Genomic DNA, 117,941 nt, shown 5'->3' on the forward strand with positions numbered 1-117,941 from the left:
TTTGCAAGGAGGAATGGGAAAAAAATGTCAGTCTCTCGATGTGCAAAACTGATAGAGACATACCCCAAGCGACTTACAGCTGTAATCGCAGCAAAAGGTGGCGCTACAAAGTATTAACTTAAGGGGGCTGAATAATTTTGCACGCCCAATTTTTCAGTTTTTGATTTGTTAAAAAAGTTGTCTTTCCACTTCATGATTGTGTCCCACTTGTTGTTGATTCTTCACAAAAAAATACAGTTTTATATCTTTATGTTTGAAGCCTGAAATGTGGCAAAAGGTCGCAAAGTTCAAGGGGGCCGAATACTTTCGCAAGGCACTGTAGCTCCGCCCACCGGTGAAGTGGAGCAGAGCATGCTGGGCGATCTCCAGCTCAGAGAAGAAGATCAGCTCGAGAGAAGTCAAGTGAGAGAAGTTCCAGCCATCCTTGTGTTTTCCCACCAGTTAGCTTTCATTGTGTTAGCCAAGGCCAGTGTGCGTCCTTGTTGATATGTAAGTACATACAGTACCAGTCAAAAGTTTGGACACACCTACTCATTCAAGAGTTTCTTTAATTTTTACTCTTTTCTACATTGAATAACAATAGTGAAGACATGGAATCATGCAGGAACCAAAAAAAGTGTTAAATCAAAATATATTTATTTATTATTTGAGATTCATAAAAGTAGCCACCCATTGCCTTGATGACAGCTTTGCACACTCTTGGTATTCTCTCAACCGGCTTCATGAGGAATGCTTTTCCAACAGTCTTGAAGGAGTTCCCACATATGCTTAGCACTTGTTGGTGGCTTTTCCTTCACTCTGCGGTCCGACCATCTCAATTGGGTTGAGGTCGGGTGATTGTGGAGGCCAGGTCATCTGAGGCAGCACTCTGTCACTCTCCTTGGTCAAATAGCCCTAACACAGCCTGGAGGTGTTTTGGGTCATTGTCCATTTGAAAAACAAATGGTAGTTTTACAAAGCACAAACCAGATGAGATGGTGTATCGCTGCAGAATGCTGTGGTAGCCATGCTGGTTAAGTGTGCCTTGAATTCTAAATAAATCACTGACAGTGTCACCAGCAAAGCACCCCACACCATCACACCTCCTTCTCCATGGTGCATGGTGGGAACCACACATGCCGAGATCATCTGTTCACCTGCTCTGTGTCTCACATAGACAGACGGTTGGAACCAAAAATCTCAAATTTGAACTCATCACACCAAAGGACATATTTCCACCTGTCTAATGTCCATTGCTTGTGTTTCTTGGCCGATGCAAGTCTCTTCTTCTTTTTGGTGTCTTTTAGTAGTGATTTCTGTACAGCAATTTGAACATGAAGGCCTGATTCACACAGTCTCCTCTGAACAGTTGAGATGTGTCTGTTACTTGAACTCTGTGAAGCATTTATTTGGGCTGCAATTTCTGAGGCTGGTATCTCTAAGGAACTCATCCTTTGCAGCAGAGGTAACTCTGGTTCTTCCTTTCCTGTGGTGGTCCTCGTGAGAGACAGTTTCATCATAGCGCTTGATTGTTGTTGCGACTGCACTTGAAGAAACTTTGAAAGATCTTGACATGTTCCGCATTGACTGACTTTCATGTCTTAAAGTAATGATGGACTGTCATTTCTCTTTGCTTATTTGATCTGCTCTTGCCATAATATGGACTTGGTCTTTTACCAAATAGGGCTATCTTCTGTATACTACCCCTACCTTGTCACAACACAACTGATTGGCTCAAAAGCATTAAGAAGGAAAGAAATTCCACAAACAAACTTTTAGCAAAAAAGTTTGGCACACCTGTTAATTGAAATGCATTCCAGGTGACTACATCATGAAGCTGGTTGAGAGAATGCTAAGAGTTTGCAAAGCTGTGGCTACCTTGAAGAATATAAAATCTAAAATATATTTTTCTTAGTTTAACACTTTTTTGGTTACTGATTCCATATGTGTTATTTCATAGTTTGGATGTCTTCACTATTAATCTAAAATGTAGAAAATAGTAAAAAAAATAAAGAACAACCCTTGAATGAGTAGGTGTGTCCAAACTTTTCACTGATACTGTATTTCATATCTTTCAGGTAGTTTATGTCTTAACATGCACTCTGCAACAGTTATGTCATATTTATGGTTATGCTAATTAGTAGGTTATTCTGTGAGCTTACTATTGTATGCTGGCTAGCTCTGTTTTGGTTGTCATATCACTTCGGACATTTAACCCTGTATTTGTATAGGATAATATCCCCCAGTGCATTGTTTATATGCTCTGTAATTGTATACGTGTATGGTATTACATTGTATTTCAGTGTTTAGAGGTATTCAAGTTCATTGTGCAATTGTAGCCCTGTACTGAAAATGATAGTGCTATGCTTTGTAGTACACCTGCGGCGGCACCCCTATGATCTCAAATTAGTGTAGTCACGGTCACGTTTTATTGCTCTGTATGGTCCTGCATATCATTAAGTAACTATAGTCATGTTATAGCCATGCATATTGTTTATATGTGATGTGAATTGGAGATTGTATTCAATCATTGTATCTTTATCTATTGTATCTTATTTATCTCCTTACTTGCAGACCACACACACACTTTGGTTGAAGCAAGTTGCCAGACGACCAAGTGTCTTAGCCCATCTATACTACATACTCTCTGTGGTGCTGTTCCGTGCCTGTGCATCTTCAGCATTATTAAGCCACCTCAACTGGAATCCTACCTGTCTGTCATCTGTGCCCTTACCAGCACATAGGAGCAAGCACAAAGTAAAACCTAACCTAAAGAATATACAGTCCACCAAGTCCTCATTTACACTTAACTTCACCAGAGCCTCTTAGAACCATGCAGCCACTTTGGGACTAGGTACATTACATGCACAGCTACCATAGATAATCTGGCCTTCATTTTACCATACTTGCTTTATTGGTAATTTGCACATAAATCCTGTCACAGTGTCCAACCTGACATACAACACACACATATGCGAACATTAATTTAAATATAACCATGAGAAAACCTGTAAGAAACGTTATGCTGAAGTACTGAAATTCCCACCGTAGAACGTTCTGAGGAACATATGGGTCTCAGAATGTTATGCGCTAGCTGGGTTATATCTGTCTCATCCTGCCAAAGGACATCTGCTGTTTTATCACCACATACCAGACACACCTCATTACCTCTCCTTAGACTTACCGATTGACTCAGCAGGACATGAAGAGAGGAAAATACTTAAATGATCAATTTCACACCTGGGTTGGCCTGGATCAATGTAAACGCTGTCACCCAATATTTTACTTTTTTTTTTGGCATACAAGATAAGCTTGGTTATTATGTTTGGCTTAATGTTGTAATAAATAAGTTAAATAAATGATCTTTCACTAAAGCTAAAGTTTAAAGTTTAGATAAAAGCATCTGCCAAGAGGCAAATATTATTCTAATGATATAACAATTGGTGTGAGTGAAGATAACCTTCAACACACATTTCTGATTGCTGCTCTGGGTAGAGACACCCAAAGGATTTGGTTTTATATCTGGCTTCAGTGACATCTCAACAGGACACAGTGACATGGACTTCAGACAGCCGAGACAAACTTTCTCAAGCAAGATACTATGTATCAGAATTGTAACCCTGACCAAGGGACGGAGTGCCAAAACAAATCAATTGGACAGGCATTTGATTTCCATAGGGGGCACGTTTTTTTTCCACAGGACCTGCTACACAATTTTTTCATGGGTTTTAAAATAAAGACGTAATTTAACTGTAGAAATGTTGTAGAAATTACCACCAGGGACACCTGAAGTCAATACTAAATGAATCATTGTTTATTAACAAGCTGGAGAGGTCACAGTCAAACAGATGCATAAAATACCAGTCTGAAGTGAGCTCCACCGGGGCAGTCCTGTTAGTTCTCTTATATAATGCCTACACTGACAAGTTATATTTGCATGACTTAGCTTATTCATTATTCATAATTAATTCATCATTAACGTTTGTTTCGTGTATGTGATTGATCAAAACTGCACAAGGCTTCTTCTCTCCAAGCTGAGACCTTGAAACTGAAATATTGTCGCGGATTCCCCCGGTACTGCTGCCCTTCCATGCACCAGTTCCGGAGGTCTACGTCACCGGCCTCTAGGCATCAGTGAACTGTCTCATTACACACACCTGATTCCTATTCCCCTGATTAGTAATTGTATATACAGTTGAAGTCAGAAGTTTACATACACCTTAGCCAAATACATTTTAACTCAGTTTTTCACAATTCCTGACATTTGATCCTAGTACAAATTCCCTGTCTTAGGTCAGTTAGGATCACCACTTTATTTTAAGAATGTCAGAATAATAGTAGAGAGTGATTTATTTCAGCTTTTCTTTCATCACATTCCCAGTGGGTCAGAAGTTTACATACACTCAATTAGTATTTGGTAGCATTGCCTTTAAATTGTTTAACTTGGGTCAAATGTGTCGGGTAGCCATCCACAAGCTTCCCACAATAAGTTGGGTGAATTTTGGCCCATTCCTCCTGACAGAGCTGGTGTAACTGAGTCAGATTTGTAGGCCTCCTTGCTTGCACACACTTTTTCAGTTCTGCCCAAAAATGTTCGATGGGATTGAGGTCAGGGCTTTGTGATGGCCACTCCAATACCTTGACTTTGTTGTCCTTCAGCCATTTTGCCACGATATTGGAAGTATGCTTGGGGTCATTGTCCATTTTGAAGACCATTTTGCGACCAAGCTTTAACTTCCTGACTGATGTCTTGAGATTTTGCTTCAATATATTCACATAATTTTCTGTCCTCATGAAGCCATCTATTTTGTGAAGTGCACCAGTCCCTCCTGCAGCAAAGCACCCCCACAACATGATGCTGCCACCCCTGTGCTTCACGGTTGGGATGGTGTTCACCGGCTTGCAAGCCTCCCTCTTTTTTCCTCCAACCATAACAATGGTCATTATGGCCAAACAGTTCTATTTTTGTTTCATCAGACCAGAAGACGACGATCTTTGTCCCCATGTGCAGTTGCAAACCGTAGTCCGGCGTTTATACTTGCATACTATTGATTGTACAGATGAACGTGGTACCTTCAGGTGTTTGGAAATTGCTCCCAAGGATGAACCAGACTTGTGGAGTTCTACAATTATTTTCTGAGGTCTTTGCTGATTTCTGTTGATTGTCCCATGATGTCAAGCAAAGAGGCACTGAGTTTGAAGGTAGGCCTTGAAATACATCCACAGGTACACCTTCAATTGACTCAAATTATGTCAATTAGCCAATCAGAAGCTTCTAAAGCCATGACATAATTTTCTGGAATTTTCCAAGCTGTTTAAAGGCACAGTCAACTTACTGTGTGTAAACTTCTGACCCACTGGAATTGTGATACAGTTAATTATAAGTGAAATAATCTGTCTGTAAACAATTGTTGGAAAAATTACTTGTGTCATGCACAAAGTAAATGTCCTAACCAACTTGCCAAAACTATAGTTTGGGGTATTGTCACAGATTCCCCTGGTACCCCTGCTCAATCAGTGCACCAGCTCCGGAGGTCTACGTCACCGGCCTCTAGGCATCACTTAACTGTCTCATTACGCACACCTGATTCCCTTTCCCTTGATTAGTAATTGTATATATGTGCCCTCTGTGCACCATTGTTTTGTTGGTTATTGTTCCCATGTCCGTTTAGCTCTGTGAGTACCTGTGCTTTGTTATTTCTGCTTTTGTGCTGCGTGTATGGTGTTATTACGGGTCTCATCCCGTGAATTGTTGTGCATTTGTTATTATAGGTCTCGCCCTGTGTAGTGTATTGCGGGTCTCATCCTGTGTATTTATTCGAGGTTTTACCTCGCTCTTTTGTTCGCGTTACATCCCTGTGTTTTTGTATATGTGTTTGTTTTGGGCTTCGTCCCCGTGCTTTTTCATGGCATGTTGTATATTTTGGGTGGAGTATTAAACCCCCCACCCCCATTTACAAATTCCTGCGCCTGTCTCCAATCATTTATACAATGTGACAGATATCCCTTTCCATTCTCAAAACAAATGCCAAATTGCAGACACTGATAACGAGGATTCCTCCCAGGCACGATCAATCAGTCACTTGCATGAACCCAGTCGAATTGGTTATTAGAAAAGCACAAACATAACATTTTCCTGAAGTTACAGCCAGTAATGAAGTTTTCATCTGATTGTCAAGCGAATCACTTTAAAAAGTCGGTTACCTTCAAACAATCGTACAAAATAATTCCAGCAGTCGAACAGTGTGAACCCACCAACCATGTTAAAAAATAAATGTATTTAAATTTTGTTTTAATTAATTTTTTTCTGGTGTTGCTGCAGCACCCTGAGCACCCCTACTTCCTGCGGCTATGTTACCAACTGTCCTTCAATTTGGAATGGGCTGAAACTATCTCGGAGAGAGCATCCGAGTGAGCAAAACAGCACCCCTCTGTCTTACTTTATGTATGACATGCCTTGCTCTTTTTGGCCAGACAGCATCAGATACATGGACTACACATACTGAGACAAAGGGCCACTGTTTCACTCGCTGGGATGCTTTATTTTATTCTGTGCGCATCTCTGTTAAATAAATGATCAATGGGCAAGGAGGTACGGTAGGGCATGCCAGGTCTAGGGGTGACCACATGTCCCTGATTGTGTGGGACAGTCCCGCATTTTGTCCCTTTTCCCCACAACCAAACAATCATGTACCTCAACAAATTCAAACACCCAAAAAATATTGATGTGTCCTGTATTTCAGCCAGACATTCCAACCTGTCTCTTGCAGTCAGGTTGCGCTTATGATAAAATATATATTATAAGGATGTGGTAGCTAAGCCTACTGGTCATATTAAACACTTCTCCAATTGTTGTTGAGATCTGATAATCTGCGCAGAGCAGAGAAAGACCAATTTCATAGGCAATTGTCAACCAATCCTATTTCTCAAATAATTTAGGGCTAAATTCCAGCTAAACTTGAAAAGGGCAGTAGGCCTAACTACTTACAAAAAGCACGCTTCTGATGAAGAGCTACAAAAGTAAATTGGTGTATTATACTGAAGGAGAGCCTATAACGTCCTTTCATCAAATGTGAGGCTTTCCATGCTTATTAGTTGCTCATTCAACATACAGTATTTGCTGCTACCTCATTGAATCCCATTTTAAAAGTCTCCCTAACTGTTTTACATTCCCTGAGACCAACCAGAAATGTTTCATTGGCCAAATATTTTCATAAGGCCACACATGTGGTCTCTCATTTCTACATCCCCAAATTTTGCACAAGGCAAAAGAGTAGGCTATAGGTGCACTTCAATTGCTTGTTCAGTGCAATGGACAACAGCGGTGTATTGCTGCCAGAGCCACCCATTCCTCACAAAGTAGGCCTAAAGTTGCATCAAAGCGGAATCCATGTCTTGGAAGATCACATAATGATTCATTTGTATTCTACATAACATAATCAAATACAATAGCATAGTATAACTTCACTGTTGTTACACTAAAACACCACCTAATTTCTCATGAGATGTATAGGATGGTTAGCTAAATAGTCTAAATAAATTGAATGGGCCAAAACTCAACAGCGCGTGCCAGTGGTGTGCATGTAAGTGTATGCACAGCTGTGTTCTAGAATATTGGACAGTTGGCTTTCATACATTTTGAATCAGCGCAGCTCAAGCAATTTCTCCAACTGTCAACACATTCAAATGACTAGAGGATGAGTACCAGAGCCGCGTTTGTTGGGAATTTGGGCTGTGTGTCACCCGCAGATTGTGGTCTCAGAGCCGCATAGCTACGTCAACAACATCCGTTGACTCTGGTTTACACTTCAGGCCTGTCCATAACGCTGGCCCTGATCATGACTAATGTATAATTGGCTCCAGAGGCTTCACCTTCAAAATGTGTTGGTATAAGCCTTAGACCAATGTGTGTCTTGTTCTGGATTAATCAAGCATTCTTATCTCTACTTGATTGATTAAATAACACATCTTTAATTAAATAAATCCTTTGGATATTGACTTAACTGTAACTCTCCAAGATGGTCGGAATCAAACACTAATCCCTGAGAACAGCCTTCAGGACTAGGGTTGGGTTGGACAACCTGCCTTCCTCAACGCAGTTTTACAGACAGACATATTGAGATGTTTTAGATATCATATTATAAAGCAAGAATGCTGTAGTTGTCCAGTTCGGTGGTTAAATGCAGTTCCACGGGGCCCCGCATGGTCCAAGCAAGGGGGCAGAGAGAAAAATGTGCGGTTTTATAGATAAGCTAATGCTATTTTACCTTTTTTGCCGTGAGGCTAGGTTAAAATGTTGCCAGGACCAGCAAGGGGAGTGGGCCCGATTCTTTCCTTGGGCTGAATACGCCCAGAATTCATTGTGACACTCCTCCACCGGGCTGACTCCCTTCCCGTGTGTTCTGGGTTATCAGCCAGCCCTTGATCCGTGGACTCCGAGACAGACCAAAGCTCCTGCGGTGGACGAGTGGTTCAGGCACGGTATGGAACGATGCCTCCGTGAAACTCCAGCGTGCGGTCAGAAAGAGCAGCCGGATCGCCACCTTAGTGAGGCTCCTGTGTTCCATCCTGGTGACCGCGTCTGGTTCTCTACCAGGAACCTCCCGCTCAGCCTGCCCTGTAAGAAGCTGAGTCCCCAGTTTGTGGTCCACCGTTCAAGGTCCTCCGAAGGGTCAACAAAGTAACTTACAGATTACAACTCCCCACTAACTACCGGATCTCTCATGTTTCCCTCCTCAGGCCGGTGGTTCCTGGTCCTTTGCTGATGCCGTCCCCCACGACACCCCTCCACCTCCCTTGGACATCGAGGGGAGCCCCGCCTATGCCGTCAGATCACTCCTGGACTCCCGACGTCGTGGGGGTCGGCTCCAAAACCTGGTGGACTGGGAGGGGTACGGTCTAGAGGAGAGTTGCTGAGTTCCGGTGGACGACATTCTAGATCCCAACACCATCCGAGAATTTCACCTTCGCCGTCTGGACCAGCCCGCTCTTCACCCTCGGGGCCGTCCTCCTGGCCGGCATCATCCTGCGACTGGAGCCACGTGTCTGGGGGAGGGGGGGTGTACTGTCACGTCAACTCCTGCTCCGGCGCTTGACGTCGCAGGTCTACTAACCACCGGTCCATCATTATGCACACCTGCGCCCTATCATGAGACACACCTGAACTCCATCACTACCCTGATTATTCCCCCTTTATCTAGCACTCCCTAGCATCACTCTTCAGGCAGTATTGATTCAGTTTTTATGTCCTGGCGCTTCGCTTGTTTTGTGACTCTCCATCTTCGTTATTATTAAACTCGCCATCTGCACCTGCTTCCTGACTCCCAGTGTCTGTCACAATAAAGCAAACATTATCCCTCAGGTCTAGCACAGCAAATACTTAAATTGTTCAAGCATATGTTGCAGAACAGTGAGTTGACAAGCCACTGACAAAGTTGACAACAGATAGTCTACTCAAAACAGACATATTTTGTCCTCTAAAAATCTAATTTCAATAGGCCTACAAATGTTTATAGAATATGGAAATTATCCCAAATAGAAATCCCAAATAGAAATATAATCATCCTATCATCTTTTTCAGCACTCTGACAGAGTTGATGTTAGACAAAAATCTGATGGAGTTGGGGCTTTATAGAGTTTACTTTTTAATTTGTATTTTTTAAGTGGTACACAGTAGCAAAACAAAATCTCAGTTGCTTTATGGCTCTATAACCTAATAAAATCAAAATGTATGGTGATTACAATATTGTTTGCTTAAATCTATCAAAAGTAGAGAACTTTACAGATCATGAGTGGGCTTGTTGCACAACAATGCAGACATGAATAAGGGAACCTTATGGTATAGCTGACCATGCTCATTCCTGAAGAATTTAGGATTTTAGGCAAATCTCCGGACACATGTTTTAGGAATCATAGTTTTGAGAGAGATATTATTTAAAGTCACAGAGGGCTATTGCAAGAAACTACATAAGATAATTGTTCAGTTAATATCCATTATTACTTTTTTGGAGAATTTGAAATTGTGACCCTTTGCTTTGGACAAGGGCATTTCCAGCCATAGAGTCTATTGGGAATGAATAATATTTAAGTATTTAGAAAATTCTAAAAACAAATAATTTCCTGATAAAATTCCCCTAAATGTAAATGTTGAGCTCAAGATAACGCAACAAAATCACATTTTAATTTTTTAATTTTTTTTTATTTCACCTTTATTTAACCAGGTAAGCTAGTTGAGAACAAGTTCTCATTTGCAACTGCGACCTGGCAGGGATAAAGCATAGCAGTTCGACACATACAACAACACAGAGTTATAAATGGAAAGAACAAAACATACAGTCAATAATACAGTAGAAAAAAAGAAAACAAAGTCTATATACAGTGAGTGCAAATTAGGTCAAATAAGGGAGTTAAGCAATAAATAGGCCATGGTGGCAAAGTAATTACAATATGGCAATTAAACACTGGAATGGTAGATGTGCAATATATGGATGTGCAAGTAGAGATACTGTGGTGCAAAAGGAGCAAAATAAATAAATACAGTATGGGGATGAGGTAGATAGATGGGCTGTATAAAGATGGGCTATGAACAGGTGCAGTGATCTGTGAGCTGCTCTGACAGCTGGTTCTTAAAGCTAGTGAGGGAGTGGAGAATCTCCAGCTTCAGTGATTTTTGCAGTTCGTTCCAGTCAGTGGCAGCAGAGAACTGGAAGAAAAGGCGACCAAAGGAGGAATTGGCTTTGGGGGTGACCAGTGAGATATACCTGCTAGAGCGCGTGCTACGAGTGGGTGCTGCTATGGTGACCAGCGAGCTGAGATAAGGTGGGTCTTTACCTAGCAGATACTTGTAGATAACCTGTAGCCAGTGGGTTTGGCGACGAGTAAGAAGCGAGGGCCAGCCAACGAGAGCGTTCAGTTCGCAGTGGTGAGTAGTGTATGGGGCTTTGGTGGCAATACGAATGGCACTGTGATAGACTACATCCAGTTTGCTGAGTAGAGTGTTGGAGGCTATTTTATAGATGACATCGTCGAAGTCAAGGATCGGTAGGATTGTCAGTTTTACGAGGGTATGTTTGGCAGGATGAGTGAAGGAAGCTTTGTTGTGAAATTTTTGATTGGAGATGCTTAATGTGAGTCTGGAATGAGAGTATACAGTCTAGCCAGACACCTAGATATTTGTAGTTATCCACGTATTCTAAGTCAGAGCCGTCCAGAGTAGTGATGCTGGATGGGCGGGCAGGTGCGGGCAATGATCGGTTGAATAGCATGCATTTAGTTTTATTTGCGTTTAAGAGCAGTTGGAGTCCACGGGAGGAGTGTTGTATGGAATTGAAGCTCGTCTGGAGGTTAGTTAACACAGTGTCCAAAGAAGGGCCAGAAGTATACCGAATGGTGTCGTCTGCGTAGAGGTGGATCAGAGAATCACCAGCAGCAAGAGCGACATCATTGATGTTTACAGAGAAGAGAGTCGGCCCGAGAATTGAACCCTGTGGCACCCCCATAGAGACTGCCAGAGGCCCGGACAACAGGCCCTCCGATTTGACCACTGAACTCTATCAGAGAAGTAGTTGGTGAACCAGGCGAGGCAATCATTTGAGAAACCAAGGCTGTTGAGTCTGCCAATAAGAATGTGGTGATTGACAGAGTCGAAAGTCTTGGCCAGGTCGATGAATACGGCTGCACATTAATGTCTCTTATCGATGGCGGTTATGATATCATTAAGGACATTAAGCGTAGCTGAGGTGCACCCATGACCAGCTCGGAAACCAGATAGCATAGCGGAGAAGGTACGATGTGATTCAAAATGGTCAGTAATCTGTTTGTTAACTTGGCTTTCGAAGACCTTAGAGATGCAGGGCAGGATAGATATAGGTCTGTAGCAGTTTGTGTCTAGAGTGAATTTGTTCGAGAAGTTCGAGAACAAAAAACATTCCCTGCAGGACAAGGATTGTGCCTGATTTTCGAGAAAACCTGAGCTAATTTTCTGCTATTCTACATGTTTTGCCATGAGTCAGAGAGAAAATGTTGCAGTTTTAACACACATTTCCTGGCTTATGACATGCTCATTTACTATCTGGGGGGCCCAACCTCCGGGTTCTGCGTGGGTCCCTAACGCCAGTGGTCCAATTCCTAGACCTTTTCTGTCAGACACTAACTGTATGATAACTTCTGCACTCTCAAGACTCTTATCTTCAATTAGCAGCTGCAAAAACTCCCAAATTAAAATGAATACAGCTGTTAGGATTGAGTCCTATTGATTTGCCCTGATGATGATGAAGTATTATGTTGAACACATTGACAATATGTTGAACTGCTATGAGACTTGTGTGCTATTAGGTTGAATTCGTTTAGAAGGATGTGTGTTGACATACTAGTTGGCAAAAGGAGAGCAATAGTAACTGTACAGATGTAGGGTCTTAATTTGATCACTCTGTTGCATGAGAACTTTCCTGCAACGCAGGAAGAATGAATCGCAAGTAGAGTGATTGATACAACGTCTGTGAAAGCCATATCAACGCAAATGCTGCACAGCAAATGCAGACACCAGATTGACCATTCAGCGCCTTTTACTCCCACCTTTTATTCCATCTCAGATGAAGTTGCATTCACAGGGACTATCCAATTAGCTGTCAGATTCCTCTTGTCAAATTCTACAAAATATGCCGTGGGAGAAATTGCCTACATTTAATAAAAAATCCTGAAGACAAGTTTAATATTTCAAGACAAGTAATATGCATACAGGATGTTTATTGTTCTTGCAAAGACCGGAGCCATAGTGTGTTTTGTAAATAGACACCCCATGGTTTTAAACCAGCCATACTAAATGGTCATACAAAATGACTTCCAAAACTAGCAGCTAAAATCTATCATGTTACTTTGAATGACAGTTGAATAAGTAAGCTATACCTCTGTGTCAATTCCCAGCAGCTAAACTGGGTGCCTCAAGCACCACAGCACTACAGGGGTGCAATCTAAACATAATATAGGCTGGAAATGAAAACCTTAGTTTGGACATCGGAGTTCAAACTTGGCTTGAAAATACATGCCAAAAAAATACTGCGCACTTAGATAAATTGGGAAAATATTTAAGATTAGGCCTACAGTTGAAGTCGGAAGTTTACATACACCTTAGCCAAATACGGTCACGGCAGATTTCCTCCTCTTCCTCTGAAGAGGTGAAACAAGGATCGGACCAATATGCGGCGTGGTAGGTGTCCATGTTTTAATAGGGAAAACTGAACATGAACACAAATACAAAATAACAAAGTGAACTGGCAACGAAACAGTCCCGTGTGGCACAAACACAGACACAGGAAACAACCTGGGTGGGCATCTGCCCGCTGTGGCGGCTCTGGCGCAGGACGTGGACCCCACTCCACCATAGTCTTTGTCCGCTTTAGTCTCCTCCTAGGAACAGCGACCCTCGCTGCCGACCTTGGATTGGCAACCCTACAAAAGGGCCCCACTGGACTAAACAAACTCCTCCGGACTGAGGGGCAGCTCCGGACTGAGGGGTAGCTCAGGACGGAGGGGTAGCTCAGGACTGAGGGGTAGCTCAGGACCGAGAGGTAGCTCAGGACCGAGAGGTAGCTCAGGACCGAGAGATAGCTCAGGCTTGTTGACGGCTCTGACAGCTTCTGGCTGACTGATGGCTCTGACAGCTCCTGGCTGAATGGCGGCTCTGGCAGCTCCTGGCTGAATGGCGGCTCTGGCAGCTCCTGGCTGAAGGGCGGCTCTGGCAGATCCTGGCTGAAGGGCGGCTCTGGCAGATCCTGGCTGAATGGCGGCTCTGGCAGATCCTGGCTGAATGGCGGCTCTGGCAGATCCTGGCTGAATGGCGGCTCTGGCAGATCCTGGCTGAATGGCGGCTCTGGAAGATCCTGGCTGACTGGCGGCTCTGGAGGATCCTGGCAGACTGGAGACTCTAGCAGCTCTGGACAGGCGGGAGACTCTAGCAGCTCTGGACAGGAGGCGGGAGACTCTAGCAGCTCTGGACAGGCGGGAGACTCTAGCAGCTCTGGACAGGCGGGAGACTCTAGCAGCTCTGGACAGGCGGGAGACTCTAGCAACTCTGGACAGGCGGGAGACTCTAGCAGCTCTGGACAGGCGGGAGACTCTAGCAGCTCTGGAGAGACGGGAGAATCTAGCGGTGCTGGAGAGGAGGAAGGCTCTAGCAGCGCTGGACAGGCGGGAGCACCTGTAGACAAAGGACAGAGAGACAGCCTGGTGCGGGGGGCTGCCACCGGAGGGCTGGTGTGTGGAGGTGGCACTGGATAGACCGGACCGTGAAGGTGCACTGGAGCTCTTGAGCACCGAGCCTGCCCAACCTTACCTGGTTCGATGCCCACTCTAGCCCGGCCGATACGAGGAGCTGGAATGTACCGCACCGGGCTATGCACCCGCACTGGAGACACCGTGCGCTCCACAGCATAACACAGTGCCTGCCCGGTACCTCTTGCTCTCCGGTTATCCGGGTAGCCGGAAAGTAGAGCATTGCAGTAGTCTAACCTAGAAGTGACAAAAGCATGGATTAATTTTTCTGCATCATTTTTGGACAGAAAGTTTCTGATTTTTGCAATGTTACGTAGATGGAAAAAAGCTGTCCTTGAAACAGTCTTGATATGTTCTTCAAAAGAGAGATCAGGGTCCAGTGTAATGCCGAGGTCCTTCACAGTTTTATTTGAGACGACTGTACAACCATTAAGATTAATTGTCAGATTCAACAGAAAATCTCTTTGTTTCTTGGGACCTAGAACAAGCATCTCTGTTTTGTCCGAGTTTAAAAGTAGAAAGTTTGCAGCCATCCACCTCCTTATATCTGAAACACATGCTTCTACTGAGGGCAATTTTGGGGCTTCACCATGTTTCATTGAAATGTACAGCTGTTTGTCATCCGCATAGCAGTGAAAGTTAAAATTATGTTTTCGAATGACATCCCCAAGAGGTCAAATATATAGTGAAAACAATAGTGGTCCTAAAACGGAACCTTGAGGAACACCAAAATTTACAGTTGATTTGTCAGAGGACAAACTATTCACAGAGACAAACTGATATCTTTCCGACAGATAAGATCTAAACCAGGCCAGAACTTGTCCGTGTGGTCCAATTTGGGTTTCCAATCTCTCCAAAAGAATGTGGTGATCGATGGTATCAAAAGCAGCACTAAGGTCTAGGAGCACGAGGACAGATGCAGAGCCTCGGTCTGATGCCATTAAAAGGTAATTTACCACCTTCACAAGTGCAGTCTCAGTGCTATGGTGGGGTCTAAAACCAGACTGAAGCATTTCGTATGCATTGTTTGTCTTCAGGAAGGCAGTGAGTTGCTGCGCAGTGAGTTTCTGCGTAACAGATACGGCCACTATCTTGCTGAAACATTGCATACTCTGTTAAAGCTCCCCAAAGCACACACATACCTGGGTTTCTCCTCTTTTCAGTTCACTGCAGCTAGAATGGAATGAGCTGCAAAAAAACTCTAACTACATTCTAATCATGGACACTCTTACTGACACTTGTGGCTGCTTTGTGTGATGTATTGTTGTCTCTACCTTTTTTCCCTTTGTGCTGTTGTCTGTGCCCATTCATGTTTGTACCATGTTTGTGCTGCTACCATGTTATGCTGCTGCCATGTTGTGTTGCTACCGTGTTGGTCATGTTGTGTTGCTACCATGCTGTGTTGTCATGTGTTGCTGCCATGCTGTGTTGTTGTCTTAGGTCTCTCATTATGTAGCGTTGTGATATCTCTCTTGTCATGATGTATGTTTTCACCAACATTTTTATTCTTAATCCCAGCCCCTGTCGCTGCAGGAGGCCTTTTGCCTCTTGGCAGGCCATAATTGTGAATAATAATTTGTTCTTAACTGACTTGCCTAGTTAAATAAAGGCTAAATAGAAAAAGTTAAATATATAGATACAGTACCAGTCAAAAGTTTGGACACCCCTACACATTCAAGGGTTTTTCTTAATTTTTATTATTTTCTACATTGTAGAATATTTTATTTTATTTATTTATTTTACCTTTATTTAACCAGGTAGGCAAGTTGAGAACAAGTTCTCATTTACAATTGCGACCTGGCCAAGATAAAGCAAAGCAGTTCGACAGATAAAACGACACAGAGTTACACATGGAGTAAAAACAAACATACAGTCAATAATGCAGTATAAACAAGTCTATATACAATGTGAGCAAATGAGGTGAGAAGGGAGGTAAAGGCAAAAAAAGGCCATGATGGCAAAGTAAATACAATATAGCAAGTAAAATACTGGAATGGTAGTTTTGCAATGGAAGAATGTGCAAAGTAGAAATAAAAAAATAATGGGGTGCAAAGGAGCAAAATAAATAAATAAATAAAAATTAAATACAGTTGGGAAAGAGGTAGTTGTTTGGGCTAAATTATAGGTGGGCTATGTACAGGTGCAGTAATCTGTGAGCTGCTCTGACAGTTGGTGCTTAAAGCTAGTGAGGGAGATAAGTGTTTCCAGTTTCAGAGATTTTTGTAGTTCGTTCCAGTCATTGGCAGCAGAGAACTGGAAGGAGAGGCGGCCAAAGAAAGAATTGGTCTTGGGGGTGACTAGAGAGATATACCTGCTGGAGCGTGTGCTACAGGTGGGAGATGCTATGGTGACCAGCGAGCTGAGATAAGGGGGGACTTTACCTAGCAGGGTCTTGTAGATGACATGGAGCCAGTGGGTTTGGCGACGAGTATGAAGCGAGGGCCAGCCAACGAGAGTGTACAGGTCGCAATGGTGCTTAGTATATGGGGCTTTGGTAGTGAATAGTGAAGACATCAACACTATGAAATAACACATATGGAATCATGTAGTGACCAAAAAACTGTTAAACAAATCAAAATATATTTTTTATTTTAGATTCTTAAAAGCAGCCACCCTTTGCCTTGATGACAGCTTTGCACACTCTTGGCATTCTCTCAACCAGCTTCATGAGGAATGCTTTTCCAACAGTCTTGAAGGAGTTCCCACATATGCTGGGCACTTGTGGGCTGCTTTTCCTTGACTCCAACTCATTCCAAAACATCTCAATTGGGTTGAGGTCGGGTGATTGTGGAGGCCTGGTCATCTGATGCAGCACTCCATCACTCTCCTTCTTGGCCAAATAGCCCTTACACAGCCTGAAGGTGTGTGCTGGGTTATTGTCCTGTTAAAAAACAAATGATAGTCCCACTAAGCGCAAACCAGATGGATTTGTGTTTGCCCCACCAAGATGTACATGTTAAAATTACCACTGCACACCACACATAACAACAATAATTGTGCATCTGTCTGTCCCATGTCTGTGAATGGTTGAATTGCTCCTTATCATTCAGGTATCCAATAGCATTGAGAGTGTGTTTACATACAGAAGCTTACAACACGGCTGTTGTACATTTCTGTCTGACTTGTACAGACATAGCCTATATTATCACACATGTCCTGTAAGACACGTCCTGTACTGTCATCTAGTGGACTCAGCGGGTCAGCGTAACCAAAAGACATGCTAAACTACAAACCTCCTCCCCCACCCTTTTATTTTACCTGATACTTACTAATTACTTATAAATTAAATGGTAAACTAATAATGATACTAACCTAATAATTATATGATCAAAACATAATGTTTTCTGGGCATCAATTAAAACAAGCACTAGATAATTGCTATTTGTGTATTTGGAAGTAAGTGCCGGAAATAATGTATTGTAACCAAATAATACCCTAGTAAACATTAGTTCAACAACTGAAAGATGACTGTAAAATAAGGAAGTGCAACAACCACATCTCTAGTATATTTTTCATATTCAAATCATATTCAAATGAATTGTTCATGCCACTGATAAATACACTGAGATTTGAATAGACATTTGCTTACTGTTCATGTAGAATGGCTGTGAGACAAACTTACAGACTTTGTCATATTAAATTGCAAAGTATTATTATGGGTCGATTGTGTAATATATATTATATAGTTATTCATCAAATATTTCTCCACTACAGTGTTATTAACTATAACTACCTTTTATTACATGTGTTATTAACTTGTATTATCCGTGTTAACTGTTATAACCTGTTATTAACTGTTATTCATATATTATTAACTCTAAAAGTGTCAACTGGGGGTACATTTTTACCCTACGGGCCGCTGCCAAAAAGGACCATTTTGAAAGCATTTTTTAAATCCTTTTTTAGGACTTTGTAATCAAACAATTTACCAACAAAAACTATTTGCGATAATTTCTGTGTTAATATGGAGGAATGTAAAACAATCTCCCTTTTGTATAGTACTATGCTGAAAAAATTTACTTTGAGATAAAATAACCAAACTTCGCATAGAGGTAGATGTACACTAGTACAAAAGTATGTGGACACCTGCACGTCGAACATCTCATTCCAAAATCATGGGCATTCATATGGAGTTGGTCCCCCCTTTGCTGCTATAACAGCCTCCACTCTTCTGGGAAAGCTTTCCACTAGATGTTGGAACATTGCTGCAGGGACTTGCTTCCTTTCAGCCATAAGAGCATTAGTGAGGTTGAGCACTGATGTTGGGATATTAGGCTTGGCTCGCAGTCGGCGTTCCAATTCATCCCAAAGGTGTTCAATGGGGTTGAGGTTAAAGCTCTGTGCAGGCCAGTCATGTTCTTCTACACCGATCTCGGCAAACCATTTCTGTATGGACCTCGCTTTGTGCACGAGGGCATTCTCATGCTGAAACAGGAAAGGGCCTTCCCCAAACTGTTGCCACAAAGTTGGAAGAACAGAATCGTCTATAATATCATTTTTTGCTGTAGCATTAAGACTTCCCTTCACCTAGTCCAAACCATGAAAAACAGCCCCAGACCATTATTCCTCCTCCACCAAACTTTACAGTTAGCACTATGCATTCGGGCAGGTAGCATTCTCCTGGCATCCGCCAAACCAAGATTTGTCCGTCAGACTGCCAGATGGTGATGCGCGATTCATCATTTCAGAGAATGTGTTTCCACTGCTCCAGAGTCCAATGGCGGCAAGCTTTACACCACTCCAGCCGATGCTTGGCATTGCGCATGATCTTAGGCTTGTGGCAGTTGCTCGGCCATGGAAACCCATTTCATGAAGCTCCCGACGAACAGTTCTTGTGCTGACGTTGCTTTCAGAGGCAGTTTGGAACTGGGTAGTGAGTGTTGCAACCGAGGACAGATGATTTTTACCCGCTACGTGCTTCAGCACTCGGCGGTCCTGTTCTGTGAGCTTGTGTGGCCTACCACTTTGTGGCTGAGCCGTTGTTGCTCCTAGACATTTCCACTTCACAATAACAGCTGACCGGGGCAGCTCTAGCAGGGCAAAAATTTTACGAACTGACTTGTTGGAAAAGTGGCATCCTATGACGGTGCCACGTTGAAAGTCACTGAGCTCTTCAGTACGTGCCATTCCATTACCAATGTTTGTCTATGGAGATTGCATGGCTGTGTGCTCGATTTGTACACCTGTAAGCAACGGCTGTGGCTGAAATAGCCGAATCCACTAATTTAAAGGGTTGTCCACATACCCTACATGGCCAAAAGAATGTATCACTAAAAAGTAATAGATATTTATTTTTTACGACAATAACACTGTTTTACAATTCAGGAAGACTGTTTTGAGATAAACACACCAAATCTGTCACAGAGCTAGATTTATGGAGAAAAGGAGAGTGAAATCTAGCTATACAGTAAATCTGACTTTACAGCTCAATTTTGTACACTGTCATAGCCCACTTGTCATTGCATTCAATAGCCCTCAGGCACCAACAGTCCTCTTAACACCCCCTTCTGGTGATTTCTATGTACTAGAGATCCCACTAAATCCCAGGAGGATATACTGTATCTACCATGTAAATGTCTCAAGAGATACCTGGATTCTAATACTTCAATTTGTGCAATATATTGGGCACTTTCTTGATGAAATTGCAATTGTACAGTTACTGTAATTCAAAAAATATAAATACATCCAGTATTTAGCCTCCATTCAATGTCTCCATACCAAGTTGAGAGTCTCATCTTTCTCATCTTTTCACATCCTGAAAATGTTTACTAATGAATGTAGCAACAGTCAGGTTGATACAAAAACCATATTCAATTAAATTGGCCAACTTTGATGCCAGAGCACCAACATGCCGTACAGTAATACCAGTGACACAATGTGAAACCAATGACAAACATAAGATTATTTCAAACAAATTTGATCAATTTATTAGAAATATTTTTAATTACAAATAATTTCAGATTTCAAAAAATGGGTTGATTAAATATGAACAATTTAAATGAGGGTCAAAGATTAAGACCAAAAGATGAAGCCTTGGATTTACAAACTACAGGCCACTAAATACCCTGGTTTAAATGAAGATATTGATTTCTCACCCTTCCTGTAGGGTCGTGATGGGTCCATTTGCTGTCATCTAGTGGACATTTTGCTCTATTGCCCTCAGCTATGGTTAGACTGTTGTTGTTCATGTTTTGCTGTGTTCTAGTGTACTATGGTATATTTAGCTTTCTTATTCTTGACACTTCTCCCAGTCATATTTAAGGTTAGAACTACCTTTTAGTGTTCTGATACTTCTAGTTTGGAGTTGTATTTTTATGATAACATAGCTACAGTATTTCAATGTGTATAGTATTGCTTACTAGGCGTGTCCAATCAATTGTGTAACCACTCCCTCTTCCAATTAGGGCCAATTGATAAGCTGTTTAAAAGAGGACCTTGTATTCCTCTTTTTCGTACTGAAACGCATCGTTTAAAAAAAAAACTGCCATAATAATAAAGGCATTTTAATCAATTATATGAAGAGTGCCTTGGTCCTCCTTTCTTTTAGATGAAGCCTATTGACTAAAATGTATCTTTCAAAACACAACATTGTCATACAAACATATAAAACATGTCCACTAGAACATTAGAAACACTAACATTGAACATGAACTTAAACTGTTTTCCTAACCACACTGATACATACATTTTGTATGCAGTAAAACATGTTAATGGAATTTTTCCAGTATTGTTCTTCACTTTTACTTCAGATATGTTTGTCTTTGCCACGTTATTGTGTCGCGTCCATCTCTTATCATCTCTGAGCCAATCTCCATTGCTTTCTAGCTACCGATAGCTTCTTTACTAGTAGCCAGTTAACATCTGCCACTTTCACACGGTCAGGAGCTCCTCCAAGTACTTCCAGATACTGTTGCAAATTTGAACAGATCTTTTGTTCACTGGCAGCAGCTCTGGCATCAGACAGAAAATCTGGTCATCCCCATACCAGTTGATATCATCTCTTGGGCTTGGCCAGCAGAACTTGTTGACACCATTCCTGTGCATGCACTTTACTTTGCCATTATGTTCTTCAACCTCCAGTATAATGCCAGGGTATGGTTGTTCATCGTAGTTCAAGATACACTACTGTCCACTGTGGTGACTCGATGACATCTGGACGAAGTGGAGGTGAGGTATCCAGGTCAATGACATCTGGTTGATGTGGAGGTGAGAGATCACAGCCATTAGACAGCATGGGAACTTCTTGGAGTCCATTTTTATTTATTTTACCAGGTAAGTTGACTGAGAACACGTTCTCATTTACAGCAACGACCTGGGGAATAGTTACAGGGGAGATGAATGAGCCTAATGTAAGCTGGGGATGATTAGGTGACCATGATGGTATGAGGGACAGCTTGGGAATGTAGCCAGGACACTTGGGTTAACACCCCTAATCATACAATAAGTGCCATGACCTCAGAGAGTCAGGACACCCGTTTACCGTCCCATCAGAAAGACGGCCCCCTACACAGAGCAGTGTCCCCAATCACTGCGCTGGGGCATTGAGATATTTTTTAGACCAGAGGAAAGAGTGCCTCCTACTGGCATCCAACACCACTTCCAGCAGCATCTGGAATCCCATCCAAAAGGACTGACCAGGACCAACCCTGCTTAGCTTCAGAAGAAATCCAGCAGTAGGATGCAGGGTGGTATGCTGCTGGCTGTCCATAACATGGGCAACCCCACACTCCTTCCGCTGCTTGGCAGAGACAACTTACTCTTTATTTTAGGGTGCCAGGTGTGATACTTACAACCTGGTGCATTCGCATGGTTCCTTTCACGGTAACCAGAGATACCTCAGACATCTTCTGTGCCTTTCTTTCCACCTCTTCCTCGCTGATATAATGCAACTGTATTTGACTGCAAGAGTCCCACAACTGCTTGTAGAAAGACATTGCTTCCGTTATGTCTCTCCCGTGGCGGACCAAGAGGTCGGCTGACCTCTTTAATGAACACCCCACTCCATCTGGAGCACCTTTACCGTGACTGGCTTCAAAACAAGTTCCACGTAGTCCCCTGGAAGCCCTTCTTGTAAGGTTCTGTGCAAACCATGTAAAAGTTGCCCTTCTATTTATATTGTGTGGCAGGGCCATCACTGAAGAAATGAAGGTGTTGCACAGCAGGGTACTGGTGTTTTATCATGCCCAGAATGGGGTCCAGGTGAGCCCATATGGCTGCTGGATCATGCCTTCTGCTGGGTGTGCGTCCACCAGTGTGGAGCGTTCGTTGCTTGTGTGACCCCCCCAAAGTGAACTGACTGGATCTCTGAAGAATACTTGCAAGTGATGTGTGATTACAATATTGAAACAGTAATAAAATGATAATAAGTCTTTTTTAATATAATTGTTTGAGGTTTTTATAAAACATTATGTTGAGAAAAAAGTTTGGGGTGTTATTGATTGTCACTGGCGTTATCGTCATGTCACTGGTGTTACCAGCAAGAATAGTAACACCAGTGACGATAACACCAGTGACAAATCTGCAGACAAGATGGCATATCGAAGATGGTGGCCACTGTAGCTCAAACCACACTTCTTAAATTGTAAATAAATCACTTAATCATGCAATTTTATCAATTAATTTAATCCATTTTCCTTTTCACTTACCTTAAACTGTATAACACCAGTGACACATCTTAAGTCCTCGCATGAAATTACCAAGTTAATCTTCAAATTGTTAACATATCAAAACAGTCCTGTCTACAATTAACCTTTGACCCAGGAAGAATTTGTTAAGGATGTAGCATTTTTTCAAAGTGCTGGTTTTTATACATTTTAACACCAGTGACATGAAATTAAGAGACAGCTATTACTTGTAAATTATTTGTAATATTTATTTTATATTTTAGTTTTTTAAGTAGTCCACTAAATAACTATAATACTTTCCTTTGTATTATGACATTTAAAGAGGGAGAAATATATTTTTTTACTCAAAATGTCACTAAACAAGACAATTTCATGGTACTGACCGTGCTCTACAATATATATATATATTTTTTTTAAAACATGTTTGCAATATAACTGTCTTACATCTGTTTTATTAATAATAAAATACTTCAATTACAAGAAAACAAAATATTTTTTGTGTCATTATCTCACATTTTCTGGTGTTTTTCCTGATGAATAAGGCCGGGTTAGAAAGCCACCATTTTCGTAGAATGACCCAAATCGGCAATTTCTCAGTCTCTTAGTATAAGAGAAAACACTTTGAATGTATAACAGAACCATTTTCATGACAAGTTATGGATGAAATTGTTCAAATAACACAGAAACTTCTATTTTAGGGTGAATTTCTGAGATAAAATAAAATATTAAAGACATTTTAAATAAAAAATGACTGCAATTGAAGTGTCCAGGTGTAATGTTGTCATGCAGTACTTATTTTTGCCTAAAATCTTCTGAAATGTCCTTCATTCAGAGAATGTTAAGGTGCAGGTGTAAACTTTTCACTAGGTTACTGGGCCGGGTTACATATCCACCATAGTAGCAGGAACCGTGCAGAAAAGGACACTGTGAAAAGAAAATATACAAGCCAGCGTAGTATTGTTCGGGACAGCCCTATAGTGTGAATATGTTTACCAGCTTGTGTCATTAACATTTAACCCACTGGTTTGGAAACAAACTGTTTGGGTTTCTAAGATGATATCCTACTCTGGGATTAACAGAGAACCATTAAAGGTAAACATATTTATCATAGATAATGTAGTTCAAAGATACGGTCATCCTGTCTGGGTTGGCGCCCCCCCTTGGGTTGTGCCATGGCGGAGATCTTTGTGGGCTATACTCAGCCTTGTCTCAGGATGGTAAGTTGGTGGTTGAAGAAATCCCTCTAGTGGTGTGGGGGCTGTGCTTTGGCAAAGTGGGTGGGGTTATATCCTTCCTGTTTGGCCCTGTCCGGGGTGTCCTCGGATGGGGCCACAGTGTCTCCTGACCCCTCCTGTCTCAGCCTCCAGTATTTATGCTGCAGTAGTTTATGTGGGTCAGTTTGTTATATCTGGAGTACTTCTCCTGTCCTATTCGGTGTCCTGTGTGAATCTAAGTGTGTGTTCTCTAATTCTCTCCTTCTCTCTTTCTTTCTCTCTCTCGGAGGACCTGAGCCCTAGGACCATGCCCCAGGACTAACTGACATGATGACTCCTTGCTGTCCCCAGTCCACCTGGCCGTGCTGCTGCTCCAGTTTCAACTGTTCTGCCTCATTATTATTTGACCATGCTGGTCATTTATGAACATTTGAACATCTTGGCCATGTTCTGTTATAATCTCCACCCGGCACAGCCAGAAGAGGACTGGCCACCCCACATATGCTCTCTCTAATTCTCTCTTTCTTTCTCTCTCTCGGAGGACCATGCCCCAGGACAACCTGACATGATGACTCCTTGCTGTCCCCAGTCCACCTGACCGTGCTGCTGCTCCAGTTTCAACTGTTCTGCCTTATTATTATTCGACCATGCTGGTCATTTATGAACATTTGAACATCTTGGCCATGTTCTGTTATAATCTCCATCCGGCACAGCCAGAAGAGGACTGGCCACCCCACATAGCCTGGTTCCTCTCTAGGTTTCTTCCTAGGTTTTGGCCTTTCTAGGGAGTTTTTCCTAGCCACCGTGCTTCTACACCTGCATTGCTTGCTGTTTGGGGTTTTAGGCTGGGTTTCTGTACAGCACTTTGAGATATCAGCTGATGTACAAAGGGCTATATAAATAAATTTGATTTGATTTGATACCCATAGAAATGCGATGAAAACTCATTCTAGTTCTGTTAAGGTACCATTATCTACAGGAGTGTTTCTCAACCTGTTTTGTATCAGGGACTGGCAAGCTAGTATTTGATCTTCTACAATCTTTCCTTCTTCGGGGGACTGATTACTGTACTTTCAAACTAGCACTGTAGAAGTGACCAAACTATTGTCAGGTAACCATTTCAGGTGCCGCTCATTGTCAGGAACCAGAGGTTGAGAAACATTGGCCTATAGGATGTCAATGCTCAAAAGCATAACATTCACAACCTGATCTGTTACACTGCATGGGTTCTGCTGTTAAAAATATGAACATGAATTATTGATCTCAAATTAATATTGGTTGGGATCTTTCCTCAACCGTCTTATATTACCGACACCAAACGGAGTAAAAACAATAAAAGCTCTGCTTTATTTTTGACACAATGGTTCATTAGCCATGAAACAAGACAGACAACACGACAACTATATAAGTCATATATATTTACAGCTGGATCAAAATCTCTAGTACTTACTACAAAACCATGCTCTCTGTACAGAACATCACAAAACGTGTTACACAGGCAGACACCAAGTGCATGCTCAAAGTAAAGAGGTAAACAATATTTCACTTGCCTAAAGCAGTCTCAAAATGAATATCATGTAGAATTTCAGGTTCTTCGTAAAACAAAGGTAAAACAGGATAACTAAGTAATAACCTATTAAAATGTAAATTCTCCACTCGTACTGAGAGTCATTTCATTTCAGCATGCCATGACACCCACCATCTCAGATTGTTCTGAAATGGTTCCTGTAGTTAGAAACAGAGTAGATAAGCATTCCTGCAACATCATTTTTTTCAAAGACAATTTAAACTGAGAAATTAAGCTAATTTATTTAACCCAAATTGGAAATTTTAAATATATAGGATTCATATAACATTCAATAAATATAGTAGCCAACATCAGATGTGTACCAAATATATTCTTAACAATGATTAAGACATGAGGGATCCAAATAAATGGTCAAAAGCCACCCACGGACCCACCAAACCCCACACCATTCCCACCCAATGGCCAGTACACAGTATCAGTTCTCTATGTTTGACAAGTAGTATGAAGCTGCAACATTAAGTCATGTTTATTCATACTATGTAATGTCTTCTCAGAGAATTTTGTGTATTTTCCACCCTGTTCAGAGTCCAGCTAGTCTTCCATGAAATAAATGAAATGTTTACTTCTCTTAGCAACCTATTGCATCAGCCCAACACTCTTTGAATAGTCCAACAACTGCCAGCTCACTAAGAGGGCTATCCCTATGGTGCAATTATCATATGAAGCCCAGCAATTTGATAGATAAATGGGCTAATGACTAAAATGTGACAACCCTAATACAATTATAAAATTATAAACCATTGCATGGTTATGTTTCAATAAAATTATTAGAAAACATCTCTATTTTTTGTCTGGATCAGTTAGACCCTTAGAGAACATAACATTGAAACTAGATCTGCTGTAGCCTAATGGTTTACTTGTTCACCACTAACTAATCCAGACCTTTTTTGAAGGAAATAAACCACACACACACAGGGGCCATTTCCTTGACACATATCAAGTCTAAGAGAAGTACAAACTGAATTGCTTTCATGGAGGACTGTCTTGAATTTTGAGAATAAAAAAAATTCATCATGAGCAAAAGCTATTGGTTTTCTACCCAAAGCTGAAAAGGACACGTTGTGATCCAATTAATAAATGCAGAAAAATTGATAAAAGGGTGTGGCAATAGCAGGAGCAGTGGCCTCTAGTGGGCAAAACCTGGTACTTTCACACAAATTTATGGGGGGGACCACAAGCAACTTCAATGGCTAATTTCTCTAAACAGGGAAATAAACAATCACCAAATTTACCATGAATACATTACATAGTATGAATAAACAATACTGTAAGCCACAGCTTCATACTACATAGAGAACTGATACGGTATACTGGCCGTTGGGGTGGGCTTGGTGTGAGGTTTGAAATCCTCATGTCTTAATCATTGTTAAGAAGATGTTGGGTACTATATTAACTGAATATTATACCAATCCAACAAATTAAAATTGCCAATTTGGGTGCAATCAATCAGCTCAAATGATCTTTCAACAAAATAATGTTGCAAGACTGCTTATCTAATCTGTTTCTAACTACAGAAACAACATTTCAGACCAATATTTGATGTGGATGTCAAAATCCTATTTTTTGTGCTTTTTGAGGTGGAATGACTTTGAGGTCAATTTGAACATGTAAAGGCAGCTGTTGATAATTTTGTCCAATGGAAAGATTCAGTGTAAAATTGAATTAAAATGGTCATCAAAATAAAATGTTCTTGGGCCTCCCGAGTGGCGCAGCGGTCAAAGGCACTGCATCACATAGATAGAGGCGTCACTACAGATCCTGGTTCGTTCTCGGGCTGTGTCAATTAGCCCAGCGTCATCCAGGTTAGGGGAGGGTTTGGCCAGGGGGGCTTTACTTGGCTCATCGTGCTCTAGCGACTCCTTGTGGTGGGCCGGACGCCTTCATGCTGACCTTGGTCGTCAGTTGAAAAGTGTTTCCTCCGACACATTGGTGCGGCTGGCTTCCAGGTTAAGCGGGCGGGTGTTTAGAAGGGCGGGTGTTTAGAAGCGCGGTTTGTCAGGGTCATGTTTCGAAGGACGCATGACTCGACCTTCGCCTACCGAGCACGTTGGGGAGTTGCAGCGATGATACAAGATCAAAAAAGGGGATAAAATACAAAAAATGTAAATACATTTCTTTACAGTAGAATTTTAATGTTGACATTACATTTAGTCACATACATATTTTCATACAAGTCCCACTCTTCAATGGTTTTATACCATAACTCTCGCCAAATGGCATACATTCACCATTATAGCATTCACCAAATGGCATTCCTGTTTAGTTTTGTATTGGGACATGGGTGGGACAGGGACAGCGAGGGGTGCAGACAACATCCTGTATTATGCTGGACATCTTGTTTCAGCATGGTGGTATATAGAATGTTTTTTATCCTCCCAAATATAATGAGATGCTATGAGCTTCATCTTTCCACATTTCAATAGATGTAGCAAAAATAGCTTAGTTACAGTAACTCCAATGAAGATAAGAGAAGACCTTCACTGTTGGCATATACACACACACACACACACACACACACACACACACAGTACACGTCAAAAGTGTGGACACACCTACTCATTCAAGGGTTTTTCTTTATTATTATTATTATTATTTTCTACATTGTAGAATAATAGTGAAGAAATCAAAACTATGAAATAACACATATGGAATCATGTAGTAACAAAAACAGTGTTAAACAAATCAATATATATATATATATTTTATATACTTCAAAGTGGCCACCATTTGCCTTGATGATAGCTTTGCACACTCTTGGCATGCTCTCAACCAGCTTCACCTAGAATGCTTTTCCAATAGTCTTGAAGGAGTTCCCACATATGCTCAGCACTTGTTGGCTGCTTTTCCTTCACTCTGTGGTCTAACTCATCCCAAAACATCTCAATTGGGTTGAGGTTGGGTGATTGTGGAGGCCTGGTCATCTGATGCAGCACTCCATCACTCTCCTCCTTTGTCAAATAGCCATTATACAGCCTGGAGGTGTATTGGGTCATTGTCCTGTTGAAAAACAAATTATAGTCCCATTAAGAGCAAACTAGATGGAATTGTGTATCGCTTCAACAGGACAATGACCCAACACACCTCCAGGTGTGGACTGACCTTCATGTCTTAAAGTAATGATGGACTGTCATTTCTCTTTGTTTTTTAGAGTTGTTCTTACCATAATATGGACTGGGTCTTTTACCAAATAGGGCCATCTTCTGTATATCACCCTACCTTGTCACAACACAACTGACTGGCTCAAACACATTAAGAAGGAAAGAAATTCCACAAATGAACTTTTAACAAGGCACATCTGTTAATTGAAATTCATTCCAGGTGACCACCTCATGAAGATGGCTGAGAGAATGCCAAGAGTGTGCAAAGCTATCATCAAGGCAAAAAGTGTCTACTTTGAAGAAGATAATTTGATTTGTTTAACACTTTTTTTGGGGGATACAATTTCAAAGTTGTGATGTCTTCACTATTACTCTACAATGTAGAAAATAAAACAAAAAAAGGAAAACCCTTGAATGAGTAGGTGTGTCCAAACTTTTTACTGGTACTATATATATATATATATATATATATATACACACACACACACACACACAGAGAGATACATACAAATATACGTAGAAGAAACTCAGATCGCAAATTTTTAAATTTAGACAAAACTTCTGACCACTCACCTTTTTTCCCCCAGCAAGGATAGAAACATTAAGCATAGTTGCCCTTCGTCTATATAGTCTCTCTTTGCTTATTACATTCATACCGCAGGTTAAACCAAGACCAGAGGGTGAGAGAGTCATTGGCATCTCTCAGGGAGAGTCCTATAGAGTTCCCTAGTGAATCTCAGCCAGGTGTGTCCCTGGCCTGTCGTCAAAGTCATAGTACTAAACCACATTTGGCACTCAGTCAAATATTAGTGTACATCACAGTCATTTACTTTGGCCTACCCAACCTTTATATCAACCAATCAACACATATTATTATCACCATTAACATACAGGTTCAACAGGTTTCAATTGCTCTGGTCTTATTGGACTAGAAGAGCGTTAGCTCAGCATGTGATTGAATGAAAATAATGGACCCCTGTCTGCATCATCGTCACCCACCAGTGGATATTACACATGCATTCAATGGTAAATAAATAAACAAATGGACAAACAAAAATATTTTGAAATACAGTACCAAATCACTGTAACATTCCTTAGATTTTGAGCTACTTTGTTTGTACCTTGGTAATATTATGGAACTAAGTGCATTTTGGACCTAGAGTGGCATTTTGAGGGGCTGTGGAAGGAAAATTACTTATTTTCTCATCATCCCGAGCATTGTAGCAAGCAACGCCACCTTGTGGTGGTCAGGCAGTTGTGATGAAATTACATAAAAGAGTAAAAAACTGTTTGTTTGAATTAAATTCTGGTCAAACTTTATTTTAAGATACACATATTAGCCACTAATTTGTAGTTTATACGTGTGTATATACGTAGCTCATAAGGCCTTTATTGTGTCTTATTAGCTATACATTAGGCCTCAATTAAGTGGTTTATTATTTAAACATAAGTCATGTGTTACCGGACAATCCTTCATTGTTAATATTTTCTCGCTTTTCAAGGAAAATCAAAATGACAACATTGATATGACAAGATACGGTTCCCAAAAAGTCATTTCTGGACAATATTTCTGGTAACACTTTAGTATAAGGAACACATTTTAAGGTACTATTCCTGTGTACCTTTACAATTAAGTGTCACCAAATTGATAACAATGACTGACTAATGAATATACAGACTGTCAAACCATTAGAAACAGTCCGAACCACTGTATCAGTGCAAACACAGTACACAGAGATGTTTGCCGTATGCCTTCTGACACCTAACCTGGCCCTTTAAAAGGCTTCGACATTCGAAAGCCACACGCTGTCCAGAAAGCTTGGCAACAGTCACTTATGGCACAATTAAGTCAGGTGTTGAGTAAGCGCAAATTTGCTGTATAAGACAATCAAGAAAACAGAAACATACATTTTTTTTCACGTTCTAATCTAAGCATGTATACAATAACAAAGTTATAATATTGTCAACAGGGGGCCTGAGAGAGGTCTTAGTTCCAATGCTGATTCACATAAAAACAGGGGATCAAATACAACAGACCTGTGGAACCATTAACAACGCACCTCGAACCTCACACACATTGGTCTGAATAAACCTCATCTCCAACAATACATCTCTATTAAACCATTATTGCGAAATGTAAACACCCTTTAAATGTATCACGAAAATATATGTGTGCAAACGGATATATCCCTGTCTGAAAAATGTCCACAAACAGTGAGTAGACCTACGTATATCTTTCCATCAGATTAAATAAGCAGTTATGAGGATTACAGTTGCTAGGCCTGTGCTGCACCTTCAGCCACATTACTTCAGATTAGACAGCCAGATTGTAATGAAAACAAGGTTTTGGTATGTGGATTGATCACACCAATCCAAGAGAAATAAGAAATAGAAATGAGAAATTAAAACTTATTTGAATTAAAACACATTTTCATACTGGTAGCCGAAAATGGTAGTTCCATTTACTAAACAATATGGTAAACAATCCTGCATAGCCACTACCATCCCTACCTCCTCTTACTGTCTGAACTTCTACCTTATAGCAGCATAAAACCATTGGAGTTGTGAAGACTAGATAGATATAACGAATCCGTTGTCTCACTCCGATATGGCTGTCAATGTATAGCCTAGCCTATGAGGTGAAATGTGTCTTTCTTGCCCTTCCTTGTCCAGTTGACCTGGATCAGCTAGACAGATTCATGAGGAGGAGTACAAAGGGTTAACAATATATAAACCCTGACCCTGTTCAGTATGTATCAAGAGTCTCAGAGTGGGAATGTTCTTGCCTTTTTCGATCATAATGAATACGATCACATGGACAGGGGAGACCTGATCCGAGATCAGCACTACTACTCTTGATACATACGGCCCTAGACCTCCAAGCTCTTCCCTTTGTTTTTCGACATGTAGGCTAACTCCTTGCCTCTTAGCCCTCAGGTTTTCTATTACACATCCTAATGGCACATTGATTTGATTCATTACGTTCATACAGGTAACAGTAAAGATTTGGCACTTTAATATATTAATACAGTCTTTCTTCTTCAGAATGTAAGGTTATTAATTACAGGCATAACAATGGTATTACAATGGTGTCCCAGACAGTGTGACGATGACTGGTGATACTTTGGTCTCCAAATCACCAACTGGCTAGATTACGAAAAACTGTTTTGTCACATTTTTATGCAAAACAATCACCATATAGACATCTCAATGAATAAATAAATAAATAAATATCCTCAGCCAAACGCTCAATGATATAAGACTTTCCATAAACAGTTAACATTAAACATACTGATATATTCCCCTTTAAAACTGACCCTCAGTTGACAACCCTCAGTTATCAATCTGATACTTACTAAAATAGTCAACCGGTCATTTTTATATGAGGTTATTATTAATATCTTTAAGCCATTATCACAGGTTATCAACTTCTTCTCTAAAAAAAAATGTAAGTTGCTATAGGTCTCTATAATGTTTTTGTTTTTTAAAACTACATCCATACAATATTTGGGTCTGTGTGATGACATCACCATCTCGAAGGAGTTTGTCAGATCACAACCTGTTGCTCCAGATGAGGGATTCGGAACTGTGGGGACTTCAAAGGTAAAAAGTGCAAAGGTAACCATAGTTTAGGAATTAGATATGGATTCCTATTCAAGTGGAATGATATGCAGTCAGAATAGTTATGTCGTGCGTGTGTGTGTGTGTGTGTGTGTGTGTGTGTGTGTGTGTGCGCGCGGATGTTGGAAATCTATCAACACACTGACTGTTTCATGCTATCAAGGTTACTATTATTTCCATTTTAGATTCAATTTCAACATGAAAAATGTATGATATTTAATATTGGATTAAGAGAGAAAATCTATTCAACATTTTTTTCTGCTTTGGGGTCTTTTTTGGGGGGGGACTACAAATATAATACTGGATAGGATGTAAGATTACAATTCCAAAGGATAATGTGCAAACTGTACTGATCTGTACTATTTCCTGAGGGCAGATAGTTATAAATAAATATCATCAACTGTCCTTTCTATCAGTCACAGGGTCAAAAAAGTGCTTGTGAGGTGAAGAATGCACATTATTATAATTCAATTGAGGGAATAACAAACTGTTTTCATGTCAGAAAATGTTCAGTCAATTTTACAATGTAGACCAGTAAACCTGAACTCAATAGGAGCCCATGTTCGTAAACGGGGACGTAAAATCAATCAAACAACACTGAATGATAACGGAATGAGGAACCTAGCTACTTTATGATGGGCAATACTCTTACATCTAAAAATCAACCATCACTGGTCAAACACAAAGTTGGAGACCTGACTCGTCCATTCCTGCTCCCACCCTGAACCAAACCCGGGGCCTTGGCACTCAACGCAACCACCACAAAGCTTTTAAAAAAAAACATTGCCAAAAGGTATAACCAAAAACAACGGTAGCTTAAGGGTTTAACCATAAACCCAGCCAACCACGACCAAGGTTTCTGCTGCTAACTGAGATAGCATCTCACCACAGTCAGAAGGTGACCCACAATAATATGGCAACTTCAAACCAATCTTGCTCCATAAAGTGGAATATGCACAGATAAGTTTTAGTTCATTTTCTAATTAGGTACCTGTATATGATCCAGCTGGCCAAGACAGGACAGGACAGAACAGGCAGGTGGCTGGATGAGAGTGAGGGGTCCAGTGTGCTGCTGAGTTGCCTATACTTGTCTGTCCAGCCAAGCGCTCCACCCAAACCTGTTTCTCTCTACTCCCTCCCTTCATCTTTCTCCGTCTCTCCTCCTCCTCACTGCATCTACAGAGGCAGGTCTGTGCTGTTGTGGCGAGTCTTTCTCGATGTCCCATCGTCCCGGGGGAGGGCTTTCTGCAGGTTGGACATGGCTGCTGTCTTCTTCAGGTCAATCACAGCGTAGAACTCACTGCGCCGTGGGGCCTGCTGGGGGCCACATTTGAGGGGTGGTAGGCGCTGGTGCTGTGGCTGGGGCTGAGACTGGGCTCCCCCTCCTCCACCCCCCCCGAGGGTCTGGCACGGCGGCTCCGCATCGAGGTCCACCTGGATATAGTTGAGCTGCCTCGACGGGGGCATGTGACCGTGCTCGCAGCCCTCCCCCCGACCAAACCCTCCTCCAGGCCGCCTACGGAAATCAAAGCTGAATATTCGGCCGCCCCGGTCCGGCTGGCGGTGGCAGGGCTGGAGGTGCTGGGGTTGAGGGGGGCAGGCATGTCGCAGCCGGCTGGGCTGGACCTGAACCTGGACCTGCTCTGTGTTGACATAGTTCTGCAGGGCGTCACGGTGGATCCCCCCCCTCCCCAGCCCTTCCTGGTGGTACCCGTTGGGCGTCCCCGTACCCTCCGAAAACTCGTACTCGTCAAAGTCCTCCTCCTCTTCCTCGTACTCCTCCTCATCCTGCTCCTCGTCATCCTCGTCCTGCTCCTCGTCTCTCTGCAGGGCACGGTACTCCCATACCGGGGGCAGTGACGGCAGGTTCTCGTAGTTGAGCAGAGCTGTCCGCCGGTGACCACCGCCCATCCCCGCGCCCCGCTCACAGGGGTACCCCTGGGGGGGCAGAGAAGATGGGCCATGGGGGTGCGGGTTAAGGGGATGTGATTGTGGGTGAGAGTGACTGTCTCCGGTGGTGCTGCTGCTGCTGCTGGAGCCCACAGACTGGGACATGCTGCTGGGGCTAAGTCTCAGCCTGCGGCCCCCCCTCAGGCCGTTGATATTCTCGTAGGTGAGCTGGCAGCCCTCCTGGTGTTCGTGGCCAGGGTGCCGGTGCATCACGTGGTGGTAGTGAGGGTGGTGATAGGAGTGGGAGTTGTACACGTGCAGAGGAGGCTCGTCCCCCTCTGTCTCTGAACCTGTGGCGCCCTCTACAGGCCGCATGGCGTGTGGATTGTGGCCCCCGTGCCTCTCTCTCTCTCTCTCCAGCAGGTGGCGCTGTGCAGGGGTGGGTCCCAGCATGAATTTGACCTCCTGAGAGGAAGGCTGAAGGAATACCTGGGGTTCCTTGCGTTGTTCCTCGAGGGGACAACAGTGCATGCTGGTCTGCCCACCCCCTGGGACCACGACAGGCATGGCTCCCCGGGTTGACTCGGGGAAGGAAGTGGGCCGCACCTCGGGTAGGGAGTGTACACAGTGTCGACTGGAGAGTTCCCCATCCACAGTAACAGTATTCACATAGGTGTGAGCCTGCAGAAGGAGAGGGAGAAGGAGACATAGAGAGCGAAAGAGAGAGAGAAAAGAGATATTAGCAAGGACTCAGAGATCACCCTTCCCTAGGATATTACCGACATATTGCGAGGTGAAGAGTCAGCAGTGGTTACAGTGCGGCTTGGTTCGGCACTATAATCAGAAAATCATACTATAGATGGTTAGGGGTCAGTCTTACCTGGTCCTCCAGGCCCATGTGGCTGTGGCCGTGGGGGTCGTCAGTTAGAGAGGGCTGGGAGGATTCAGCTCTCATGGGATACCCCGGGTACCCGTTGGGAAAACCCTGGACAGGGAATGCTGGAGCTGAAGACAGAGAACAATACACAGTGTTGAATGGGAGTCTGGGTGAATGAGGTTAGATGTTTTTATGTATAATGGTGTGTGTGTGCTTCAGGGTCACCGTTAATCGGTAATAGCTGGCTTTTGGCGGGGGAAAAAGTATGAAAAGCCGCTAAATAAAATTGCTGCCGCCAATTGTTCGGGAGAAGAAGAAAAATCTCATTGCAAAATAAGACTTTTAAGCCTATTCATTGACAGAAATACCAGGCTATGTAAATTCATTTGACTGGTCATGCTTATTGGTCTATATGTTAATTTTCATAATTTTGTGGAATTAAATTGTTAGTGTTTTCGTTAGTTCTTATGTATCTTATTTATCAAATGCACACAGCATGCAGCTGCTACAGCTCCTCAAACAGATTGTTTGTTGCTGCTGTAGTGAAACGTGCTTTAACAATTCTAAATACAATCGCATGTTAAAAACAGTTTTAATGGCCACGATTAAAAAGAGCTACTATTTTTATTTCTCAACTGGTAGCCTAATTGAAGTGCGCTCCCCATTTGCCAATTAAGTGCATCTACAGTGGGGCAAAAAAGTATTTAGTCAGCCACCAATTGTGCAAGTTCTCCCACTTAAAAAGATGAGAGTTGCCTGTAATTTTCATCATAGGTACACTTCAACTATGACAGACAAAATGAGGTAAACAAATCCAGAAAATCACATTGTATGGTTTTTTATGAATTTATTTACAAATTATGGTGGAAAATAAGTATTTGGTCAATAATAAAAGTTTATCTCAATGCTTTGTTATATAGCCTTTGTTGGCAATGACAGGTCAAACGTTTTCTGTAAGGTTTTCACACATTGTAGAGCAGTGATGTTTTGGGGATGTTGCTGGGCAACACAGACTTTCAACTCCCTCCAAAGATTTTCTATGGGGTTGAGATCTGGAGACTGGCTAGGCCACTCCAGGACCTTGAAATGATTCTTACGAAGCAACTCCTTCGTTGCCCGGGAGGTGTGTTTGGGATCATTGTCATGCTGAAAGACCCAGCCACGTTTCATCTTCAATTCCCTTGCTGATGGAAGGAGGTTTTCACTCAAAATCTCACAATACATGGCCCCATTCATTCTTTCCTTTACACGGATCAGTCGTCCTGGTCCCTTTGCAGAGAAACAGCCTCAAAGCATGATGTTTCCACCCCCATGCTTCACAGTAGGTATGGTGTTCTTTGGATGCAACTCAGCATTCTTTGTCCTCTTTACCAAAAAGTTATATTTTGGTTTCATCTGACCATATGACATTCTCCCAATCTTCTTCTGGCTCATCCAAATGCTCTCTAGCAAACTGGACATGTACTGGCTTAAGCAGGGGGACACGTCTGGCACTGCAGGATTTGAGTCCCTGGCGGCGTAGTGTGTTACTGATGGTAGGCTTTGTTACTTTGGTCCCAGCTCTCTGCAGGTCATTCACTAGGTCCCCCCGTGTGGTTCTGGGATTTTTGCTCACTGTTCTTGTGATCATTTTGACCCCACGGGGTGAGATCTTGCGTGTGGAGCCCAAGATCGAGGAAGATTATCAGTGGTCTTGTATGTCTTCCATTTCCTAATAAATGCTCCCACAGTTGATTTCTTCAAACCAAGATGCTTACCTATTGCAGATTCAGTCTTCCCAGCCTGGTGAAGGTCTACAATTTTGTTTCTGGTGTCCTTTGACAGCTCTTTGGTCTTGGCCATAATGGAGTTTGGAGTGTGACTGTCTGAGGTTGTGGACAGGTGTCTTTTATACTGATAACAAGTTCAAACAGGTGCCATTAATACAGGTAACGAGTGGAGGACAGAGGAGCCAGAAATCTTGCTTGTTTGTAGGTGACCAAATACTTATTTTCCACCATAATTTGCTAATAAATTCATAAAAAATCCTACAATGTGATTTTCTGGATTTTTTCCCCCTCATTTTGTCTGTCATAGTTGAAGTGTACCTATGATGAAAATTACAGGCCTCTCTCATCTTTTTAAGTGGGAGAACTTGCACAATTGGTGGCTGACTAAATACTTTTTTGCCCCACTGTATATGCAACGTTACGCAGGCTTCAGTGCGTCACACACCCCTTTGCAACAAGCTGGAGGCAGTAAGCATTTTGAAACCATACACTTATTTGTTTGAAACCTGAATGTTTTACGTCATATATGAGGCATGTCTTACCTCGCTTCAAAGTAGCCTAGCCAAAATCTGACCATTTCGTGGAGGCAATTATTTTATAAAAAGACTTCCACATTACAACCAGTAACATATTTCTCATGTTCTATTGGTTTTCAAATCAACTTTCATTAATTGTCCAGTAGCCAAAGGCACAATCCTAGTCATATTAGCAACCCATGTTATTTGTTAAATCTTTAGATCTCCCCTCTATCTAAATTTAAACGTACAGTTTCGCATTCTAAGTTTCCCATGAAATCGCTTGCATGTGCGGCACAGTGTTTTCCTGCAAATGTCTTTCTTTGGCATTATGTGACAAACATTCGCGTGTAGCCTACTGCCATGTGCGCATTGCTGCGCTTATAATGTGAAGAAATTATAGTTTAGCAACATTTTAAGCTAAACGTTCTGGTCTGTTGCATCAGCCTCAATTATTTTTTACATTTATTTTTATGTAGCCTGGTTGTATAAATTTGGGATCTATTGTCCCACAACTGTCCCAGAGTCTGTTTGGAATAGGCTATTTCTTTCTTGCACAGAACGACATGCTGACAAATAGAAGAGGTAAACCTTTCTACCAAGGGGGATAGTAGATTGACATAGGCTAGTGATTTTGCTGTTCGTTACTTGTCTTGTTGGCTGAGGAAATGTGGACAGTTATTCTAACATCTTCAAAGTGCGCATCAGAATTAGGTAGGAAGGACACACGCCATTGCATCCTCGAGTTGCATGTTCTGTTAAGATGAATGACCATAATCTAAATGTGATATCGGTAATTCTAAGCACCTAATCAGGTTATGCAGCCAATTTCCAAATGTCTGGTCAATTAAAATGCTACCGGTCAATTGTCCGGTGCCACATTTTCCTAAAGGAAACCCTGGTGTGTGTCTATGTTTGTGGTGTATTGCACAGACTGATTTGTAATGTAACCTTTGTTTTACCCACAAGTCATTGTACTTTCTACCCTTCCACCTCCTTGTCTGCTCTATCCACCTCCCTCCCTGCCTCTGAACAGGTTGGAGCATGGAAACTGGGTTTGACGCAATAATTTACTGTAAGACATTTTGACACCAGATCCCTGATCTCCGGAATTATTACGGAGTTTTTCCCCCCAAACTATTTTCAAAACATCAAACACATATTCTCAGCTTTAGCGTCACATCTGTCCTGCATTGCAGTGAAATTGCTACACAAACACCTTCACAGCATTCAACAAAAGCAAAGAAGCAATCATGTACTGTATTGATGACGCGCACATGTGTGTACTGGATGTTTGTGTGTGTGTGTGTGTGTGTGTGTGTTTATATTTGTGTTTGTGCTTACTGTTGGGTGTCTGTGGGGTGCGAGGCATGTCTATCTCTCGTGCGTGTCCACTGCCGGTCATGATCATAGGCTCCTCCACCACATTGATACTGTTGCACTGCATCAGCTCCTGGAGGAGGTTAAAGATCTCCTCCGCACGAGTACATTTAAACGCAAAGATTCCTGCACGACCACAGAGAAAACACACACATACATGTTTAAGTTATCTTAAATTAATCTAAAACTGTTCCTGACCAAAAAAGAAAACTTCTACATTTGCTTCTGGGTTATCTGAAACAATTCACTCATTAACAACAACCAACTTTAGGCTTCTAATATAACAGCAGCTATCTAATCAGTTAAGTACAATTCTCCCATTACAATTGTGGTTCATTTTCATACAAAAGTAGAACAAGTAGAGCACTGCATATACACACGTACGTACACACATTTCATAGGGCAACATTTTGTCTATGTAGTGTTAGCTAGGCCAGGTGGTTCAGACTCACCCTGTCCAGTCTGGCAGCGCCGGCCACTCTCGAATGAGAAGAGGTTGGAGTCGTAGCCGTAGCGCCGCAGACACAGATAGGGCCACCGGATGGCATCCCTCTTGCGCGTGTGCAGGATGAGCTCGGTCTCGGTGAGCTCCATGGTCCCAGAGCCCAACTCATTCCCCTCGTCATCCACATTGGTTACCTGGAAAATACCAAAAAGTACAATCAAGTTATCCCAATCAGGTTTGTGGTCCCACTTTACAACTTATAAAGTATTTATTTAGTATACATATAGTCTTTGTAAGCACGACATAGATGCAGAGCATAAAAATGTGGCTAATTTGTATTTGGAGGTACATTGTCTATAATGCAGACATGAACTGTATGTATACAAAAGGTTAACAGAGCACAGTACAGATATTAGGCATCGTTAGATAGCTGGATAACTGACTATCCATTGCTCTATGTGAGCCATAATAGCCTGGGGTACAGGATAAAAAAACAGGAAAGAACAGTTCCTCATAACAATAATATACCATGGACGACACTCTTAGAAGAAAAGCTGCTGTCTAGAACCTAAAAGGTTATTTGGCTATCCCCATAGGAGAACCCTTTGAAGAACCCTTGTTGGTTCCAGGTCGATCGATTAATGGCCGATTAATTAGGGCCGATTTCAAGTTTTCACAACAATCGGAAATCAGTCTTTTGGGGCGCCGATCTTGCCGATTTTTGATTTTTAATACCTTTATTTAACTAGGCAAGTCAGTTAAGAACACATTCTTATTTTCAATGACGGCCTAGGAACGGTGGGTTAACTGCCTTGTTCAGGGGCAGAACGACAGATTTTCACCTTGTCAGCTCGGGGGACCCAATCTTGCAACCTTACAGTTAACTAGTCCAACGCTCCAACCACCTGCCTCTCATTGCACTCCTCGAGGAGACTGCCTGTTATGCGAATGCAGTAGAAGCCAAGGTAAGTTGCTAGCCAGCATTAAACTTATCTTATAAAAACCATAAACACCAATGCCTTTCTTAAAATCAATACACAGAAGTATATATTTTTAAACCTGCATATTTAGCTAAAAGAAATCCAGGTTAGCAGGCAATATTAACCAGGTGAAATTGTGTCATTTCTCTTGCGTTCATTGCACGCAGAGTCAGGGTATGTGCAACAGTTTGGGCAGCCTGGCTCATTGAGAACTAATTTGCCAGAATTTTACGTAATTATGACATAACATTGAAGGTTGTGCAATGTAACAAGAATATTTAGACTTAGGGATGCCACCCATTAGATAAAATACCGAACGGTTCCGTATTTCACTGAAATAATAAACGTTTTGTTTTCGAAATGATAGTTTCCGGATTCGACCATATTAATGACCAAAGGCTCGTATTTCCGTGTGTTATTATGTTATAATTAAGTCTATGATTTGATAGAGCAGTCTGACTGAGCGATGGTCGGCAGCAGCAGGCTCGAAAGCATTCATTCAAACAACACTTTAGTGCGTTTTGCCAGCAGCTCTTCGCAAGCACAGCGCTGTTTATGACTTCAAGCCTATCAGCCTAATGGCTGGTGTAACCGATGTGAAATGGCTAGCTAGTTAGCTGGGTGTGCGCTAATAGCGTTTCAAACATCACTCACTCTGAGACTTGGAGTAGTTATTCCCCTTGCTCTGCAAGGACCGCGGTTTTTGTGGAGCGATGGGTAACGCTGCTTCGAGTGTGGCTGTTGTCGATGTGTTCCTGGTTCGAGCCCAGGTAGGGGCGAGGAGAGGGACGGAAGCTATACTGTTACACTGGCAACACTAAAGTGCCTATAAGAACATCCAATAGTCAATGGCATATGAAATACAAATGGTATAGAGAGAAATAGTCCTATAAATACTATATTAACTGCAACCTAAAACCTCTTACCTTGGAATATTGAAGTCTCATGTTAAAAGGTACCACCAACTTTCATATGTTCTAATGTTCTGAGCAAGGAACTCAAACGTTAGCTTTTTTACATGGCACATATTGCACTTTTACTTCTCCAATACTTTGTTTTTGCATTATTTAAACCAAATTGAACCTGTTTCATTATTTATTTGAGGCTAAATTTATTTTTATTGATGTATTATATTAAGTTAAAATAAGTGTTCATTCAGTATTGTTGTAATTGTCATTATTACAAATTTTTAAAATTTAATTGTCAGATTAATTTGTATTGGCTTTTTTTTGTCCTCCAATAATCGGTATCGGTGTTGAAAAATCATAATCGGTCGACCTCTATTCCAGGTATAACTCTTTTGGTTCAAATTAGAACCGTTTCGGGTTCCATGTAGAACCCTTTCCACAGAGGGTCCTACATGGAACCAAATATGGTTCTACCTGCAACCAAAAGTGGTTTTACCTGGAAGCAAAAAAGGTTCTCCTATGGGGACAGCCAAAGAACCCTTTTGGAACCCTTTTTTCTAAGAGCGTAGGTAGCCGATACACCACACACTAGGGAGCCAACAGATGAGGGTTTAGAGATTAACCTTGAATTTGGTGAGATGGTTGTCTTGGATGGGGTCTCTGTATAGACAGCTCCAACAGCTCCCCATAGCTTCAGCAGGACAGCTGAAACCTACAGTACAGAGGGAAAGATACAGTAGATAGACATTACCCCATGAACACACACACACACACACACACACAGACACACACACACACACACACACACACACAGTATTCCTACCCAGTCCAGGCCATCAGTGGGAGTGATCCCAGCATCAATCCCAGAGTCCTCTGCTGGGTGTCATGGTTGAGAGAGAGCTAGTAGGTTTGAAGGAAATCTTCAACAGGAGCAGTATTTTCTCCCTCCTGCAAGAGAGGAGAGTAACATGGTTAAATAATGCAAAGAAGGTTTACTACTGGGCGTGTATTCATAAAGTGTCTCAGAGTAGGAGTGCTCATCTAGGATCATGCACCCCTCTAATCAATAATGATCTAAAAAGCTAAACTGATCCTAGATCAGAGCTCCTACTCTTAGACACCTTATCAATATGTGCCCAGGTTTACAATATACAGTACCAGTTAAAAGTTTGGACACACCTACTCATTCAAGTGTTTTTCTTTATTTTTTACTAATTTCTACATTGAAGAACAAATAGTGAAGACATCAAAACTATTTAATAACACATCTGGAATCATGTAGCAACCAAAAAAAGTGTTTAATATTTGAGATTCTTCAAAGTAGCCACTTTTTGCCTTGATAGTTTTGCACACTCTTGGCATTCTCTCAACCAGCTTCATGAGGTAGTCACCTGGAATGCATCTCAATTAACAGGTGTGCCTTGTTAGTTTGTGGAATTGCTTTCCTTCTTAATGTATTTGAGCTAATCAGTTGTGTTGTGACAAGGTAGGGGTGGTATACAGAAGTTAGCTGTATTTGGTAAAAGACCAAGTCCATATTATGGCAATAACCGCTCAAATAAGCAAAGAGAAATGAAAGTCCAACATTACTTTAAGACATAAAGGTCAGTCAATCCGGGAACATTTTAAGAACTTATAAAGTTTCTACAAGTGCAGTCGCAAAAACCTTCAAGCACTATGTTGAAACTGGCTCTCATGAGGACCGCCACAGGAAAGGAAGACCCAGAGTTACCTCTGCTGCAGAGGATAAATTCATTAGAATAACTGCACTTCATATTACAGCCCAAATAAATGTTTCACAGAGTTCAAGTAACAGACACATGTCAACATCAACTGTTCAGAGGAGACTGCGTGAATCAGGCCTTCATGGTCGAGTCACGCAGTCTTCATGGTCTGCTGAGTCCAACATTTGAGACTTTTGGTTCCAACCGCCTTTCTCTCTGTGTGACACAGAGTAGGTGAACAGATGATCTCTACATGTGTGTTTCCCACCGTGAAGCATGGAGTTAATGGTGTGATGGTGTGGGGTGCTTTGCTGGTGACACTGTCAGTGATTTATTTAGAATTCAAGGCACCCTTAACCAGCATGGCTACCACAGCATTCTGCAGTGATTCGCCATCCCATCTGGTTTATGCTTAGTGAACCAGACTATAATTTGTTTTTCAAAAGGACAATGACCCAACACACCTCCAGGCTGTGTAAGGTCTATTTGACCAAGAAGGAGAGTGATGGAGTGCTGCATCAGATGTCCTGGCCTCCACAATTACCTGACCTCATTGAAATGGTTTGGGATGAGTTGGACTACAGAGTGAAGGAAAAGCAGCCAACCAGTGCTCAGCATATGTGGGAACTCCTTCAAGACTGTTGGAAAAGCATTCCAGGTGAAGCTGGTTGAGAGAATGCCAAGAGTGTGCAAAGCTGTCATCAAGGCAAAATGAAGCTACTTTGAAGAAACTCAAATATAAAATATATTCAGATTTATTTCACATTTTTTTGATTACTACATGATTCCATATGTGTTATTTCATAGTTTTGATGTCTTCATTATTATTCTACAATGTAGAAAATAGTCAAATAAAGAAAAACCCTTGAATGAGTAGGTGTGTCCAAACTTTTGACTGGTACTGTATATATATATTTTTTATTACCAAAGTGAAGTTTGAGTAAAACAACAAGTCTATCATCCAACTATGAGTATGAAGTCGACTAGGCCTAATTCATCACCTGTATACCATAAATAAATGAGGACAAAATTATCCAAGATAAAACCAGACATGTTGCATTTGCTATATTAACATGTTTATTAGGCCTACCATGTTATAACTTCAGAAGCTGTCAATATGTCTTACCTGCCCCTAATATGAGACAAATGCTTTGATCATTCACACACGTGATTTCTGTTAGGGCTTACATACAAAATATAGACTACTGTAATCATTTGTGGTGTTTATTAATAACATAAGTAGCCTCTATCACGGTGCTGACATACGCGATCCTGTCCTGATGTGATATAGGTTCTACCCTGTATTATTAAGCGGGAGGAAAACGTCATTCCTTTTCAAAAGAGACGCTATAGCCATAATCAATATGCCACTTAATATTATTGATTTCCTTTCGGCATCCAGACACTAAGAAAACACAACGCATGGGGATATCTCAAAATTTAAAAAAAATACAATGAATCGAGACGTCGCCATACAAACGCACGATGACACCGACTGCATTCATCAATTTACAGCGCAACAGACGAACAGGTTTGATTGTAACATAACAGTTTTTTTTGTGTATGAAACACTGCACTGACATTGTTTGTCTGTGAAAATGGGAGGGGAAACATATGAGAAAGCCATATCGCAGATATAACAGGTTTACTAGCTAAAGGAAACATATAGCAGCGGTTGCTACTCACATGTTTGGCAAGGATTGTTAGGCTGGCTATACGAATCGGGAACGATCAAGGCTGCAAATTGTTGTCAACGGCGGCTGCGAGAGTTGGTCCGCTAGGATTCGGTTTCTGATGCTATTGGATATGACACTTGCTTAATAAGAAAGGAAAATCAATTACGTGAAATTAAAGCAATAAACTGTTGTTGTTTTTTCCCCTTTACGCCCCCTGCTGCAGCACGGGCCTCTCTTTGACATTTCCCGACCACCGGGTTGAGAGTTCACAATCAGACAACGAGGTTTTGTGGAGCGACAAGAAGGTATAGAACGCTGGAGGACTGAATGTGATGCTGAAGGTATAAATATGGTTTTCTATAGGACGATGAGTTACTGTAGGTGGAGCAAATCATCCCAGTATGATCAGAAGAGGGCTTTCCATCCATAGCCTAATGCTCTTGTGAGCACTGAGTCACGAACCATTCCAATCTTCCATTAGAAGAATAATGAGGAAAAAAACATGCTTCATAGTTTGAAGGTCATCTACTTTTACCTAATTCATCACCAGGTGTACGCTACTGGACCATGCTGGTTTTTATAGGCCTAAAGGGACTAATATCACTGCCCTTCAACCTTATATTTTATTAGGTTCTATTCTATTCCTATTCTGTGATATTCTATGTGATATCCAAGTACATTAAATGGAATATAATATCTTTATATCTTTTAAATATACACTACCATTCAAAAGTTTGGGGCCACTTAGAAATGTCCTTGTTTTTTAAAGATTTTTAATTTTAAATAAATTAAAATAACATCAAATTGATCAGAAATACAGTGTAGACATGGTTAATGTTGTAAATGACTATTGTAGCTGGAAACGGCAGATTTTTTTATGGAATAGCCTCATAGGCGTAAAGAGGCCCATTATCAGCAACCATCACTCCTGTGTTCCAATGGCACGTTGTGTTAGTTTATCCAAGTTCAGCATTTTAAAAGGCTAATGGATCATTAGAAATCCCTTTTGCAATTATGTTAGCACAGCTGAAAACTGTTGTTCTGATTAAAGAAGCAAAAAAACTGTCCTTCTTTAGACTAGTTAAGTTTCTGGAGAATCAGCATTTGTGGGTTCGATTACAGGCCCAAAATGGCCAGAAACAAAGAGCTTTCTTCTGAAACTCGTCAGTCTATTCTTGTTCTGAGAAATGATGGCATTGAGAAACTGAAGATCTCTTACAATGCTGTGTACTACTCCCTTCACAGAACAGTGAAAACGGGCTCTAACCAGAATAGAAATAGGAGTGGGAGGCCCCGGTGCACAACTGAGCAAGAGAAGTACATTAGAGTGTCTAGTTTGAGAAACAGACACCTCACAAGTCCTCAACTGCCAGCATCATTAAATAGTACCCACAAAACACCAGTCTCAACGTCAACAGTGAAGAGGCGACTCCGGGATGCTGGACTTCTAGGCAGAGTTGTAAAGAAAAGCCATATCTCAGACTGGCCAATAAAGTTAAAGGATTAAAATGGGCAAAAGAACACAGACACTGCACAGAGGAACTCTGTTATTGCACATATGTAATCATGTAGTAACCAAAAAAATGTTAAACAAATCTAAATATATTTTATATTTGAGATTCTTCAAAGTAGCCACCTTTTGCCTTGACAGCTTTGCACACTTTTGTCATTCTCTCAAACAGCTTCATGGGGTAGTCACCTGAAATGCATTTCAATCAACAGTTGTGCCTTGTTAGAAGTTAATATGTGGAATTTATTTCCTTCTTATTAATGTGTTTGAGCGAATCAGTTGTGTTGTGACAAAGTAGGGATGTTATACAGAAGATAGCCCTATTTGGCAAAATACCAAGTCCATATTATGGCAAGAACAGCTCAAATAAGCAAGCAAAGAGAAATGACAGTCCATCATTATTTTAAGACATGAAGGTCAGTCAATCCGGAACATTTCAAGAACTTTGAACGTTTCTTCAAGTACAGTCGCAAAAAACGATCAAGCCCTATGATGAAACTGGTTCTCATGAGGACCGCCACAGGAATGGAGGACTCGGAGTTACATCTACTGCACAGGATAAGTTCATTAGTATTACCAGCCTCAGAAATTTTAGCCCAAATAAATGCTTCACAGAGTTCAAGTCACAGACACAACTGTTCAACATCAACTGTTCAGCGGAAACTGCATGAATCAGGCATTCATGGTCAAATTGCTGCAAAGAAACCACTACTAAAGGATACTAACAAGAAGAAGAGACTTACTTGGACCAAGAAACATGAGCAATGGACATTAGTACGTTGGAAATCTGTCCTTTGGTCTGATGAGTCCAAATTTGAGAGGTGAATGGATGATCTCTGCATGTGTAGTTCCCACCGTGAAGCATGGAGGAGGAGGTGTGATCGTGTGGGGGTGCTTTGCTGCCGACACGGTCTGTGATTTATTTAGAATTCAAAGTACACTTAATCAGCATGGCTACCACTGCATTCTGCAGCAATATCCTACCCATCTGGTTGGCGCTTAGTGGGACTATCATTTGTTTTTCAACAGGGCAATGACCCATCGCACCTCCAGGCTGTGTAATGGCTATTTGACAAAGAAGGAGAGTGATGGAGTGCTGCATCAGATGACCAGGCCTCCACAATCACCCAACCTCTAACCAATTGAGATGGTTTGGGATGAGTTGGACCACAGAGTGAAGGAAAATCAGGCAAAAGTGCTAAGCATATGTGGGAACTCCTTGAAGACTGTTGGAAAAGCATTCCAGGGGGAAGCTAGTTGAGAGAATGCCAAGAGTGTGCAAAGCTATCATCAAGGCAAAGGGTGGCTCCTTTGAAGAATCTCAAGTATAAAATGTATTTTGATTAGTTTAACACTTTTTTGGTCACTACATGATTCCATATGTGTTATTTCATAGTTTTGATGTCTTCACTATTATTCTACAATGTAGAAAATAGTAAAACATTAAGAAAAACCCTTGAATGAGTAGGTGTGTCCAAACTTTTGACTTGTACTGGACATATACGAACCAGAAGCCATGGATTACAGGCAACATCTGCACTGAGCTGAAGGCTAGAGCTGCCACTTTCAAGGAGCGGGACACTAATTTGGATGCTTATAGGAAATCCTGCTACGCCCTCTGATGAACCTTCAAACAGGAAAAGCGTCAATACAAGACTAAGATCGAATCCTACTACACCGGCTCTGGCGCTCGTCAGATGTGGCAGGGCTTGCAAACTATCATGGATCATAAAGGGAAACCCAGCCACGAGCTGCCCAGTGACACAAGCCTACCAGACGAGTTATACAGTGCCTTGCGAAAGTATTCGGCCCCCTTGAACTTTGCGACCTTTTGCCACATTTCAGGCTTCAAACATAAAGATATAAAACTGTATTTTTTTGTGAAGAATCAACAACAAGTGGGACACAATCATGAAGTGGAACGACATTTATTGGATATTTCAAACTTTTTTAACAAATCAAAAACAGAAAAATTGGGCGTGCAAAATTATTCAGCCCCCTTAAGTTAATACTTTGTAGCGCCACCTTTTGCTGCGATTACAGCTGTAAGTCGCTTGGGGTATGTCTCTATCAGTTTTGCACATCGAGAGACTGACATTTTTTCCCATTCCTCCTTGCAAAACAGCTCGAGCTCAGTGAGGTTGGATGGAGAGCCTTTGTGAACAGCAGTTTTCAGTTCTTTCCACAGATTCTCGATTGGATTCAGGTCTGGACTTTGACTTGGCCATTCTAACACCTGGATATGTTTATTTTTGAACCATTCCATTGTAGATTTTGCTTTATGTTTTGGATCATTGTCTTGTTGGAAGACAAATCTCCGTCCAGGTCTCAGGTCTTTTGCAGACTCCATCAGGTTTTCTTCCAGAAGGGTCCTGTATTTGGCTCCATCCATCTTCCCATCAATTTTAACCATCTTCCCTGTCCCTGCTGAAGAAAAGCAGGCCCAAACCATGATGCTGCCACCACCATGTTTGACAGTGGGGATGGTGTGTTCAGGGTGATGAGCTGTGTTGCTTTTACATAACGTGTTGCATTGTTGCCAAAAAGTTCAATTTTGGTTTCATCTGTGTTAGTATAATTTAATTATGCCAATGGGCTTTCATCAATTGAAAGCACTTCATCTATTTTATGAGAATTTGTAAGATTCCTTGTTTGCATAAAATAGACGCAGACCAGTCTTTAAATAATAGGTAATATAATTTATTCTCGGAGCGCGCTCCCACTCGAACACATTGCATCAGTTTAAATACAGATCATGACGTCATTTCACTGCCTTAACCCGAACCCCCTCCTGTCGACCGGGACAAAGTAAAGTGAAAAGTTCATTCTAACTTACTAACACACTCCCAGATAACCTTTGACCCCTCAACATTATCGATCACCACTGAACTGACAGTTTTAATTAACAGAAACCCTAGGAATGCACTCACTGCCTAATCTAAAAACCCCAGAGCTAAGTTTCAGGTTGGGTCAACCATAGGCTAACGACCTTATGTGTTTACACAGTCCACAACCCATTTGTTCCTGCCCAGTTGGAATGATTTTATTACTCCTTTCTCCTGTCCCACAATTCCTTCTTATGAACTCATACTGTTAATCAAATATAATATAACAGAGTATAAGTTTACTTACAGTTCCATTTAAAATGATTTGTTCAGTCATATTAATCAGAATTTCCTAACAATCTGACCAGAGCACCTTCTTCCACATGTTTGGTGTGTCTCCCAGGTGGCTTGTGGCAAACTTTAAACAACACTTTTTATGGATATCTTTAAGAAATGGCTTTCTTCTTGCCACTCTTCCATAAAGGCCAGATTTGTGCAATATACGACTGATTATTGTCCTATGGACAGAGTCTCCCACCTCAGCTGTAGATCTCTGCAGTTCATCCAGAGTGATCATGGGCCTCTTGGCTGCATCTCTGATCAGTCTTCTCCTTGTATGAGCTGAAAGTTTAGAGGGACGGCCAGGTCTTGGTAGATTTGCAGTGGTCTGATACTCCTTCCATTTCAATATTATCGCTTGCAGAGTGCTCCTTGGGATGTTCAAAGCTTGGGAAATCTTTTTGTATCCAAATCCGTCTTTAAACTTCTTCACAACAGTATCTCGGACCTGCCTGGTGTGTTCCTTGTTCTTCATGATGCTCTCTGCGCTTTTAACGGACCTCTGAGACTATCACAGTGCAGGTGCATTTATACGGAGACTTGATTACACACAGGTGGATTGTATTTATCATCATTAGTCATTTAGGTCAACATTGGATCATTCAGAGATCCTCACTGAACTTCTGGAGAGAGTTTGCTGCACTGAAAGTAAAAGGGTCTGAATAATTTTGCACGCCCAATTTTTCAGTTTTTGATTTGTTAAAAAAGTTTGAAATATCCAATAAATGTCGTTCCACTTCATGATTGTGTCCCACTTGTTGTTGATTCTTCACAAAAAAATACAGTTTTATATCTTTATGTTTGAAGCCTGAAATGTGGAAAAGGTCGCAAAGTTCAAGGGGGCCGAATAATTTCGCAAGGCACTGTATGCCTTCAATGCTCGCATTGAGGCAAGCATGAGAGCACCAGGATTTCCGGACGACTGTGTGATCATGCTCTCGGTAGCCGATGTAAGACCTTAAAACAGGTTAACATTCAAAAGGCTGCAGGGCCAGACGGATTACCAGGACGTGTACTCAGAACATGCGCTGACCAGCTGGCATGTGTCTTCACTGACGCTTCCAACCTCTCCCTTACCCAGTTTCTAATACCTAAATGTTTCAAGCAGACCACCATAGTCCCTGTGACCAAGAACGCCAAGGTAACCTGCCTCAATGACTACTTCCCCGTAGCACTCACATCTGTTCTACAGCTGCACCATCGAGATCATCCTGACTGATTGCATCACCTCTTGGTATGGCAACTGCTCGGCATCCGACTGCAATGCGCTACAGAGGGTAGTGTGTACGGCCCAGCACATCACTGGGGCCGAGTTTACATACACTCAATTAGTATTTGGTAGCATTGCCTTTAAATTGTTTAACTTGGGCCAAACGTTTCGGGTAGCCTTCCACAAGCTTCCCACAATAAGTTGGGTGAATTTTGGCACATTCCTCCTGACATAGCTGGTGTAACCGAATGATGTTTCTAGGCCTCCTTGCTCGCACATGCTTTTTCAGTTCTGCCAACAAATCTTCAATTGTGTTGAGGTCAGGGCTTTGTGATGGCCACTCCAATAACTTGACTTCGTTGTCATTAAGCCATTTTGCAACAACTTTGGAAGTATGCTCGGGGTCATTGTCCATTTGGAAAACCCATTTGCGACCAAGCTTTAACTTCCTGAATGATGTCTTGAGATGTTGCTTCAATATATCCACATAATTTTCCTCCCTCATGATGCCATCTATTTTGTGAAGTGCACCAGTCCCTCCTGCAGCAAAGGACCCCCACAACATGATGCTGCCACCCCCGTGCTTCACGGTTTGGATGGTGTTCTTCAGCTTGCAAGCCTCCCCCTTTTCCTCCAAACATAACAATGGTCATTATTGCCAAACAGTTCTATTTTTGTTTCATCAGACCAGAGGATATTTCTCCAAAAAGTTCAATCTTTGTCCCCATGTGCAGTTGTAAACCATAGTCTGGCTTTTTTATGGCAGTTTTGGAGCAGTGGCTTCTTCCTTGCTGAGCGGCCTTTCAGGTTATGACGATATAGGACTCCTTTACTGTGGATATAGATACTTTTGTACCTGTTTCCTCCATCATCTTCACAAGGTCCTTTGCTGATGTTCTGGGATTGATTTGCACTTTTCGCACCAAAGTATGTTCATCTCTAGGAGACAGAACGTGTCTCCTTCCTGAGCGGTAGGATGGCTACATGGTCCTATGGTGTTTATACTAGCGTACTATTGTTTGTACAGATAAACGTGGTACCTTCAGGTGTTTGGAAATTGCTCCCAATGATGAACCAGACTTGTGGAGGTCCACAATTTTCTTCTGAAGTCTTGGCTGATTTATTTGGATTTTCCCATGATTACAAGCAAAGAGGCACTGAGTTTTAAGGTAGGCCTTGAAATACATCCACAGGTACCCCTCCAATTGACTCAAATGTTGTCAATTAGCCTATCAGAAACTTCTAAAGCCATGACATCATTTTCTGGAATCTTCCAAGTTATTTAAAGGCACAGTCAATTTAGTGTATGTAAACTTCAGACCCACTGGAATTGTGATACAGTGAATTATAAGTGAAATAATCTGTCTGTAGACAATTGTTGGAAACATGTATTGTGTCATGCACAAAGTAGATGTCCTAACCGACTTGCCAAAACTATTTGTTGTTGACAAGACATTTGGGGAGTGGTTGAAAAACGAGTTTTAATGACTCCAACCTAAGTGTAGGTAAACTTCCAACTTCAACTGTATCTGGGTGTGATGTATGAAATATAATAGAATGTAATAGAATATAAGTAGAATAGAATAGAATGACTATCGCCCCTAGATAGACCATGTGGCATTCTGATTAAATAAAAAAACACAAAACAGCACAATTCACACGTAACAAATAGCTTACATATATGTATTTACTTCATTGTTAGTGTTTTTGTTGATGGGCCCCAGGCCAACTCTGTGATGATGGTATGGTATCCACACCTTCCAGAGTATGGCTTTTAAAAAAAGTGAACGCTTGCGCAGCTTCTGCGCAGCATTGATTCTACTCAATAGAACGACTGGTAGAGGTTATTGAATTACCGTTCTCTTAGCAGCAGGATATTATGCTACAGCACGATCGTCGATAATGTATTTTCTAAATAAGAGTCCCCCTGCAAAAATATCCGGGGCTTTTTAGCACTATAGTGCAGTACAACTGTTTTTGACAGCACTGCAACCACCTTTGAAAAAATAAATGGATAAATTGACCTATTTTGAAAGTTTACACAAATACTGGTAGGATTACGTGGGGTAGCTATCCCCCTAAGAACAATGTCCAATTGCTGACACAAAAAGCAATGTTTTTTATTTTTTTTTAAATTATGTGGATGATGGACATACATAGGCAAACAAATTATGAAGGGAAATAAGTGGCTACAGTTTACACTTTTTTGTTATTTAGTGAAATGTTGTTTTTAGAAAAGGGCCGTTTTTCCCAAGTACCTGGGTAACTGTTACTCTACAACCCAATATGTACCCCATGTACAGTCATGTTTTACTTATTTAACCTTTATTTAACTAGGCAGGTCAGTTAATAAGAACAAATTCTTAGTTACAATGAGGGCCTACACTATTACAATGTATTGCAATTGGGGATATGAAGGGGCGGAGTAAAAAGCCAGCAGCAGGCCATGCGACACAGTCCCCCTCAAAAACGAAACATATTTGGTTAGCAGAGACTACTGAGTATTTTCCACCCCACGTTAGCCCAATGAGTCCCACTGTGATGCTGTTGCATTTTGGACTTCAACCCCCTTTAAAACTGTGTGTTTGAGCTACAGACTTCTGGGTTGTACCATTGGATTCGTAAATTTATTCAGCATCTGTAAATACCAACCATTAGTCTGATTAAAGGGGGGGGGGGGGGGGGGTGAGCTAGAGTAGAGAGGGTGGTCAACAAAGTGCTGCTGGATATGTACGACACAGCCCCCCTCCAAAACTTCACATATTTGGTTAGCAGAGACCGTACTGAGTATTTTCCACCCCACTTTAGTTGAGACAGGTAGAAAAGTTATCTCTACAAGCCAAAATCTATCCCACGTACAGTCTAGTATTACAGTGTATTGCATTGGGGGCTATGGAGGGGCGGAGTGAAATCCAGCAGAAGGCTGTGTGAGATAGTCCCCCTCAAAAACCTAACCATATTTGGTTAGTAAAGACCCTAAGGATAATTTTCCACCATACTTTAGCGTAGACATGTAGAAAGGCAAGTTATCTCTCCAGACCAATATTCTCAACATACCTGTGTCAATATTGTACATTTTCATTATTGGTCATTAAAAAATATATATATTTTTCTTCATAAATTACTTATTGCCTTTTCTTGTTGGCCATTGTTAAATATATTTTGAATGAATTATCCACATTGGAATTTTTTTAAATGCGGACATTACCATACGAATGTAGTTCATCGTTTGTGCTGTTAGCAGCATACTAGTGGTTATAGAAGGGTTTTGTAACACATTGGGAGTGTCCTCCTAAACAAGAACTGCATGATAAGAGAACCCGATCCTTGAGAGAAACACTTTATCTTCGTTTTTCAGAATGTTTTAGAAAGGTGGTGTCAGGCCACCATTTCATTTATTCATTTCACCTTTCCCGAACCGTAGCCTACCAAGCTCCGTTTAACAACATCCTCGAACTATCGCACTCATCTATCTAACAGGTAAGCAGGTAAGAAGACTGCATTGTTACATTCGATTGACACAAGTTTGACAATGTTGCAATTTAACTTGTTAGTTGTTACAAAGTTGCAAATGAACCATAAGGTTCAATAATCATAAGAACAGAGTGGAGAATGTAGCTAGTATGGTTTGGTATTTTATAAATGTGTCTAATTTCCTCTTCTGATGCATTAATGGGATCTTTGTAAAGCATTTACGTTATGTGTCATGTGTTTATTTAAAACGAAACATATATAGCTTGATAATGCCATTTATTTTTCAGTGAAATTGTCCTAATATGCCTAGCCTTTTGCCTACTATAACTTTGTTGATGTGTTGCCAGGAGAAGTGAATGCGCACGGCCCTTTTACATCATGTGATTGAATGACCGTTTTGTTTTAGGTCCTAAAAGGGAAATGGACTTGCAATTGACATAGGCCTACTCTAAACTAGTTTCCAGGAAAGTGTTTGTAGTTTATAAATTATACATGCAGGCCTATAGGCTATTAGCAATTATTCAATATTTGTAATGTATTATACCATTTAGAGTTCAGCCGTTTGAACTGTCATTTTAATTCTGAAGTTGCAATAGGCACATCAAATTATGGGACACACTTTTGCTATAGATATCAGCGCACATATGCGTGCACAGTGTTGAGAACAAGCCTTACTCATGTCTGGATCTTGGAAACTATTCAACACACTGTGCATGTACAATGAGGCTTTACCCCAGTGTTTAACCCAAAAGGCTCAGACTGTAGTGTTACCATCTACGCGGGCCAGCACCTGTGTCTCACTGGGCCATGACTCCAGCGGACCTGCTTTAACTTGGGGCCAAGGCAAGGCCGCCGGGGTTTTCCGGAAGACATTAACAAAACAATGGCTAACTATGAACATGGGTTTACAGTACACATTTTAAGGTTAACACCGTCTCACAAAGCAACTGTTTTGATTATGCAGAGATAGTTGATTCTCTCTTCACAAGTCCCCACTGTCAGTCATAGCTATGGAAACACAATTTATAACATCAGGGTGTATAGACTAGTGTAACACTGGTGTTACAGTCGAAAAGCAGTAATAGAGAGCAGGTTGGCTAAACGGAACTATAGTAATGGATGTTGCTGTTTCATCAGGGTGCTACAAAGATGAAGTAAACCAATGTAATCGCTGAATGTTTGCTATTTCATGCAGACAAAGAAAGAAGCTAACTAAATTATTTAGTATTCGAATTTCACATTTTTTTAAGTTGATAATTTACGCTAAGTAATCCTAATGAGACTAGAGCTGTGTTTGAATACTCATATACTACCCACACTAACCATACTATTTGTTAAGTGAATTTAGTATATAGCATGCTTATTGGTCATATTATGGATTTAGTTAGTATGCCAAAAGTTCCCGGATGTCGTACTAAATTCGCCAAAATATGAAGTTTTCACGCAGAGGACGCTAATAATTTACGGCCCATAATGCAATTCTTCAGGAAATGGGCGTGACTTCACCTCGTTTTCAGATTTGAAGAAAATGGCGGAAAATATGCAGCCCGAGTACAACGAGAGCGAGTTCAAGTTCAGTGCTTTAACTTATGACAAATGCTAATGAAAATGTTACTTGGCCACTTATGCATAAAACGTGCCAGTATATTAACTATAGGCTAACTACCCAACGTTTATTGACTTAATTATTCCCGTCATTCTTAGTTTAGCTAAATGGTATAGACGAGCGATCTCAATGGACATTCGTGTCATTTCTAAATTCACTCTGGCTATCTAACGTTATTTCAGAGCACTCTCGTCTGAGTGTACCAGAACGCAGAGTAATGAATGTTCAACTGAAATGATACTGTTCATTTACAGTATACTAAAATTAATGTATACTGTTCCTGCTGCTTCATTACAGTATATACTCATTATGGAGTATACAGTATTGTAATGAAACAGGCAAGAAGCAGGTCTCGACCTAGCCCGAAGTCCAGCGCGCTGTCGATTGTGCCCCAAAAGCATTCTCAAGCGGCAGAGTCAATATCCGCTCTTTTAAACCAAGGGTCGTTGCAGTATGTTAGTATGGTTATTTGAACACAACTCAAGGTTGTGTTCGTAAATTCATTCTGAAGTGCCAGTGAACTCTGGCCCTTTGCCAGTTCAGAGCATTGTCAGATTGTAAGGTCAGAACGCTCTAAATTTGAAAAGACAAAGGCAGTCAAGCAACCAAGCTAACAGGTTACGGTAGGTTAGTTAGCTAGCTACTTCCAGACAAAAAAACTCACTTTGACCATTTTACTCGCCCTAGCAGAGCTGGTTAGGCTGTTTTCATATTAGCCAGAGTGTTGGTGACTGTAATTGTTATGTGGTCAATTATTTAATTACGCTTTTTGCCGATGTTTACTGGCACCTGCCATATTCAACTGGTGTTAAGCGTTCGTAAATTCCTCAGTTATCTTGCAACTCTGGCACACTCAGTGTATTTGCGAACGCGCCCTAGGTTGTGAGACTGGGTGTGTATGCCTCCACTCCAGGATTACATGGTAGTTTGCCTCATGTTAGGCTTTCGAACAAATAAATAAAACAAAGGACAACAAAATGCATCAGATTAACCGATTTTAATGAAGCTAGCAATGCATCTCAGTGATTGACAGTAGTCCACAGGTATTATTGCATGTTGACTAACACATGGCAGTGAAATTAGATTATATCTAGTCATGATCAGTTTCATAATTAATTCTGCTAAAATTAGTAGCTAGATTGGATTGATAGCGGCATATTGACGTTATTGGTTGGCTAGCAAGCAACACTTGGCGTTACACATCGTTCACTTTCAGGAAAACTGTCCCAGCCACTAGGTAGCTAGCTATCGTTAGTTCAAATAAAGCAAAACGATGTAACGTCACTAATATGAAAGTGCAAATGTAAACTATAAACCCACCATAGTTTAATTTATTTATGAGCTCTCAGGCGGAGTAGCCTGGTTGCCGTCTCTTTTCAGCTACTTCATTCCACTCCCTGTAGCCTACTCCGTGTCATACGCAGTTGTTGTCAATTTAGCCTTTATTTCTCTGATCTTAGTAGCAGAAAGCATTTTCTATTTGTACAGTCAAATACTTTCTATAGAACAAACTGGGGGGAGGCAACCGAAATTAATAATGATTTAATGTGTGTTATATTAAACAGAGGGAGTAAAATGTAGGCAAGCAATACACATTTCAGAACAACTACTAGTCGAATAAGACATGGGAGAGATGAGAAATTACTAGTGCCTCCCCCGCGATCAAAGGACACATAAAAAATGCTTTCTGCTAAGATCAGTGAAATGTAGGCTAAACTGACAACGGGATGAAGGGCAGAAATCTCAACTAGCGAGCAATACGCAGCAATGAAGAATTGAGTGCGTGCGCGTTTAGGTGAAGGGGGGGATTCTGGCAGGGAGAGATTTTCGGCACAAGACCTGTTATTGTAAATAAGAATTTGTTCTTAACCGACTTGCCTAGTTAAATAAAGGTTAATAAAAAAATGTTAATGGCCAGAAATAACTTTGGCAAATGACAGGAGGGGAAAGGACTGGAAAACCTGTGGTGTAAGTAATGTTAGCTAAAACGACTGATACCGAGACAACAGGCAGAGGGTTCTCGTTGGAACGTGGACGCGCATCAGACAGTACTTGCACTTTGAAACCCACGCCCACTGAGCAAAATGCCTTGAAAGGAGTGTGTCCCATCCCATCAAATTATAGCCTACAAGTGTAATGAATTCTACAGAATAATAATGAACAGGTTTAACCAATGTAATTAACTAATCATTAACAGGCAGTACCCTCTCTTCTCCAGACATGTCGTGGCTGCCTATGCTTGGTTTGACTGCCCTACCTCATCTAGGGGGGCTCTATGGAGGCTACGTGACACGCAAGCAGGTGAAAACCTGGTACACCACTCTCAACAAGCCGTCATGGCGTCCAAATAATGCTGCGTTCCCAATAGTGTGGACCACCCTCTACACAGGCATGGGGTGAGTGAGAGACAGCATACTCTGCCAGTTTGAAAACAATCCTCTAAACCCCTTCCATTATCAGATTTGAATTGCAACCAATATGGTACTGTACACCTATCTAGATTCTACATAATGTTTGCTGTTTCCCAACTGAATGTGGTGGAAATCAGCTTCATGCACTTCATTCAGAAAAGCATTTTACTTTTTTTTACAAATGTTTTTTTTATTTATTTTTTACCACTTTTTCTCCCCAATTTCATGGTATCCAATTGTTGTAGTAGCTACTATCTTGTCTCATCGCTACAACTCCCGTACGTGCTCGGGAGAGACGAAGGTTGAAAGTCATGCGTCCTCCGATACACAACCCAACCAAGCCGCACTGCTTCTTAACACAGCGCGCATCCAACCCGGAAGCCAGCCGCACCAATGCGCCGGAGGAAACAACGTGCACCTGGCCACCTTGGTTAGCGCACACTGCGCCCAGCCCGCCACAGGAGTCACTGGTGCGCGATGAGACAAGGACACCCCTACCGACCAAGCCCTCCCTAACCCGGGCGACGCTAGGCCAATTGTGCGTCGCAGCCGGTTACGACAGAGCCTGGGCGCGAACCCAGGGACTCTGATGGCACAGCTGGCGCTGCAGTACAGCGCCCTTAACCACCCGGGAGGCAGAAAAGCATTTTACCACTATTTTATTTTTATGAATCATGAAATATGGAACTAACATGCATTTTATCATTGATGATCACCCTGATAGGTATGGCTCCTACCTGGTGTGGAAGGAGTGTGGGGGTTTCACTGAGGATGCTGTGGTACCTTTGGGATTCTATGGGTTGCAGCTGGCTCTCAACTGGGCCTGGACTCCGATCTTCTTTGGAGCACACAAGTTGAAAATGGTGAGCTCTCAGATAATGCACATGGTTGTGGGCTGGTCAAAAGGACTCATGGCTTCAGGTTGAGATAATGAGGAGCAGTACACTCAAAATTTCTCTGAATATAATTTTTTCCAATAGGTGATCCATAGACACATTCCATTGTAAAAACCACCTCCATTCTGCTGCCGTGAGTGCGATATGATCAATGTTGTGTCCTCTCTCCCCCAGGCACTCATAGAGATAGTGATGTTGACTGGTGCTGTTGGAGCCACCATGGTATCCTGGTATCCCGTCAATCGCACGGCCAGCCTGCTCCTGACACCCTACCTTGCATGGCTGTGCCTGGCCACCTCCCTTAACTACTGCATATGGAGAGATAACCCGGATGAGGATGAAAAGGAGGAGTAGGCAACACGGTATTTTCTGTACTTGGTTCCAGCTCCATTGGCCAAACAATTTGTATAATGATGATGTGCTACTGCATTTTTGCTTTTTTACATAAAATAAAGGTTTCTCTCATAACCTAATCGCCAATGAAGAAATTGGGGCTTGGCTTTTGCAAGATTTAAGAAATGTTTTTCAATGCCCTTTAATTTATTCCAATATTTCTGTTGAAGAAACTTACCATGGCTTTGTATTATACTGATATTTCCTTGTCTTATTACAAGGAAAGTACATGCCAGCAAAGCCTTAAGTATATCAGATTTGATTTACATTTGCCTATTATGTTGTTCACATTAAAAAATGTCATACTTTATATGCCCCATCATTTCTTCTGTATGATACAATGGCCCTGCTTAAATGACAAGAGATCCAAAGAAATAAGAATAACGTTTTATTTCTAAAGTGGCTGAATGGGAGAGGAAAGATACACAGCCCAAGTGCTACTTGTTTTCAGGAACCTTCTCAGGGGTGACATCTTCTGGTTTGGTGGAGAAACGCTCTGTGAGAGTTTTCCACAAGCCCTTCTTCTCTTCATCCATCTGCTGCATGCTACCTGTGAGGGGGAAGATACAAGAGAGGGGTTATAGAGACATCAGAACCATTACCATGCATTTTCTGAACACCCGGTGTAGTTCCTTTAGCTTGTGTGCCAGTTTGCTGTTTTGGCTCTCTTGCAGTCTGGGTGCCAGCCTCCTGCTGAAAGAGTGCGGGTGTCTAGTCTGCCAGAGGGCCCCCAGGCTAGTGCTAGTCTGTTTCTCCTCTCTAAGGAAAAAGCTTCTATGAACATGCTGGTATCCTCAAAGTCCACTCGATAGTGCTATTAGCCCGATTAACACTACAGGTGTTGTTTTTGAGACAACATCATGACTGATATAGTAGTCTATGCTTTTTCATTGATGTGTCTAAAACTGACAGTAGTAGAAGACATGAACTATTAATAGAACATTTGGTATTGAAAAGAAATAGGGACGTGTGTATGTCCTCAAAATAAATACAGAAGCATTTTCACTTTTGATGACAATGTCATATTCACATAGCTGCAAGCATAAAGAAAGAAAGTGATATACTTGGGAAAATGGATATGTAGAGATATTGTGTCCATACCTGTTGCTAATAGCATTCTACATTCTTCCACTGTGACACCTGTAAAACTGGTGTCTCTTGTGCGGGGGAACTGTGAACAGATATTACAGGAGATAAAGGTGATGATAAACCTGACTGACATCACTTGGCTGATTCCAAGCTCTTTCATAGCTGCCGCAAGAAGCAAATGTATCGAGTAATGAACAGATATCACTCTGAGTGGTCCTGGCTGTGGATTTGGGCCTATGGGTTGGTTAGACCTATGCTATGATATGAAAGTCTCTACATTAAAGCCAATACAATATCAATAGGGATATAAGGGAATACTTACTCGTTCTCTGTATATGTTAGTGTTAATCCGGGCCAAGCTGTCATACATTTGATCACACTTCTCTGGATCCGAGAGCTGTCAAGAAAGATCAGAACAGTTAATAGGGGGACCATACAATATCCACATCTAGCAACTATCCACATACAGATAAGGGCACTTTGTAAGATTTCATGCTGTTCAATGGTCAGTTCAATTTCAAAATAAGTGTGAAAATTACTAATTTAAAGTTAAGAAATGTTTAAAACCATCATGTTGATCTTAGGTGAGGCTACATTTCCTCAGCCCCATTCCTCAATTTACCAAACCGTGGCAGAAGGCTTTTCAAATGACAGATAATGCCTTTGCCTTTTGTAAGTAAACCAGTCCCTCCGTGCTACTGAATGATTGTTTGGACTGTCGTGTCTCACAACTCAATAAAATATATTGAAAAACATTTTATTATAGCTCTAAAGGTTGCGATTGTCATTACTAAACATGTTTGTTTAGCCTGTAACTGCAAGGTTGATATGGACGGGTGCCCTATCATCACCATCCTACGCTAGTTAAACTTCAGCCTGAAGCTATCTAGCCACATTGGTTAGCGTTCTCGTACGACATATGAAGCGGAATCGTTTTACCTGTGTGTTTTCACCTTCACGAAAGGCAAGGGCTACTCTCTGTCTTAGAAACGTTCCTAAATCACGGCCTTTCTTTGATTCGTCCCGTGGCCATTCTTCGCAGAGTTTCAAAAACCGACGGTACCGTGTTGCAGACATTTTCTGTTATGGAACGCAAAAAACTACTATGAATATGTTAGATAAAGACATTATTGAACGACCTGAGTTTGGCCGCTATCGGCGACCGTAGTTTCAACTTCATGGCATTCCGTATTGGTGTTACATGTCAATCCTTCCCCTCGCTGGGAAATCGTTATTTAGCAGAAAGGCAAGCACTCACACTAAAAAGCTAATATGAGTGGAGCTGGAAAAAAGGCTGTCGGGGCACCGTCTGGTGGTGTCGGGGAATGGATCAGTACCGCATGTCGGTTCGCTACAGATAGGAATGATTTTCGAAGGTAGTTATGATTAAACATTCACATTGTAGCTAGCTATCTTGCTAAACATGTGCCTGCTTTGCCCTTGGATATACCGGTATGAACACCCCTTAGCTAATTGCTCAGCAGTCATTGCAAACATAACATCAAATTCGAACGAACATGTTTTTGTGATATTTGGGACACATTTTGTGATACGTTGTGGGGTTGGGCAACCCCATAACAATACCCCCCAACACACAAACTGTAAGAGTCAACGTGGAACTAACTCGGTAAAGTAATGAATATAATGAATTGTATTGTCTCCCGTGACGTTATTCATGAAGATCATTTTGTTGTAAATAATTATATTAATTCATTGTTTAATGTGTCTTTATTTAGGAACCTACTGGTCAACCTGGGCCTTTTTGCAGCTGGAGTTTGGGTTGCCAGGAATCTCTCAGATTTTGACCTGATGTCTCCTCAACCAATCACGTAGTGCAATAACTGGATTGATGTCGGGAGGTACAGGGCAGGCCTCACTTCAATTCATGTTTGATTACCTGGTATATGTGTAATATTGTTTTTTTGCTAGTTGAATGAACACCAGTATTAATATCTCTATTTTATTTTCAGGTGTCTCGGACCAAAATGGCAGTCGAAGGGACAAGATATATGCTTTATATTTTCTATTTTATTGGTTGGTGATGGGATAATGTTAAAGATAGTCTGGAAACTGCTGTGACTGATAATTACTTTATTTGAACTGTATTGCTTTCAGTATCAACACACTTTCAGTTCTCTTCATTATGTACATGTTAGATCCAATGCACACAGTGACATAACTTATGACAATCATTTACCTGCTTAAATAAAGTTCATAATACTTTAACTTGCATCTTAAGTGCTAGAGAGAACTTCAAAACTGAGCTTGGTGTGGAATCAATCATAAAACAGAAATTCTTCAAGAATCTAAGTCTGTGCATGCCCACTTAGCCATGGGGGCAAGAGAACCAGTCTGCACTATGCTACTGCTGTCAGTGTCAACAAAGAAATGTGACAACCAGAAGCAGGCATACTTTGAAGTTACCGTTAGATTGATAAACAAACTGTAGAAACAATGATCTATAATTCATTAGTCAAAGTAAATTATATGTGGTAAGAAAGGAATAAGCGTTGAACTGGTGTATCATTTTTTACTAGGCTACCGGTTTTATTTGCTAGTGCGGAACAAAAATATAAATGCAACATGTAAAGTTTAGTCCCATGTTTCAAGAGCTGAAATAAAAAAATCTTAAGACATTTTCCATATACAGAAAAAGCTTCAATCTCAAATTTTGTGCACAAATTTGTTTACATCCCTGTTAGTGAGCATTTCTCCTTTGCCAAGGTAATCCATCCAATTGACATGTGTGGGATATGAAGAAGCAGATTAAACACATGATCATTACAAGGTGCATCTTGTGCTGGGGACAAAAGGCCACTCAAGTGTACAGTTTTGTCACACAACACAATGGCTGCGGTCCAATCTCAAAGTAGACAGCACTCAGCCCTTGAATGATGTTTTACATTGTCACATCCGAGTGCTCCTTAAATGTCTCTTGCCCAAGCGAGGGAGAGTGTTGATCGGAGACGCAATGTCCTTGGTGAAAATCTTAAAGTTTACCTTAAAAACAACCCACCTAAAGCTATTGATGTAGCTAGCTACAGTTACCCATACTAGCTGGCTAGCTAGTTTTATAGTTTGGTCATTTATTCCAATACATTTCAGAATTCCCAAAAATATGTCTATGAAGCTAGCTAAGTTTTATAGCCTCCTCACTCTGAGACTAAGCCAATTTGCCATCTCTAAAATCAATGTCATTGTCGTGGAAATTCTTACACAGGGACTCTCAAAGTCAATCTTAAATGAATCATTGTTTATTGTCAGTGTGCTGGAAAGGTTCCAACCAACTCATTGCACAATAGTACACAAGTCAATCAGGAGCTATGCCTGGGCAGACCCAGCAGTTGTCTAATATACAGCTATGATATAGCATAATTAATCAATACCGTTTTGTTTCATTCATGTGACCGACCAATACTGTTTCACAACACGTGACAGACCAACACCTCACAAGGCTTCTCTCTAAACTGAGACCTTGAAACGATATCTATCATTCGTTTTCAAAACACGGTCTGGACGTACTGCCAAATTGCAGCTACTGATAAGTGAGGATTTGTACAGTCAGCCACTTGCATGAACACATAAATTGGTTATTAGAACAGCACATGAATAGAAGACAGAAATTAGTTAAAAGAAAAGCACAAACATTAAAATTCGCCTACACCACATACAATAGTTCCTGTCAAAGGTTGACACACTTACGCATTCAAGGGTTTTTCTTTATTTTGACTATTTTCTACATTGTAGACGAATAGTTCAGACTTCAAAAATATGAAATAACACATGAAGTCATGTAGTAACCAAAAAAGTGTTAAACTAATCAAAATATATTTGAGATTCTTCAAAGTAGCCACACTGCCATGACAGCTTTGCACACTCTTTGCATTCTCTCAACCTGCTTCACCTGGAATGCTTTTCCAACAGACTTGAAGGAGTTCCCACATATGCTGAGCACTTGTTGGCTGCATTTCCTTTACTCTGCGGTCCAACTTATCCCAAACCATCTCAATTGGGTTGAGGTCGGGTGATTGTGGAGGTCAAGTCATCTGATGCAGCACTCCATCACTCTGCTTCTTGGTCAAATAGACTACACAGCCTGGAGGTGTGTTGGGTCATTGTCCTTTTGAAAAACAAATTATAGTCCTACTAAGCGCAAACCAGATGGGATGGCGTATCACTGCAGAATGCTGTGGTAGCCATGCTGGTTAAGTGTGCCTTGAATTCTAATTAAATCATGAAAGTGTCACCAGCAAAGCACCATCACACCTCCATGCTTCATGATGGGAGCCACACATGCAGAAATCATCCATTCACCTACTCTGCTTCTCACAAAGTCATGGCGGTTGGAACCAAAATTGTCACATTTGGACTCATCAGACCAAAGGACAGATTTCCACCAGTCTAATGTCCATTGCTCATGTCTCTTGGCCCAAGCAAGTCTCTTCTTCTGATTGGTGTCCTTTAGTAGTGGGTTCTTTGCAGCAATTCGACCATGAAGGCCTGATTCAAGTAGTCTCCTCTGAACAGTTGAGGTTGAGATGTGTCTGTTACTTGAACTCAGTGAAGCATTTATTTGGCCTTCAATTTCTGAGGCTGGTAACTCTAATGAACGTATCCTCTGCAGCAGAGGTAACTCTGGGTCTTCCTTTCCTGTGGCGGTCCTCATGAGAGCCAGTTCCATCATAGCACTTGATGGTTTTTGCGACTGCACTTCTTGAAATGTTCCATATTGACCTTCATGTCTTACAGTAATGATGGACTGTCGTTTCTATTTGATTATTTGAGCTGTTGTCATAATATGGACTTGGTCTTTTTCCAAATAGGGCTATCTTCTGTATACCACCGCTACCTTGTCACAACACAACTGATTGTCTCAAACGCATTAAGAAGGAAAGAAATTTCACAAATTAACTTTTAACAAGGCACACCACATTCCAGGTGACTACCTCATAAAGCTGGTTGAGATAATGCCAATAGTGTGCAAAGCTGTCATCACGGCAAAGGGTAGCTACTTTGAAGAATCTCAAATATAAAATATATTTAGATTTGTTTAACATTTTTTTGATTACTACATGATTTCATGTGTCCAAACCTTTGACTGGTGCTGTATATATATATATATATATATATATATATATATATATGTGTGTTTGTTTATAAATATACATATTTTTTAGCAAGCTAGCATCATAATTTTGTCTGACATGCCAAAAATGCAGCCGTGTTGAATAAATGTTACACTTCGCCGCCACCGGAGAATGACACCTGACTACAGTTGCATTGTGGGTCTGGCTTCTTCACCTGTGGGATCGTCTGAAAAATTCATTCTGAGTGGGTGTTTGCCCTCCCAGGCCCCCCATGGCTGTGCAGATGCCCAGTCATGTGAAATCCATAGATTAGCCTAATTCATTTAAATTGACTGATTTCCTTATATGAACTGTAACTTATTAAGATCTTTGAAATTGTTACATGTTGCATTTATTTTTTTGTTCAGTATAGTTCCCCCGCAAACTTGCTATGCTTGAGTTGGGGCGGTATGCAAACTGAATACTGAATTGGGTCTAGGGTGGCAGGTAAGGTGGAGGTTATATGATTCTTGACTAGTCTCTCAGAGGAATACCTATGTAAGAATGCTGTTCATTGACTTCAGCTTAGCATTCAATACCATAGTACCCTCCAAGCTCATCATTAAGCCGAAGGCCCTGGGTCTCAACCCCATCCTGTGCAATTGGGTCCTGGACTTCCTAATGGGCCGCCCCCAGGTAGTGAAGGTGGGAAACAACATCTTCACTTCGCTGATCCTCAACATTGGGGCCCCACAAGGGTGTGTGCTCAGCTCCCTCCTGTACTCCCTTGACTGCATAGCCATGCACGCCTCCAACTCAATCATCAAGTCTGCAGACGACACAACAGTAGTGGGCTTGATTACCAACAACGATGAGACAGACTACAGGGAGAGTGTTGATCGGAGACGCAATGTCCTTGGTGAAAATCTTAAAGTTGACCTTAAAAACAACCCACCTAAAGCTATTGATGTAGCTAGCTATAATTTAATTTGCAAATAAATTCATAAAAAATCCTACAATGTGATTTTCTGGATTTTTTTTTCTCATTTTGTCTGTCATAGTTGAAGTGTACCTATGACGAAAATTACAGGCCTCTCTCATCTTTTTAAGTGGGAGAACTTGCACAATTGGTGGCTGACTAAATACTTTCCCCCCCCACTGTATATACTGTATTTTATACCATTTATTGCATCTTACCTATGCCACTCGGCCATTGCTCATCCATATATGTATATGTACATATTCTTATTCCACCCCTTTACATTTGTGTGTATAAGATATTTGTTGTGGAATTGTTAGATTACTTGTTAGATATTACTGCACTGTCAGAACTAGAAGCACAAGCATTTAGCTACATTAGCATTAACATCTGTTAACCATGTGTATGTGACCAATAAAATTTGATTTGCAGTCACTGAGCTACAGTGGGGAGCTATCAGGGACGATTCAGGCTTTACTTGCTCATATCAGACAGTTCGGGCAACAGAGATGATAAGGAATAGTCCTCTGTATCGAAGAAAGATATTGTGACACGTGGAATCTGTGCATTCTCTTTGGGATTCTATTGGGCTACCACTCCACCTACTGGTTTGACCAGAGCAGGAGCTTTGAGAATCGCCTAGCTCTGCTACAGGCAGAGATTCAGTCAGTTCTGGATAACTGGACTAAACTTCAGGAAGGCTTTCAGCGCAGACTGACTCAGTGTGACCAGATCAACTGTCACCTTACCTTCTGTGGCTCTGTGATTCCAATAGCACTTTGTTGATGGATATTATAGAACATACTATAACATGGATTTACATAAGTTGGTTTATTTATTTATTGTTAATGCAAATCCCCCTCATTTGGTAAATGCATTACTGTGGTGTTGACATTACCTAAACCATGCCTGTGCACTGACAAGACTAGATCCCCCACAATATTATTATTAGTAGGCCTACATATCTAAAGCTCATCTTTAAAACTCTAAAATAGTTATTGCACCTATTTTCCATATTGGTGGTTGTCTGTAAAGTATATACTAGTTAGCTAAAGCGATGGATAGGCTAAGTGAAAAGTAGAATAATAACCATTCATTCCTATGGATGACTATTACTTCCAGGGAGGATCAATAAGGCAGGGGTTAACTTCAGAATATTGCCCTGTCAGCCATAGAGTATACAGTGCCTTCAGAAAGTATGCATACCCCTTGACTTATTCCACATTTTGTGGTATTACAGCAGGGGTGTCAAACTCATTCCATGGAAGGCCTAGTGTCTGCTGTTTTTTTTTCCTTTCAATTAAGACCTAGACAACGAGGTGAGTGGAGTTCCATACTAATTAGTGACCTTCATTCATCAATCAAGTACAAGGGAGGAGTGAAAACCCATAGACCCTCGGCCTTCTGTGGAATGAGTTTGACACATGTCTTACAGCCTGAAATCAAAATGGATTAAACAGATGTTTTTTTCTCACCCATCTAAACACGATACCTCATAATGGCTACCACACTGTGAAAACATGTTTTTAGAAATGTTTGCAAATGTATTTTCATTTCAATGCATAAATCTAATTTACACAACAAAAATATGAATGCAACATGCAACAATTTCAAATACTTTACTGAGCTACAGATCATATAAGGAAATCAGTCAATTGAAATTCATTCATTAGGCCCTAATCTATGGATTTCACATGACTGGGAATACAGATATGCATATGTTGGTCACAGGTACCTTAAAAAAATGTAGAAAAGCAGTCAGTATCTGGTGTGAGCACCATTTGCCTCATGCAACTGTAACAGTATAGCTTCCGTCCCTCTCCTCGCCCCTACCTGGTCTCGAACCAGGGACCCTCTGCACACATAGACAACAGCCACCCTCGAAGATTCGTTACCCATCGCTCCACAGCCGTGGCCCTTGCAGAGCAAGGGGAACAACTACTTCAAGGTCTCAGAGCGAGTGACGTCACCGATTGAAATGCTATTAGCAAGCACCCCGCTAACTAGCTAGCCATTTCACATCGGTTACAAAGCATGACATATATATTTTGCATAGAGTTGATCAGGCTGTTGATTGTGGCCTGTGGAATGTTGTCCCACTCTTCAAATGACTGTGGAACACACTGTCATACATGTCAATCCAGAGCATCCCAAACATGCTCAATGGGTGACATGTCTGGTGAGTATGCAGGCTATGGAAGAAATGGAACATTTTCAGCATCCAGGAATTGTGTACAGATCCTTGCGACTTTGGGCTGTGCATTATCATGCTGAAACATGAGGTGATGGCGGCAGATTAATGGCACAATGGGCCTCGTTATCTTGTCACGGTATGTCTGTGCATTCAAATTGCCATCGATAAAATGCAATTGTGTTTGTTATCCGTAGCTAATACCTGCCCATACCATAACCCCACTGCCACCATGGGGCACTCTGTTCACATTAACATCAGCAAACCGCTCTCCCACACGACGCCATACAAGCTGTCTGCCATCTGCCCAGGACAGTTGAAACTGGCATTCATCCGTGAAGAGCACACTTCTCCAGCGAGCCAGTGGCCATCGAAGGTGAGCATTTGCCCACTGAAGTTGGTTACAACGCTGAGCTGCAGTCAGGTCAAGACCCTGGTGATGATGACGAGCACACAGATGAACGTCCTTGACATGGTTTCGGACAATTTGTGCAGACATTTTTCAGTTGTGCAAACCCAGTTTCATCAGCTGTCCGGGTGGCTGGTCTTATACGATCCGTCCAGTTGGACGTACTGCCAAATTCTCTAAAATGACATTGGGGGTGGCTTATGGTAGCTAAATTAACATTCAAATCCTCTGGCAACAGCTCTGATTGACATTCCTGCAGTCAGCCTGCCAATTTGCATGCTCGCTGAAAACTTGAGACATCTGTGGCATTGTGTTGTGTGAGAAAACTGCACATTGTAGAGTGGCCTTTTATTGTCCCCAGTACAAGGTGCACCTGTGTAATGATCATGCTGTTTAATCAGCTTCTTAATATGCCACACCTGTCAGGTGGATGGATTATCTTGGCAAAGGAGAAATGATCACTAACAGAGATGTAAACAAATTTGTGCACAACATTTTAAAAATATAAACTTTTTGTGCTATAAGCTATTCACACCGCTGAATCAATACATGTTAAACTAATCTTTGGCAGGGATTAGGCCTTCAGCTGTGAGTCTTTCTGGGTATGTCTCTAAGAGCTTTGCACACCTGGATTGTATAATATTTGCACATTATACTTTAAAAAATAATTTGTCAAGTTGGTTGTTGATCATTGCTAGACAGCCATTTTAAAGTCTTGCCATAGATTTTCAAGACGATTTAAGTCAAAACTGTAACTAGGCCACTCAGAACTGTAACTAGAACATTCAAAGTCATCTTGGTAAGCAACCAGTGTATAGGTGGCCTTGTATTCTAGGGTATTGTCCTGCTGAAAGGTGAATTTTTCTCAAAGTGTCTGTTGGAAAGCAGACTAAACCAGGTTTTACTCTAGGACTTTGACTGTACTTGGCTCTATTCCGTGGTTTCCTTCCTCTCTGGCAACTGAGTTAGGAAAGACGCCTGTATCTTTGTAGTTAGTGACTGGGTGTATTGATACACCCTCCAAAGTGTAATTAATAACTTCACCATGCTCAAAGGGATATTCAACGTCTGCTTTTTATTTTACCCATCTACCAATAGGTGCCTTTTGCAAGGCATTGGAAAACTTCCCTGGTGGTTGAATCTGTGTTTGAAATTCACAGCTCGACTGAGGGACCTTACAGATAATTGTATCTGTGGGGTACAGAGATTTGAATACTTTCTAAAGGCACTGTACATGTACAAGCCCATAACACATGATTCCTGGTTACTAGTAGTGTCCATCACTTCAGCCCAATGTCCTAAAGCTGATTGCATTGCTGCCAGGTTGACCAAGAGTTAGAATAGTAGAGCCCACTGAATAGTTCTCAAAACAATACAACGGTATCTGTGGATCAGTGACTAAAGTCCTAGTGAGGCCTTCCGTCTGTCTTTGTGGTCAGTGAGGCTGAATGACAGACAATACCTCCCCACAACGAGCACTGACTCTGAACTCTGCCAGGTGGTCGGCCCTGGTAGACCCAATGTTCAAGATGGCTACTGGGATCTTCTGGTCAGCTGCTGCCAGTAGGAATCTGTATCCAGAATACACCTGGAAAATTAGAAGGGATGTGAAACTTCCACATATTGTAAGGCTATTGAGTTGTTTCCTTTGTGTCACAGGGACATGTTTTTCTAAGTATACCATATCAGTAAGACAAACATAACAGAATATCACCTGTAACAACCAGTTGACTATATCAACAACATAGCAACACTATCAATTTAAACATTTATGGTAGGTCGTGAACAATTATATATATCATGCCCACCTGCAAAGAAGATCCAGCGACAAGAACCGCATCGGACTCAGCTAGTCTCTCATGTACAAACTGCACTGTCCTTCGGTTCACTGTGTCCCCAAAGAATGTCACCTCTGGCTTCAATATGCCCCCACAATCCTTACATGAAGGCACTCTGAAGTGGAGGACCTGCTCGTCCTCAATGAAGACATCACCATCGGGAGCCACACCTCCTGCCTGTGCACCCCAGCTAGGGTTCAGTGCTTTGAACCGCTTCTGGAGGTCCTCCCTTGGAGACACGGCACCACAGCCCAGACACAACACCCTGAGGGACACACACACACACACACACACAAAGGTAAAAAGCTGAGTGTTGTTCTGAGCCAATGTCCTTGAAGAAGAAGTCAGTCTGTATTGTATGTGTGACACAATACATTTCTACCTCACTACCTGTGTGCGCAGCCGTGCAGTTCAGTCAGTCCTTGATGGCCTGCCTTGGAATGAAGCGCGTCCACATTCTGAGTTACCAGCCAGTGTACCTTTCCCTGCTCCTCCCACTGCTGCAGAGCCAGGTGGGCAGAGTTCGGCTGATGAGAGGAGAACTGTGGCCAGCCCATATAGTTCCTAGCCCAATAGCGCTGACGAGACTTGGCGCTGCGTATATACTCTGCATACTGCATAGGTCGCCTGTCTGTGCGGGCGTAGAGACCCACCCCCTCTGAGCGGTAGTCTGGAATGCCAGACTCTGTGGACAGACCCGCCCCAGTGATGACGAAGAGGCGCGTGGCACGGGACAAGAAGGCCTGTAGCTGCTCCAGGGTGTGGGCATCGATGGTGCTGCTGGCGGGCACAAAGCTCTGGATGCCCTCGGGAACTGATGATGATGCCCGTCTCCCAGGGGCTGAGCAACACAGTGCCAAGGGTCTCCATGGAAACCGCATCTGCATACAGAGTACAGTGTAAGATTGATGCATATAGGTCGATCCACCTCACAAAGCACTTGAGGATTTCGACCCACTATCTCAGATTGTTCTGAAATAGTTTCTGTAGTTTGTAACAGATACGATTAGCATTCCTGAAACATTACACTCCAGTGTTGATTTGGCCTTAAGTTATTGTCCTGCTGAAAGGTGAATTCATCTCCTAATGTCGTGGGAATCAGATTTAACCAGGTTGTCCTCTAGGATATTGCCTGTGCTTAACTCAATTCAGTGTTATACCCACAGTGCTTGATTTGGGACGAAACTGTCCTGAACGCCTTACCGGCACTTCAAATTTTTGGGGAATTGCGTACCAGCTCCTCTATAAAAACAAAGTACCCTATCGCTGGCCCAGATTCACACACCAAGGCAAAACAGGTTGATCAAAGCTGAACGAAGTCGGGATCTTCATTGAATAGCAATAGAGAGTCCGCATTAATTTCCTGATTCTGCTTTGTTCAAATGTATTTGCTACTAGTCTGTGTTGACAGTAAACTGTTCCGAGATTGCGCAGATTGAAAATGCGCCAGCCTGAATAGCATGATGTGCTGATCCAAGTTGTCCAATTAGGGTTTGTCAGGTCATGGAAATTAGTTTAATAATTGTTGTTACTCTAATTCATGAAAGCACACTTAAATATGATCAATCAATAAAACGACATATCCGCCATTATCGGAATGACCCTTCAGTGTGTGCCAGTGCCAGAGGAGATAGACGACGACATTTCAGCAGCAGGTATAAAATAATGACTGACGAACTAGATCACCATTTAGAAACACAACTTGTAGCAGTTCACGCTAGTTAACTATAGCTAACTAAGCACTCATTTCGTTGTCGCACTGTAGAGCCTAAAGAAATCTGCACCATTAGAAAGCTGCGATTTACCTCTATAAAACATTAGCCATGTAACGTTAATTGCGATAATGTTAAAAAATATTCTAAGAATAGCCTAATTGACATAATTTGCTGTGCATAGACCTCCCCTGAAACGTTAATATTTCAGCCTTATATATGAACATGTCTAGTTAGATTCAGTACCAGTCAAAAGTTCGGACACACCTACTCTTTCAGGGGTTTTTCTTTATTTTGACTATTTTCTACATTGTATAATAATAGTGAAGACATCAACACTATGGAATAACGCATATGGAATCATGTAGTAACCAACAGTGTTAAACAAATCAAAATATATGTTATATTTGAGATTCTTCAAAGTAGCCACCCTTTGCCTTGCTAACAGCTTTGCCCACTATTGGCATTATCTCAAACAGCTTCATGAGGTAGTCACCAGGAATGCATTTCAATTAACAGGTGTGCCTTGTTAAAAGTAAATGTGTGGATTTTTTTTCATTCGTAATGCGTTTGAGACAATCAGTTGTGTTGTGACAACGTTGGAGTGTATTCAGAAGATAGCCCTATTTGGTGAACGACCAAGTCCATATTATGGCAAGAACAGCTCAAATAAGCAAAGAGAAATGACAGTCCATCATTACTCTAAGGCATGAAGGTCAGTCAAAACTGAACATTTCAAGAACTTTGAAGCGCTATGATGAAACTGGCTCTCATGAAGACCGCCACAGGAAAGGAAGACCTAGAGTTACCTCTGCTGCAGACGACATGTCTATTAGAAATAACTGCACCTCAGCCCAAATAAATGCTTTACAGAGTCCAAGTAACAGTCACATCTCAACATCTACTGTTCAGAGGAGAGTGAATCAGGCCTTCATGGTTGAATTGCTGCAAAGAAACCACTACTAAAGGACACCAATAATAAGAGACTTGCTTGGGCCAAGAAACATGAGCAATGGACATTAGACTGGTGGAAATCTGTCCTTTGGTCTGATGAGTCCAAATGAGATTTTTGGTTCCAACCGCCGTGTCTTTGTGAGACGCAGAGTAGGTGAACGGATGATCTCTGCATGTGTGGTTCTGACCGTGAAGCATGGAGGAGGTGGTGTGGGTGTGCTTTGCTGGTGACACTGTCTGTGATATATTTAGAACTTAAGGCACACTTAACCAGCATGGCCACCACAGCATTCTGCAGTGATATGCCATCATATCTGGTTTGCGCTTAGTGGGACAATCATTTGTTTTTCTTCAGGACAATGACCCAAAACACACCTCCAGGCTGTGTAATGGCTATTTGACCAAGAAGAGTGATGGAGGGCTGCATCAGGTGACCTGGCCTCCACAATCACCCGACCTCAACCCAATTGAGATGGTTTGGGATGAGTTGGCCTGCAGAGTAAAGGAAAAGCAGCCAACAAGTGCTAAGCATATGTGGCAATTCCTTGACGGCTGGAAAAGCATTCCTCATGAAGCTGCTTGAGAGAATGCCAAGTGTGCAAAGCTGTCATCAAGGCAAAGGGTGGCTAATTTGAAGAATCTAACATACACTTTTTGGGTTGTCTTCACTATTATTCTACAATGTATAAAATAGTACAAATAATATGCTATGCTTGAAAATATGGAGTGGTACTCAGTAATGTATTGTATTAGATTTGCCCCAAAGATAACACTTTCTATTCAGAACAAAAAGTACATTTTTGGCCAATTTTTTGTATTAAAGTATTACTTCAGTGCCTTGTTGCAAACAGGATGCATGTTTTCTGTACAAGCTTCCTTTTCACTCTGTCAATTAGGTTAGTATAGTGGAGTAACTGTAATGTTGTTGATCCATCCTCAGTTATCTACTATCACAGCCATTAAATTCTGTTTTAAAGTCACCATTGGCCTCGTGGAGAAATCCTTGAGCGGTTTCCCTCCTCTCCAGCAGGATGAATGCCTGTATCTTTGTAGTGACTTGGTGTATTGATGCACAATCCATCTACATTTACCCATCTACCAATAGTTGCCCTTCTTTGTGAGGCATTGGAAAACCTCCCAGGTCTTTGTGGTTGAATCTGTGTTTAAAATGCACTGCTCGACTGAGGGACCTTACAGATAATTGTATGTGTGGGGTACAGAGATGATGTAGTCATTCAAAAAATCATGTTGAAACACTTTTGCACACAGTGTGAGTCCATGCAACTTATGTGACTTGTTAAACTCATTTTTACTTCTGAACTTATTTAGGTTTGCCATAACAAAAGGATTGAATACTTGAGTCAAAACATTTTAATTTATTATTTTTCTTAAAACAATTCCACTTTGACATTATGGAGTATTCTGTGTAGGCCAGTGACAAACATATACATTTAATCCATTTTAAATTCAGACACTAACAACAAAATGTGGAAAAAGTATAGGGGTGTGAATAATTTCTGAAGGCACTGTATTCTGAAATACCATTTTTCACATTAATGTATTCATGTTTGATTCATTTAGACATTGTTTGGAACAATATACAATTTCCAGTGGGCTCTCTGCTGCTTGAAAAAACTAAACGTTATACATAGAAATGAACATGTATAGGTCATTAACCAATTGCCCATTCAACAAATCACCAGCAGAGGGAGTTCCCTTTGAATCCATTCCCTGTGTTGGTGGTGCTCATAACATTTATCGTAACTTTAAAAGTAGCAGGGAACCCAATCTTGAAATGTGATGTATTTTGAGATCAATATTAATAGCTTTAAAATTAAATGCATGTGTAAAATTGTATTCCAGAATGTAGCGATACTCCATATTTTAAACCACACTAAGGAGTACAATGACACCAAGGCGTTGTCTGTATCATGTACGGTTCACGGATCATTGGGCATGTATATGTGGGGGAGGGTTGGAGGAAGAAGTTCGGTACTATATTTATTGAATATCTGAATCCTATTTATTAAAATGGCCAATTTGCGTGCAATAAATTCGCTTAATTTCGCACAGATCAAATTAAAATGTCAACAAAATAATATAACCTGTTTCTAACCAGAAACTATTTAAGAACAATCTGAGATCGCGGGTGTCATGGCTTGCTGCAATGACATGGAACGACTGTTGCATGCTGTTGTTTTCTTATACACTTATCAAAAAAGGAACCTGTTGGGATCAAGTGTTTCACTGGGTAATAAACTCCATGGTTGTCACGATCACTTGTGGGGTTGATTTGGCCCACAATGTAAAGCAAAACTGTGGTCACGTGTCGCTCAACAGATATGACATTGATTTCAGCGTTTGCCAATAGTCTTAGTCTCATAGTGAGGAGACTTTAAAAAGTACCTAGCTTCATAAAAATATTTTGGGGGAATTCTGAAATGTATTGGAATAAAATAACTATAAAACTAGCTAGCCAGCTATGTGTAACTGTTAGCTTGCTAGGTACATTAAATTGCTTTAGGTTGGTTGTTTATTAGCGCAACTTCAAGATTTCCATAAAGGAAGATTGCGTCTTTGATCATCTCTCGCTTGGTACACTCAGATGTGACGATGTAACATTTCATTCAAGGGCTGAGGGTATAGGACGGTCTACTTTGACTTTGGATTGCAAACCAAAATCTCATCTGTTGATGGGAGAATCACCATTCCTTCTCAAAAATCCATTGGAAGAAAAGGTCAGAAAGGCGGGACCTCTGGCTCTCTCATCCAATGGGTTTCGAGAAGGAGGTAACGAGAGAGAGAGGACGCGAGCTGTAAATTATTTAGATTTCTCTTATGTAAATTCAAGAAAACATGGACATGCCCTGATGCCTCCTCGCAAGCTTGTCACATCTTTTATTAAAAATAATATAATTATGGTCACCAAGCAATAATTATATGTATCTACCTTTATCTGACACAGTCATTGTTCATTTAGTCTTTTACGGTATTCGACTTTTTGTCAAGGCTGATTTGTGTATGTTTACAAGTTCTGGCTCATCATTTGAACTCCTGTCATCAGTAACAAGGTTACGTGGAGTAAATACGACAAGAAGCATAGAATCACAAAAAGGCATGAATTAGACATTGTAAGTAGTAATACAATTCAGCGTCATGTAACGTACCTTACAATGGCACGAGGTACACGTTTGATTGAATAAACAGCCGACAATGTAGCAGGCAGCCAACTCTTACGAAAAAGAGCGACAGGAAATACCAGTGTAACGAAGAACGGCAGCCGCCGCTATGCACGCTGGGACTTGTAGTCTGGAATTTACCAACGTACTACCGTTCATAGCTCAGTGTGTGGTACACAAGGGGGTTCCCAAACTTTGTTTGCGTCGGGGACCCATTTCGTGTCAGCAAAATGCATCAGTCGCCCTCATCAGAATACAACTCCTACTGTAGACGGCATTAAAAATAGCATACAAATAGTTTTACGTTGACTAAAACAGTGCATGTCCAGACCTTGGCAATACCATTCCGTTTTAAAGCTAATTTCTTGCAATTCTACACATTTTGCAATATTAAAATAATGCACTGTGTTCAAAACCAAATTTTGGGGGAATAGAAGAAGAATTCTGTTGAACAAGATCATTGATGGAATATTGTTTAGACCAATCTGTGAGCCTCACAGGCCCATGTTGTGCATATAAGGGCTAAGAACATGACATTGTATTGTAACTTCAACTTTTTCCACGGATCCCTTGTCCAAAATCCTTTAATTTGTTGTTGCTAGTAATTTTTCAAAAAATAAAAAATATTTGTTTTAATATTTAAAGATTTTGCTACAGACCCTACTTTTGGAACCCCTGCGCACATTACCAAAAGTTTGAAAAATGACATATTGCTGAAAAGAAACAGAAGCTTTCATTGAAATGTATCTGACAATTCTATATATATTTTTAACATTCAGGTGGGTGTGGACTGAGGAATTACAAGAAGCAAGAAACAATATTACATTTTGGCAAACATTTTGGCATTTTGGTTTGGGCCTCCACAATAGGTCAATGTGAAACATGTGATTTCTCTTCTCTCTGTTGCTCAAAATATGCTGCACACGTCCTGGTTGCAAAATTCCAAGATGTCTGTCAGAGAGAAAATTAATACATACATTGGCTACTTTATAGTCAATAACATTTCAACAGTACACAGTTTCAGTATAAACATGCACATGATAAAGTATCAATTTCCACCTGAGTGTGTGCAGTTGAAGACAGTCTCTGCTAGTCTGTAGAACTCATCTCCAAGTATGGTGCGGTAGTCCAGGTGACTGGTGTGGATGAGGCACTGAGTGGTGTCTTTAAACAGCAGATCACTCTCTCCATACTGCTGGGACTGAAACAGACGGAATTCTGTGTCTGGGTTGGATGCCAGAGTCTCCTTCAAGGGATGGGAACATTTGGAATGGCTTGTTAGAAGAAAAAAAAATAGTATGAAATTAATACAGTGTTGCCAGAATAATTAGGTTGGTTTAGATTCCTGTTTGTCTGACTCCGCAGTCTCACCTGTGACTTCATGAGGAAGTCGTAGACGCGAGAAGTGAGCACAGGTCTTGTCATGATGATGTTGGGTGGGATGGATCCTAGGTTACAGTTCTCCCATTCAGATAAAGGTTCCCGCCGGCCATCCCCACACAAAAGCTCAAAGTCCCAGGACAGCCACCCATCCGCCCACCCACTGGGGCTCAGACCTGGAGCACAACACAAACAAACAAAATGTAATATCAAAAGTATCACAAACCAAATTAGGAAAAACAAGAACATTATTATAACCTGTAACTGTTTGCCTGAACATATACCATTATTACTTCATGGTGTGTGAGTGTGGTGGACATATGTAGCCTAACTATGTATAAGAGTTGTATGAGGTTCTCACTGAGGATGTTGCTCTCTAGATTGTGCTGCTCAACAAAGGCCACATCTCCATAGCTCTTCCCACTGGCATCTCCTACCAGGCACCTGCACAAATAACCATGGGGCAACGTCATAACAATCACAACAAATCTTTCACATTGCCAGGTTTCTGTAAAGCTTGTGACAACTTGATGTAAGATTGAATGACTGCATTTTGTATCCATGAACAATGAATACGAACATGCAACAAGAGAGCCACCACTCACCTCAAAGCCCCCATGTTGCCGTAGTAACGCTCGTTGTGGTTGTCTGCACAGCGTTTGGTGGCAGCCTCCCCAGTGCCCCCCATACACACTTTACAGAGGTTTCCCTGAGAACCAGGGAGACAGCCCTTCCAGAACACCTCGTTGTACACTAGGAGAGATGAGCAGAATACACATCCTCACCAAATATCAGCCTATTGTGCTGTAAGAATTTTGGGTCATTTCATGTTGTAGTCTACACGAGGATACAATTGTGAATTGCAGTATACCCGAGCTAGTTATCTGCATACTAGTACACACACACACACACTAAACACAACAATTTACAGTTAATATAAGGAAATCAGTCAATTGAAATAGGCCCACCCACTTGGGAGTCAGGCCCAGATTTGGTACCCTTCTCCAGACCGGTGTCTTGACCCAATCCTGTCTCGGGGCTCTACGGACAATTCCTTCGACCTCATGGCTTGGTTTTTGCTGACATGCACTGTCAACTGTGGGACCTTATATACACTACTGGTTAAATGTTTTAGAACATCAACTCATTCAAGGGTTTTTCTTTATTTGTACTATTTTCTACATTGTAGAATAATAGTGAAGCCATCAAAATTATGAAATAACACATATGGAATCATGTAGTAAACAAACAAAGTGAAACAAATCAAAATATATTTTATATTTGAGATTATTCAAATAGCCACCCTTTGCCTTGATGACAGCTTTAAACACTCTTGGCATTCTCTCAACCAGCTTCGCCAACAGTCTTGATGGATTTGCCACATATGTTGAGCACTTGCTGGCCGCTTTTCCTTCACTCTGCAGTCTGACTCAATTTGGTTGAGGTCGGGGGATTGTGGAGGCCAGGTCATCTGATGCAGCACTCCATCACTCTCCTTGGTAAAATAGCCCTAACACAGCCTGGATGTGTGTTGGGTCATTGTCCTGTTGAAAAACAAATGACTGTCCCACTACGCCCAAACCAGATGGGATGGTGTATTACTGCAGAATGCTGTGGTAGCCATGATGGTTAAGTGTGCCTTGAATTCTAAATGAAATCAATCACAGACAGTGTCACCAGCCAAGCACCCCCATAACATAACACCACCTCCTCCATGCTTTATGGTGGAAATACACATGCAGAGATCCGTTCAACTACTCTGCATTGGAACCAAAAATCCCAAATTTGGACTCATCAGGCCAAAGGACAGATTTCCAGATTTCCGGTCGTATTTCTTGGACCAAGCAAGGAGATTCTTCTTATTTGTGTCCTTTAATAATGGTTTCTTTGCATCAATTTGACTATGAAGGCCTGATTCACACAGTCTCCTCTGAACAGTTGAGAAGTGTCTGTTACTTGAACTCTGTGAAACATCTATTTGGGCTGCAATCTGAAGTGCAGTTATTCTAATGAATTTATCCTCTGCAGCAGAGGTAACTCTGGGTCTTCCTTTCCTGTGGCGGTCCTCATGAGAGCCAGTTTCATCATAGCTCTTGATGATTATTTGCGACTGCACTTGAAGTAACATTCAAAGCTCTTGAAATTGTTCGTATTGACTGACCTTCGTGTCTTAGAGGAATGATGGACTGTCGTTTCTCTTTGCTTATTTGAGCAGTTCTTGCCATAATATGGACTTGGTCTTTTACCAAATAGGGCCATCTTTTGTATACTACCCCTACCTTGTAACAACACAAATGATTAGCTCAAATGCATGAAGGAAATAAATTCCACAAATTCACTTTTAACAAGGCACACCTGTTAATTGAAATGCATTCCAGGTGACTGCCTCATGAAGCTGGTTGAGATAATGCCAATAGTGTGCAAAGCTATCATCAATGCAAAGGGTGGCTACTTGGAAGAATCTCAAACAAATCAAAATATATTTTATAACACTTTTTTGGTTACTACATGATTCCTTATGTGTTATTTCATAGTTTTGATGTTTTCACAATTATTATACAATGTAGAAAAGTCAAAATAAAGAAAAACCCTTGAATGAGTAGGTGTGTCCAAACTTTTGACTGGTACATAAATATAAATATAAAAACACACACACACACAGGAAAGGGAGATGCAACTGTCAGGCAGGAATGGTACCTTGGTTTGGTTCGCAGGGAGAGGTGTTGTTGTGTTCCAGGCTGAGGGTGTGTCTAAAGGGCAGAAGCCAGCCTGCAGGGCTGTACATGTGGCCGTGGCAGGAGCGCCTGCCCCCAAAGTTCCCAAAGAACACACCCCTGGTGGAGCGCTTCACGACCGCCACACCAACGACGGACGGCAACACTGTGGGGACACAAGGAGCGGCTTAGAATAAAATCATGTACATTTACAGATGAATGGACTTCCCTTCTGTTCAGCTCACCATCCGTCTCTAAATGGCTTGCTTTTTCAGCTTCTCCCTCAGCCGGTACGCACGTCTTCCCTGAGAGAAGCGGAGAGAGAAAGAGTCGACGACAGACACTGACTGCAGTGAGCGTCCATGATAAATAACTTGTTCTGTAACCAATACATTATTATCAGGCATACCATAATACTCTGTTACCACGGGGACAAGGCCACATTTCCCAGCGATGAATGCGTGTGTGGCGTCCAGCGAGACCGCATCCACCTCATCTCTCTGTGACAACACAGTAAGTGGAGATCAAGATGTAGGGCTGCATAGAATGACAGTAGGTTATGGATAGGTTATGATTTTCCACACCCTGTAGTTTTATCTTAGTTTGCTTACCTTAATCTTCTCGACACAGTCGCTCATGGAGATGGCTCTAACACACACCAATGGGTCTGACTTAATGCTGAGAGCCCACTGCTCACATTTCTTCTGTTCTGCATGGCTAATGCAGCACCAACGCACAACACTGTCCTCCAATGAGCTTCCTATAGATACACAACAGAAGAAAAAATATTTAGTTATGATGCATAATGTAGCAGCAAATTAGTTTTCCCAATGAGCAGCCTACATACACCCCCACTGCCCATGTGAGTAGGTAGGCACCTTCATGTCCAAGGCCTTTGAGGAGAGCCACATAGTCCAGCCCCAGCACCTGACTGATGTCCTTGTTATCCTCTAGAATGGACAGCTTCTCTGTGACATCCTTGAAGAGCAGATCAGCGGCGCCGAACGGAGCAGAGTTAAAGAGCTGGAAACGTTGCCTCTCTCGACCCCGCCGGCCAAACGCCATCTGATTAGGAAATCCATTGGACATTCTCTCAGCAACAAAAATACAAACAAGGGACATACTATAGATGACACATGCAGGTGGATTGATGCAAATGTGATATACACTGATGTTAAATACAGTGGACACGCTTTCCCTTGCAAACCCAACCCTGTTTCACAAGTGGTCATCCTGAGTAGAGGGCTGGAAGCCCTGAGCTGTCCCGACAAGTCCCACACCTGCTGCTTCTAGAAGTGGTTGAAGACAGAATGGGTTACTACCTGTGCTGCCGCCAGGAACTTGCGTGCGATCTTACGAACACTGAGTCGAGTGACCATGCCCTGTCCTGGTCCCCTTCCCAGGTTGCAGCTCCCATAGTGGCTTAGTGGCGCACGGGTACCATCAGTACACAGCAGTTGGTAATCCTCCCTCTCACTCTCTGGAAGAAAAAAAAACAGGGATAGAGCGGAGGGGGATGTTTCAACAGCTATTTGACTAGTCTTGAGACAGAACTCTGAAGTACTTGAATGGTAATTGTGTATTGTTCCAGAATATCTATATTTTTTGTGTACCTTCAATGCCCTCCAGGGCTGTATGGTCCACAAAAGCAACATCCCCTGCCCCAGTCTTGAGACACCTGATAGACAACCAGAATCATTTTTAAATGACCATATCATTATCATTGTGTCTGTCCTGATATGACCCTCCCATCTGACCTGAGCGCCCCCTGGCTGTTGTAGAAGGGTTCGCCATGTGCCGTCTCACAGTGGAAGTTGCGCTGGGCGATGTAGGACTTCTGACCCTGACACAGGGTACACAGGACGGGTGCTATGGCCGCCGCCCCAGGAACACAACTGGCATTGAAGAAGGCACTGACCGCTGCCAAAGAGAAGAGTGGGGATAGAGACCATTCCTTTGTAGCGGAGGTGATTTGGAATCACACTCTCGTGATAAGTTAGGCCTGCCTGAGACTTGGAAGCCCTATTGTCAGTCTCTGACCTTGAGCATGTCCTCTAAGAAGTTGGATTAGCGAGCGGGAGTCCCGGGTTCTAATGCCACCAGAAACACCAGTGTTTCCAAACTCTGTCCTGGGGACCCCAAGGGGTGCACGTTTTGGTTTTTGCCCTAACACTACACAGCTGATTTAAATAATCAACTACTCATCAAAATAAAACATGTGCCCCTTGGGGTCCCCAAGACTGAGTTTTGGAAACGCAGTTTAAAATGTAACAAGCTCTCGTGGACAGATTCTCATGGACAGATGAAACGGCGAGAACTTGTCAAGGCTCACTTCCTTTTCTTCCGAAGTGAGCAATTGTTAACGGCATCCCCCAGAAGTAAAACAGAAAATGACAAACTTTTGGGTAACCGGGATTACACTTAATAAAATTATGATTCAACAATTTGGATGGATATGTCGGTCTATGTTCTTACCCTGACTGAGTGGCTGCTCCTCTGCCCAGGTCAGGTAGTTGCGGGACAGCAGGAAGCCCAAGGGTAGACTCCAGCCTGCCGTCCAGCGGGCCCCAGTATGACAGCTTCTCTGGCCCTGCAGGGAGCGCACGTCCAGGGTGCGGTTCCTCACCACCGCCACCGACAGAATACAGCCTCCTGGGCAAACAGGTGACAGACATACAATAAACTGGACACAGGCACACAAAATGTCATAAACAAAATTAGAAACTGGGTGGCTCGAACCCTGAATGCTGATTGGCTGAAAGCTGCGCTATATCAAACCGTATATCACAGGTATGACAAAACATTTATTTTTACTGCTCTAATTACATTGGTAACCAATTTATAATAGCAATACGGCACCTCGAGAGTTTGTGGTGTATGGACAATACAGCTAAGGGCTGTATATCCAGGTACTCCGTGTTGCGTCGTGCATAAGAACTGCCCTTAGCCGTGGTATAGTGGCCATATACCACACCTCCTTGTACCTTATTGCTTAAATGTTTCCCATACACAGATTGTGCCTAGTTCTGGACTAAAAGGATCCAAATCTTAAGTGTCGTTAACCAACCGTCACTGTAGATCTCCTTGGCAATGGCAGTGAGGCCAAACTGCTTCACTGCAGTGTAGACTTCCCCTGCATCCAATGTTACTATGTCAGCACGGTTAGCCTGGAGGAAAAGCATCAGATACAGTTGGCTATGAAGGAGCATCTGTATGGTAAACCTGCCCTGTCTGAAATCAGTATCAGCATTAACAACATGAGTGGTTAGGGCAAATAGTGAGTCTTTCTGGTATCTGGAGAGAGCAGGTATTTTCTGACCCTGATCTTGTTGATGCAGTCGGTGGTGCTGTAGGCAAGGACACAGGAGAGCCTTGCGAATGCTGCCACAGCAGCAGGAGGCAACACTGCCACCAGGGCCTTGGCCAGCTCAGCACACTTCTTCTGCTCCTGCTCAGACACCGTGCACCAGCGCATCTTCTTACCTAAAACAAAAGGGAAATACAACTGGGGTTAAGGATAGTAATATTAGGACGTAAGAAATAGCATCAATATTAACCTGCATGCATAACTCACTATTTCCTTTCCAATGGGAAATAAATAAACAACTGCTGTAGAGGGAGAATACATTGTTACAATACTGTATAAGATTAATTAAAATGTATAGGACCACAACATTTTCAGAACAATCCCTGAAATTAGGTGAAACCACAAAAGCAAGAATATATTTGAAAAAGGCAACATTATCCAGCAAGGCTAACCAAACGATTAACAATTGGAATTTTGAGTACCTCCACCCAAAACTATACTAGATTGGATGAATACTTACCCCAACTATAGTGAAGGCAGATGAAAATTATTAGAATGGCATGCATTGCCCTCATTTTGGTCTCTGAAAAGGACTGAAGAGCTGAACAAACCAAACGCAGTTTACTTTACGCAGCGAGGTTGGCGGACCCCTTCCAATTCGTCCTGAAATCCGTCTTCATAATTCAACATGATTTCTTATTACTACAGGCGACCTAAAGAAATCTAACTATTGTGCAAGCGTAGAACTTCCGAAATAGCCAAAAATAGGGGATTCTGCGCCACTGCTCTGCGCGCATCTGGAAAATATTTCCATGTAACGTCACGCGGACGACTGGCATCCAAGCACTTTTACGCGTTTGAGATCTGTAGAACAGTTGCCAGTATCTCACACCTCCAGTTTGTTTGGCTTATCGCGGTGAACACATTGAATGCATGATTATGTAATAATAAAAATCGAGTGTTATATTTATTTTGGTAACAGTTTTGTGAAAAACAGTCCAGCACTGCAAAGTTTAATGCAGAAAATACCAACATAATTAGGCATGTAGCCAATATTTTATTAAAATCTACAAACACCAAAACATTATACATATCAAAAAATGCCATTACAGTATAGTCAAGTCAAACATAAATCAAACAGCTGCCTTGCCATGCCATTATTTTTCAGTCCAACTGATTATCACCAAGATCAGGGTTTTTAATTCAAAAGCTTCAATTGAACAATTTCCATACATCTCCCTCTATTTTGAATAATGATGTTTTTATACTTTAAAAAACAACCAGTGGAGAATGACATGTTGCCATTCTCTTACACCACTGGGGCGACCATGGTCCGGTCTGTCATCTAGTGTGGTGGACAGAGTAATGATCAGTAGCCCCATGCTCTGGAGGCCTGCTGAGAACCGCCTGTCCCAGTCCCAGTCCCTGTCCCGTGGCTGTGCTGCTGTGGAGAACACTCTCTATCCTGTGGATCCTGGCAGCATGCAAGATATTTACAGGCTTCTGCTCTGCCAGCTCAGCTGACAGTCTGCCAATACACTCCATCTGTCAATAACAATACAAAGAGCTGGAAATGAATCTGGAAGGACCACAAAATGGGAAAAATCATTGCACAATATGGCATGGTTATTATATACTTGACTTGCTGTAAATTCTGACTGCTCTGTTTTCATAGCTGAAGATTTATGGCTCACATGAAAATGACACCTCCAGAGGAATGCATGCTAAATCAAAGCCATCAGTTTAGTTATTCATTTATAAGTGGATAGGAAACCAATGAAAAAAGTATTACTTCAATGATTGGTTCTGGTTCTTTATGGACTGGTGAATAGGCGGTATACTTTTTTGTTCTCTCCATTTTTTTTCTTTTCATAATCACCATTGTTTGTTTATAAATCCTTAATTACTCTGCCTTGAAGACATTGTGGCCCTTACATATACCAATGACCGCAGCATCTTCCCTTCAAGTCTTACCTCATCCAGCCCTTGGCTGATTGTGTTCCTCTCCGCAGTCTCTCCCTCACTTCCACACATCTGCAGCCAGCTGCTCAACACCTCTTCAAGTCTTAGCTACAGTGGCTTGAGATAGGAAAAATGCCAGGGGGGTGAATACTATTTTGTTGCCTTACAACCTGACATTAAAACTGATTTTTGGGGGTGGTTTGTAACATTTGATTTACACAACACAACCACTTTGAAGATGCAAAATGTTTTTTTATTGTGAAGAAAAAAAAAGAACTTGAGTGTGCATGACTATTCACTCCCCAAAGTCAATACTTTGTAGAGCCACCTTTTGCAGCAATTACAGCTGCAAGTCTCTTGGGGTGACTCTATAAGCTTGGCACATCTAGCCACTTGGATTTTTCAAGGCAAAACTGCTCCAGCTCCTTCAAGTTGGATGGGTTCCGCTAGTGTACAGCAATCGTTAAGTCATACCACAGATTCTCAATTGGATTGAGGTCTGGCCTTTGACGAGGCCATTCCAAGACATTTCAATGTTTCCCCTTAAACCACTCGAGTGTTGCTTCAGCAGTATGCTTAGGGTCATTGTGCTGCTGGAAGGTGAACCTCTGTCCCAGTCTCAAATCTCTGGAAGACTGAAATAGGTTTCCCTCTGGAATTTCCCTGAAATTTAGCGCTAATCATTCCTTCAATTCTGATTAGTTTCCCAGTCCCTGCTGATGAAAAACATTCCCACAGCATGATGCTGCCACCACCATGCTTCACTGTGGTGATGGTGTTCTCGGGGTGATGAAAGGTGTTGGGTTTGCACCAGACATAGCGTTTTCCTTGATGGCCAAAAAGTGCCATTTTAGTCTCATCTGACCAGAGTACCTTCTTCCATATGTTTGGGGAGTCTCCCACATGCCTTTTGGCAAACACAAAGTGTTTCTTATTTTTTTCTTTAAGCAACGGCCTTTTCAGGCCACTCTTCTGTAAAGCTCAGCTCTGTGGAGTGTACGGCTTAAAGTGGTCCTATGAACAGATACTCCAATCTCCGCTGTGGAGCTTTGCAGCTCCTTCAGGGTTATCTTTGGTCTCTTTGTTGCCTCTCTGATTAATGGCCTCCTTGCCTTGTCTGTGAGTTTTGGTGGGCGGCCCTCTCTTGGCAGGTTTGTTGTGGTGCCATATTCTTTTCATTTTTGAATAATTGATTTAATGGTGCTCCGTGGGATGTTCAAAGTTTCTGATATTTTTTTATAACCCAACCCTGATCTGTACTTCTCCACAACTTTGTCCCTGACCTGTTTGGAGCGCTCTTTGGTCTTCATGGTGCCGCTTGCTTGGGGATGGAAATTTCAGAATTTTTGGTGGTCTTCTTAGGCTTGGTGGTGCCCCTTGTTAAGTGGTGTTGCAGACTCTGGGGCCTTTCAGAACAGGTGTAGATATACTGAGATCATGTGACACTTAAAGTCCACCTGTGTGCAATCTAACAAATCATGTGACTTCTGAAAGTAATTGGTTGCACCAGATCTTATTTAGGGGCTTCATTGCAAAGGGGGTGAACACATATGCACGCATCACTCTTGCGGTTTTTATATTATCACATTTTTTCAAACAATACATTTTTTTTAATTTTACTTCACCAATTTGGACTATTTTGTATTTGTCCATTACATGAAATCCAAATAAAAATCTATTTAAATTACAGGTTGTAATGCAACATTATAGGAAAAAACACCAAGGGGGATGAATATTTTTGCAAGGTACTGTACGCCCTACAAACACACACACAAATCCACCAGAATGTATAAACAAGGTCCAACAGTAATGTTAATCACAGACCTGTGGGTCCTTACTGAAGTTGCTTGCAGTCCTGTTGGAAGCGCTGCATGTCCAGAATATAGAGCTACTAAATATCCACCTGGACATGCAGCGCTTCCAACAGCAAGCAAGCAACTTCAGTAAGGACCCACAGGTCTGTGACCCATGAGCCACTAGGCTGCCTTAGCTAGATTTGTTTAAATATTGCATTAAAAAAAATCTTATTCAAAACACACACACGCATGTGTTTTGGGAATATAGTAACCGCTACCTTAGTTTGAGTGTAGGTGGTCATGAATGAGGAGGGGGGCAGTCTGGTCTCCTGATCCATAATGTGGGGCTGTTGGGAGACTGAGATGGGGGCGCTGGGCGTGCCAGTATGGGACTGATGGGGAGGGAGGCTGCAGCAGGGTGGAGGCTCGCTGTCACTGGGACCTGGGTTGGAGGTGGTAGAGGAGCTGCAGGTGGTAGCAGCTCTTTGACCGGGGAGTACAGCAGAACTCTAGGCCGTTGTGGTTGTCATCTGGAAGCACGCACCGCCACCCTGCACACAGAAAGAGTTACTGTAAGACTCCCAAGGATAGGAGACATAGGGCCAGTTTCCCAGACAAACATTAAGCCTTGCCCTTGAGTAAAAAGAGATTTGAATTGAGATTCTCCATGTATTCGGAAAACCCTCCCCGTAAGGTTTAGGGCAAACAGGTCACGCTCTGGACCATTACACCGGATCTTCGCAGCTAACTAGCTGCTACCGAGTGGCTAACACCCTTGTCCAGAAGCATGCACCAGTTAGCCTCGAGCTAGCCTCAAGCTAGGCCCATCTCCCTGCTAGCAAACGAAGTACACCAACTACAATACCTCTCTTGACAATTACCCTGGACCCTTTGTCGACACGGAGCCCCGCCAATCCATCACGACTGGTCTGCTGACATAATTAGGCCGATGTGCTCTCAACCGGCCTCTGCGTCGTGGATGTTGATAATGATCCATCTGCTATCCCCGGCCCGCTAGCTTCCTGAACGCCGTGTCTCCCGCTCGCTTAGTGTAGCAATCAACTACCCAACGGCTCCCTATTTCATCTATTGCTGCTTTTGACCCTATGATCACTCGGCTACACAGCTGATGCCTGCTGGACTATTCATTAACACGGTACTTCATTTTGTTTATCTGTCGGCCCCAGCCTCGAACGCAGGCACCTCTGTGTAGCCAACTGACCCTCTCTGCCCATTCATCGCCATTTACCCATTGCTGTTGTCTTAGTACCCTCATCCTACTCCTCCTCTGTTAATGTAGAGGTTAACCCAGGCCCTGCATCCTCGAGCATCACTCCCATTCCCCAGGCACCCTCATTTGTTGACTTCTACTACTGTAAAAGCCTTGGGTTCATGCATGTTAACCACAGAAGCCTCCTCCCTAAGTTTGCTTTATTCACTGCTTTAGCACACTCCGCCAACCCTGATGTCCTAGCCGTGTCTGAATCCTGGCTTAGGAAGGCCACCAAAAATTCTGAAATTTCCATCCCCAATTATTTTCCATCAAGACAGAACTGCTAAAGGGGTCGGAATTGCAATCCACTGTAGAGATAGCCTGCAGAGTTCTGTCATAATATTCAGGTCTATGCCCACAGGTCGAAATAAGAAATAAGTCCCTCACTATTGCCGCTTGTTATAACCCCCCCCCCCCCCCCCCCCCCCCCCCCCCTAGCTATGCCCTGGACACCATATGTGAATTGATTGCCCCCCATCTATCGTCAGAGTTCGTACTGCTAGGTGACCTAAATTGGGATATGCTTAACACCCCGGCCATCCTACAATCTATGCCCTCAATCGCACACAAGTTGTCAAGGAACCTACCAGGTACAACCCCAAATCCGTAAACACGGGCACCCTCATAGATATCATCCTGACCGACTTGCCCTCTAAATACACCTCTGCTGTTTTCAACCAGGATCTCAGCGATCACTGCCTCATTGTCTGCGTCCGTCATGGGTACACGGTCAAACGACCACGCCTCATCACTGTCAAACGCTCCCTAAAACACTTCTGCGAGCAGGCCTTTCTAATCGACCTGGCCCGGGTATCCTGGAAGGATATTGACCTCATCCCATCAGTAGAGGATGTTTGGTTGTTCTTTAAAAGTGGGAATAGTCCCCGCGATATGAAACTTTTCAGGGAAGTCAGGAACCAATACACACAGTCAGTTAGGATAGCAAAGGCTAGATTTTTCAAACAGAATTTTGCATCCTGCAGCACTAATTCCAAAAAGTTTTGGGACACTGAAGTCAATGGAGAATAAGAGTACCTCCTCCCAGCTGCCCACTGCACTGAGACTAGGAAACACTGTCAACACTGATAATCCACAAAAATCGAGAATTTCAGTCACTCTCTTCAGCATTTCTCTACAGCTGGCCATGCTTTCCACCTAGCTACCCCAACCCTGGGCCAACAGTTCTGCACCCACTGCAGCAACTGGCCCAAGCCCCCACACTTCTCCTTCACCCAAATCCAGACAACTGATGTTCTGACAGAGCCGCAAAATCTGGATCCCTACAAATCAGCTGGGCTAGAAAATCGGGACCCTCTCTACCTAAAATGATCCGCCGCCATTGTTGCAACACCTATTACTAGTCTGTTCAACCTCTCGTATCATCTGAGATTCCTAGACTGGAACGCGGTTATCCCCCTCTTCAAAAGGGGAGATACTCTTGTCCCAAACTGTTCCAGACCTATATCCATCCTGCCCTGTCTTTCTAAAGTCTTCGAAAGCTAAGTGAACAAACAGATCACCGACCATTTCGAATCCCACCATACCTTCTCCGCTATGCAATTTGGTTTCCGAGCTGGTCACGGGTGCACCTCAGCCACACTCAAGGTCCTAAATGATATCATAACCGCCATCGATTAAAGACAGTACTGCGCAGCCATCTTCATCGACCTGGCCAAGGCTTGACTCTTGTCAATCACCGTATTCTTATCGGCAGACTCAACAGCCTTGGTTTCTCTAATGACTGCCTCGCCTGGTTCACTAACTACTTCTCAGACAGAGTTCAGTGTGTCAAATCGGAGGGCCTGTTGTCCGGACCTCTGGCAGTCTCTATGGGGGTGCCACAGGGTTCAATTCTCGGGATGACTCTTTTCTCTGTATATATATATCAATGATGTCGCTCTTGCTGCAGGTGATTCCCTGATCCACCTCTACGCAGACGATTCCATACTGTAAACATCGGGCCCTTCTTTGGACACTGTTATCAAACCTCCAAACGAGCTTCAACGCCATACAACACTCCTTCCGTGGCCTCCAACTGCTCTTAAATGCCATTAAAACAAAATGCATGCTCTTCAACCTATCGCTGCCCGCACCCGCCCACCATCACTACTCTGGACGGTTCTGACTTAGAATATGTAGACAACTATAAATACCTAGGTGTCTGACTAGACTGTAAACTCTCCTTCCAGACTCATATTAAGCATCTCCAATCCAAAATTAAATCGATTATCGGATTTCGAAACATACCCTCGTAAAACGGACTATCCTGCCAATCCTTGACTTCGGCGATGTCATTTACAAAATAGCCTCCAACACTCTACTCAGCAAATTGGATGCAGTCTATCACAGTGCCATCTGTTTTGTCCCCAAAACCCCATATACTACCCACCACTGCGACCGGTTTGCTCTCGTTGGCTGGTACTCACTACATATTCGTCGCCAAACCCACTGGCTCCAGGTCATCTATAAGTTTTTGTTAGGTAAAGCTCCGCCTTATCTCAGCTCACTGGTCACCATAGCAACACCCACTCGTAGCACACGCTCCAGCAGGTATATTTCTCTGGTCATCCCCAAAGCCATCACCTACTTTGGCCGCCTTTCCTTCCAGTCCCCTGTTGCCAATGACTGGAACGAATTTCAAAAATCACTGAAGCTGGAGACATATCTCCCTCACTAACTTTAAGCGTCAGCTTGCCGATCGCTGCAGCTGTACACAGCCCATCTGTAAATAGCCCATCCTACCAACTATCTACCTCATCCCCAAATTTGCTTTTGTTTTCTTTTGCACACCAGTATTTCTACTTGCACATCCTCATCTGCACATATGTCACTCCAGTGTTAATTGCTCAATTGTAATTACTTCGCCACTATTGGCCTATTTATTGCCTAACCTCCTTACTTCATTTTGCACACACTGTATACAGATTTTTGTATTGTGTTATTGACTTAACGTTTGTTTATCCCATGTGTAATATTTGTCGCACTGCTTTGCTTCATCTTGGCCAGGTTGCAGTTGTAAATGAGAACTTGTTCTCAACTGGCCTACCTGGTTAAATAAAGGTGAAATAATATTAAATTTTTTAAAACCTCACTGCTGTCTGTTTCCACTGCAACACCACCCCTGGAGACACCGCGAAGAACTCTTTAAAGTACAAAAAAAGACTGGCTTGATACAGTTCCACACAGACAAGACACACTAGAATAATAAAACACACCATCTGCTCACACACACCTGCTCCTGGCTGTGAAGTGCTATGTTGGTGCAGAAGCTGCCCATGTGAGCTGCGTGGGCCACCCCTTTCCTCAGAAGCTGGTCTCTATAGAACTGGGCAGCCTGGGCCAGCCTCTCCTGCTTCCGGTGCTGCTCCGCGACCCATAGCCTCCAGCACCTGGAACAGAACACACCAGGGGATCTTCCGTCTCATCCAGTGTGTCTGAGGAGTATACACTATTCAATACATTTCCACTCTATTCACCAGGGGATGTCTCATTCATTATGTCTATCGAGTCCCTTTCATATCCTTATTCCAGCTGTGGCCTGGATATCATCAATGAGGAAAATAGGTCTCTGACGTTACACCCATTAGCCTGGTCACAGAGCCGTTTCTGCTGTCTTGCTAACTCCTATGGTCATTGGAAAGACAGCACAAACAGATCTGGACCCAGGCTGTACATTAACAGGGTCAGCAATGGTAATCATACAGGAGAGATGTCCTCCACTACAGACAAACAGAGACAGGGATAATATTTCATGTTTTAGTTAGGCTGAAGGCCAGCCGACAGTGAAGTATGTGTCCAGGTGTTACCTTGGCCTGCAGACTGAGGGTCCAATGCCAAAGGGCCAGTTCTGTCTGCTCAGCCTCTCTCCCCTTCTGTGCTGCAGCTGTGCAGGCCAGGGAAGAAAAAACACTGAGTTACATAACAGCCAGGAGTTCACCCCAACACTCAGAAGCTCACAGATGGATCATAGAAAGAGGAGATCATTAAAGCCAAGAAACATCCAAAAACACTATTTTTCAATTAAATAATTGTATTTTAAAGTAACCTGAACACAATTTCTCACACAAGTCTTGGTAAGTTGACCTTTAATATTTGAAATAACCATGGTAAAACAGCAATAACCTCACCACAATATTCCAGCGTGCAAAAAAAGAAAAAGAGCTGGCATGTATTGTTTCAAATCAAATTGTATTTGTCACATGCGCCAAATACAACAGGTTACAGTGAAATGCTTACTTACAAGCCCTTAACCAACGATGCGGTTAAGAGAATACCTAAAAAATAAAAATTAAGTAGTAAGAGATAAGAAAAACAAATAATTAAGAGCAGCAGTGAATAACAATAGCGGGGCTATATACAGGGGGTACCGATACAGAGGCAATGTGCGGGGAACTGGTGTCGAGGTAATTAACAATTATGTACATGCAGGTAGGGTTGTTAAAGTGGCTATGCATAGAAATAACAGACAGTAGCAGCAGCGCGGGGGGGGGGGGGGGGTGCAAATAGTATAGGTAGCCATTTGATTAGGAGTCTTATGAGAGAGAACAGTCCATGACTAGGGTGGCTGGAGTCTGACAATTTTTACGGCCTTCCTCTGACACCGCCAGGTATAGAGGTCCTTGGTGGCAGGAATCTTGGCCCGGTGATGTACTGGGCCGTACGCACTACCCTCTGTTGTGCCTTGTGGTCGGAGGCCGAGCAGTTGCCATACCAGGCAGTGATGCAACCCGTCAGGATGCTCTCGATGGTGCAGCTGTAGAACCTTTTGAGGATCTGAAGACCCATGCCAAATCTTTTCAGTCTCCTGAGGGGGAATAGGTTTTGTCGTGCCCTCTTCACGACTGTCTTGGTGTGCTTGGACCATGTTAGTTTGTTGTTGATGTGGACGCCAAGGAACTTGAAGCTCTCAACCTGCACCACTACAGCCCTGTCGATGAGAATGGGGGCATGCTTGGTCCTCCTTTTCCTGTTGTCCACAATCATCTCCTCTGTCTTGATCACATTGAGGGAGAAGTTGTTGTCCTTGCACCACACGGTCAGGTCTCTGACCTCCCTATAGGCTTTCTCATCCTTGTCAGTGATCAGGCCTACCACTGTTGTGTCATCGGCAAACTTGATGGTGTTGGAGTTGTGCCTGGCCGTGCAGTCATGAGTGAACAGGGGGTACAGGAGGGGCCCCCGTGTTGAGGATAAGCATGGCGGCTGTGTTGTTACCTCCCCTTACCAACTGGGGGCGGCCAGTCTCAACATTGAGTGTCCTGTTTCTTGCATCACCTAAATAAGGACATGAAAAACACAATATTAAACACAGACTAACATAGGATCAGAATGTATCAAACACCACACAACAGACCGAACGCAGTATCCATCTACCTTATTGCTCTGCTGATGCTGCCGGTACATAGTCCCCAATCTGAACATACTGCAAAGAAGAGTGGTGGTGCCTTTTGGTTTTCTCCACACCTGTACTCTCCTCCACAACCGCTCTGTTCCCACCATCTCCTGAAAGTCCACCGCTGCCTCACTGAGACATACAAAATGGTGTCAGTAGGCTTCACATTTCAGTGGAGGCTTCATTCAATGTGCCAGGAGACTGATCTAACAGAAAATAGCATTGAATAATGAACAATTTGTCTTCATCTTAGTATCTCTTTACCTTTATCCATGCGACTCGGAGCCCTGCTCACTGCCGGTGACGGTTTGACACAGGATGTGGCTTTCCTCCATGCCAACAGCACCTATAGGAAAAATATATATCTATATTTGTTGGTGAGTATTTCACACTGACTTGAGCAGTAGTTGCACCCAGAATCAGTCGTGGTAACAGTACTGATAACATACGAAGCTGTAGAAATCAATTAGAAGCTAAGTCATTGAGCTTCTACAAAACTTTCAATGAAGCCTGAGACTTTATCATAGGTAATAGATAGAGCTGCTCTAACACCTTAGCCTGAACAGTGCCGGTAGTGGTTCCCTGCCCTCTTCTCACTGCTCCTGGCTGCCGCAGTCTCCTTCCACACACGCAGAACCCTCCTGGGAAGAAAGTAATACAAGTGTCAGTCAGAAAGATGACCAAAATCAACATTCCAAGTAAGAGACGGTGGATAAAGAGATTGAGACGGTGGATCCATTTGGGTTGATGCTGGAGGAAGTCATGCTGATGCAGGCTGTAGCGCTCCTCGACCTGCTCTGTCTGGAGGTGATGCCACCACAGGGACACAAAAAAACAAGGCAGGGTGGAGCCTATTCTGCAAGGAGCATCAGTCAGGTCAGACGACACATGATGACCAAATGAATGAACAATAGAAGTGTTAACTAACAACATTCAGAACAGTTAACGTATAAATAGGGATGGGCAACTTTGAGGGGAGCATACGCACATCCATACCCACACATGCAGTCAGAGCCAGTCCTAGCCTTTTGGCGGGGCCCCCTGTCTTGATAGTGAAGCAATTTTTTGTTGTTGTTTAAGTTTTAAAGTTAATTTCCTGCAATGCTACAGATTTTGACATGGGGCAGAGAGAAATGTTAGCAGTTTTTAATATGATATCTGAGTGAGTGACTCCCAAAATCAATGGGGGCCCCCCTGGTTGGTAGTTCTACCATGATAAATACAAGTTTAGACAGCACGCCGCTAGACTAACTTATCAATCTAATACATTTTAGTTGACATGGGCTAATTGAGTGACTGTCAGTGACAGAAGATAAAGTGATGATGCACAACCAAATTTCGAAGCTGGACCTTGTGTACGTATTCTACTATTCCAACTGTCAAAAGTTCAGACCCGGAATTCCGAAAGAAAGCAAAAAAAAAATATATATATATATATATATATATTTTGCCCATCCGTGATGTATAGGATGTGAGCTCTGTTGTGCCTTCCAGGCCTGTAAGGTGTGTTTGAGAAGTCTGACTCATGCCATGAAGACAAACTGATCCAGCCTGCTGTTCTTCTCTCCTCTGTGCTGGACACACTGACATCAAAGAATGTAGGATTACTCTGGAGAAACCAAACAGAGCAAGGCTAATGGTAAACTATACTGTATATGGTAAGATGCTGTACCTCACTCCAGCCACTCAGGGCGAATCGCACACAAGACACATCCCCATGTCGACCTGCCTGCGCCTCTGGGTTTCGCCTTAAGAGATACATTTTTAAAAAACACACTTGAAGGATTAACCAAAATCTCAAAAGGGTCTAATCAAATCCTGTTAAGTACACACACCAGTCTACGTCTTTCTGAACCAGTTGGTCCCCAACAGTCAGCATAAGTAGCAGGTCATTAACGTGCATTATAACATCAAGAAAAATATCATCCTGATCCTCACTGATATTTTACAGTCAGTCGTACAGTACCTGTCCTGGATCATGGTGACGTTGTCCTTCCACTGGCTCAGTGTGTTGTGGACTACAGTATGGTGGTCCAGTATGTCAGAGGCTCTCTGTTTCTCATTCTCCTACCCCGCCCTCCACTGCCAGTGGTGCCAGGCTCTACTTAAACACAACCTCTCTTCATGCAGCAAGGCCCAAAGGGCAGGACAGCTGGGCTCTGTCTGGGTGTATGGCTGTACCATGATGGGGTGTGTGTGTGTGTCGGGACAGCTGTTTTACCATCCTCTCAGCCAGCCTCTGATCCTTTCTCTCCTCTGAATGTCCCCACCAGGTGTAAAAGGCCCAGGTGTACTGACGCTGCCCATAGACGGTTAGAGTGTTTCACACATTAAGACAAACGTCATCATCACCACCACAAGGCTAGCTATATGTAGTTCATAAACGTAGCCCAGGGCCCTTGAAAAACGCTTGGCAGACCATTATTTTAGCTACCATGGCTATGCCTCTATAGCATGACAATGACCCCATTCATAGGGCACAAGTGGTCACTGAATGCTTTGACGACCATGGAAATTATGTAAACCGTATGCCATGGACATCTCAGTCACCAGATCACAACCCATCTGAACACTTATGAGAGATTCAGAGTGGGGCTTGAGACATCATCAACAAAGTACGAAATTATAGAATTTTGCGTGGAAGAGTGTTGTCGTATCCCTCCAATAGAGTTCCAGACACTTGCAGAATCAACACCAACTGGTGCATTGAAGCTGTTCTGGCTCGTGGTGGAGCCAATGCCCTATTGAGACGCTTTATGTTGGCGTTTCCTTTATTTTGACAGTTACACGTCGGGGTGTGTGTACCTGCATTTGTCAATGCTCAACAAGCTGCTCTCTCCAGTGATTCAAGCAGAAGCTCTGTAGTGACGTCGGGCCAGAGAAACTACTTTCAGAATTACTCTTCTAACCCGCAACACACTAGTTGTCTGGGAAGTTTTAAAAAACATGTGTATAGACAGCGTGCGTCGCTGAAATTTGCCAAAAGGAGCCTGCCAACCTGTAGTGGATGTGTGTCATCTGCATCTGAAGTACCCAATCTTCAGCCTCCTCCAGACGTTGCTGCCAGATTATCCAATGCCTGCCTGTAAGATATGGAGAAAACACATAACATAGCAGATGTGGTACTAACTCCGGAACAATTCAATTCAAATAACTATTATTTCCTGGGCGGGAACTTCATGTGTGATGAATGGTACGGACAAGACGCATAACAACATAGAACACAAAAACACGTAGGATACAGTATGAAGGATTAGAAGCAATCACAGGTTATATACACACACATGTATACAAATGAAACCTTCAAAATTGTACTGATACTAATGCAGGGTAAATATACTAACATGGATATTATAGTACTGTAGCAGCATACCTCTTACAGTGTGATGATGATGCTGGACAGCGATGTTCTTGTTGAGTCGATGAGTATCTGAGCGATATTAAGGGCCAGACTTCTCAGACCAGCGTGCTGCAGACAGAACAAATTAGAGACAGAAAGTTAAGGAATACAGCAACTTGTCTATGGACCGAGTATTGCAGAAATAATTCAGAAGTGCTTTGCTCCATCTCACCAATAGATGGCGGTGTTGACTTGCTGCTGACTGATCTCTCTGACTCCTGAATGCACAAGTCCACATCTGCACATAAACTCAGGAAATTCACTTAATCTTCTTGCAATATGTTCCCGAAGTATGATGTTGAGGTAGATGAGGGCACATGAAGTTAACCATAAGGTGAGTATTGCAAATGTTGTTCTTGCAATAGTATGTGACTTCACATCTGTCAGTGTCTGAAACACAAGCATTTCGCTACACTCGCATTAACATCTGCTAACCATGTGTATGTGACAAATAAAATTTGATTTGAATACATGAGGGTTAACAACAACAGAAAGAAATGGTAATGTGAACGCAAGTTCTAGCGGACAACAGGCAGGTCTGTAGTATGTGTTGGAGACAACCCAAGTTTGGCTACAATTGTCAATATACGTTTCTGATATCCTAAACTGGGAGTATATTATCCTGGACCATGAATGCCATCCAGTGATTGTGATAAGAGGTACAGTAGTACAAATGATTAACAGAAGATGGCACCTTGTGGTTTCCTCTTAGCTTGGCGGAGGTGAACAAAGCTTATACAGGCATGAACGTAGTGCCTATGACAGAATACATATATAATACACATAAAATAATCACTCACGCAATGACTGTATGTAGGAAGCTCACTAACCTCCCAGAGGCAGTGTATTGTTCCTAATTCAAAGTAATTTCATATAAAATGAACAAAAATAGCATCTATCAGTTGTAATGCACTCTGCCCTCACTGTGAGCCTCAACTCCCTCCTAGCTGTCCACCACTCATCCTTCCAGCCCCACTCTGTGATGTGAGACCTACAGATTGGACAAGGTAACATTCTTCCAGTTAGTGAACTCAGGCTACACACAGTGGATATATTAACAGCATAGTATCAAGAGCTTTACCAATGTTATTTCCCCACCATTTGGAATGGACATTGCAATGCATTATAAATTCAAGCAGTGATGTAATCTGTCTGTAATCTATAGGCTATTCCTGAGAAAGTGCACCTGGCATTGTAAGGATGAACCCATCCAAAAGTCTTCTGTATCCATAGTCTGAGGAACTCCATGCAAGTTGCCTGGAAGAAAGACCGATTTCAGGGATGGCCAACTCCAGTCACTAAACATACAGTACCTTAAATCAGTGGTTCCCAACGTTTTTCGGTTACTGTACCACCAACTGAAGTTTGCTCTGGTGAGGGGGTACGGGTACCCCTGAAATACTTCCTCGTATACATTTTACCCGTATGTTTATGGTCTCATTAGTAGTCTCAAGTACCCCCATGTGGATAGGTCAAGTATTTGTGTTTAGTGCCATTTCGAATCGTTGGGACGTCCTAGCCCTTGATCGTGACTCTCAGTTCCGTTACATAACACATAAGAGTAATTGGACTCTTATATTTTTTTATTTGAAGGATTCTTTCTCGCTGATGAAAGATAAGGGTCATATGTTTCGAAAGCCGTATCGCAAGCGATGATTATTGACGTTTCTAAAACAACGAGTCGGGATTGTAGCAAGTTCAGGTGAGGTAGGCGAAGCTAATTAACGTCAGCCGGAAACTGTAGATCGAAGGCAGAACATCGCCTAGAGTTTGAGAGCTACACCTACCCTAACCATTTTAAAATGTCAACTTCAAATGGGGTAGGGACGCCCCGGGATTCCAGATAGAAAATGCGATTTATTTGAAGGGGGTACTTCTCACCTTATTCTCGGGGCCTTGTCTTCCACCTTGGTTCCAGGTGTATCCGATTTTATAACTGGATATAGCAATGCGTGGAGTTCCTTTTGTACCAGATATGTTTGGTTTTTGGGTTCCTCTACCTCTAGAAGTCATTGCCACAACAGTTGCCTAGCTAACAACCCGAGAACACTAACGTTACTCACTAGCTCGTACTACTGGCTGTCAATCAGATTACTGACTTCTTCAACTAGCCTAACAGAAATCACCCTTTCATTATCTTCATATGAATAACTTTGCTACCATTACATTTTCTTAATTCCCTAACTAGTTTCACGTCTATAGCTAGGTTTCCAACCAATTTGGGGCAGATTTTCATGCGAATAACCTCATCTGCCTAAAACAATATGCATTTTCCCACCAGAGATGTTTTCATCAAACCAAAGATTATGGAAAACTGACAAGACTACATGTCTCTCCGCCCTAACAATGGGAGTCGTTGTTCACAAAGTGGCACCGCTGGCTGTCTAGTTCCCGCCTATTCTTTGGATTGGTGGATACATCTATTTATTGTTTTGTTTTTTATATATTTGATGAGGGTGGTTAACTTCAACCGCCCATATTCAATGACGAGAGATTTAATGCTACAGCCACATTACATTAATACGACGTTAAACCATCTCGAGACAACTCCAATATAAAGTGTTTTTTTCTCAAAGTTGCTGGGATGTCACGTGTCCAATTTATATCAGCATACGCGTAACAATTTAAGCATTACGAAACTTCTATTCGATGAAATAAACCTCAGGTAAAAAATAAGACATTACATTTTCGTTGAACAAATTCGACACTCTCACGGTTTTATTTTCGCTTACATTTTTTGGGCTGAGTAAACCCTCTCGTTTAGCCTTTTCCTCTGATTTGTCGCCACATATGGTTTGTTTACGTTTCCTCTGTTGTGGTTAGATGGGGTAGGCCTACATCTCTATCCAGTGGTCGCGTCGGGGAAAACAGCTGTTGACAACCGAAGCATTAACTAATCCTAACTATTTTCATAACCTTAACCTCATTCTCATAACCTGCTACATTAATTCACATATCCTGCTGCGTTAGTTCTCGTAACCTGCCACGTTAATTATCCTAACATGCGACGTTAATTATCCTGACTGCTATGTAAACAAACCATCTGTGCCCAAAATCATCAGTATCACCACACCTGCTAAATTAGCTATCTTTGTGTCATACCCAGTGAAATTAATAAACATGCGGATCTTTATGATGGAACCAATGACGGTGAAGTTACTACCGCTCACAGTGACCGCGTGTTGTCTTGCAAACGTTACTGTAGCAACCCTCTGTACAAATACTGAACTGATGAGCGTGATGTAAAGTACATCGAATTTGACCCTAAAATGACAGGGTATGGTATCATTTACAAAGAAATAAAAAAGGTGGATGTGTTGCGTGCCATTTGGTTGGCCTATACGTCAAATCATGAATTAACGAAAGGGCTAGTTTGTTTAAAAAAGTAAATTGAAAGTATGACAACGATCGATCAGTCTGGGCTTTCATCGATCCGCTTTGTAATGTCAACAATTAGCTGTCCATACCTAATGCCTGATATGAAATCACTCAATCGTAAAATACAAGCAGTCGTTGATATTTCATTTAAATTAATATATATTAATTTCGTAGTCAAAAGAGACTATGTCAAAGACAGTAATGGTTTAAATGAATGATTTATACTATTTTATATGTTTGAGTAAGGCACTAGTGATGGGCACTATATAATACTACGAAGGACCCTCATTCAGAAGCGGTGATCGGAGAAAAATCACTGCTACGACTGAGAGAAGAGACCAAAGAGAAGTATATTTCGACATTCGAATACAATCCCAGGAAGACGCTAGTGTACGTTCGGATTTCAGTTCGTAGAAATATCACGGGCGTTGGCTGTTTGTCAAAATAACAACCCTAGCTGTTTAGAAAAACGTATCGCACTTATTGGAAGGCTTTATCTCCAGCAAGCTAGCTGGCTAACTAGCCATCGAGTTAGTTTAGCTAGCAAACGTAGCTAGCTTCTGAGTCGGCTTCAAACGTTTTCTAAACAGCATTGTAAGTTAATGGTTACCTTCTACGTGTATAAGTATCTGCAATTTATCCAGAGTGATATGATGGCCTGTTTGTTTGCTTTGTTAACGTTACATGTGCACTCGGCGTTTATCAATTGAGTAGCCGAACACACACGTTAACTAGCTATCGGATTAGCCGACAAGTCGCCTTTCAGGCTAACTAGCTAAACTAAAGTTTTGACAGCTAACTAGCTAATATTCGCTAACTAGTTACCAGTAAACCAAACACGACGGTCGTGTAATTTAGCTAATTGTCAGCCGTCCATCAAATATTTGACGTCGGTCTTATAAATTGGCATCAACATACGCATAAGCTACATATGCCAACGCAGTTTTGCCAATTAGTTAGTTAATTACGCAAATATGCTAGTTAACTTAACTAACTTCCAGTAGCTTGACAGCTTGCTAATTAATTCTGGCCAGTTTCCTAGCATGCTAATGGTAGCCAATTTTAGCTACTCTATTGCTATGGTTTAGTTTGCCTGTGCTGCTCAGGTATGGATGACATGTTGCCAGGCCAGTTTCCTTTGGCGAATTGGTTGAGTCGGATTTTATCACCAGTCCACGGTCGAAGCCTAATGTCGTTAATATACCTCGGTGCTTAATGTGCTATGGTATAGATTGTTCGACTAATTTCATTGATCTAAGCTTGTTGCGTTGTACTATTGTATCGATATTACTACACAAACTACATTTTAAAAGTGTGCCAATACGTTTTAATGTCTTTGCACGTACTTTATCAGCAGTGTCTTCCTGACCAATATAGAATTACTTTTTGTTTATGAATTGTAATTACTTTTGTTAAGCCTGTGAGGGTTATGTCATAACAGCATGTCGTTTTTCAACAGGTCAACTACTAGTCTCAGAAGCTATACATTGGTTTAGCCCCCTAAAAGAGTCATGGAAAAGGATGCTTGTGTAGAGGAGGATGCTTGTGTAGAGGAGCAGGAGAATGGTGACACAGTGGTGGTGAAAGACCAAGTGGTCAAGGAATCAACAGGACCATCCCCTTACAGATACACCAAGGTATTTGGGAGATATGGCTAGTATAAGTTGCTAGATGTGCAAGTTATTGGATTTCTTCATGGACTTAGGTTCACATAATGTGTTCTTACAGGAGCAGCTTTTGGAGATAAAAGATTTCCCAATTTCTAATGAAAGGCCAGACTGTCTCTCTGAAAAATATGACAGGTGAGTGTTATACTTTATCACACTTTGGATTAACTTGACACCCTACAAAGCTTATAGTCTTAGCCAATCATGTTGGTTCTATGCTAATTGTTGAGTTTGTCCCTCTGGTTTGGTCTTACATTTGGCTACAGTGATTGTGTTTGGGACCCCGAGAAGTGGCATGCCTCGCTGTACCCCACCTCAGAGTGCAGCTCTCCTGTGGATGGATATAAGAAGGACTTTGTGGATGATAGGGTCCCTCTAAAACGTAGAATTGCAGGTAAATATGTTGTGTATATTACATTCAAAGCTCATTTTCAAATCCCTGTGGCATACATTTAAAATCATCTATTGCATATTCATTAAGGGTCAAGTGGTTTTAAGCGCAAATTAATTTGGCTACCCTTACAAGTGCCATATTGTTTACACATATGCTTTGTAAAATACAACATGAAGCATTATAGTGGATGTTATGTTTGTTCCTTGTGACGCTGTCATCAGATCCCCGCGAGCGACTAAAGGAAGATGACCTGGACGTGGTGCTCAGCCCCCAGCGTCGTAGCTTTGGAGGGGGCTGTGTTGGCAATGCTTTGCCTGCACCCACCCGCCGCCCCATCAGCCCCCTGGAGAATAAGGAGAACGAGAGTCTCAGGCTGGGTGGTGCGCGGCGCATTGGCAGTGGCCGCATCATGGCGGCGCGAGGCTTTGAGAGGGAACCCCGAATGGAGAAGGAACGGGACTTCAAAGATAAGAGGTTCAGGGTTAGTGTCTGTTGCTTCCTCATCTGCATTCAATTGAAACTATTTATCCTTTTAGGGCTATTCTATCTATTTTCCGACCCCACAAAATGGCAGTTACTTGTGCCTCAAGGGGAGGCATATGTTCTGCGGTAATCTAAATGACAATCATCAGGAGCTGTGTACACTCCATTATTTCATCTTTAAAGCTGCAATATGTAACCTGACCAAATTTGGGTAGAAATGTGAGTTATAGATCTCATTCTCATTGAAAGCAACTCTAAGACTCTAAAATAAAGGTAGAAAAAGAAAGCGATCTGGTCTGTGGGCTATTTCTGTTCACTGTTCTGAAGGTAATTTTTTTTGTGCGTTTTACTTTCGGTTTTGTACACCAGCTGAAAATAATATTTTTGGTTACGGATTTTTCACAGCAGTTTAGATGGTACAATGGTTCTCAAAACTATACATTTCTTGTTTTGTCACAAGCGGAAATTAGGGGAACTATTGACTTTTAAGCAAAAAGGAAATGGCTGTGTGATTTCTGCATATTGCACCTTTTAAAATATCCCATGGTATTTAGCAGCGTGTTAGATTCAATGTTTACCAGTGTTAAAATGTATTTACACTACCGTTCAAATGGTTGGAGTCACTTAGAAATGTCTGTGTTTCTGAAAGAAACTTTTTTTTTTTGTGTCCATTAACATAACATCAAATTGATCACAAATACATTTTTAATGTTGTAAGTGACTATTATAGCTGGAAACTGCTTTCTATTTTAATTTTATCAGCAACCATCACTCCTGGGGTTCCAATGGCATGCTGTGTTAGCTAATCTAAGTTTTATTGTTTAAAAAACCTAATTGATCATTTGAAAACCCTTTTGAAATGGTTAGCACAGCTGAGAACTGCTGTGCTTATTAAATAAACTATAAAACTGGCTTTTAGACTAGTTGAGAATCTGGAGCATCAGCATTTGTGGGTTTGATTACAGGCTCAAATAATGGCCAGAAACAAAGAGCTTTCTTCTGAAATTCATCAGTATATTCTTGTTCTGAGAAATGAAGGCTATTCCATGCGAGAAATTGCTAAGAAACTGAAGATCTCGTACAATGCTGTGTACTACTCCCTTCACAGAACAGTGCAAACTGGTTCTAACCAGAATAGAAAGAGGAGTGGGAGGCCCTGGTGCACAACTGAGCAAGAGGACAAGTACATTAGTGTCTAGTTTGAGAAACCGATCCCTCACAAGCCCTCAACTGGCAGCTTCATTAAATAGTACCTGCAAAACACCAGTCTCAATGTCAACAGTGAAGAGGCGGCTCCGGGATGCTGGCCTTCTAGGCAGAGTTGCAAAGAAAAGCCATATGTCAGACTGGCCAATAAAAAGAAACGATTAAGATGGGCAAAGGAACACACGGGACAGAGGAAGATTGAGAGAACGTGTTATGGACAGACGTTTGAGGTGTGCAGATCACAAAGAAGAACATTTGTGAGACGCATAAATTATTTTAAAGATGCTGGCGGAGTGCTTGACGCCATCTGTCAAGCATGGTGGAGGCAATGTGATGGTCTTGGGGTGCTTTGGTGGTGGTAAAGTGGAAGATATGTACAGGATAAAAGTGATCTTGAAGGAAGTCTATCACTCCATTTTGCGAAGCCATGCCATACCCTGTGGACTGTGCTTAATTGGAGCCAATTTCCTCCTACAACAGGACAATGACTCAAAGCACAGCTCCAAACAACTATGCCATAACTATTTGGGTAAGAAGCAGTCAGCTGGTATTCTGTCTATATAATGGAGTGGTCAGCACAGTCGCCTGTGGGAGCACCTTGAACATGTGGTACGTAAGTGCCCATCAAGGAAATCTGACTTGTGGGAGGTGCTTCAGGACGATATCTTAACCGCCATCGATAAGAAACATTACTGTGCAGCCGTATTCATTGATCTGGCCAAGGCTTTCGACTCTGTCAATCACCATATCCTCATCGGCAGACTCGACAGCCTTGGTTTCTCAAATGATTGCCTCGCCTGGTTCACCAACTACTTCTCTGATAGAGTTCAGTGTGTCAAATCGGAGGGTCTGCTGTCCGGACCTCTGGCAGTCTCTATGGGGGTGCCACAGGGTTCAATTCTTGGACCGACTCTCTTCTCTGTATACATCAATGAGGTCGCTCTTGCTGCTGGTGAGTCCCTGATCCACCTCTACGCAGACGACACCATTCTGTATACTTCCGGCCCTTCTTTGGACACTGTGTTAACAACCCTCCAGGCAAGCTTCAATGCCATACAACTCTCCTTCCGTGGCCTCCAATTGCTCTTAAATACAAGTAAAACTAAATGCATGCTCTTCAACCGATCGCTACCTGCACCTACCCGCCTGTCCAACATCACTACTCTGGACGGCTCTGACTTAGAATACGTGGACAACTACAAATACTTAGGTGTCTGGTTAGACTGTAAACTCTCCTTCCAGACCCATATCAAACATCTCCAATCCAAAGTTAAATCTAGAATTGGCTTCCTATTTCGCAACAAAGCATCCTTCACTCATGCTGCCAAACATACCCTTGTAAAACTGACCATCCTACCAATCCTCGACTTTGGCGATGTCATTTACAAAATAGCCTCCAATACCCTACTCAACAAATTGGATGCAGTCTATCACAGTGCAATCCGTTTTATCACCAAAGCCCCATATACTACCCACCATTGCGACCTGTACGCTCTCGTTGGCTGGCCCTCGCTTCATACTCGTCGCCAAACCCACTGGCTCCATGTCATCTACAAGACCCTGCTAGGTAAAGTCCCCCCTTATCTCAGCTCGCTGGTCACCATAGCATCTCCCACCTGTAGCACACGCTCCAGCAGGTATATCTCTCTAGTCACCCCCAAAACCAATTCTTTCTTTGGCCGCCTCTCCTTCCAGTTCTCTGCTGCCAATGACTGGAACGAACTACAAAAATCTCTGAAACTGGAAACACCCATCTCCCTCACTAGCTTTAAGCACCAACTGTCAGAGCAGCTCACAGATTACTGCACCTGTACATAGCCCACCTATAATTTAGCCCAAACAACTACCTCTTTCCCAACTGTATTTAATTTTAATTTATTTATTTATTTGCTCCTTTGCACCCCATTATTTTTTATTTCTACTTTGCACATTCTTCCATTGCAAAACTACCATTCCAGTATTTTACTTGCTATATTGTATTTAGTTTGCCATCATGGCCTTTTTTGCCTTTACCTCCCTTCTCACCTCACATTGTATATAGACTTGTTTATACTGCATTATTGACTGTATGTTTGTTTTTACTCCATGTGTAACTCTGTGTCGTTTTATCTGTCGAACTGCTTTGCTTTATCTTGGCCAGGTCGCAATTGTAAATGAGAACTTGTTCTCAACTTGCCTACCTGGTTAAATAAAGGTAAAATAAAATAAAAAAAATAAAAATAAAAAAGCATGGGGTGAAATATCTTCAGATTACCTCAACAAATTGACAACTAGAATGCCAAAGGTCTGCAAGGCTGTAATTGCTGCAAATTGAGGATTCTTTGGTGAAAGCTAAGTTTGAAGGACATTTTCAATTAACCATTATAACCTTTGTCAATGTCTTAGAAAATAGTCAACTAATTTCATGTTTTTATAGAAATGCCCTTTTCCATGTGACCCCAAACTTGTGTCATATTTTTTTTCCTGCAGCGAGACTTTGGGGACAAGCGTGTGTTCAGTGAGAGGAGAAGGAACGAAGCGGAAGAGGAGCCGGAGTGGTTCTCAGGGGGCCCAACCAGCCAATCAGAGACTATAGAGCTCATTGGCTTTGACGACAAGATCCTGGAGGAGGACAAGCGCAGACCCAAGCGGTCCAGGAAGAGGACTGACTCTGTGAGAGAAGGCATGTCATGCTGGGTTCTTCATAATTTTGGATTGTCCCCCATAAGGATCCCATTGGCTTTGCAGTGTTATGGATGCCATGTTTTATTTTCTTGGGTTTGGTTCAGGCTTGATATAAGTATACAACATGGGCTTAAGTAAACACTTACCAAAAATGTTTTTTTACTGAAGTCTATGTTAAAGACATGCACTGGTACTTGGACTTGTATTTATTTTTTTTGACCTCCAACCTTGAGCTGTTTGTGTGACTGTAGTTCATACATGCATAGTCTGAGCAGAATTATAGTCTTACCTCAATTAGCCATGAAATCCCTAGTTTGAAAGCAACTGTTTTCTGGAAGATGTGCAGCACAATTTCCACTACACCCATGTGAGCCAGCCCCCCAGCAATTTGAGTGTCAGCCATTGAATGAACACGTAGTAGAGCGAGGGGAGCCTTAACGTGGCGCACGTAATATCTGTACATTTTGATGTAGTGGGCAATTTTCTGGGACAGTTGGCTCGTGGGCGCTACTTTCAGAACTACTGGCTTAAAAGCATACAAAAGTACTGTAGAATATCCAAATTAACTTATCGCAAGTCTGAATAGGCTCCTTGTTGACTTGTGGTGCATTTATTTTCGATTTATGACCACACTGATGTGAGGGTCAATGTTTGGGTCATGAGCATAGTCATGTTTCTACCTTTACAATGTACAGGTATGTCCTAGGTGGGGTTTTTTTGGGGGGGGGGGGGGGGGGGCTCCAGACACCAAATGATCAGTAGAGTACTTTCTGTATGATGTTACTATATGCCATCGGATTGTTTACGGAAAGAAGCTACCCTGAATGTTAATTTGCACTCTGTCTATTGCAGTGGAATGTAATGGTGGGCTTGCAGAGGAGCCGGAGCAGGTAGTAAAAGACTCCCACTCTACAGCAGACCAGGAGGTCCCACACCCAGTGGTCCTCCCAGAGCAGACATCTGGAGACTTTGACTTCAATGAGTTTTTCAATCTGGAGAAGACCATGCCAGGACTGGCCTCTGTAAGTCCTGGGGAGCACTGCATGTTTAAGGTGTGTTTTGGGTTCTAGAAGTTGTGCTCTCTGGGCTAATATCCACAGTAATGTGTTCTAAGTGCATCACACACTGGGTCCTTTTACTTTTAAGTGTTCAGTGTAGTTTAAAGGGATAGTTAACTAAAATTACACTTGTTTCCTTAACATGTAAGCAGTGTGGACCAAGTGTTTTGGCAGTCCGTGCTTTATTTTCCCTGGCACTGTTTCCACATGCACATTTTTTAGCATTTGTTAGAATGTGGAAACTGTGCCATGGAAATCAAACCAAAGCATAGATTGCTGTCATACCGTGTCCACAAAATGCTTACAGGGTAAGGAAACCAATATTATTTTGTAATTTGGGTGAACTATCCCTTTAACCTACACTGGTTAGTTCCATGGTTTTATCACGTGGTACTGTCCTTTGCCTGTTTGGATGGGTGGTGGTACCGGCAGTATTGTCACCCTGGCCAGGACTATGTTTCTTTCTAAGGTTTTCTTGACGTATTGTCATTTTCCAGTGAAAAGTCGTAAGGCAACTGGTTTTTAACGCCAGTAGGGTGGTTTTGTTAGGTTTCAGTCAATGCAAATTTATGCCCATCTGTTCCAGTTTATTCCGCACTTATTACAATACCCTTCGAAGGAATCTTTAAAAAAGGAAATTAGCTATGGGATAGGGAAATAAAGTACAGATTCAATGAAGAAAGAATACAATACCGTCAAAAAGCACTGACAAAATGCATCCAAAAAAAGCCCAAAAGTGTGCAGATGGACAGCGCCGTAAACGTAAGTGCAACCTTTGCTCACACCCACCCTTTAGCAGTCTGCCACTCTGGACCAGCAGCTTGCATCTGACTGGCCTCTGGTTCTGTGTTGCAGATGATAGAGGATGTCCTGGGGGAGGGCCCTGTTTCGGCCAGCCGTTTCAGCCGGTGGTTCTCCAGCAACCTGAGTCCCTCGGGCAGCCGCTCCTCCAGCCTGCGCTCCACCCCTCATGAGGAGCTGGAGAGACTGGCTGGTAAGAGGGCTGCTTCTGAAATAAATGTTTTTGATTAATACAAATCTGTTGCCCTCAAGGATCAAACAGTCCCTCCAGGACTTTGCAGGGAGGTTTTGTGATAATTGCGTACAAAAATGCACTTTTTTTTGGTGTATTTCTACTGTTTTGCATGGCAATGTGGGATATTTGTTGGGAAAATGCACTGACGAGGGAGAGTTTGATATGTGGCTTGATTGAACCATATAATGCGGTAAATGTGTAGTGATTGGTTGAAATTGCGAGCCCTCTTTTGTACTGCCATGTTTTTTTTTTTTAAATGTTTTTTAAATTTTTATATATAATACTGCCATTATTTGACTACTTTATTTGGAAAAAGAGCAGTTATTGTTGATTTTGCAAGAAATTGCACATTGTATTTTTATATATCTGTTTTTTGTAACCCAGCATGGAATTCAAGTAAGGGAAATGCTTATTGGTACAGCGGTTGCTAAGCAACCTGTGGAACACATCCTAGCAAACATTGGCCCTCCTTTATTTAGTTAAGTATAATTTTATAAAAAACATTATATGCAGTCTTTTGCATATGGAGGACCACCCTGAAAAACATTTTTCATATTATAATCATAAAGCCACAACGTTTCTGTTTTGATAGCCACAATTTCTGAAATGACATGCAAACCCCTCTAAGGACTCCATGAATCTTTCTGTTTTGATGACTGCGCATGTTTTCTAATGAGGTTTTTGGAAACTGTTACTTGCCATTTCTCAGGGCAGGACCCCCGCTGCACGTCCCCCAGCCAGATGGGCCCTGTCCCCTACTTCACCCCCATCCAGTCGGTGGAGCACCGGGACAAGGTGGACATTCTGGAGCTGTTACACAAGGCCAAGATAGACCTGAAGCCTCTCCTCTCGAGCCTCAACGTCAACAAACAACGGCTACAGCAGAGCAGTAAGTAGCAATTGTTCATGTGACCAGTACTTAATTTCCATTGGGGTCGTTTAATTCGAGCACTAAAACATTTTGTAATGGGAAAACCAATTGTTTCTTATTAAACAGTTCCAGGCAGTTCCGTGTTTCCATACTGCAAAATCACCATATGACATTAGGCAGCAAGACATGTACGCTTTTCCAACACTTGTAAAGCCCTCATCTTGTCCCCTAGCTAACTCTGGTGTAGTGCTCTCTCTGGAGGAGGTGGAGGGAGGCCTGAAGGGGCTAAAGGTGGGCTCTGAGCAGAACCACCAGTCTCATCGGAAACTGCACCAGAATCTGCATCGGGGAGGAATCAGAGACAGCACCAGCAGTGGCACGCCCTTCATGGCTGAGCACTTGGAGCAGGCTCTAACAGGCGGTGTAGGCCCCAGTGCAGGGCCGCCTAGGTCACAGGCCAGAGACCCTGACATGTCAGCCTTCAACAAGCTGGTCAGCAGCATGAAGGCAAGTGGAACTCTGCCTACCCACCCCAAAGCCAACCAAGTGAACAGCAACGTAAGTGTGCCGCTCTCGGATGATGTTTAAAAAGCACCGACTGTCCTGTCGGCAAGCTGCCTCAGGTAACGCTGGATGTGTAAACCATAACGGCTTTGAGCTGCATGCTGCTTCAGGTAAACTGACCCTTGCGTGTGTGCTGCTGAAAGTTTGGCCTCTTACATCACATGTAGGTTCTCAAAACCAAATGATGCATGCAAGCTAGCGTCCTAACCATAACTGAACTCCTAGACTAATAGTTGTCAGGTCTGGAAAATGATGGGCATAAATTTGCATCGTTTGAGTTCCTCCCAAGAGTTCTGGATTCACATGAACCCCTATGAACTAACATGTCAATCAAATGATTGCATACGGAGGATTTGTTCATATTTAACTTTAATGTTATCCTTTATCAAATTAGACTGGATTACCCGTATGTCCTGTGACATTTTTTTGGGGGGGGGGCTTGTGCCCTGGTGAATTTGTCAGGGTCTGTCACTTTGGTCTCTGGGCATGGAGGGATATCTACATTCAAGACCATTTCATTGCCTCTCGCTGAGCCATGCTATGCTCTTCTCCATCCCAATGGGCTTTTCATATCTGATCAATTAATGTTGCATTTTGGTCATCTGCTGCAACGTTAGAATTTAGTCACAAGTTGTTACATATACGTCATTACAATCTCATAATTTTCCATTGGATGATGTCTAAGTAACTTGTATTTGGACATTTGACAACATTATAGCAATGCAATGTCTAACAATGTTAATTGGTCTGATGCAAAACATTTATGCAAGGTAAAAATGCCCAGAGGGATTGGTTTTAAAGGCGTGTCCACAACCAAGACTGCTGTCTGATTCCACGTTCTTCCACCCGTTACAGCTCAATCAGCCCACGGATCCTGCTATAGTGCCCCTGCCTGAAGCCACAGTGCCTGCCCCATCGCAGAGGAACGTATTTCAGGTGTGTAGTTTGGGGCTAGCTCGTGTTCAGGGTGGGTGTGTGGAACTGTTAAAATAGTACTTATTATAAGCTGTTGAGTTTGATAGGCTGTAGCATTCTGGTTGGGGTGCTTTCTAAGGAATAAGGGGCTGGTGTTATGTTGTGTGGCTCAGTTGGAGTGTTGGTCCTGTCTGAGCAGTGTGTATAATTGCTACAGGAGCTTCTAGGTGCCCAGGGCCCTCCCCGTAGCGGCTCCCCTACCCTCCACAGCGTGCTAGGCAGCACTGACGCCCCTCCACCCCCTGGGCCTGGTCTTCAGCACAGGGGGCCCTCGCCTCCACTCTTCCTACAGAGGGCACCTTTGCCTGACTACTTCCATGGACACATGCGGCCACCCGCTGGTAAACATTACATCAATATGGAAGCAAAGGGTGGTGTTCATTTAGGGCACACTGTAGCTACGGAAAAAACTGGGCACTACAGTGCGACCACTTTTGAATTTGCGCCTAAAAATAGATGTGAGAACTGAACAAGTCAAGTATGAGCACGTGGAGGTTGTGATTTATAGCAACGAAATTGCTGCCTTGACTATTTTCAAACTAATTCTGCAGTTTTGATTCTTTGCGGGTAGCTAATCACAGAACTATACTGAACAAAAATAAACACAATAGTTTCAAAGATTTTACTGAGTTAGTTCCTAATAAGGAAATCGTTAAATTTAAATGTATTAGGCCTTTATCTATGCTTTTCACATGACTGGGAAGGGGTGCAGCCATGGGTGGGCCTTGAAGGGCATAGGCCCACCCACTGGGGAGCCAGGCCCAGCCAATCAGAATGAGTTTTTTCCCACAAGGGCTTTATTACAGACCGAAATACTCCTCAGCACCCCCCATTAGATGATCCCGCAGGTGCAGAACAGTGCAAGGTGCAACTGCGTAATGATCATGCAGTTTAATCAGTTTCTTGATATGTTTTGGATGGATTATTTTGGCAAAGGAGATATACTCACTAACAGGGATGTAAACACATTTGAGAATCAAGCTTTGTGTGTATGGATGATTTCTGCTCATGAAACGTGGACATGTTGCGTTTTGTTTTTGGTCAGTCTGTAGTCCACCTCGTGCAGCAACCTGTTCTCCTGAAAGATTCATTTTTAGAAGCTCACAGGCATGAAGTTTGAATTTATTTGAAAGTCTATTAGTGACTTTATTGTTTCTTGGCAGTTTACATCGTTTTCTTCACACGCTGACAAACAATTTAACGTTAATCTTTGTTCGACCTTTTTCAACTGCTAGGAAAGAGACGTCTGTGCATCTAATCTCCAATGTTACCAAATATTTTTCAGCGAAATCGTCTCCTGGCTCCTTGATTAATCGATAGGTGACGTTTTGCCTTGACGATGTCACAGCACCCATTTGCCTTGCTGCGGTTCCCGATATAGCGTTTTAGCCCCCCTACCCTTGTTTCCTTCCTGTACGTGCACCGTTGCTGTGACTTCTCCACAGACATCTTCTCCCACTCGTTTGCTGAAAAATTGTGTGAAAAATCCTATTTCTAAACTACCCCAAAAGCAGCCTGAGAAGTAGCTGAATTTGTCTCTTGAATATTTGACCGTTAAGTGGCTGGTGCAGTCTGATAACTCTCAAAATATAGCGACAGTCACTAAGTTTCCAACACTGCTGATCTCAGACGTTTGAGTCCCTCTGTTGCCACAGTGATGGCCCACCCCTTAAAGGGGCAGCTGAACATTTGTCTCACCTAAGTGACTATTTGAGGGTACGTTGTACTTTATTGAGCATGGAACACCAATAATGTTTCATTCATTAACTTAGTAATTTATCAAACACTCTTTACTCTTATTTTCATTGTGCTCCTAAATGTTTTTGTGCTCCTTCACTTTTAAGTGATTTGTCTGATTGGTCTTGTTTCAGGGTACCCTGTTGGTGCAGCGCCCATGATGGGGGAGCAGTTCCCAGATATGCATAGATCCCTCAGCCCTGGACATGGACCCACACTACACCAGCAACAGGTTAGATGTTGTTTACAGTAAACCTTATCTGAAGCACATCAAATCTATAATTCTTTATGGTGCAACACCCTTTGTTAGATCTTGCCTTGTCTTGGTAACCAAACGATTATGGCATGCAAACTGAAACCTGAGATGGGGTGTCATTCATTCCATGGAGGGCCAAATGTCTGCAGGTTTTGGTTTTCCCTTTCAATTAAGACCTAGACAACCAGGTGAGGAGAGTTCTTTACCAATTAGACCTTAATTCAACAAGTACAAGGGAGGAGTGAAAACCCGCAGACACTCAGCCCTCTGGAATGCGTTTGACTCGCGGTGTTAGTAAAAACTGGTGGTTTATGACTTTGCCTCCAGATGAGGGCGCTGTCCATGGCTGTGGACCAGGCTGACCTGGAGGCTCTGATTAACCAGCAGGACCTTGCTCTCCATGCCCACAACGCCTTCCAGCCCGGTTACAACAAACTGCCTCCGAACAAGGTCTACCAACACAACAGGTGACTGAGCGTTAAAAGGGTTCAAATTTGACATCTTTCACAATTTATGGGGGTGACATTTTACATTGACGTGTGTTATCTGGCAACCCAGGATGAACCGATCCCCTGGTCCAGGCACTCATCCTGCAGGCAGACACTCCCCTGGCAACACAGTCACCAGCATGGTACGTCGAAAGGTTGTCTGCGTTGTATTCATTAGTCGCCAACCAGAAAACCAAAATGGGGCGGGACTACCTGAACTTGTCCAATAAGAAACACTCATTCCATTTTTCCAGTGAAAACATTGTAACCTTGTTCAATCCCTCCACTGACTCAAACCCATAGTGGTTTCAGGAAACAGTTTGATAAATAAGCACTTGTCTGTTAAAGTGGACATTTCCCATCTGCTCAGTATTGATCAACTGTCTGGTTTAAGTTGCTTTTTTTTATTTTAATGCCCTCCTATATAAGTAAAATAACTTGTGTGTTGTACAGCTGTCACCATCTTTCGTGCCCACGTCTGTGATCCGTAAGATGTACGAGACGAAAGAGAAGAGTCGAGATGAGCCAGGTAGTCGTCCAGACAGCAAGGAAGGCCACTCCCAAGAGGGTACGTTCATCAACGGCTGTTTTTGCATGTCAGTAATGACATTGTTTGGGAAATGCATTGAATGCAACCTCAGGTAAAACCAGGTGGATGACTTCCCATGTCTCTGCTCCTTACTTGTGCAATGTTGTTTCTGCTACTGTCTTGTCTAATGTAGCATTTGTGCGCCTGTGTTATAGACAGGCGCTCTCCCAGCTCTTTTCTGGATGGGATAGGCAGTAGTGGTTCTCAGTTGGGAGGGGTGAAGGCTGCCTCCCAGGCTCGCCAGGACCGCCCCAGGCCAGGCTCTGCCGGGCACCCCTGCCCCATCTACCCGATACCACTGCTATCCCACGGACATGTGCCCATGGTGCGCCCCCCTCCGCCCCAGCTCCATCCCAGCCTTGTGCAGAGGATGCTGGCCCAGGGCATCCAGCCACAGCAGCTAGGCCCTGCTCTGATGCAGGCAGGTTAGTACTGGTCTACCTGTTTACAGTACCTAGCTATTCTAAGCCATCACATAAGGCCACTGACAGGTTTTATAGTGCCAAGATGAGTTGGCCTATTGAAAATGACACTCATGTCTATATTACATGGGGTATTTAGAAAAACTATAGTTGGAGTTTGTTTTCAGGAAGAGTTTACCTGCAGTGTATGGTTGATGTGTGTGGGGAACTGCTGAGGAGCTCACTGACATTTCATTTTCCATCCTAGGCATATTTCCACAGCACGTTGACCTCGCTCAGCTTCAGGGTTTGCCCCCTGCTCTGCTAGGACAACCCCTCTACCCCCTAGGGGCGACAGGACACCCCCTCTTACCTCCACGAGCCAGCAATCACATGCAGCTAATGCAGCAGCAACCGAGACCAAGTGAGTGACATTTTCTGTTCAGTCTGCTGTTATTCAACATGAACATTTGTTTTACTAGTGTTTATGCAGAGATGAGGGCACCACAATCTTGGCACAGTGGATCCCTTTTTTAAGGACATTAGTTTCCCAATGTTCCGAATGGCTTTTACTGCAAAATTTCATTCTCTCTCTCCTCCCAGTGCATCCATCAGTCCCAGGCCACCAGTCGCAGAACCTCGGCCCTGACCGGACGAGCCACTCCCAGCAACATGGGGGTAGCCCCACTGGTGTGGGCGGAGCTGGTCTGTCTAAGTGGTTTGGCTCAGATGTGCTGCAGCAGCCCCTTCCTTCCATGCCTGCTAAGGTCATAAGTGTAGATGAACTGGAGTTCAAGCCCTGAGGAGAGTTTCATACAACCAGAATGTTGGATAATGGAAGACTTCATTTCCCCCCCCTCCTTTCTCCACCTCCCCATTAACAAAAAAGGTGGACTTTAATTTAAGACTAAGCACAGATCCTGGAGAACGAGGACTGTGTCCATGTGTTGTCTTAAACCTTGAAGTCACTGTTAAGAGTTTTGAAGAGGCCTCAACTTAAGGGAAAGACTGAGTTCTATAAGATTTTTTTTCTTTTTTGCAGCATGTTTTGGGATATGTTTTTCTATCTTTTTTTGCAGTAAAGATGAAGTAAATAATTTATAGGCCCAACATTGTACAGACTGTAGGAATGGATCTGATTCTTCTACCTGTACATAAATATGATTTTGTTTTCTTGGTAAGGGGGAAGGTTGTATCTTGATGTTTAAGTGCGGACTGCCGCAGTCAGACGTAGTAGAGCTGTGAAGCGAGGGTAGTGGCGCGTCTTTGTCGTGTCCTGGTGGTTTTATTTCCCCCCCCCCCCCCCATGGATTTGAGCTGCACTGAGAAAGGGGTGACGAGTTCAATGTTTGATTGTGGAGTTGCCCTGCGTGTACCCTCAAAAGATGTCCTCCCTACGGCTTGGTCAGGCAGTGCCACTGCCTGCCCTGTCTGGAAAGGTGACTGGAGTGTTACAGGGGGAACAGCAAGTGCTGGGTGTGCCTTTCTGACTCTCAATTCATCTTTCCATGATTATTTGCATCCCATCGGCTCGCCTGCCTCCTTTTCAACAGTATTTGAGAAGGTATGAGGTCCCTTCTGTCGCACCTTCTCCAATGTGTTTTTGAGAAGGTGAAATGATGCAAGGAATTAAGGTAAGATTTGAGAGCCCACAGCTTATTTTTCTTTACTGCGTCCCTCCCCTTCTGCCAGTCACTGGAACAGAGAAGCACTTCTGAATCACGTTATCACATATTTGGGGGTAGGTGGTAGAGATTCAGTTTGTTAATGTGCTATTAAGTTATAAAAGCACAGAATAAATAAAATGTTCAATAAAAAAAAATGTATCACAATGGCTTTGTTCTCTTTGTGCGTATTGAACTAAGATTGCTGAAGCCTTAACACGTGCCTTTGAAAATGCAGGAGAATGTGAATACTGCATATTTGAACAATGAGCTGCTAGGTCAGATATATAATTTGTGGCATTGCCCGATTTGTTATTGTCACTGCATATTCTGTTAACGCATACTCAAATGTTGACTCAGCCTACAGTATACTAATTTGTGGGCCAAGCATAAATTGGAGGAAAAACATCTGCCTGTTTAAAAATATATAAAAATGCTTGCCATTTATTTGTAGAACATGTCATTGGTTGAGCTGGCCAATCAGGTTTACTTGGGTGAATATTATCACAGGTACACACTCACCATTCTGTTATGGTATGCCCACATCATTCCAACACAAGCTACTTAAGTTTTCCTTCCACATTTAAGTGATCACTCATTCTAATGAATTAGAGGTCATCTTTAATTGGAACCACAGGACAGTTTAAAG

At 42.3% G+C, this 117,941-nt stretch overlaps 7 protein-coding genes and 2 long non-coding RNA genes across 18 annotated transcripts; 4 read left to right on the forward strand and 5 right to left on the reverse strand.

The window, feature by feature from the left end:
* Window positions 1–5,633: 5,633 nt before the first annotated feature.
* Window positions 5,634–9,292, forward strand: LOC116376126 (uncharacterized). The gene is made up of 3 exons (XR_004211509.1): window positions 5,634–5,655; window positions 8,267–8,598; window positions 8,719–9,292. It is a non-coding gene; the product is annotated as an uncharacterized LOC116376126 (long non-coding RNA).
* Window positions 9,293–29,256: 19,964 nt separating this feature from the next.
* frs3 (fibroblast growth factor receptor substrate 3) lies at window positions 29,257–44,882 on the reverse strand. Its single transcript, XM_020486902.2, has 7 exons — window positions 44,567–44,882; window positions 41,980–42,104; window positions 41,780–41,868; window positions 39,276–39,462; window positions 38,788–38,949; window positions 35,163–35,287; window positions 29,257–34,963 (listed from the first exon to the last, which is right to left on the reverse strand). Exons 3-7 carry the CDS (start codon window positions 41,843–41,845, stop codon window positions 33,569–33,571), a joined length of 1,935 nt encoding a protein of 644 aa, XP_020342491.1. The 5' UTR covers window positions 41,846–41,868; window positions 41,980–42,104; window positions 44,567–44,882; the 3' UTR covers window positions 29,257–33,568.
* An 8,532-nt stretch (window positions 44,883–53,414) lies between these two features.
* tspo (translocator protein) lies at window positions 53,415–59,530 on the forward strand. Of its 3 annotated transcripts, none has more exons than XM_020486881.2 (4): window positions 53,415–53,920; window positions 57,739–57,916; window positions 58,656–58,794; window positions 59,002–59,530. In XM_020486881.2, the coding sequence occupies exons 2-4, from the start codon at window positions 57,741–57,743 to the stop codon at window positions 59,179–59,181; spliced, it is 495 nt and encodes a 164-aa protein (XP_020342470.1). In that variant the 5' UTR covers window positions 53,415–53,920; window positions 57,739–57,740; the 3' UTR covers window positions 59,182–59,530. The 3 variants fall into 3 exon arrangements, with proteins under 3 accessions (XP_020342470.1, XP_020342476.1, XP_020342483.1); XM_020486887.2 differs by having other exon boundaries at window positions 53,652–53,928; XM_020486894.2 differs by lacking the exon at window positions 53,415–53,920 and adding an exon at window positions 55,938–56,143.
* A 65-nt stretch (window positions 59,531–59,595) lies between these two features.
* uqcc2 (ubiquinol-cytochrome c reductase complex assembly factor 2) lies at window positions 59,596–61,477 on the reverse strand. Its single transcript, XM_020486898.2, has 4 exons — window positions 61,249–61,477; window positions 60,632–60,706; window positions 60,322–60,391; window positions 59,596–59,770 (listed from the first exon to the last, which is right to left on the reverse strand). The coding sequence occupies exons 1-4, from the start codon at window positions 61,384–61,386 to the stop codon at window positions 59,658–59,660; spliced, it is 396 nt and encodes a 131-aa protein (XP_020342487.1). The 5' UTR covers window positions 61,387–61,477; the 3' UTR covers window positions 59,596–59,657.
* On the forward strand, window positions 61,475–62,782 carry tomm6 (translocase of outer mitochondrial membrane 6 homolog (yeast)). Its single transcript, XM_020486901.2, has 3 exons — window positions 61,475–61,685; window positions 62,046–62,168; window positions 62,280–62,782. Exons 1-2 carry the CDS (start codon window positions 61,582–61,584, stop codon window positions 62,140–62,142), a joined length of 201 nt encoding a protein of 66 aa, XP_020342490.1. The 5' UTR covers window positions 61,475–61,581; the 3' UTR covers window positions 62,143–62,168; window positions 62,280–62,782.
* A 4,394-nt stretch (window positions 62,783–67,176) lies between these two features.
* Window positions 67,177–76,736, reverse strand: sirt4 (sirtuin 4). The gene is made up of 4 exons (XM_020486870.2): window positions 76,626–76,736; window positions 71,183–71,673; window positions 70,763–71,057; window positions 67,177–70,542 (listed from the first exon to the last, which is right to left on the reverse strand). The coding sequence occupies exons 2-4, from the start codon at window positions 71,671–71,673 to the stop codon at window positions 70,390–70,392; spliced, it is 939 nt and encodes a 312-aa protein (XP_020342459.1). The 5' UTR covers window positions 76,626–76,736; the 3' UTR covers window positions 67,177–70,389.
* sxph (saxiphilin) lies at window positions 76,330–84,967 on the reverse strand. 2 transcript variants are annotated; one of them, XM_020486863.2, is made up of 17 exons: window positions 84,559–84,895; window positions 84,051–84,214; window positions 83,799–83,898; window positions 83,207–83,383; window positions 82,489–82,651; window positions 82,345–82,409; window positions 82,054–82,211; window positions 81,610–81,796; window positions 81,343–81,491; window positions 81,141–81,231; window positions 80,977–81,036; window positions 80,715–80,897; window positions 78,623–78,770; window positions 78,379–78,461; window positions 78,009–78,193; window positions 77,697–77,883; window positions 76,330–77,588 (listed from the first exon to the last, which is right to left on the reverse strand). In XM_020486863.2, exons 1-17 carry the CDS (start codon window positions 84,611–84,613, stop codon window positions 77,545–77,547), a joined length of 2,199 nt encoding a protein of 732 aa, XP_020342452.1. In that variant the 5' UTR covers window positions 84,614–84,895; the 3' UTR covers window positions 76,330–77,544. The 2 variants fall into 2 exon arrangements, with proteins under 2 accessions (XP_020342452.1, XP_031680683.1); XM_031824823.1 differs by lacking the exon at window positions 76,330–77,588 and having other exon boundaries at window positions 77,703–77,911; window positions 84,559–84,967.
* A 7,165-nt stretch (window positions 84,968–92,132) lies between these two features.
* LOC109893577 (uncharacterized) lies at window positions 92,133–101,306 on the reverse strand. 2 transcript variants are annotated; one of them, XR_004209996.1, is made up of 9 exons: window positions 98,034–101,306; window positions 97,835–97,930; window positions 97,460–97,544; window positions 95,014–95,102; window positions 94,726–94,807; window positions 94,443–94,593; window positions 92,876–94,343; window positions 92,302–92,458; window positions 92,133–92,211 (listed from the first exon to the last, which is right to left on the reverse strand). It is a non-coding gene; the product is annotated as an uncharacterized LOC109893577 (long non-coding RNA). The 2 variants fall into 2 exon arrangements; XR_004209997.1 differs by lacking the exons at window positions 92,133–92,211; window positions 92,302–92,458 and having other exon boundaries at window positions 94,160–94,343; window positions 98,034–98,132; window positions 99,743–101,293.
* Window positions 101,307–101,498: 192 nt separating this feature from the next.
* LOC109893553 (eukaryotic translation initiation factor 4E transporter) lies at window positions 101,499–117,462 on the forward strand. Of its 6 annotated transcripts, none has more exons than XM_031824852.1 (19): window positions 101,499–101,833; window positions 102,699–102,876; window positions 102,968–103,041; window positions 103,173–103,300; window positions 103,522–103,781; window positions 107,459–107,651; window positions 108,506–108,675; window positions 109,567–109,705; window positions 110,457–110,636; window positions 110,851–111,125; window positions 112,038–112,118; window positions 112,315–112,498; window positions 114,029–114,126; window positions 114,478–114,617; window positions 114,709–114,781; window positions 115,092–115,206; window positions 115,383–115,652; window positions 115,897–116,052; window positions 116,232–117,462. In XM_031824852.1, exons 2-19 carry the CDS (start codon window positions 102,751–102,753, stop codon window positions 116,429–116,431), a joined length of 2,862 nt encoding a protein of 953 aa, XP_031680712.1. In that variant the 5' UTR covers window positions 101,499–101,833; window positions 102,699–102,750; the 3' UTR covers window positions 116,432–117,462. The 6 variants fall into 6 exon arrangements, with proteins under 6 accessions (XP_031680712.1, XP_020342405.1, XP_020342398.1 ...); XM_020486816.2 differs by having other exon boundaries at window positions 101,523–101,629; window positions 108,506–108,705; window positions 110,851–111,176; XM_020486809.2 differs by having other exon boundaries at window positions 101,529–101,833; window positions 108,506–108,705; window positions 110,851–111,176.
* Window positions 117,463–117,941: the final 479 nt, after the last annotated feature.

Source organism: Oncorhynchus kisutch, linkage group LG1 (genome assembly GCF_002021735.2).
Source record: "Oncorhynchus kisutch isolate 150728-3 linkage group LG1, Okis_V2, whole genome shotgun sequence".
NCBI lineage: Eukaryota > Metazoa > Chordata > Actinopteri > Salmoniformes > Salmonidae > Oncorhynchus > Oncorhynchus kisutch.

What these genes read in the sequence shown, in the direction of transcription:
- frs3 (XM_020486902.2), bottom strand. Translation starts at nt 41,845, where the DNA reads ATGGGGAGCTGTTGGAGCTGTCTATACAGAGACCCCATCCAAGACAAC. An exon ending in ACCATCTCACCAAATTCAAG is followed by an intron (nt 39,463 to 41,779) that starts GTTAATCTCTAA and finishes GGTATTTTCCAG; the next exon opens with GTAACCAATGTGGATGACGA. An exon ending in CACCCCACAGACACCCAACA is followed by an intron (nt 35,288 to 38,787) that starts GTAAGCACAAAC and finishes CTCTGTCTTCAG; the next exon opens with CTCCAGCATTCCCTGTCCAG.
- tspo (XM_020486881.2), top strand. Translation starts at nt 57,741, where the DNA reads ATGTCGTGGCTGCCTATGCTTGGTTTGACTGCCCTACCTCATCTAGGG. An exon ending in ACCCTCTACACAGGCATGGG is followed by an intron (nt 57,917 to 58,655) that starts GTGAGTGAGAGA and finishes TCACCCTGATAG; the next exon opens with GTATGGCTCCTACCTGGTGT. An exon ending in GAGCACACAAGTTGAAAATG is followed by an intron (nt 58,795 to 59,001) that starts GTGAGCTCTCAG and finishes TCTCTCCCCCAG; the next exon opens with GCACTCATAGAGATAGTGAT.
- uqcc2 (XM_020486898.2), bottom strand. Translation starts at nt 61,386, where the DNA reads ATGTCTGCAACACGGTACCGTCGGTTTTTGAAACTCTGCGAAGAATGG. An exon ending in CTAACATATACAGAGAACGA is followed by an intron (nt 60,392 to 60,631) that starts GTAAGTATTCCC and finishes ATCTGTTCACAG; the next exon opens with TTCCCCCGCACAAGAGACAC. An exon ending in TAGAATGCTATTAGCAACAG is followed by an intron (nt 59,771 to 60,321) that starts GTATGGACACAA and finishes TCCCCCTCACAG; the next exon opens with GTAGCATGCAGCAGATGGAT.
- tomm6 (XM_020486901.2), top strand. Translation starts at nt 61,582, where the DNA reads ATGAGTGGAGCTGGAAAAAAGGCTGTCGGGGCACCGTCTGGTGGTGTC. An exon ending in GATAGGAATGATTTTCGAAG is followed by an intron (nt 61,686 to 62,045) that starts GTAGTTATGATT and finishes GTCTTTATTTAG; the next exon opens with GAACCTACTGGTCAACCTGG.
- sirt4 (XM_020486870.2), bottom strand. Translation starts at nt 71,673, where the DNA reads ATGCGGTTTCCATGGAGACCCTTGGCACTGTGTTGCTCAGCCCCTGGG. An exon ending in CTGCACGGCTGCGCACACAG is followed by an intron (nt 71,058 to 71,182) that starts GTAGTGAGGTAG and finishes TGTGTCCCTCAG; the next exon opens with GGTGTTGTGTCTGGGCTGTG. An exon ending in TCGCTGGATCTTCTTTGCAG is followed by an intron (nt 70,543 to 70,762) that starts GTGGGCATGATA and finishes CTAATTTTCCAG; the next exon opens with GTGTATTCTGGATACAGATT.
- sxph (XM_020486863.2), bottom strand. Translation starts at nt 84,613, where the DNA reads ATGAGGGCAATGCATGCCATTCTAATAATTTTCATCTGCCTTCACTAT. An exon ending in CTGCCTTCACTATAGTTGGG is followed by an intron (nt 84,215 to 84,558) that starts GTAAGTATTCAT and finishes CTTTTGTTTTAG; the next exon opens with GTAAGAAGATGCGCTGGTGC. An exon ending in CGTGGTAACAGAGTATTATG is followed by an intron (nt 81,037 to 81,140) that starts GTATGCCTGATA and finishes CGCTTCTCTCAG; the next exon opens with GGAAGACGTGCGTACCGGCT.
- LOC109893553 (XM_020486816.2), top strand. Translation starts at nt 102,751, where the DNA reads ATGGAAAAGGATGCTTGTGTAGAGGAGGATGCTTGTGTAGAGGAGCAG. An exon ending in CTCTCTGAAAAATATGACAG is followed by an intron (nt 103,042 to 103,172) that starts GTGAGTGTTATA and finishes ATTTGGCTACAG; the next exon opens with TGATTGTGTTTGGGACCCCG. An exon ending in GCAACACAGTCACCAGCATG is followed by an intron (nt 114,782 to 115,091) that starts GTACGTCGAAAG and finishes TGTGTTGTACAG; the next exon opens with CTGTCACCATCTTTCGTGCC.